We start from the raw sequence: 144,179 nt of genomic DNA, 5'->3' as shown, positions 1-144,179 counted from the left end.
AGGGATCCAGGTTGTCTGGACCTGCAGACTTTTTAGTTTCTATAGCCTTTGGTGCTGCATAGACCTCAGTATAAGAAACAGGCTCAAAGTTCAAATGGTTGACATGAGGGCCTGTATCATAGTTGACTGTAACTGGAGCTTACATTAGAGGCCTGGACCCCACCATTATCAACTAACTGAACCAGCAGATATGAAGTGATTGTTAACAACCCCTACAATATCGGCTTTATCTTTCACTTCATTAGAATCCATCATTAAATGGTCAGGAAGGCCAGAGGATACATTATAACCTGACACTGATTTGATTAGCTTACAGAACTTGGTAGGGTTGTTTAGGTTCTCTGTGACTGCATTTAAATAGTCATCTGATGTGGACTTCCTGATCAATCCTGTGCATTTGTTTCTTAACGCTCTGAAGGAGGCCCAGTCAAATGGAGCATTTGTATGTCTAGCTTGAGCCCAATAGATATTTCTCTTTCTACTTAATTCTGCCAAGTTATCTGAAAACCAGGGATTGTCCCTTCCACTATATTTCTTCACAGGGGCATGCTTATCACAAATCGACACAAATGTCATATAAAAATATGAATCAGACTTACTCTGTCAATATTATGGTACCGATCATGTAAGAACGTTTGCTCTTCAAACTGTCTAAAATGTCTTTTAAAAATATAACAGGGTTTGGATTTGGTCATTTTTTGTATTTCTAACACAAGCAATTGCACAGTGATCACTGACATCATTATAGAATATCCCAGTCAATGTGTATTTGAGGGGTATTCGTTAGAATAATGTCCAGTAGCTTTGATTTGTCAGGTGCTCTGGTATTCGGTCTTGTAGGCGCATTAATTAATTGAGTGAGATGCAGAGTCACACAGTTCTTTAAAAGAGTCTGATACAGATGCAAGCATGTCCCAGTTCAAATATCCTAAAATAATGAATTCAGAGTCATTTAACTTGTGCAGAACATCCGAAAGAGAGATCTCCGATCTCCCGAAGCCGAGGGCGGTCTGTAGCAGCCGACTACAGTGATGTGGGAATCCTTATATATGTTTGTTTTAACCGCAAGCAATTCAAAATGTTTGGCTTTGGTGATCGAGAGAATTTCAGAGGTGATAAACTCGTATTTCACATAAATTGCAACCCCTCCTCCTTTACTCATCCGATCCATTCAAAAAAACGTGTACCCATCAATATAAATCCAGTTATTTGACACAGATTTCTTCAGCCAAGTGTCTGATAATGAAGCCCTCAGTCATGTCAAACCTTTTGGGAAGGCTTTGGTGCGCAATTGATGCTCGTATGCTTCTGGTAAAAAGCACTATGTCTTGGTTGAGAGGTCACAGGATGTGACTAAGATCGTATTACCAGATGTTGTAGGGATACCTGGAGAGGTTGGTCCCTGGCCTGTGCGTGTCATTGTTGCATCACCTGCATCTCCTGCTGAGGGTGAAGATTTCAGTCTAAGCTGCTGTCATTTCCGAGGAATGAAGGGAAGACTGTTGCAGATGTTACAGGTCTGATAAGTCCCTCCCCTTTTGTTGATCTAAACACTGCATTGGTTAGTGCCATTAGTTCATTGGTGGAGAAATGTCACCGTGCGGCTACTGAGATGCAAGGTTCCTGAAAGTTACGCTTGTTCTCTGGTGTGAAGCCTACTCCCAGCGGAGAAGAGGAGTATGATGCTTGGGCTGAGCAGACCACTCATCTGCTGGATGAATGGCAATGTAGTGTTAATGTGAAGAAGAGGAGTATGATGCTTGGGCTGAGCAGACCACTCATCTGCTGGATGAATGGCAATGTAGTGTTAATGTGAAGAAGCAGAGAATACTTGAAAGCCTAAAGGTTCTGCTGCTGACATTGTGAGGTTTTTGAAGATTGGAAATCCCACCGCTACTGCTACTGAAAGTGCATCTTGTCTGATGGCAAGGTTCAGAAACATGTTCCAGGAGAGAGAGAAACTTACTGCATATCTGCTGAGATTGAACAAACTGCTGCACAGTGTGCTATGCAAATGTGTAATTTAACTGTCTGAGATGAATAGCAACTGCATTGAACAGGTTGTGAGACGTGCACTGTCGCATGACATGGTTGCTCTTCGCATACGGATGACCTACAAGCTGGTGATCCATCTACCTTGTCTGAGCTGCTTCACAAGGCAAGGGAGGAGGAAGATATGCTTCAAGACAGGACTGTTCCCACAAGTGTTGTCATCAGCTCTCACTCCAGTTGTTGCTGCACCCACAGAAGTCAGTGACATGGAGCTGCTGAGGAAAGAACTGAATGGTTTGAAAACTGAGATGACTCGTCTTAGGTCTGCTGCTGTCACCACAGGTAAGCCTGACACGCTCACTCAGAAGACAGATTCCGCATTCAAAGTCAGAAGGAAGAACGCTGATCCATCTCAAGGTCCCACTAAGGATAAAGGCCGACCTGGCATCTTCTGCTATAAATGTGGAGAGGATGGACACTTCAAACGAGACTGTGAGGGTGAAGAAAATCTGAGGAAAGTCGACAAGCGTCTCATCAGCCAGAAACGGTCAATAGGAAACTACAGCAGGACCCAGGAAAGGAGCGGCCTGACGTCATCAGTGAAGATAAGTTTCACCATGTGCAACAAGAAACGTGAAGAAGCTAAATATATACTAATGTACCTACCGGGTGAGTTGGCCCTAGCGCTGTTTTTTCTGTACAGATTGAAGGCATCTATGCTAAAGCTTTACTAGATAGCGTGTCTCAGATCACCCTACATATCCTTTTACAACGTACTTGACGCCATTAAATCCCATTGAACACTTGGAGCCTTAGCTCAGTGCAATACCCACCCCTATGATGGCTATTTGTTGTTGAAGTTTTCAGGATCAGTAGTAGGTGTAGTGGAGACCATAGAAGCACTTGTGTTGGTTTACCAAACCCGGCCATGAAGTCTCTATCCTAGTTGATACAAACACTTCTGTGGTGAGAAGGCTGATGGCCTGGGAAGAGAAAGGAGGTGAAGGCTTCCTGAGCACACTACAAGTTCATCCTGCTATCAAAGAGGCTTATGAGATTTCATTTTATGTTTTATTTCTAACCTTTATTTAACTAGGCAAGTCAGTTAAGAACAAATTCTTATTACAATGACAGCTTACCCCGGCCAAACCCTAACCCAGAAGACGCTGGGACAATTGTTCGCCATCCTATGGGACTCCCAATCACGGCCTGTTGTGATACAGCCTGGAATCGAACCAGGGTCTGTAGTGATGCCTCTATCACTGAGATGAAGTGCTTAGACCGCTGCGCCACTCAGGAGCACACTGAAAGAGAAAGAGATCCCAACTGATGTTGAAAACCGGAAAAGAGGAACTTTATGGTTTTCATAGACAACCTGTAACATTGCCCCCTGGTGAACTACCAAGAGTCACCGGGACTCAGAAGTTTCCTAGATCACCTTGTGCTCAGACCATTTCGGTAGATAGGCCTGAAGAATCCCAGTGTCCAGAAGATTCCCGGTTTCCATAAGAACTTCTTGTGAGAGCTGAAATTCAGAGGTGTACGCCTGTGTCATCTAGAAGAATAACAGTTACAGTCAGAAATGTATCGTCATGGGAGATAACCTTAAAAAGTGGCATGCCCATTGCTTACCTGTTTCCTGTAGATGTAGCTCCTGTTCCTGCTGCCCCTGAGGGGAGTAAGCATAACTTACCTGAGAAGCTGACTACTTCTTCATTTAACTTCGGTGACTCACCTTTATGTGATGAATGGAATAGGAGGTTAAGAGGTGTTGAAACACAAATGATAGTCTCACTAAGCTTGTTGTCTCTGCTTGGCCGGTTCCTCTCTCTCCGCTGGGATTATCTGCCTCTAACCCTATGATGGGGGCTGAGCCACTGGCTTTCTGGTGCTCTTCCATGCCGTCCCTTGGAGGGGTGCATCACTTGAGTGGGTTGAGTCACTGATGTGATCTTCCTGTCCGGGTTGGCGCCCCCCGTGGGTTTGTGCCGTGGGGGAGATCTTTGTGGGCTATACTTGGCCTTGTCTCACGGTAGTAAGTTAATGGTTGAAGATATCCCTCTAGTGGTGTGGGGGCTGTGCTTTGGCAAAGAGCCCGTACGGGAGTTGTAGCGATGAGACAAGATAGTAGCTACTAAACAATTGGATACCACGAAATTGGGGAGAAAAAGGGGTAAAATTCAACAACAAAAAAAGAGAAAAAAGGGGGAGAGATACTCTTGTGAAGTGGGAAAACATTTTGTGCACTAAAAATAGTTTTTTCCTGAATTGGTTTTAACTGCGCCCTACTCTCCTTAAATAAAGAAAATGTATAGTTTAACTTCGCAATCGAGTCGTCTCAATTCGCTTGCTGCTTGGGTGGATTGACGAAGGTTCCAGTTGCTTTGGGAGCTAGTTTGGGTTCGACGGATCGTGAGCTGGGGAGGATGGTTTGGTTTTCGGATACATGCAGGCCACTTTCTGACAATTGGATTATAAATAGGCAACGTCCTTGGAACTATTGGTTTCAAGGGGGTTTCTATGAACCCGTGAGTAACTGTGGGGTTAGTCTAATGTTCCAATGGCGCCAATGACCATTTTCAGTTCAGCAACCGGTTTTAGGTTTAGGCTATTAACATTGTATTGTATCGTGTGTGTTGCAGATTGTTTGCTAGTCCAATAACACAGCAAGAGAGGCAATCTGTGTGTGGGAGATCTTCACCTCGTACTTCTTAAAAGAGGGTGCTGTACCCTGGCAACACCATAGACTACACTATGCACAACCACAGGCTCTTTTAAAAAACTTGTTCAGGATCGGTGTCCCGTCCGCGGGACGGTTGAGCTAACGTAGGCTAATGTGATTAGCATGAGGTTGTAAGAAACAGAAAAAAATCCCAGGACATATCTGATTTGGGCAGAAAGCTTAAATTCTTGTTAATCTAACTGCACTGTGCAATTTACAGTAGCTATTACAGTGAAATAATACCATGCTATTGTTTGAGGAGAGTGCACAATTATGAACTTGAAAATGCATGAATTAACCCATTAGACATATCTGAGCAGTCTTGATACAACATTTTGAACAGATATGCAGGATTTCACTGGATCACTCTAAAACTTTACACATACAGTGCTGCTGTCTAGTGGCCAAAGTCTAAATTGCGCCTGGGCTTGAATAATTCGTTATGCCCTTTCTTTTGCATTTCAAAATGATGGTACAAAAAAATACACAAAAACGGTTGATTTTTTCTTTGTATTATCTTTTACCAGATCTAATGTGTTATATTCTACTACATTACTTTCACATTTCTACAGTGTTTACTTTCAGATGGTATCAAGAATATGCATATCCTTGCTTCAGGGCCTGAGCTACAGGCAGTTAGGTTTGTGTATTTCATTTTAGGTGAAAATTGAAAATAAAGGGGTGGATCTTATATATATATATATATTTAAGGGTGTTGTTCCATTTACTTAGCTGTGTCAACTGCAGTTATTAAATTCCCAGTTTCTCTCCCTTTGATTTCTACTTTTCAGATGGGTGTGCTGTTTAGGTCAGTCTGTACAAAAACAAAACAGGCTATTTTAAGTCACCCATATTGAAAAGAATTAGAACAATTAGACACCCTATTACACACGCATGTATCAATCTGATTAATGTGTTGTGCGGTAAGCAGACTCAGGTGTATACAGTGGGGAGAACAAGTATTTAACACACTACCAATTTTGCAGGTTTTCCTACTTACAAAGCATGTAGAGGCCTGTAATTTTTTATCATAGGTACACTTCAACTGTGAGAGACGGAATCTAAAACAAAATCCAGAAAATCACATTCTATGATTTTTAAGTAATTCATTTGCATTTTATTGCATGACATAAGTATTTGATCACCTACCAAGAATTCCGGCTCTCACAGACCTGTTAGTTTTTCTTTAAGAAGCCCTCATGTTCTCTACTCATTACCTGTATTAACTGCACCTGTTTGAACTCGTTACCTGTATAAAAGACAACTGTCCACACACTCAATCAAACAGACTCCAACCTCTCCACAATGGCCAAGACCAGACAGCTGTGTAAGGACATCAGAGATAAAATTGTAGACCTGCACAAGGCTGGGATGGGCTACAGGACAATAGGCAAGCAGCTTGGTGAGAAGGCAACAACTGTTGGCGCAATTATTAGAAAATGGAAGAAGTTCAAGATGACGGTCAATCACACTCGGTCTGGGGCTCCATGTAAGATCTCACCTCATGGGGCATCAATGATCAGCCCAGAACTACACGGGATCAGGGATCAGCCCAGCACTACACGGCAGGACCTGGTCAATGACCTGAAGAGAGCTGGGACACAGTCTCAAAGAAAACCATTAGTAACACATTACGCCGTCATGGATTAAAATCCTGCAGCGCACGCAAGTTCCCCCTGCTCAAGCCAGCGCATGTCCAGGCCTGTCTGAAGTTTGCCAATGACCATCTGGATGATCCAGAGGAGGAATGGGAGAAGGTCATGTGGTCTGATGAGACAAAAAATAGAGCTTTTTGGTCTAAACTCCACTCGCTGTGTTTGGAGGAAGAAGAAGGAGGAGTACAACCCCAAGAACACCATCCCAACCGTGAAGCATGGAGGTGGAAACATCATTTTTTGAGGATGCTTTTCTGCAAAGGGGACAGGACGACTGCACCGTATTGAGGGGAGGATGGATGGGGCCATGTATCGCGAGATCTTGGCCAACAACCTCCTTCCCTCAGTAAGAGCATTGAAGATGGGTCGTGGCTGGGTCTTTCAGCATGACAACGACCCGAAACACACAGCCAGGGCAACTAAGGAGTGGCTCCGTAAGAAGCATCTCAAGGTCCTGGAGGGGCCTAGCCAGTGTCCAGACCTGAACCCAATAGAAAATCTTTGGAGGGAGCTGAAAGTCCGTATTGCCCAGCGACAGCCCCGAAACCTGAAGGATCTGGAGAAGGTCTGTTTGGAGGAGTGGGCCAAAATCCCTGCTGCGGTTTGTGCAAACCTGGTCAAGAACTACAGGAAATGTATGATCTCTGTAATTGCAAACAAAGGTTTCTGTACCAAATATTAAGTTCTGCTTTTCTGATGTATCAAATACTTATGTCATGCAAATAAAATGCAAATGAATTACTTAAAAATCATACAATGTGATTTTCTTGATTTTTGTTTTAGATTCCGTCTCTCACAGTTGAATTGTACCTATGATAAAAATTGCAGACCTCTACATGCGTTGTAAGTAGGAAAACCTGCAAAATCGGCAGTGTATCAAATACTTGTTCTCCCCACTGTAACTGTGGCTCCTTCCACCTTCAAAGAATAGGCAGAGGACCAACCATGGAGAATAGTAAGAAACTTCATTATTTCTATGCCTATGCTATATTGTTTGTCCTTGTGTGTCTGTGCATGTTTTCAGTATAGGGTACTCTTCAGCCACTTAGTGTGGACACCAGGTGAGGCCACACACACAGATTCCTTTTGAACACGGTCTCTTTAACTACCTTATATTCTCAATATTAGTCTCTCTCCTTCACTTCACCCCTCTTCCCCCTAAATCCTCTAGGTTATATCAGCTGTGACGGTAAACCCCTCCTGCATCTGAACTGGCTACATAGAGGACACAGCATGAGCAGAGGTCACTTGGTCGGGTCAACAGGAAATATTATTAAAGAGATGCTTTAGATAGAGATGTAATAGTCCCAGAGTTAATGATCCAAGGTCAGTTTTGCATTTCACCTCCTGATGATTATGATGACTGACAGTGTTAGAATAAAATATTTTTTTAAAACAAGGCTTAAACATGCTCTCTCTCTCCATCTGTCTCTCATCTGCAGGTATGTTTTGATGTGAGAGAAGATGCCAACTCCCAGTCCCGTCATCGCCACCTCACCGGCTCTTAAGATAACCTTTGGGCCGACTGGGAGCCCAAGGCTGGTTAGGAGACGCCACTAGGGACACTTATGTAATTGTGATGAACTGAGAGTATATTAATTCTAGCACTGTGATTCATTAATCATATGCTGTCTTCCCTGCTCCTCTGTTCTTACCGCTTTCCCTTTCTGTCTTTAACACCTCTATCACCACATCCTCTTTCTTCCTTGGTTTTTATAATGTACACCAGATGTGCATTGCAGTACATATTTAACTTGTATTTACAATATATTTACAATGCATGTATTATCTATTTATAACACTTAGATAATGAACGTCGTTCAGAAAGGCGTTTCACATTCTCTACTGGTTGAAATTCAGTCTCTCATTTGATGAAATACTACACATTATCCTGTGTCCTCAGATAAATGCAGATTAAGGAAATTAGATATTGAGATGAATTGGGTTTAGAGTATTTACATGATACACATAGGAAGTGTAGTGGTGTACTGTTTAAATGTTTATTTGATTTCTGTATATATGAATTACAAAACAGCTTCTAACTAGTTAAATCATGATTCTAGTCTATTGCATAGTTACAATTTGTAACCATTGAGGTCCCAGGACCAGGATTGGTAAACACTGTTGAGGTGTATACCACAGGTATGACAAAACATTTATTTTTATTATTCTAATTACGTAACCAGTTTATAATAGCAATAAGGCACCTCAGGGGGATTGTGGTATATGGCCAATATACCACGGTTAGTGGCTGTGTCAAGGCATTCCACATTTGGCTGTATGTATTTTTAGATATAGGCCTATTGTAAATGTGCATTGCTGCGTTGTCTTTATTGAAGAAAGAAAAAGTACACATATAACTTGAAGCTACACATTATTGACAGAGGTAATGAACAGTCCATTGATCAGTACAGCAATTGATAAAACAGGACTATTTTAACACAAGTGGTTCTGAGCTTTTGTCAATATTACACAGGTAAGCTAACAGCTAGCAGACATCTGTCTCCAACACACTAACCTACCACCTGTTATGTTGGGCACCTATTGACCAAAAAAGGATGTTATGATAATTTATTGAAATGACATGTATTGCTATAATAAAGTTTAAGGAAATACAGCCATGCACCAGAATACTACAAGACAAAACAGCTCAATCATGCCTGATGGTCTTGTAAGTGTTGAGCGGAGCGACACGGGGGAACCCAAGAGCAGACTCAGATGAGGACACGGGGGAACCCAAGAGCAGACTCAGATGAGGACAAGGGGGAACCCAAGAGCAGACTCAGATGAGGACACGGGGGAACCCAAGAGCAGACTCAGATGAGGACACGGGGATGAATGAACCAAAATATTTGTTACACAGAGAGATATGGAGTGCAGATCCACGGAAGCTCAGATGAGTTGCAGAAAAACAGATGTGTAGACTGAGGTTGGAGTTGGCTGAGTAGAACAGGGTGAACAGTACTGAGGGGAATCCAAGGTAGTGATGGTGAATAAAATCCAGAGCATGGTAGATGTGGAACAGGAGACAGAGAGAGCGGTAACTGCTATGAGAGGATAAACCGTGTGAGGCAGGGAAAGAGGCACAACAGCGTAACAGGATCTTGCCTAATCATACATGGCTAGAATAATAACTGACTGAGCAGAGATTACGATCTGGCAGAGTGGAAGTGGCAGGATAGAGTATTTGTAGAGGTCTTGATTATGGAACGAGTTGCATCTGCTCTGACTCCAGAACATCTGTCTCCAACCCCACAATCACACAGAGAGGGAGAGAGAGAGTGTACAGGGGGAGTAACTGCAGGTTAAGAAGACACCGGATGAACACCAGAGGGCGTAGCAGGAGAAGATGTGACAGTAAGTTTAAAAGCTAGCTTTCATTTAATTTTAAAAAAAGCTTTAAAAAGGTACAGTGAGGGAAAAAGTATTTGATCCCCTGCTGATTTTGTACCTTTTTCCCCACTTACAAAGAAATTATCAGTCTATAATTTTAATGGTAGGTTTATTTGAACAGTGAGAGACAGAATAACAAGAAAATCCATGTCAAAAATGTTATAAATTGATTTGCATTTTAATGAGGGAAATAAGTATTTGACCCCTCTGCAAAACATGACTTGGATGAGTACTTGGTGGCAAAACCCTTGTTGGCAATCACAGAGGTCAGACGTTTCTTGTAGTTGGCCACCAGGTTTGCACTAATCTCAGGAGGGATTTGGTCCCACTCCTCTTGGCAGATCTTCTCCAAGTCATTAAGGTTTCGAGGCTGACGTTTGGCAACTCAAACCTTCAGCTCCCTCCACAGATTTTCTATGGGATTAGGGTCTGGAGACTGGCTAGGCCACTACAGGACCTTAATGTGCTTATTCTTGAGCCACTCCTTTGTTGCCTTGACAATGACCCATAACACACGGCCATGCTGGAATACCCACCCACGACCCATTTTCACTGCCCTGGCTGAGGGAAGGAGGTTCTCACCCAAGATTTGACGGTACATGGTCCCGTCCATCGTCCCTTTGATGCAGTGAAGTTGTCCCCTTAGCAGAAAAACACCCCCAAAGCATAATGTTTCCACCTCCATGTTTGACGGTGGGGATGGTGTTCTTGGGGTCATAGGCAGCATTCCTCCTCCTCCAAACATGGCGAGTTGAGTTGATGCCAAAGAGCTCCATTTTAGTCTCATCTGACCACAACACTTTCACCCAGTTGTCCTCTGAATCATTCAGATGTTCATTGGCAAACTTCAGACGGGCATGTATATGTGCTTTCTTGAGCAGGGGGACCTTGCAGGCGCTGCAGGATTTCAGTCCTTCACGGTGTAGTGTGTTACCAATTGTTTTCTTGGTGACTATGGTCCCTGGGCTGAAATCATCATAGTTCTGGGCTGATTCATCACCGTTCTCATGATCATTGCAACTCCACAAGGTAAGCTCTTGCATGGAGCCCCAGGCCGAGGGAGATTGACAGTTCTTTTGTGTTTCTTCCATTTGCGAATAATCGCACCAACTGTTGTCACATTCTCACCAAGCTGCTTGGCGATGGTCTTGACATCCTTGGAGAGCTCTTTGGTCTTGGTCTTGGTCATGGTGGAGAGTTTGGAATCTGATTGATTGATTGCTTCTGTGGACAGGTGTCTTTTATGCAGGTAACAAACTGAGATTAGGAGCACTCCCTTTAAAAGTATGCTCCTAATCTCAGCTCGTTACCTGTATAAAAGACACATGGGAGCCAGAAGTCTTTCTGATTGAGAGGGGGTCAAATACTTATTTCCCTCATTAAAATGCAAATCAATTTATAACATTTTTGACATGCGTTTTGACATGCTTTTTCTCTCACTGTTCAAATAAACCTACCATTAAAATTATAGACCGATCATTTCTTTGTCAGTGGGCAAACGTACAAAATCAGTAGGGGATTAAATACTTTTTTCCCTCACTGTAGCTTAATGGGATAATGTCTTACTGTGGTGCGTGAAGAATCCAATACTTTACCTTGCATGCAGTACAAATGGCATTCTTGTGGAAACACCTCCTCTAAGAGTATGAACTAGGCTGTTTGAGAAGGTTTGAATCCTAAGCAACCTGCCTACACACGGTTTGAAGTACAATACCAACATAGCTACTGTAGTAGGTCAAAGCTGTGTGCTGGAAAACCTTGGTAGAGCATGGATGGAATAGACATTGTGGTGCTCGTGAATTTCCTTCATTTTTCGGCTTCAGACCAATGCCTATTCTCACTTAATGTTTTATTATATACAACTAGGTATAACTAGGCAATAAGAGAATTAGTAGATATACAAATATACTGTGGGTATACACAGTTGATATACAGTGGATGTACAAATGTGCAGTATCAATATGAATATATCTAAATGCAGAAGTACAAATGCAGTATAGAGCAGTTATTTCTGTGTAGGCTACCATTCAGAGAATGCTTGATGCAGTGTGCAGCATAGAGTGCATAGTCCATAGGATCTTTTCAGGTGGTGTGGTTCTGGTCATGAGTGACCTGAACTGCCTGCCAGAGGTTAATTTTTTTCTTCTTTCCTGCACTCTTCCTTGCTCTTGAGCTAGGTGCATGACCCTCTGCAGACAGAACAATGCCTTGCAGCTTGCCCTTGCAGCGGGCAGACGCAGACCCAAGCCAGACTGTGATGGAGGAGGTGAGGATGGACTCAACGATTGATGCGTAAAACCAGGTCAGGCTTGACTGGGAGACATTGAGTTTTTTAAGCTGTCACAAGTAGGTAATACATGTATCTGCTGGTGTGTGCCTTCTTGGTGACCGCTGTGATGTTGCCTTCTTGGTGACCGCTGTGATGTTGCCTTCTTGGTGACCGCTGTGATGTTGCCTTCTTGGTGACCGCTGTGATGTTGCCTTCTTGGTGACCGCTGTGATGTTGCCTTCTTGGTGACCGCTGTGATGTTGCCTTCTTGGTGACCGCTGTGATGTTGCCTTCTTGGTTGTCCTCCCACTTGAAGTTGTGGGAGATGATGGTCCCCAGGAATTTTTATGATTCAGCAGTGCCATCAAACTTCAAATCAAATGTTATTTGCCGAATACAACAGGTATAGACTTAACATGAAATGCTTACTTACAAGCCCTTAACCAACAATGTGGTTTTAAGAAAATATTCACTGAATAAACTAAAGTTCAACAAAATAAAATAACAATAATGAAGCGTCATACAGGGGGTACCGGTACCGTGCGGTAGCAGAGAGAACAGTCTACGACTTGGGAGAACATTGAGGGGGGAGAGACGGTGGGGGTGTTTTCTGAAGTCAACCACCATCTCCACAGTTTTGTCTGTTGAGTTCCAAGTTATTGCGACTGTACCATTAGTCTTGAGTCATCCTGATCTCGCACGCTCACATTCCATTTCGCACGCTCACATTCCATTTCGCTACACGGGTCATCCTGATCTCGTACGCTCACAATCCATTTAGCTACATGGGTCATCCTGATACATCTGTGTAGTGAAAGAGAATGCGAGTTCGCGAGATCAGGATGATATCGTATGAAGCTATTGCACCAGGCCACCAGCCAGTTGACCTCTCCACGGTACATGGACTTTCACCGTCAGTCATGAGACCGAACAGTGGTGTCGTCTGCAAACTTGAGTAGTTTGACAGATGCGTTGTTGGAGGTGCAGTCATGGCAGTAGAGGTGAGAGCATTGATCCTTGAGGCTTACCGGTGCTGAAAGATAGTCAGAAAGGTTTTTTCCCATCTTCACGTGTTGTGTCCCGTTTGTCAGGAAGTCAGTGATCCACTGACAGATGGCGCTGGACACATTCAGCTGGGAGTTTTGTTTTGTAGCAGTTCTGGGATGATGGTATTGACGCAGAGCTGAAGTCCAATAACAATATCCTTGCATATGTCTTTGGGTTATCGAGGTGTTTGAGGATGTAGTGTAGGCCCATGTTGACAGCGTCATCCACAGACCTGTTAGGTCTGTAGGCGATCTGCAGTGGGTCAAGGGAGGCGTCAGTGATGGTTTAGAGAGGGGACAGTACCAGGCTCTCAAAGGTTTTCATGATGAACGAGGTGAGCGCGACAGGTTTGAAGTCGTTCAGGTAGGACACTTGTTTTTTCAAGACTGGAACAACAACGGAGGATTGGAAACAACAAAATACAATAAGTCCTTGTAACACTAATAAATACAAACATGTAATAAATTGTCAATGTAGATTTGGTCATAGTGTTTTAATCATCTCTATAATATATGTATTGATAAATTAAAAGGACTAGGAATCAGGGCAGACTACCCATTCCATACAACAGTACAACAACAAAGTCATAAACCCCCCTATTTCTACAATGTACCTTCTTAAAATGTGATTTTAAACCTAACCTTAAAATGAACAACACTGCTAAACGATTTGACCCACAACTCTGACCTTAATTTAAGATCCAAAAGCATATTTTTGTTTTTATGAATTTTTAGAATATAGCAAAGTAGAAATTAGTTTGTAGCGACATCTGGTAAAGTGAAGCATTTTGCTTTCATTTAGAGACAACACAACCCCATTGTCCCATCTGGACTGGTCACCTGATGTTGAATTTAATGCCAACCATTTCAGTTTCCTCACTCACATTAAATTCACATTTATTCTACAGACATTTTTATACCTTTAACTAGGCAAGTCAGTTAAGAACAAATGTTTATTTTCAATGACGGCCTAGGAACAGTTAACTGCCTTGTTCAGGGGCAGAACGACAGAGTTTGTACCTTGTCAGCTCGGAGATTCGATCTTGCAACCTTTCGGTTATTAGTCCAACGTTCTAACCACTAGGCTACGCTGCCAACACAGAAATTGGCATCAGTTTAGCATAAAAAAAACAGCCCAACATGAACAAATGTATTCATTCGAACATTGAAATCAAGGATACACACCTGGACAAAACAAGAGAATCTTTCAGCTGTTTATTGATTTGTTTAAATTACTTATAGGTAATGCTCATAGTATTATAAGTTCAGTCATTCATTCATTCAGGGGTGAGCAGCTGAAGGTAATTGCATTACTGTCTCTAGACACAATCCCATCTTGCCACATGGAAACAGGACATTCTTCTGGCAGTAGTGTACTAAAATATTTTGGTGTTCTTTCCATGAAGTTGACCACAAACAGATTACAAAAGTATAAAGAAGCATTGGGTTGTCATCGTTCCATTTTTAGCACACTGGATATAGAGGTGTCATGCTGTGCAATGTCTCATCCAATAATTTGACATACTCCAAATGTCATATAATTAAAAAAGGGAACTGTAACTCAGTACAAAATGTCCTCCTAGTGTCAGATTTTTAAAAAACATAGTAATTAATAACATACAACTGATCATTCACTCAGTCACAATCACATCTATACCAACCACCTGTAGCCTGTTCAGGATCTTTACTGGCTTTCCACAACTTGATTTTCCATTCCTCGTCCTACCATATTTTTGGCACAAGTAACAGACTTGTCTAAATCTACCAGTCTAGTATGGTATGACCAGGAAACAGAAAAGGCCCCCCTAAAAAATATAAAACTGGGTTATGCCATTATCGGTAAATGTATATATAAAAAAAGTGACTACTGAAAATACTGTGCGTTAGATCTGGCCAAATTGAGCCATTGTCGCAAACGAACAAAAATTGCACTAAAAGTGTGGTTTGGCAAAAACGAAAGGCAGATAAAAGCATTGGGTAGGCCTACACTTATTATTAGATGACTGTCAACGACAGGTTTGGGAGGAAAATCATAAGGCACAGGTTAAAAAGAGAGAGAGAAGAATTTTCTAAATATGTAAACCATTGCTTGAGCAAAATTAATGTGGTATAAAAAATGAATGCGCCGGTGTTCATTCTTCAATGGTCCCCCTTTCAAAACCTCCGGTGAAATGGAATGAAATGCATTTTCTCAACTATGTATATGTACTGATTTCTATTATGTGTCAGACACTCAATTCAGTAACAATCAGGGGTCATCCTTTCTTTTGTGAATATAACAATGGTAGAACACAACAATGACAGAGAAAGTGATAAGTGATCGTAGTTTCTGATTGGAAAAAAACTACAACAAAATAGACAGTAAATACAAAGATTTTCCTTTAAAAAAAACATCCAAAATGTACCATAGACTCATAGAAATGTAGTGACAGACAGTCACAGGACAACACATCATATTCCCACTGGCCCACAAGACCTAAAAATACCAGGAAAGTGCTGCTTTTAGAAAATCAACCAGCTCCACAGACTGCCCCAAGGGTTTGGAATTTTAAGGACACGCTCTCTGGCATTAAAATCAAGGTATTTTGGGGTGAAACAATACTGCGAAGTGACAAGTGCCCTTTCTAATAATGGCTAACAGTTGGGCTGTGAGGTGAGGGGGAGGGGCGCCTCAATGGCTCTGAAGCCACTCCACCCTCAGTTCAGCCACCTCTTTTCCGTACCAGTCGTGAAGTTTGGAGAAGCACCCAGTCCCGGGGGAGACAGGACTCTCAAGAGATGCACCCCTCCTGCGCGGAGGAACGGGCGGAGGCCTGAACCCATCGCCCCCTCCATTCCCATTTCCCTCCCACGGCACACCAGAGTGGGGGCCCTCACCAAACCCATTGACCAGAGCAGAAGGCTTGCTCCAGGCCACCCCGTTCTCTTTAGAGGTGCCTGACGGGAGCTGCACCTCCTCCTGAAGGCTGCGAGCATGAGCCGAACCCTGTGCGAGCGCTGCACCTGTAACCTGGGTAGAGGGCACATGCGAAGCGCTGAATGATGCTCCTGATTTGGAGCGTGCCACCCCCCCAGCCTTCTTGGAGGACTTGGGCCTGCCCTGCAGCCCAGCAGCCCCCTCCTGGATTTCTTCCAGCTGCCTCTCCAACTCCCGCACCACCAGCCGCATGTAGTCGAAGCTGGCTCGCGACAGAGCCTTAACCCACGACTCCATGGCCGCCTGGTTCTCCGCCGCCATCTTGTAGACACGCGCCTTGGCGCAGTCAAACTTGATGGCAAAGGCGAACTCCTCAGCTGACTCGCAGAGCTCTACGGTGCAGCCCTCCAACACGATGACGCCGATGGGTTCCCGGCTCTCACGCTCCTCAAAGTAGAACAGCATGTTGCCCTTCAGGATCAACCAACGCCGGTGGTAGGCTGTGTTTCGCTCCCCCTTCTTGAAGAGGAAGCCTGTCTTGTCTGGCGGCGAGTCGCAGGTGGCATAGTGAGCCACACTACGTTCATTTAGCTTCATCACACCTTCTCCACAGGGGTGTTCTTAAAAAAATTATTACAAAAAAAAAAAAATCACAATACAGCATCTGGGTACTAGTCCAGCTCATCAATAAGATGAATTAACTAATTGTTTAGGTATACACACCTCTCACAACACAGGTCAGAGGAATCTAGGATTAGACTACTGTAAACAAATTAAACAGCTCACAAGTCCTATACCTGCCCATTTGTAGTTTACAAGTACTGTAGCTTGCAAACAAAGACAGGGGTCATGCAAGAGGTCACTGTAACAATCTCTGCTAGCTAGCGCAACTTAGCTTAATGCAGCGTTTCTCAAACACTGTCCTGGGGACCCCAAGGGGTGCATGTTTTGGTTTTTGCCCAGGCCATCAGTCTGGGGAGCTCATCAACTTGATTATTTGAATGTGCTTGGGCCAAAAAATGTATATTAAAAAATCCCGAGGACCGAGTTTGGGAAACGCTGGCACCGATGTTATATGATTGAACAGGTGAAAGTGAGTGATCTGCCATATATATTTAACCTTTCCAGATAAGTCTAATCAGTGATTCATTTTTTATGTATCACAACAGGGTAGTGGTGTTTTACATTTAACAGCATTTTTAGTCAAAAGTGCCGAAGACTGGATGTAGACTAGGGATATACTCACAGATCGCTCTCATATCCAGTTGGTGAACCCTTTACCGCAGGCCTGTTTGATCTCACAACAGCATCGCAGGTCAGAATTCACCATCCCCTTTCTCTCCGCTGGAGCTAGAAAAACACCGCAAATCTTACACTGTCATTTCGAAAACAAAAGGACAGTCTCACACCACAGGAAAAAAAACGGCCTTTAAGTACCAACACATGAATGTTTCAGGAATAACGTTAGCCAGCTATACTTTCAATGGCTTAGATTTGACACGTCACCAGCACAAGGATGCAACGTTACCAATAACTCCCCTTGAAAACAGTACTAGCTAGCCAATCCAACTACTGAAAGAAAGCTAACGTTAACTAGCAAACACACACCTAGCTTGATGCCCCTAGCTAACTGGCTAAATGTTTTTGGTCCAGACAGTGAAAATTATCCAACGTCAGCAAATACAGTTTCCTCGCCTTAAAACAGGATACTTAATACTATGCCTGACATTTAAATATATAACATTATATACATACAATTGTCCCATTTCCACAAGTGTTTTTTCTCATACCTTGCAGTGTTGTTTTAGCTCTTTTTCACCTTTTTCTTTTTAGCCTTTCATTCCTTTTTCCCCTATTCAGTCACGTGTTCTTTCGACACAGCATCACCCTAACCAGCAGAAGGCACACTTGCTGTCCCTCGCTCCGTGCGGGAGGTTCTTCTTTCAGTTTTATTGGCAAATCACAACCAACTGACATGTGCATACACTGCCACCTACTGTACTGGAGGGTAAGGCTGGCCACGACCGAAAGTTGAAGTCGGAGGTTTACAAACACTTTGGTTGGAGACAATAAAACTAGTTTTTCAACCACTCCACACATTTCTTGTTATCAAACTATACTTATAGGACTATAGTCGGTTAGGACATCTACTTTGTGCATGACACAAGTAATTTTTCCAACAATTGTTTACAGACAGATTATCTGTTTACAGACAGATTATTTATCACAATTCCAGTGGGTCAGAAGTTTACATACACTAAATTGACTGTGCCTTTAAACAGCTTGGCCTTTAAAGAAGCTTCGGATGGGCTAATTGACGGAATTTGAATCAATTGGAGGTGTACCCGTGGATGTATTTCAAGGCCTACCTTCAAACTCAGTGCCCCTTTGCTTGACAAGTGGGAAAATCAAAAGAAATCAGCCAAGACCTCAGAAAACAAATTGTAGACCTCCACAAGTCTGGTTCATCCTTGGGAGCAATTTCTAAACGCCTGAAGGTACCACGTTCATCTGTACAAACAATAGTACGCAAGTATAAACACCATGGGACCATGCAGCCGTCATACCGCTCAGGAAGGAGATGCATTCTGTCTCCTAGAGATGAACGTACTTCGGTGCGAAAAGTGCAAATCAATCCCAGAACAACAGCAAAGGTCCTTGTGAAGATGATGTAGGAAACAGGTACAAAAGTATCTATATCCACAGTAAAACAAGTCTTACATTAACATAACCTGAAAGGCCGCTCAGCAAGGAAGAAGCCACTGCTCCAAAACCGGCATAAAAAAAAGCCAGACTACGGTTTGCAACTGCACATGGGGACAAAGATCATATTTTTTGGAGAAATGTCCTCTGGGCTGATGAAACAAAAATAAAACTGTTTGGCCATAATGACCATCGTTATGTTTGGAGGAAAAGGGGGGAATATTGCAAGCCGAAGAACATGTCCCAACCGTGAAGCACGGGGGTGGCAGCATGATAAGAGAATTATGTTCTCCAGATACATCACCCAATTTAATTATATTACTCTCTGTCTGCAAACCATAATTTGTAAGATCCTGGTCGAATGAAACAGACGGAGATCCAGCTAAATAATCAAAAAGGTTTATTCACGGAACGTTCTGAAGTCAAGAATACAAAACAAGCCTCCCGAGCCCGTACGGGAGTTGTAGCGATGAGACAAGATACCACGAAATTGGGGAGAAAAAAACGTTAAAAAATAAAAAATTATAAAAAATAAAAAAAGAATATAAAACAATTCATTTTATACTGACTTCTCACGCCCACACATTCACACAGCCATACGCACACACACACACACAAACAGACGCACATACACACATATCCACACACATGCACACAAACTGACGCGCGCACACGGTCTGTCTCACTACCCAGCCGACAAAGATAGTGACCCTGTCCTGCTACACACACTGTCTGTCTCACTACCCAGCCGACAGAGATAGTGACCTTGTCCTGCTACGCACACACGGTCTGTCTCACTACCCAGCCGACAGAGATAATGACCCTGTCCTGCTACACACACGGTCTGTCTCACTTCCCAGCCGACAGAGATTAGTGACCTTGTCCTTGAGACGTACTCCCCGTTCTCTCCCAAATCTCTAGTCAGGTCGGCACCAAGCTCAGACAGTCTGTGTTTAAATACCATAAAGACATATTGTTTAACCCTAATTCTGACTAGGACTACACATTTATTGATTATGATTTTATACATTCTAATCAATTCCATATAATTATATGTTTCAGGGCGGGAATATTCTAATCATTCAATTAACAGACAATTCTCACCTATCACAGCATCATGTTGTGGGGGTGCTTTGCTGCAGGAGGGACTGGTGCACTTCCCAAAATAGATGGCATCATGAGGCTGGAAAATTATGTGGACATATTAAAGCAACATCTCAAGACATCAGTCAGGAACTTAAAGCTTGTTGGGAAATGGATCTTCCAAATGGACAATGACCCAAGCATTCTTCCAAAGTTGTGGCAAATGGCTTATTAAGGACAACAAAGTCAAGGTATTGGAGTGGCCATCAGAAAGCTCTGACCTCAATCCTATGGAAAATTTGTGGGCAGGACTAAAAAAGCGTGTGCGAGTAAGGAGGCCTACAAACCAGCTTTGTCAGGAGGAATGGGCCAAAATTCACCCAACTTATTGTGGGAATCTTGTGGAAGGCTACCCGAAACGTTTGAGCCAAGTTAAGCAATTTAAAGTCAATGCTACCAAATACTAATTGAGTGTATGTAAACTTCTGACCCACTGGGAATGTGATGAAAGAAATAAAAGCTGAAATAAATCATTCTCTCTACTATTATTCTGACATTTCACGTTCTTAAAATAAAGTGGTGATCCTAACTGACCTAAAACAGGACATTTTAAATGTATTTGGCTAAGGTGTATGTAAACTTCCAACTTCAACTATATTTATACCACTATATTTTCTTAATTAACTGACCCAGAATTTCTAATAAAATAAAATAATTCCCAACAAACCTCACTACTCCCATTACCCCAACCCAAAATACCACCCACTCCCCTTTCCCGTCCAACCTCTCTGACCCTATCAAACAACCTATCCCTTTCTACATCATACATTTCACAATATAAAAAATACATGATCAACCATTTCCTCTACCATACAGCCATTACACATTCCAGGACCATGTTTCCCTATCAATTTCAAAGATGAATTCAATCGCATATTCCTAATATCATCATACACAACATAACCTCCTCCCTTCTGTTCCCATTATATGACACTATCTCCCGTGCAGATTTCATTGTATTTTAACAATTTCTGCCCTCACTATTTTCATCCCATTGTCTCTGCCAGCAATCTAACCCATTTTCACCGAGTCAATGTTTTCTTTTCCCCTCTACCCAACTGCACCATTATATCCACAATATTCTTTCTCACTGCTCTTTTTGTTATTCTATCTACTGTGTCATTTCCATTAACTCCTGTATGAGCCGGAATTCAAAAGAACTGAATTTCAATACCATGTCTTTATTAGCCCAACAGCATCATTATTTCTACCCATAAATCCTCACGTTCTGACGTTCCTGATCTTAAACTACACTAAACTGATGCAGAGTCCCAACATATTACTAGTCTTCTTGATTGTGCCTCTTCTATCCATTGGACTCCAAACAATTATAGCAACCATTTCTGTTGAATATACAGATAAATCATTTGTTAGTCTCTTGCATAGATTAATATAGAAATCAGGAATGAATACACCTGCTCCTGTCTTCCCAATCATGAGATCCTTTGAACCATCTGTATACTACTATATTGACCCACTATTGTTCCTACATTATCTTCTCACATCACTGTTTCTTTTCTTCTGTCAGGCTCAGATCAACATGTGGTCTTGTATAAAACCACAGTGGCACATTTCCTATTGCCACAGATGGCCTTATAACAACATCTCTGAGTCCATATTCATCAACCCTTTTTCCAATCTCTGGGCCAAAACCCCTCTTTTGTTATTGTTCATATTCCCAGCACTCTTCCAGTACTGACAGTATATGATGGTCTACCATACTACCCTTCAATCCAGTAGGCCAGGGCTGGCTTAACTCTTCTAAGGGATAATGGCATTTACCCAGTATCTACTTGTGAAGCCTCAACCAGTGTAGATTTTAAATGAACCATTGCACATCCTGAGTGCCCTCGCTTGCATACTATCAAGGTGCAACAGCGATGCAAAAGCCGCAGAACCATATACAAAGTACTCAATCTAAATATTAAATCTAAATATTCAGTAAATATTGCCTATCTGCCCCCCAATCATGCCCAACTATTGTCCTCACAATATGTAAGACTTTCTTATATTTAGTATCAATATACAGTGGGAGAATTTGATACACTGACGATTTTGCAGGTTTTCCTACTTACAAAGCATGTAGAGGTCTGTAATTTTTATCATAGGTACACTTCAACTGTGAGAGACGGAATCTAAAACAAAAATCCAGGAAATCACATTGTATGATTTTTAAGTAATTAATTTGCATTTTATTGCATGACATAAGTATTTGGTACATCAGAAAAGCAGAACTTAATATTTGGTACAGAAACCTTTGTTTGCAATTACAGAGATCATACATTTCCTGTAGTTCTTGACCAGATTTGCACACATCGCAGCAGGGATTTTGGCCCACTCCTCCATACAGACCTTCTCCAGATTCTTCAGGTTTCGGGGCTGTCGCTGGGCAGTACGGACTTTCAGCTCCCTCCAAAGATTTTCTATTGGGTTCAGGTCTGGAGACTGGCTAGGCCACTCCAGGACCTTGAGATGCTTCTTACGGTGTCACTCCTTCGTTGCCCTGGCTGTGTGTTTCGGGTCGTTGTCATGCTGGAAGACCCAGCCACGACCCATCTTCAATGCTCTTACTGAGGGAAGGAGGTTGTTGGCCAAGATGTCGCGATACATGGCCCCATCCATCCTCCCCTCAATACGGTGCAGTCGTCCTGTCACCTTGGTAGAAAAGCATCCCCAAAGAATGATGTTTCCACCTCCATGCTTCACGGTTGGGATGGTGTTCTTGGGGTTGTACTCATCCTTCTTCTTCCTCCAAACACGGCGAGTGGAGTTTAGACCTAAAAGCTCTATTTTTGTCTCATTGGACTACATGACCTTCTCCCATTCCTCCTCTGGATCATCCAGATGGTCATTGGCAAACTTCAGACGGGCCTGGACATGCACTGGCTTGAGCAGGGGGACCTTGCGTGCGCTGTAGGATTTTAATCCATGACGGCATAGTGTATTACTAATGGTTTTCTTTGAGACTGTGTCCCAGCTCTCTTCAGGTCATTGACCAGGTCCTGCCGTGTAGTTCTGGGCTGATCCCTCACCTTCCTCATGATCATTGATGCCCCACGAGGTGAGATCTTGCATGGAGCCCCAGACCGAGGGTGATTGACCGTCATCTTGAACTTCTTCCATTTTCTAATAATTGCGCCAACAGTTGTTGCCTTCTCACCAAGCTGCTTGCCTATTGTCCTGTAGCCCATCCCAGCCTTGTGCAGGTCTACAATTTTATCTCTGATGTCCTTACACAGCTGTCTGGTCTTGGCCATTGTGGAGAGGTTGGAGTCTGTTTGATTGAGTGTGTGGACAGTTGTCTTTTATACAGGTAACGAGTTCAAACAGGTGCAGTTAATACAGGTAATGAGTAGAGAACATGAGGGCTTCTTAAAGAAAATCTAACAGGTCTGTGAGAGCCGGAATTCTTACTGGTTGGTAGGTGATCAAATACTTATGTCATGCAATAAAATGCAAATGAATTACTAAAAATCATACAATGTGATTTTCTGGATTTTTGTTTTAGATTCCGCCTCTCACAGTTGAAGTGTACCTATGATAATAATTACAGGCCTCTACATGCTTTGTAAGTAGGAAAACCTGCAAAATCGGCAGTGTATCAAATACTTGTTCTCCCCACTGTATGTAATATGTCTCCATGTAAGCCTTTCATAATACCATTGCCCTAAATACTTCAATTCTGTTACCCTTTCCATTCATATTGCATATAATTGAACACTGACATCTTCCTTAAATCTTTTTATTAGTTAACAACATACGGCAACATGGCAACAACCCCATGATAAGGACCATTCCTTTATTGCTACAACAGCACCTTGTATTGTCTCTATTACATAAAGAATATTTCTTCCCATTTTCCAAATGGCACCATCATCTGCATATAATGCCTCCCCTACACCCTGTCTGATACCCCAAAGATATCATCAAACATCAATGTGAAATAAGATAGGACTAACAGCACTACCTTGTGGAGCTCCATTTTCTACCTCATATTCTCTTGATAACGCCAATCCCACCGTGACCTGGAAAGTTAGGTCAAACAAGAACTCCATAATCCAGTTATACATTCTCCCACCCTGCCCATTTCATTCAATTTAATCAGTAAACCGTCCCGCCACATTGTATCATATGCTTTTTCAATATCAAAATATACTATTGACGGCCTCCCGAGTGGCCCAGTGGTCTAAGGCACTGCACCGCACTGTGCCACGAGAGATTCTTGGTTTGAGTCCAGGCTCTGTTGCAGCTGGCCGTGACCGGGAGACCCATGGGGCGGCACACAATTGGCCCAGCGTCTTCCAGGTTAGGGGAGGGTTTGACTGGCAGGGATGTCCTTGTCCCATCGTGCACTAGCGAGTCCTGTGGCGGGCCGGGCGCAGTGCACGCTGACACAGTCACCAGGTGTACGGTGTTTCCTCTGACACGTTGGTGCAGCTGGCTTCCGGGTTAAGTAGGCGTTGTGTCAAGAAGCAGTGCAGCTTGGTTGGGTTGTGTTTCGGAGGACGCACGGCTCTCGACCTTCGCCTCTCCCGAGTCCATACACGAGTTGCAACGGTGAGACAAGACTGTAACTACCAATTGGATACCATGAAATTGGAGAGAAAAAGGGATGAATAATAAAAAAAGATATATATATATATATACTATTGACATCACTTCCTTCATTGCCTAAGCCTTGGTCACCTCCAGTACCAACTTTAACGAATGCATCAAGGCTTGTTCTTCATTTTCTGAATCCACTCTGGTGTGGACTTAATAGACCCCTATGTTCCAGATAATACATCAATCTTCCTACAATCAACTTTTCCATTCATTTACAGAGATTTGATGCAAGTGCAATATCAATCAATCAATCAATCAATCAATCAATCAATACAATTGATTTATAAAGCCCTTCTTACATCAGCTGATGTCACAAAGTGCTGTACAGAAACCCAGCCTAAAACCCCAAATAGCAAGCAATGCAGGTGTAGAAGGACGGTGGCTGGGAAAAACTCCCTATAAAGAACAGAATCTAGGAAGAAACCTAGAGAGGAACCAGGCTATGAGGGGTAGCCAGTCCTCTTCTGGCTGTGCCAGATGGAGATTATAACAGAACATTGCCAAGATGTTCAAATGTTCATAGATGACCAGCAGGGTCAAATAATAATAATCACAGTGGTTGTCGAGGTCTATAACTAGCAGGACTGGATGGATCTTTACCAGGCTTCACAAAAAGAATATGCAGATCCTGATGATAGCACTCCTGTCCTCCATATTTTGTTAAATAAAATCTAAATATTTCCTAAATCTTGTGTAGGCAAATGTTTAAACAAAATGTAGCATAATCAATGTAGCATAGCATCAATCACCTGGAGCAGTGCAACCAAAGACCTCATTATTTCAAACGTGGCGAATTCAGCATCCAGAGATAATCCAGAATCACATTTCTTACGGTATACATCTTCATGCGTTCTTAGCTTTTCTTCCTGACATCTTTTACGTTCATCACTTAGATTGTGAACTTTATTGCACTGCTGCAAAATCTCTTCCCAGAGCGTCTGCTTTTTCTTTGTTTGAAACAGCCATAACATCGTCATCTGTACTGTCTTTCCTTTCCCCATCATCCATCATCCTCTTTAACATTTTCCACACATCCCCCAGTTGTTTCCCTTCCTATAGAAGAACAGAATTCCTGCCATGCACCTTTCTTGGCGCTCTTAAGGATGTCCAACCGCTGGGTTAGGGGAAGGTCCTGATCACTGCAAACAGTACAATTCAGCAAGAGAAAGTTTTGAAATTGAACCTACTAAATGGGGGTCGGGTGGAATGTCACATTCCCAGTACTGCGGATTTGAAGTACAACAGGAAGCCATGGAAGCACAGAGGTACACAATTACAAACAACGTATCCTATGCTGAGACTATTTGGAAAGTGAAAAACAAACCTAGTGTTCAAAATTCCCCAAATACAACATATTAGCAGATAGTCAACGCTCCTAGGACGCCTGTGGAACCTCAGCCCGATTGATATGCGAGCATAAACGTTTGATTACATAGAAAGATCATGGTAGAAGATTGTGTACACTTCTTGGCCTTCATGTGTAGGGCAATCAATATGACTGCTCCAGGTAAGAACAGGACTGCACAAATAAAATAATTAGTGAAGGCAGCCAAAGATATTCTGGGGATTTCTGAAGTTATGTAGAAATGATACATTGGATGCTGAACCAAAATTCAAATGATGATCAGCATAATACATAGTATTAATAATAATAGTAACAGTATTATGGTGTTCCATGTTGTTTAATGGAATGCTAGGAGTTTGATTGCCAATGGACAAGAATTTAAGAAGTGTACATGATTTAGACGTTTTACAGGACGTGATGTGTGAAAAGGAAACATGGTTTAAACCTCAATTGGATTCTATTATACCTGAGTTTATCTCTGTGAGAAGTGATAGAAATTAGAGTTGGTGGGTTTCATTAATTAAAGAAGATGTAGCACTTAGAGAGATTCATGGTTTCAAAGAACATGAATGTGTGGCACTGGAGATTTGTAGAGAAGGGGGTAATATCACATTGTTTAATACTACCATAATCCTTGTAAACCTGTCTCTGAAAACCCGTATCTGGGTTGTAAACCCGTATCTGAATCTAGTTGCGATATCCAGTAAAGGTGATAATGAGATACAGTATGGTGTGGAGATTTCAGTGTGCATAATAGCTTGTGGGGCAGCAATACCACAGATGCTAATGGTTTAGTGGCTGAAGACTTTATGGAGCGAAGGGGACTAGTTGGTATAAATTATGTTTGGGGGACATGGATAAATGTGACTAAAGGTGCATTGTCATGCTTAGATCTTACATTGGGTCCTCCTCCATTGCTGGTACACAGTATGTGAGTGGGGTGTAAAGATAGAATCCACAATAGGTAGTGATCATTTTCCAGTCACATGCAACATAGATCTTGAAGTACAGTATCACTCAAAAGTTCGGACAGACCTTCTCATTCCAGGGTTTTTCTTTATTTTTGCTATTTTCTACATTGTAGAATAATAGTGAAGACCTCAAAACTATGAAATAACACATATGAAATCATGTAGTAACCAAACATGTGTTAAACAAATCCAAATATATTTTATATTTGAGATTCTTCAAGGTAGCCACCCTTTGCTTTGCACACTCTTGGCATTCTCTCAACAATCTTCATGGGGTAGTCACCGGGAATGCGTTTCAATTAAAACATGTGCCTTGTTAAGTTCATTTGTGGAATTTCTTTCCTTCTTTAATGCGTTTGAGCCAATCAGTTGTGTTGTGACAATGTAGGGGGGTATACATAAGATAGCCCTATTTGGTAAGAGACCAAGTCCATAGTGTCACGACTACCGCCAAAGTTGGCTCCTCTCCTTGTTTGGGCGGCGTTCGGTGGTCGACGTCACCGGCTTTCTAGCCATCTCCGCTCCATTTTTCCATTGTTGCATTAGTTTTGTCTTGTTCCCTGCACTCCTGGTTGTCATTCCCTACTCACACTGCATATATTTATTCCTCTGTTCACCTCCATGTCTTTTTGTGAAATTGTTTTTGTTACATGTTCGTGTGTTCGCACCAGGCAGGGTTTTCCCCCGTTATTCCGTGGCTTTTCACGAGGGATGTTGATTGTACAACATTTGCTAAATTTTTGTGACAGTTTCGCCCATAGCACTTTTACCTTTGGCTGGAGGTTTGGACGCAGTGGCGTCTGACTGTTTTATTTGCCTCTGCCTTAATAAAGTGTGCGTCTGTTCACAACTCTCTGCTCTCCTGACTTCTCCACCAGTAGCGCACACCTTGACACATAGTGTGGCAAGAACAGCTCAAATAAGCAAAGGGAAACAACAGCCCATCATTACTTTAAGACATGAAGGTCAGTCAATCCGGAAAATTTCAAGAACTTTCACGTGCAGTCGCAAAAACCATCAAGCGCTATGATGAAATTGGCTCTCAGAAAGACAGCCACAGGAAAGGAAGACCCCGTTACCTCTGCTGCAAAGGATACGTTTATGAGAGTTAACTGAACCTCAGATTGCAGCCCAAATAAATGCTTCACAGAGTTCAAGTAATAGACACATCTCAACATCAACTGTTCAGAGGAGACTGCGTGAATCAGGCCTTCATGGTCGAATTGCTGCAAAGAATCCACTACTCAAGAACACCAATAAGAAGAAGACTTGCTTGGGCCAAGAAACACGAGCAATGGACATTAGACCGGCGGAAATCTGTCCTTTGGTCTGATGAGTCCAAATCTGAGATTTTTGGTTCCAACCGCCGTGTCTTTGTGAGATGCAGAGTAGGTGAACGGATGATCTCCACATGTGTGGTTCCCACCGTGAAGCATGGAGGAGAAGGTGGGATGGTATGAGGGTGCTTTGCTGGTGACATTGTCTGTGATGTATTTAGAATTCAAGGCACACTTAATCAGTATGGCTACCACAGCATTCTGCAGCGATACGCCATCCCATATGGTTTGCGTTTAGTCAAATCAAACTTTATTTGTTACATGCGCCGAATACAAAGTGTAGACTTTACAGTGAAATGTTTACTTACAAGCCCTTAATAACCAACAGTGCAGTTCAAGAAGTTGAAAATATTTACCAAGTAGACTAAAATAAAAAGTAATAATAAAAAGTACACAATAAGAATAACAATAACGAGGCTACAGTATATACTATATCTGGCACCGGTACCGAGTCAGTGTGCGGGGGGTACAGGCTAGATGAGGTAATCTGTACATATAGGTAGCGGCGAAGTGACTATGCATCGGTTACAAACAACCAGAGAGTAGCAGCAGTGTACAAAAGGTGGGGGGGGCTCAATGTAAACTGTCCAGTGGCGATTTTATGAATGGTTGGTGGTAGAAGCTTGGGGGTAGAAGCTGTTGAGGAGCCTTTTGGTCCTAGACTTGGCGCTCCGGTACCTCTTGCTGTGTGGTAGCAGTGAAAAAAAGTCTAGAACTAGGGTGACTGGAGTCTCTGACAAAGGACAATCATTTGTTTATCTCTCACAAAGGACTATCATTTGTTTATCAACAGGACAATGACCCAAAACACACCTCCAGGCTGTGAAAAGGTTATTTGACCAAGGAGAGTGATGGAGTGCCGCATCAGACGACCTGGCCTCCACAATTACCCGACCTCAACCCAATTGAAAAGGTGTGGGATGAGTTGGACCTCAGAGTGAAGGAAAAGCAACCCAATGTAATATTTCATAGTTTTGATGTCTTCACTATTATTCTGCAATGTAGAAAATAGTATGAATAAAGAAAAACCCTTGAATGAGTAGGTGTGTCCAAACCTTTGACTGGTACTGTAAGTATACAGGTGGTAGACGAAAGATAGTTCCTTGGTGCCTGAAATATGTAATAAAGCCATCAATGATCATGATAATGCTTTTAAAACTTTGAAGAATAATTTTACATTTGATAGCATGATAGTCTCTCAGGGAAAGAGAGTGTTGGCTAGGAAAGTCATTAATAACCCCAATCTCTTCCCAAATGATTTTTTTGTCAAATGCAAAGGATGGAAGTACTTACTTGCTGGTTCTGGGAACACTACCATAACTTTACAACTTTCTACTCCAACCTCTTTGTCTAGTTGTCCTGCGCTTTACAGATCTACTCTCAACACTCTCATGGTTTCCCCAGCAGTGTTCGTCCCTCCATCACCCTCATTGCCATTTCTCTTACTCCTGTTCCTCCTATTTACAACAGGTGTAAATAGCTGATCATCACTGGTCATATCATCATTTACAATATCAGTTGCCCTAACGCTACCATCTGAACTATCTGCCATGCCGACCCCAGCCACAGAACAAACAAACAAAGATACAGGATGTTACTGACCGTCCGCAGGCCACGTTCGCAGCTACGCTCGCGCCTGGGAGGTTGCAGAATGGTTCTAAACTAGAGCACATGGCATGCAAAGCCTGCCAGACACGCCCGATCCGATAAATCAATGGCATTATAGGGGTGGAAGAGGCGGTGAGAGTCTGCAGTCTGTCACACAACGTGGGTGTAAGGTGTTGTTTCTGGACTCTTGTTTTGCTTTTAACCCATTGACAGTAAAACAATAAGGTTGTTAATATTCACTACATGACCAAAGGTATGTGGATACCTGATCATCGAACCGCTCATTCCAAAGTCATGGGCATTAATATGGAGTTGGTCCCCCCTTTGCTGCCATAAGAGCATCCACTCTTCTGGGAAGGCTTTCCACTAGAAATTGGAACATTTCTGCAGGGTCTTGCTCCCATTCAACCACAAGCATTAGTGAGGTCGGGCACAGAAGTTGGGCGATTAGGCCTGGCTTGCAGTCGGCGTTCCAATTCATCCCAAAGGTGTTCGATGGGGTTGAGGTCAGGGCTCTGTGGAGGCCCTGTTCTTCCACACTACTCTCGACAAACCATTTCTACATGGACCTGGCTTTGTGTACGGGGGCATTGTCATACTGATGCTACAACGTTGGAAGCACAGAATCGTATAGAATGTCATTGTATGTTGTAGCGTTAAGATTTCCCTTCACTGGAACTAAGGGGCATAGCCCGAACAATAAAAAACAGCCCCAGATAATTATTCCTCCTCCACCAATCTTTACAGTTCGCACTATGCATTGGGGCAGGTAGCATTCTCCTAAACCCAGATTCGTCCGTCGGACTGCCAGATGGTGAAGCGTGATTCAAATCAAATCAAATTGTATTTGTCACATGCACTGAATACAACAGGTACAACCTGAACCTGAATACAACCTTACCGTGAAATGCTTACTTACAAGCCCTTAACCAACAATGCAGTTCAAGAAATAGAAGTAAGAAAATATTTACTAAATAAACTAAAGTTAAAAAAATTACATAACAACAATGAGGCTATATACAATATTTGTTCAGCAGTCGTTAAAAACGATGATTTTTTCTGAATGACACAACTTCCATACAAAGCTATTTTGGGTATATATGGACCGATTTAAACGAAAAAAAGACCCAATAGTGATGTTTATGGGGCATATAGGAGTGCCAAGAAAGAAGCTCGTCTAAGGTAATGAATGTTTTATATTTTATTTCTGCGTTTTGGGTAGCGCCGGCTATCGCAAAATCTGTTGTTTACGTGTCGAGCTGGCATTTTGGGGGGTGCATGCTATCAGATAATAGCTTCTGATGCTTTCGCCGAAAAGCATTTTAAAAATCTGACTTGCTGGCTAGGTTCACAACGAGTGTAGCTTTAATTCAATACCCTGCTTGTGAATTTTGATCAAAGATTGAGTTGTAACGAGTACATTTAGCATTTAGCGTAGCGCATTTGCATTTCCAGGTGCCTAGTTGAGACATATGCGTCTCAAGTAGAATCAAGAAGTTAAGGTGTTAAGGAGCCTTTGGTCCTAGACTTGGTGCTCCGGTAGCGCTTGCCGTGCGGTAGCAGAGAAAACAGTCTATGACTTGGGTGACTGGAGTCTTTGACAATTTTTTTGGCCTTCCTCTGACACAGCCTAGTATATAGGTCCTGGATGTCAGGAAGCTTGGCCCCAGTTATGTACTGGGATGTACGCACTACCCACTGTAGGGTCAGATGCCGAGCAGTTGCCATACCAGGCGGTGATGCAACCGGTCTATAATGCTCTCGATGGTGCAGCTGTAGAACATTTTGAGGATCTGGGGACCCATGCCAAATCTTTTCATTCTCCTGAGGGGGAAAAGCTGTTGTTGTGCCCTCTTCACAACTGTCTTGCTGGGTTTGGACCATGATAGTTCTTTGGTGATGTGGACACCAAGGAACTTGAAACACTCAACCCGCTCCACGTCAGCCCCGTCGATGAGAATGGGGGCCTGTTCGGCCCTCACATTGAGGGAGAGGATGTTGTCCTGGCACAACACTGCCAGGTCTCTGACCTCCACCCTATAGGCTGTCTCATCGTTGTCGGTGATCAGGCCTACCACTGTTATGTCGTCAGCAAACTTAATGATGGTGTTGGAGTCATGCTTGGCCACAGAGTCGTAAGTACAGGAGGGGACTAAGCACACACCCCTGAGGGCCCCCAGTGTTGAGGATCAGCATGGCACATGTGTTGTTGCCTACCCTTACAACCTGGGTGTAGCCAGTCAGTAAGTCAAGGATCCAGTTGCAGAGGGAGGTGTTTAGTCCCAGTGTCCTTAGCTTAGTGATGAGCTTCGGGGGCACTATGGTGTTGAACGCTGAGCTGTAGTCAATGAACAGCATTCTCACAAAGGTGTTCCTTTTGTCCAGGTGGGAAAGGGCAGTGTGGAGTGTGATTGAGATTGCGTCATCTGTGGATCTGTTGGGGAGGTATGCAAATTGGAGTGGGTCTAGGGTTTCCAGCATGATGGTGTTATGTGAGCCATGACCAGCCTATCAAAGCACTTCATGGCTACCGGCGTGAGTGCTACGGGGCGGTAATCATTTAGGCAGGTTACCTTCGCTTCTTGGGCACAGGGACTATGGTGGTCTGTTTGAAACATGTAGGCATTACAGATTCGGTCAGGAAGAGGTTGAAAATGTCAGTGAGGACACTTGCCAGTTGGTCCGCTCATGCTCTGAGTACACGTCCTGGTAATCCGTCTGGCCCCACGGCTTTATGAATGTTGACCTGTTTAAAGGTCTTGCTCACATCGGCTACGGAGAGCGGGATCACACAGTCGTCCGGAACAGCTGGTGCTCTCATGCATGCTTCAGTGTTGCTTGCCTCGAAGCGAGCATAAAAGACATTTAGCTCATCTGGTAGGCTCGCGTCACTGGGCAGCTCGCGGCTGTAGTCCGTAATATTTTTCAAGCCCTGCAACATCCGACGAGCGTCAGAGCCGGAGTAGTAGTATTCCTCACTCCAGAGAACGCGTTTCCACTGCTACAGAGTCCAATGGCGGCGAGCTTTACACCACTCCAGCCAACGCTTGGCGAATGGTGATCTTAGGCTTGTGTGCAGCTGCTTGGCTATAGAACCCCATTTCATGAAGCTCCCGACAAACAGTTATTGTGCTGACGTTGCTTCCAGAGGCAGTTTGGAACTCTGTAGTGAGTGTTGCAACGAAGGACAGACGATTTTTACTCTTTGCGCACCTCAGCACTCAGCGATCCCATTCTGTGAGCTTGTGTGGCCTACCACTTCGCGGCTGAGCCGTTGTTACTCCTAGAGGTTTCCACTTCACAATAACATCCCTTACAGTTGACCGGAGCAGCTCTAGCAGGGCAGACATTTGACAAACTGACTTGTTGGAAAGGTGGCATCCTATGACGGTGCCACGTGAAAGTCACTGAGCTCTTCAGTAAGGCCATTCTACTGCCAATGTCTGTCTATGGAGATTGCATGGCTGTGTGCTCGATTTTATACACCAGTCAGCAACGGGTGTGACTGAAATAGCTGAATCCACTAATTTGAAGGGGTGTCCACATACACGTGTACATATAGTGTAGGCTATATATTTCCTTACACAGTGTAGTATCATGGATGACACCTCTGGAAGTGTGCTCCAGTTGCATAAAAATCTGCTCTAGCAACAGCTGGGGCTCTTGAACAAAGGTAGACCACTATCGGAGGGATCTATTTGACCCAGTTCCTTTGATTCCAAATGGAGAATCTATGGGTATTATAATTATATTCATTCCATGTTTGTTTTTTACATTGAACGTCTTCAGCTAATTGGGACGATGGTCTTACATGGTACAATGATTACATTTTTTATTTAACCAGGCAAGTCAGTTAAGAACAAATTATTATTTACAGTGATGGCCTACCCCAGCCGACGCTGGGCCAATTATGCGCCGCCCTATGGACTCCCAATCACAGTCGGATGTGATGCAGCCTGGATTCGAACGAGGAACTGCAGTGACCCCTCTTCCACTGAGATGCGGTGCCTTAGACTGCTGCCACTCAGGAGCCCAGATATCAATTGTCTTCCTTTTGCCTCTTGTCTTCATTCACTTTGAAATAGGTTTTTGACTCTCACTGAAAATCTAATTTAACGACAGTAGCACTAGCTTGGATGAGCGTTAATACTAACTTTTTCATTTGATTTACAGCGGGGTGATATACTGTAGGTCATTGACCTTTCAAATAGCTTTAGAAGCAGGAATTACCATTTCAAATCAACACAATCAACACATACTTGAAGTTATTTTGTAATTAACATGTTAAAGGAAAAACAAAGTATAAAGACTAACATAAGTGCAAAGTGCAAATGATGTCCAAAGATGTGGACATTGTTTCCCCGACACGTCGTTGACAATGTTTGTTTTTTTTACGAGAGAACACAGTCACAAAGTCCGCATCGACTATGGGTGGGCCGAAGTGAGGTGCACTCCAGTTGTTGGATCCTAACAGCCGCTCCAGGAAATGCATAGCAGACCACAGCGATGACAGGAGGAAGTGGAAAAAGAATCAGTCATGCATTCATTCAGTATCATTCCTCCTCTGATAAGCACAACAATGTATTTGGTTTAATCTAGTTTGCTTTCACATTTTACACAATTTTTTCCGCCCCTATACCATAACAATAATGTGTTTTTATATATATATATATATATATATATATATATATATACTCTCTCACTATATAAATAAATTATCCAGATATGCCCTGCAGAAACGCATGTACTGTCAGAAGAATGACAGCCTTCTTTAAAACACGCCTTTCATCCCACGGAATAAAAAAAATATCCTCTTTTTAAATGTTACAATCTCTGTAGAAAGGTTTTATAAATATATAAATATATACAAATAAAATGTAATGCAAGTTATTCTTGCTTTAAGTGCATGCCATATCTTTGCAAGCAACTTGTATGACATTGATCACACATAGATTTCTATACGCTCAACATAGCATTCCGAACACAAATTAGTGAACATCCTCAATTCCTATATTTTAGCCTTTTAACTTGCCTCATATTGTATGTTGGATTTTCAATATGACACATGTATGTATTTCATGTTCCTGTATATTAAGAGCAGTCACTGCAGATCAACAAATCTTGTCCAGCAGATTTTACTGGCTGTTTATGTCTAATACCCCACAATTCACAAGAACCTGTAACCAACACATACAATTATGAACTGAGTGTGTCTGTTCTTGTTCAAATGATGTCATAAGAAAGTAACATGACCATGGTTATGTTTCTCTCTTTCTCACGTTCAATAGGAATGTCTGCTATAAGCAGACTTCCCACCCTTGAAGAGTTCTCAGAATGCTGGGGACATCAGTAATTCCACTGCCTATAAATTATACATAGAATCTCCATTTCAATTGTAAATGAACCAGTCACATTTGGATGCAATGTTTTCATCTTATGTTTGCATTACATTTTTAACTTTTACCATGCTTCTCCCATGAATAAAACTGTGCTACTATGTCTTCCAATTCTCTATGAGGATTAATTATTTGGCCTTGGCTCAGAGGAATTGGTGTTCTGTCAAAGGTAGGGAGCCTCGTTCTCAGTGACTGTATGATGAACCAAAATTGATCCGTTTCATGTCAGTAAAGGCTGTTTCGACTTTTACCCAGAAGGACCTGCAGGGGAAACAAGGAAAACACATTAATGTGAGCATTCTGATAGGAAGAGGGAAATGCAATTGAACTTGCATAACAGCAGTAGCCATGGGGATGAACAGATTAAAAAAGAACATCACCACAATTCAAATAAAAGGATGGGGATGTTTTTTTTGGTCAGAACATTATTTCACAATTCCTTTCAGTACATTCAAGGTTACATTAAACTTATTTGTTCATAAAATCACAAAAATGGTGAACAAAATAGTACATTGTGAATTCTCTTATGTTTTTGATGTGAATGCAGCTACACCATAATAGCCAACATCAATAATCCAGTATGTGGTAGGAACTTTACACTTTCTAACTCACAGATAGATGTTGGTCAACTTGAATGCCTTGTACTTTGACTAAAAATCTATATCTAATCATCAAATTTAAATGGATTACTTCAATGGTGATTACACATTATAGTAGAATGTTGATACGGTCCCTTTCTTTACAGTTTCTGGGTGACATAAAATCTTCTGCATTTTAAGTGTCAGACAGAGGAAGTGGCAGACAGAGGAACTGTGTGTGTTTCGTACATTCTTCATAGTCTCTTGACCAATTCTTCCACTTGACAAATTCTTGACTGTAGATCTGTACAGCTGTATCACCATTTGAAAAACAAACAAGTCCCAATTGCAATATTGTTTATCTTAAAAAAGGAGATGCAGCTGATGTCTCTCCTTTTAGTCTCTAAAGGAGCATAATTATCTGATGTCTCTCCTTTTAATAGTCTGTAAAGGAGCACAATAATCTGATGTCTCTCCTTTTAGTCTCTAAAGGAGTATAATAATCTGATGTCTCTCCTTTTAATAGTCTCTAAAGGAGCACAATAATCTGATGCCTCTCCTTTTAGTCTCTAAAGGAGCACAATATTCTGATGTCTCTCCTTTTAGTCTCTAAAGGAGCACAATAATCTGATGCCTCTCCTTTTAGTCTCCAAAGGAGCATAATAATCTGATGTCTCTCCTTTAAATAATCTCCAAAGGAGCACAGTAATCTTGGATTAACATTGCTTCACAACTTTCTCAAAAATGCCCTCTCTCTCTCTCTCTCTCTCTCCCTCTCTCTCTCTCTATGTATGCGATGTATTATTAGCACTCTGATGTTTTGATAATAATATATATATATATAATAATAATAATAATGTACTGTAGGTGAACATTTATCTCCATTATGGACGGAACGCCTCTGGAACAAAACTGTATTATTTGTCTTTTCACTTTCCTTTTTGTTTAATTTCTTTTCACTTTATTTCAATTTAGGAAGCTTGTATCCAATTTAGGAAGCTTGTATCCAATTTAGGAAGCTTGTATCCAATTTAGGAAGCTTGTATCCAATTTAGGAAGCTTGTATCCAATTGAAATTAAAGACCTAACCAAGTGATACATGTTGAGTATATCAACAATTGTGTCTGGCACTGTAGTACGATATGGAAGAGTATGATAGCTAATTGTTAATTGAAACAACTGTAATTGTGTCACATTTATGCATATTCCTCTTTGCCAGGTCGGCAAGTGATGATGTCACGCAGAATTTTTAACCATCAGTTTTGCACAATAAGTTTTACACCAGCATTCTAAACGTCTAGAATAGTTTCCCACCCACAGGTACATGCAGAACATGTACTGTAGCTGGGTGGGTGGGATTCATCATTGCGATAGATATCTCTATATATAGTTCTGCTGTGGGCACACTCTTGTGGAAGTCTTTTCTAATCACCCTACAATGCCCATTTCCTTTTAGTACATGTATGCATTTATGTATTTCAAGGGAATTGTTCTTAATTTGTTAGTATTCTATATGACATACATAGAGCTGTACTACTTGATGAAGGTTAAGACATTTATTTTATTTCTCCAGAATAAAATGTTTTTTACTAATCTCATCCACAATGCGACCAGGCGAAGCAAGCCTGCAGGGCATAAGCTGATATCGCTACATCCTTCATGGCATTCCTCATGTTTGTTCCATTTTTTCATGTTTCTGTTTATTTAAAATGCTTGAATAAGCACCAATCCCTATCTAAATGTTGAATGCGGGTTAGTAAGCTTGTCCATGAGAGCAAAGACATTGAATCTCAGCAGCGTTCACATCCCACTTTTTTTTGTCTTTGTTCCCACAGACTCACACACATTTTACACACACATCGCTTTCCCATGTCTACTTTAGAGCATTGTCAACATTTGTGTTGGTACAAAGGCAGTATGAAATAGTGTTATCGGCACAGTAATAGCCTAATCCTGCTAATTAGAAGGCTTGCTAGTAGGAGGTGCTACTATTTCCATTCACCTCCAGGGTATGCCTAATTTCTTCCCTTCCAAAGCACTGAAATGCTTTCATACCCTTTTGATCATTCCTTTCTGAATGACACGATAACATAATAAAGCACCCACACACAGCCACTACTGTTTAATTACAGTTCTATAAATGTATGGTAAATTAAGATTAAAATACCAACATATGTTGAATGGTAATACATCTAACTAAGATTTAACCTCAAAACATCTGAGGTTAAACACTTTCGAATAGTGTCTGTTCAGTCCACCATGGGAGATTTGACATGGTTCGTCTTCGCAAGCTAAACTCAATGTGACTATATTTATTTGACATCTTTCTATAACCTAAGCCACCAGTAGATGTTGCTCTAGATTCAGTAGTGTGACACCCTCCCCATCTCAAGAAGTGAAGTATGGCAGTGAATCAATATCAGGTGACAAAAGATACTATATGCCATCATTGTATTACTGTCTCAGCCCTATACACAGAGGTGTACTGTAGAATCTGGGTCAGCGGTCGGATTTGAGGCAAGCTTGATTTGTTGTTTAACCCAGAGCATAAATGTTCTAACACAGCTTCTTGTTTCTAAAAAATCCCTTAGAAAAACGTGATACAATGTTACTTCCCATCTCTCAAACCAATCCTGCCAAACCCTTACACTAGCAGGACAGTTGTTAGCTGCCACTCACTCACCTCACCGTTCATTCTCTCCTTGTGCATTTCTGAGCTCATGGCCACGTCTTCTAGCGCTCTTTTTTCCTCATCGTTTAGATAATCCACGTTTGACTGGAGTAGAAAGTGCTCATGAAATAGAAAACACTATAAATTATTTAGAAATATTTAAATTAAGGGTGATTAACATCAAACCGTTGTGGTGGTTGATTTTCGAAGGATGGTTTTCTGTGGTTTCAGGGAAGGGTTAGAATGAGGCACACAAGGCAGTTTTGTAGGAGGGAAACTATGGCTGACACTTAGACCGCCATTTTCTAACATGAGCTGGGATGGTGGTGAGGAGGAGGAACACTGATGGACAGGGCTCATGTCATCAGTAAATTCTGTCTGTAAGTGCATATCTGTGTTGTCAACGTCATATTGCAGGTCACAGTCAGGGCAGTACCCGTGATACTGGACCTTTTCACTGAATCGGACCCTCTCCCGGGTTGCCTGGGGGCATTTGGTCTTTTCATGCCGTAGCAAAGGCATAGGCATAAGTCCTCTCTCTTCCTTTGTACTATTAGAGATGCAACACGATAAGTCTCTGTTTGGCTTCCCTGGGAAAACACCATTACGCATAAGAGTCCCGTTAGCCTTGGCTAGTAGGCTCCCTGATAGTGGGTTCTTGTTGTGCTCCTCTGCTTTGATAGGTGTCAGCCTGGGAGGGGGCAGCGGAGGGTGGGGCTTCTTCATCACGGTCAGGATGGCGTGGCTGACAGACGGGGGCCTAAAGATGGCGATCTTGATCTTGTCGATGCTGGAGGCTGTGGTGGTGGTGGTGGTGCTGCTAGAGCTGCTGTTCAGGGTGTCTGTCTTTGAACTGTCTGTCATCTCCTCCTCCAGCTGTAGGTCACACGTGAGGGAGTCGATCTCATGCACAACCTGCACCAAGAGAAAAGGAAAAGGAGGACAGTACATATTTAGTTTGACAGACAAAGAAATTTAACAGACTAATAGAGTAGAAAATTCAGCAGCAGCCAAATTGTTACCGTGTGAAGCACTTGTTGTTGTGCAACCTGGCTAGTAAATAGTTAGGCAGGGGGAGGGGGCGTCTACTAGGCTAAAATATGGAATTGTTTTAAGATGGTCATACCAAGGATCATTTACCCATTTGATTTTGAGTTTTAGGAACCCTTTAGGTATATAACAAAAAAATATATGTATACTGTATATAAAAAATTGAATTTGGCCTTACTGCTATTAGCCCATAGAAACACACTGAATAACAGATTCATACATAGTCCAAAAAATGTGTGCAAAGGAATTTTGTTTTAAAGTGCCTGTCCTATAGCTGAAAGATATAAGAAAGACACGGAAATTATTTGTAATTTTTTTTTACCCATATTTACCCCATTTTTCTTTTGCACTGAACTACTTCCATATACACTACATGACCAAAGGTATGTGGACACCTGCTCGTCTAACATCTCATTCCAAAATCATGGGCATTAATATGGAGTTGGCCCCCCCTATGCTATCCATTCTTCTGGGAAGGTTTTCCACTAGATGTTGGATCATTGCTGCAGGGACTTGCTTCCTTTCAGCCACAAGAGTATCAGTGAGGTTGGGCACTGACGTTGGGCGATTAGGCTTGGCTCACAGTCGGCATTCCAATCCATCCCAAAGGTGTTCGATGGGGTTGAGGTCAGGGCTTTGTGCAGGCCAGTCAAGTTTTTCCACACTGATCTCGACAAACCATTTCTGTATGGACCTCGCTTTGTGCACGGGGGCATTGTCATGCTGAAACAGGAAAGAGACTTCCCCAAACTGATGCCACAAAGATGGAAGCACAGACTTGTCTAGAATGTCGGAATAGAGCTAAGCACAGGTATGCTGTAACGTTACGATTTCCCTTCACTGGAACTAAGGGGCCTAGACAGAACAATAAAAAACAGCCCCAGATAATTATTCCTCATCCACCAAACTTTACAGTTGGCAGTTTACATTGGGGCAGGTAGCGTTCTCCTGGCATCTGCCAAACCCAGATACGTCTGTCGGACTGTCAGATGGTGAAGCGTGATTCGTCACTCCAGAGAGCGCCTTTCCACTGAGTCCAATGGCGGCGAGCTTTACACCACTCCAGCCGACGCAGGCATTGCGCATGCTGATCTTAGATTTATGTGCGGCTGCTCTACCATGGAATCCCACTTAATGAAGCTCCCGACGAACAGATGATGTTGCTTTCAGAGGCAATTTGGAACTCTATAGTGAGTGCTACAACTGAGGACGGACTATTTTTACGCACTACGTGCTTTAACTCTCGGCGATCATGTTCTGTGGGCTCGTGTGGCCTACCACTTCGCGGCTGAGCCTTTATTGCTCCTAGACGTTTCCACTTCACAATAACAGCACTTACAGTTGACCGGGGCTGCTATACCAGGACAGAAATTTGACGAACTGACTTGTTGTAAAGGTGCCATCCTAAGACTGTGCCACAGTAAAAGTAATTGAGCTCTTCAGTATGGTCATTCTACTGCCAATGTTTGTCTATGGAGATTACATGGCTGTTGCCCTCAATTTTATACACCTGTCAGCAAAACAACCAACGTGTATGTGTTCGTGAGAGTCTCACCTTTTCATAGAGGCATATTCATATGTAGCCAAACAGTTTGGACGCTACTGCAGACGTTTTCGTGAGAAGACCAATTTTTGGGATGTCTCAAGGTCTGACAAACACCGCTGTAGCTCGGCCACCTTCCACCAAAGATGCGGAAGGCCGTCATTGGTGGATGCGGTAGAATGAGACATAGACGTGTACATCGACTCTAGGGCGTTATAAAGGCCCACTGCAGTCAAAAACTTGTTTTACAGTGCCTTCAGAAAGTATTCACACATTTTCCACATTTTGTTGTGTTGAATTTATAATAGATTCAATTGAGATTTTGTGTCACTAAGCCTACACACAATACCCTGTAATGTTCAAGTGGAATTTTGTTTTTAGACATTTTTACAAAGTTGATATTTTTTTGAGTCAATAAGTATTCAACCCCTTTGTTATAATAAGTTCAGGAGTAAACATTTGCCCAACAAGTGACATAATAAGCGACATGGATTCACTCTGTGTGCAATTGTAGTGTTTAACATGATTTTTGAATGACTACCTCATCTCTGTACCCCACACATACAATTATAAGGTCCCTCAGATTTGCAGTGAATTTCAAACACAGATCCAACCACAAAGACCAGGGAGGTTTTCCCAATGCCTCGCAAAGAAGGGCACATATTGGTAGATGGGTAAAAATCATAAAGCAGACATTGAATATCCCTTTGAGCATGGTGAAGTTATTAATTACACTTTGGATGGTTCATCAATACCCCCAGTCACTACAAAGAAACAGGCGTCCTTCCTAACTCCGCATGCGGAGAGGAAGTAAACCACTCAGAGATTTCACCATGAGGCCAATGGAGACTTTAAAACAGTTACAGAGTTTAATTGCTGTGATATGAGGCTGAGGATGGATCAACAGCATTGTATTTACTTCAAAATACTAACCAAAATGACAGAGTGAAAAGAAGGAAGCCTCTACAGAAATAAAGAATTATGTTTGCAATAAGGCACTAAAGTAATACTGAAAAAGGTGTGGCAAAGAAATTAACTTTATGTCCTGAATACAAAGTGTTATGTTTTCGGCAAATCCAACATAACACATCACTGAGTACCACTCTTCAGATTTTCAAGCATGGTGGTGGCTGCATCATGTTATGGGTATGCTTGCCATCAGCAAGGACCAGGGATTTTTTTTAGGATAAAAAGAAACGGAATAGAGCTAAGCACAGGTAAAATCCTAGAGGAAAACCTGGTTCAGTCTGCCTTCCAATAGACACTGGGAGACAAATTCAATTTTCAGCAGGACATTAACCAAAAACACAAGGCCAAATATACAATGGAGTTGTTTACCAAGACGACATTGAATGTTCCTGAGTGGCCTACTTACAGTTTTGACTCAAATCGTCTTGAAAATCTATGGCAAGACTTGAAAATGGGTGTTTAGCAATGGTCAACACCCAACTTGAAGTTTGGAAAATAAGTACTAATATTGTGCAATCCAGGTGTGCAAAGCTCTTAAAAAGGTACCCAGAAGGACTCCCAGCTGTAATCGCTGGCAATGGTGATTCTAACATGTATACTTACAGTTAAAAGTTTGGACAAACCTACTCATTCCAGAGTTTTTCTTTATTTGTACTATTTTCTACATTGTAGAATAATAGTGAAGACATCAAACTATAAAATGACACATGGAATCATGTAGTAGCATAAGAAGTGTTAAAGAAATCAAAATATTTTTTTATATTTGAGATTCTTCAAAGTAGCCAACCTTTGCCTTGAGGACAGCTTTGCACACTCTTGGCATTCTCTCAACCAGCTTCATGAGGTAGTCACCTGGAATGCATTTAAATTAACAGGTGTGCCTTGTTAAAAGCTCATTTGTGGAATTTCTTTCCTTCTTAATGAGCATATTAGTTGTGTTGTGACAAGGTAGAGGTGATATACAGAAGATAGCCCTATTTGGTAAAATACCAAGTCCATATTATGACAAGAACAGCTCAAATAAGCAAAGAGAAACGACAGTCCATCATTACCTTAAGACATGAAGGTCAGTCAATCTGGAAAATGTCAAGAACTTTGAAAGTTTATTCACGTGCAGTCGCAAAAACCATCAAGCGCTATGATGAAGCTGGCTCTCATGAGGACCGCCACAGGAAAGGAAGACCCAGAGTTACCTCTGCTGCAGAGGATAAGTTCATTAGAGTTTCCAGCCTCAGATTTCAGCCCAAATAAATGCTTCACAGAGTTCAAGTAACAGATACATCTCAACATCAACTGTTCAGAGGAGACTGCATGAATCAGGCCTTCATGGTCAAATTGCTGCAAAGAAACCACTACTCAAGGACACCAATAATAAGAGACTTGCGTGGGCCAAGAAACACCAGCAATGGACATTAGACCAGTGGAAATCTGTCCTTTGGTCGGATGTGTCCAAATTTGAAATGTTTGGTTCCAACAGGCGTGTCTTTGTGAGACGCAGAGTAGGTGAATGGATTATCTCCGCATGTGTGGTTCCCAAAGTGAATCGTAGAGGAGGAGTTGTTATGGTGTGATGGTGCTTTTGCTGGTGACACTGTCAGGGATTTATTTAGAATTCAAGGCACACTTAACCAGCATGGCTACCACAGCATTCTGCAGCGATACGCCATTCCATCTGGTTTGCGATTAGTGGGACTATCATTTGTTTTTCAACAGGGCAATGACCCAAAATACACCTCCAGGTTGTGTAAGGGCTATTTGACCAAGAAAGAGACCGATGGTGTGCTGCATCAGATTATCTGGCCTTCACACTTACCCGACCTCAACCCAATTGAGATGGTTTGGGATGAGTTGGACCGCAGAGTGAAGGAAAAGCAGCCATTGAGTGCTCAGCATATGTGAGAACTCCTTCAAGACTGTTGGAAAAGCATTCCTCATAAAGCTGGTTGAGAGAATACCAAGAATGTGCAAAGCTGTCGTCATGGTAAAAGGGTGGCTATGTTGAAGAATCTAAAATCTCAAATATATTTTGATATATACTTTTTTGGTTACTACATGATTCCATATGTGTTATTTCATCATTTTGATGTCTTCACTATTATTCTACAATGTAAAAAATAAAGAAAATCCCTTGAAAGAGTAGGTGTGTCCAAACTTTTGAATGGTACTGTATGTAAATTAGATATTTCTGTATTTAATTTTCAATAAATGTGCATTATACGGTATTGGGGGTAGATGGGTGAGAATTTTTTTTTTTTGAAGGCACTGTATATAATGTATATTTCCACACTATGTGGTTGGAATAATATTGTGAAATTGTGAAAATTATAATAATGTCCTTCTAGTGTAAGAGCTGTTTGAAAAGTCTGCCTGAAATTTCATTCTGTTTTGGTGGGATGACATCACCAGGTGGTTAGTTAGTTAATAGACCAATAAGAGAGTTTCAAACCTCTTCCAATAACAGCTTGTCTTCCGTTTCCCCTCCCCACGCAGACCAATCGCAGACAGTCCTAGCAACATTTTTGCTTGAGAAATTGCTCATTGCTGAGAAGCTATTTTTGTTTCTTTTTGACCATTTTACACAGTAAGGTACTTAATTGTTACCAGAAATGATTTGATATGGAAATAAAAACTGCTTAATTTGGCATTTAAACTAATTAATTATTCTAATAACTTTGTAGACATATGGTCCTCTCAAGCCAGATTCGCATGCAACACAACAATATTACACAGTATTCTCTGATTAATTGCAGGTTGTGTTTGATTAATTAATTTGCTAGACGTGTTTTTGTAAGGTAAGGGCAAACTATAAACTACCCATGATAGTCCAATGAAAAGAACACACACCAAACTGTATGAAGACTCTAAATCATAAGTAAGACCCTCCGGCTATAGCAATACTAACTTGATAACATACATGATCAGTTTATATAAGAATGAATTCTGTGAGTATGCTCTTGCACATGTTGGACATAATAAGATGAAATTGAAATTGTTGAAAGCACATACTTGGCCCCTCCATACATTCATGGTTGAGGTGATAATAATATACCTACATGACAGGCAGTGAAAATTGCAAAGACATCTCTTTGTAGCAAATGACTACATCTTCCCTTAGGTATGTTTACTAGTTTTGAGTAGAAATAAACCTTGATTACTCTATGTGTATGTGCATGTATAAAATACACAATGTTCAACACTATTATGGAGAGAGTCTGAAATGACTTGTTATTTTGTAATCTATTACTGACACAATACCTACTAATTAAGACCTATGGTATAAGTTGCCTATCATTTCACATTTCAGTGGTAGCCAATACTTTGCCAAACCATATCTGCGAACAGTATCCACATAGTATACCATTTTAAAAGTCATTATATTTTAAAGTAATTGACACTAGTGAAGTAATATCAGCATATCCACATTTAATGGAATATAAAACTGAGGTTGGGTAAAAAGCTCATGTAGAGTGAAATCTCCATGCAGTCTTAAATGGATCATTTAGTGGGACACAAAAGAGAGTCACAGTATCCATTGCAACATGCTTAGGGGCATGATGGTTCTCTCTGTGCCAAGCATCTGGGTTCAGCTCCTCTTAAACATAGGCTTGAATCCAATAATTCAAGTGTGTGAGTTGCACTAGATAAATACTGCATCTAAATGGGATTTACTGAAACATTGGCTTTGACAATGAACTGACAATCCCCGAGGTGGGTTGTTTTAGTAGTGCACACTCTCCTAAATAGAATATTGATTTGTGTGTTTTATTTCTTATTTAACCTTTATTTAACTAAGCAAGTCAGTTAAGAAAAAAAATCTTATTTACAATGGCGGCCTAGGAACAGTGGGTTAACTGCCTTTTTCTGGGGCAGAAGAATAGATTTTTTACCTTGTAAGTTCAGGGAATCGATCTAGCAACCTTTGGGTTAGATCGACGCTCTAACCACTAGGCTACCTTCCGCCCCAGATTGATGTTTCTATAACATTGTGTTTAATTCAAATACTTGTTAAAAATGTTGAAAGAGCAGCATTATGTCAGAGGAAATGTGTGTCATGTATCCATCCATTACATCCATCAATTAAGAAGAACAGTGTAGGTTTCATCTAAAGTGACAACCTGTCGTGTAAGGGTGGGTATTTCAGGACCAGCAGGCCGGACAGTTCCTTTCGTACAAACATCTAGGTAGGCTACATCCACGCGTCAAAGCAGGTTAGATTGCGTGTCATTATAGGGACAATGGAAGACCACAAGGATCAATGTGTGAAATCAACAGAAAACAAATATAGTATGAGTTAAATGAATGAATGCTCTAAAATTGATATTCCTAACAAGTGTATATCACTTAGACACAATGACAGCGCTGACACAATCCTGATACTGTAACAAGGTGCCTATCGAGAAGAGAGCTGCTGTATAATTTGACAGGAGACAATTATAATAAAAACAGTAGGCTAGACTGCATTTAGATGATGAAATGCAATGCAAAACCATACCGGTGAACTACACGTGATTAATCATGATACATGTTTGCACTTAAATGATCAAAGCCCAGTGTTCGCACTAAGGCGCAGCTGCGTTGTCATCCTTCGCACATACAACGTGTCCTATATGTCTTTCATGTTCACTGATAAGATATGTGGTCACATACGAAAGGGCAATGCACAGGCCATGGACTTAATTATATCTGAGCCTTCAGATGTTTATTATAGAACAATCGTTTTCCCAGTCAGTAAAAAATCTATACCCTAAACATACCTGCATTAAAACAAAACAATGTTCATCTCAAATAAAAAAACACAAAACATAAGCCAGACATAGGAAACCTATTCCACTAACCTCTTTGAGTTCCTTGGCTACATCCCTCAAGTCTCCCAGTATGGTCTCCAAATCCTTCACGATAGTCTTGATCTGCTTTTTGACTTTAACTTTGGAGACTACTCCTTCAGCAGATTCTACATTTGATGTCCCTGACATTCTTCGTTGGCACAACGTATTTTTAAGGATTACAAGTAAATCCTTCCGCTGCCGTCAGACCACTTTGCCTATGCATTTTAATGTTCTGTTTTCTTCACTTTCCTCCCATACAGGCTAAATCACGCAATAATGTAGCGAAGCGTGGTGACAGCGTCCCGGCCAGCACGCATGCGCAATAGAGCATAGCAAAAACAATATTATCATAAAAATGTTTAATAAAATAATGTTGCTGAAGAGGTGTTTCTAGACAGTCGCTCGTGATCATTCCGCCGTTACCTTTTAACATTTCTGTCAAAAATACAAATGCTGATATGTCACATTTCCTTGTGGCAAGATGCCTAGTCAGATATTCGGTCCGTCATTTTAATCAGACTGAAATAATAAGAGAATGAAAAGGAACATGGTACATAGTACACATCAATCCAATCCAAGTCCAATATTCTAATCATAATGGTCCATAGGCTGCGCCAGACATCCCCATTGAACCGATTGTCTCTAAAAAATACATGTATATTCTATAGGTTACATACGACAGGCATAATATATTCATAAACTGCAGTTACTTTGCTGAATAAATGACAAGTGATAATAATCCCTTCTTCACATTGCATCTACATCGAAGCCTCCGTGGTGTCTGATAGCCTGCCCATACACCAGGGGAGAGAATGGTCTCTGCACGGCTGCGCGTGTCATGACACGCGCGCCGCAGAAGCAGGTCACCTTAGGCTGCTCTTCATGTTTTGATTCGAAAAGTGATACATTCGTGTTACTCACCATTATTTCCATAGTGTTATGGTTAAAACAATGTTTCCCGAACCGGTACACGTGACGTGTCATTACACTCAGCCAGCACTTTCACATGGGCTATGTCATCTATTACAACACTAGCACACCTGATTCAAGTAGCCAACTATAGTTGGATCAGGTGTACTAGATGAAATAGCCTTTAGATCACATTTGTCGAACGGCTGCGGTTCCCGATGACAGGTTCCTGGGTTAAAGTATGGCTGCATTGAAGCAGTTTGGGAAAGTTTTGCACATTTCTAGGCTTTTGTTGGGGGGTAAATATTACGGCCTCTTTAGACTTTCTAACATAGGAACAACATATAAATCTTTCCAACTCACTATTACATAACATTCATCAAGTTCCTGGAATATTTCCCAATGGGCTTGTTTCTTCTGTTTGGACAACTCATCTTATATTGCCTGCATGTTTATATGAGAAAAGCTTTTGACTTCTGCTTTTTGGGTGATTATGCCTATAGACAAACTTTAAGATGTAATGAAATAATATTTCCAACCATACTAATCGACAATACTGTAGGCTATTTTAATGGGCAGGGTCATTTACTCTTGAAGATCTCACATCCAAGTTAAGCAATCACATCCATCATCATTGACCTGTGTGTGTCTTGCACACAACACAAGGCATGGATTGCTTGCCTAGGGTAAGCAGTCATTTATTATACTTAGGCCCCACTTGGACATCTAGTTCAATTTTGGAATAAGGGTGCTTCTGGTTTGGTCTGTATCCTCAAACCTTGATCCAAAACATGTCTAGGCTATTTTTGCCATATATGATCAGAGACATGTGTGATCAATGATTTCATTTGATTAACTTCATATAGGCCCTATGACACGGTAGGCTATGTGAACAGACTAGAGATATTGGCTTTGTGAAGCTGTGGTTTTTAATTTGAGAAAAAAAATGAAAGGACATTTAAATGCTCCCACTGCTTTTCATTGATTTTCTCATAATAATGCAAAATGCTGAAGGCATACAATTGCAAGTATGTATCAGTTCAAGTTGAGTCAGTCAAACGCCCACTAAATTGTCATAATTCTTCCTCACTCAAACAAAGTGATTTGGCTGGTAGTGCTGCATCCTTAGTTGTATGTCACGAATTTACCTAAGATCCCATGATTGAGGAGCCCTTTAAAAAGAGCTCCTCAATGTAATTTTCGAACTATAGTCTAGACTATAGCCTATTAACTCACCTGTATGTCTTATTGGCCAGAGTCAGAGCAGGGTCACCATCACTTATGTTGAGCCTAGTATTAAATTAGGCCACAACCTTCTTAAGATATATTTTGTTTGCTTGGAGAACTCAATGACAATGCCGTGCCATCCACAATGGTTTGGAGAGTTGTGACATTTGTTTGACAAGCTTCTTTTTTTTTTGTGCATCCGATGCCTATAATTTTAATTCATTTGTGCATCAAATAAGCACAGGATCATTATAGCAAAAGGTTCAGCTCAAGACGTAAGCACTTTTCATCAGAGGACATTTAAGTAATTAACAGGTTAAATTATCTTGGATTTATGATGGTTTGTACTTGGATCTCTGTGATTGGTTGTTGTTACCTTTGATTACCCAGCGCCCCTCTTGCGGAAGTAAGGCAAAGTTCACCCTGTTAGCTGTTAACATTCTAGTTGTTGCCCTGCTGTCTTCGCATACTACCAGCACAGTTTTGAATCTGGACACAAAGTTAAAATCCAGAACTACTTCATCATGTCTGTGCCTTTGGTTTTCGACGGGAAAGTTGTTATTGTCACTGGGGCCGGTGGAGGTAAATGACTGCTATCTTTTGCTAACATAGCTAGCTTCATTGGGATATGCTCATCTTGTTAATTGCTAACGTTTCGTTGTGCAAGGTGGTGTTGTGTTTTAGTGGTGGTTGACATGGTTGTGAAACCATTGTAAGGATTATTGCCAGTCATATTCTTATTTGTCTGGTAGCAACCGTGGCTAACTAACTAGCTATCCTAACCAGTAGTAGTGCTTGGTGGCTATGCGCTATGTCAGAAAGTAGCCAGTTTGCTAAGTTACTGGAGCAAGTTACCCACTGCTGTCATTGTTGCAACACTTTATACTTGAAACTGATTTCGCTCTGCCACACAGGACAAAGTACATTTCGCTAATTCCAGATACCTTATGTGAGGGCATTCTTGCAATAAAATGACCAGTATCCCATCCACGCATGAATACAACATGTACTGTGTTGGACACTTTGCCGCAACCGTAAGTCTTATTTTACATTTTCATTTGACCAAGTATTAACTGAAACTTATTTCCATAGGACTTGGGAGAGAATATGCATTGGCTTTTGGTGTGAGGGGTGCCTCAGTAGTTGGTAAGTATTGTGAATGTATATTTTTAAGATGTACATTTTAAATAAGCTGGCAACTATACAGAAAATATACTGTTCAATGCTTAGTTATTGGTTTAATTGTTTATCTTTTCTCTGCACACAGTTAATGACCTCGGAGGAGATATTAAAGGGGGAGGGAAGAGCTCCAATGCTGCTGATAAAGTCGTGGAAGAGATAAAAGCCAAGGGAGGCAAAGCAGTGGCTAACTATGGTGGGTAGATGGACCAAGTTATCTAACTCATTTGAACTTTTGCACATGGTTCAAGAGTCTTGAGTGGCCAACCTTCCAAATCCTGTCTAGAGCCCTGTAATCTGAAGTTAGGTTCAAGGCTATGTGGGCAGGTTACAGGGCAAAATCACAGCCTTGATAGTCTCATTCCGTCCTTCCATTGCCCAATTTTACTTCCTTATGTTTTTTTTTGAGCCCTCAATGAAACTACGACTGTAGACATCCAGAACTGTTTAGGAGCATTATATCAGCTGTGAAAAGGAGCCATGCACATTTGTCTACTGTTTGACGTTTCCCTTTTTTTACTTGGCCACCCAGAAGAGCATAGACTGGTTTCTTTCTTCCCAGAGTTTCTTTGCCACCATCACACCTTGGTTAGGCATTTTGGGGGTTTATTCTCATGTTTGCCCCACAGATTCTGTAGAAGATGGTGAGAAATTGATCCAGACTGCCCTGGATGCTTTTGGGCGAATAGGTGCGTATTTAGACAACTGTTTTCCTTGTTTTAAAACCAATAACACAATGCACATTTAACAATTTTAAACATAGCATGGCTGATGGTAAGTCAAGCATGATTATACAGTGCATTTGGAAAATATTCAGACTCTTGGACCTTATTAAAACATTTTTATTATGTTACAGCATTGTCTTCTTGGGTATGATGCTACAAGTTTGGGGAAAAACTCGCCAAATGCAGATGTGCTGTTCTTTGCAGATCCCCTCAAGTTCTGTCAGGTTGGATGTGGAGCGTCGCTGCACAGCTATTTTCAGGTCTCTCCAGAGATGTTCAAGTCCGGCCTCTCGCTGGACCACTCAAGGACATTCAGAGACTTGTCCAGAAGCCACTCCTGTGTTGTCTTGACTGTGTGCTTAGGGTTGTCCTGTTGGAAGGTGAACCTTCGCCCCAGCCTGAGGTTCTGAGCACTCTGGAGCAGATTTTCATCAAGGATCTCTGTACTTTTCTCTGTTCATCTTTCCCTCGAGCCTGATCAGTCTCCCAGTCCCTGCCACTGGAAAAACATCCCCATAGCATGATGCTGCTGCCACCACCATGCTTCACTCTAGGAATGGTGCCTAGTCTCCTCCAGATGTGATGCTTGGCATTCAGGCCAAAGAGTTACATTTTGGTTATTAGCCCAGCGAATCTTGTTTCTCATTTTCTGAGAGTCTTTTGGGTGCCTTTTGGCTAACTTCAAGGGGACTGTCATGTGGCTTCCCTCTGGCCACTCTACCATATAGGCCTGATTGGTGGAGTGCTGCAGTGATGGTTGTCCATCTGGAAGGTTCTCCCATCTGCACAGAGAAACTCGAGAGCTCTGTCAGTGACCATTGGGTTCTTCGTCAGGGAGGTGACCAAGGCTCTTCTCTGATTGCTCAGACTGGCCGGGCTGCTAGCTCTAGGAAGAGTCTTGGTGGTTCCAAACTTCTTCCATTTAACATGGCTGGAGAACTGATTTCTTGGGGACCTTCAATGCTGCAGACATTTTTTGGTACCCTTCCTCAGATCTGTGCCTCCACACAATCCTGTCTCTGAGCTCTATGGACAATTCTTCGACCTCATGGCTTGGTTTTTGCTCTGACATGCACTGTCAACTGTGTGACCTTTATATATAGAGAGATGTGTGCCTTACCAAATCATGTCCAATCAATTTAATTTACCACAGGTGGACTCCAATCAAGTTGTAGAAACATCAAGGATGATGACTGGTAACAGGATGCACCTGAGCTCAATTTCAAGCCTCATAGCAAAGGGTCTGAATACTTATGTAAATAAGGTATTTGTTATGTTATATAAATTTGCAAACATTTAACCTGTTTTTGCTTTATCATTTTTTGGGGGGAGTGGGGGGGGGGGGGGGGGGGGGGGGTCTGAATAAGGCTGTAACAAAAGTCAAGGGGTCTGAATACTTTCCGAATGCATTGTATGTTCAGGCTTGATTGTGCAGATGGTTTGTTTTGGCATCTTACAATACATGATTTGGTGATAAGAATTTTGATTTAAACAGACCTGTTACTTATCTTTTCCAGATATTGTTGTTAATAATGCTGGGTAAGAATGTGATTTTTCTAAATCCTTTTAATCAGATTTGATGACCACTTTTTTTACAAAATAAACTAAACTGTAGTGTTTCAGATGGATATGTGACATAGAAAACTATTCAATTTGACTCAATGTATATAATTGAATAGAGGCCAAAGTGAACAACATCCTGTTTTATTGATTTCAAGGATACTTCGGGATCGTTCCTTTGGCAGAACGAGTGATTTGGATTGGGGTAAGGAGTTTATTTCTGAGTACACATTCATTCTGTCAATCATCACGGAAGGAGAATATTGCATATTAAACAGTCATATGGAACGAATAGTAAATGTCTATCAGCCTGGAGAAGAGCTTTAATTCCAAGGACTTTAGCGTAGAGAAATGAATGACAAATACAGTCTGAGTAGTAATTTGCAAGAACAGGATAACCTCTACTGTAATGCATCATTTGAGCCTGGTTCCTTTCTAGGTTTCTTCCTGGTTCTGGCCTTTTCTAGGGAGTTTTTCCCAGCCACCGTGCTTCTACACCTGCATTGTTTGCTGTTTGTGTTTTTAGGCTGGGTTTCTGTACAGCACTTTGTGACAATGGCTGATGTAAAAAGGCCTTTTATAAATACATTTGCTTGTATTTCAGACCTCATCCATAGAGTCCACCTGAGAGGGTCCTTCATGGTCACTAGAGCTGCCTGGAACCACATGAAGAAGCAGAAGTTTGGGAGGTGATGTCAAGGGTCAGACCCAGCACCATGTTGCCTATGTAAAAGGAAGTAGAGCTGACTGTTCTGCTGAATCCCAAATCGTACCCTAGAGCAGGCTCTGCAGTCCTGTAGATCAGTGTGGATTGGATAGGAATAAGCAACGTGGTAATTGCCTTCTGATAGCCTGGATAGAATTCTCACCACTGATTTGCTGTCATCTTTTCCAGGGGTTTTTAAAGTGGGGTCCGTGGAGGTACTTCAGGGGGTCGCGGCTAGACGCCAATTTCTGTTCTCAACTCTGGCCTACATGGGCTTGGTTGGCTCACAGGGAGTTGGCCCCCAACTCCATACAACAAAATTCCCAATGACAAATTGTGCAGAATTGCAGGAAATTTGCTTGAAAATGGCTAAATTTGCAACCCATGCCAAGAGATGGGCCTTTAAAATGTTCCTGCTCTGGACTTGGTTTGTCCGGACATGTACTGCCAAAGTCCTAGTAAAACTCCCTGCATGCTATTTTTTTTCTTTTATCTCACTCAAGTTGTTCTGATTATGAAGGGGGGTCCCTGATGACTCGGTCCCCGGGCCCAAAAAGTTTGAGAACCCCTTGACCCACTCAATAATTTCAGCTCATAAGCAGTGCCTAGGGATTCAGAATTCCTTTTGTACATTCAATCAATCCAGCTCTCATACTGAACACACTCCAAACAGTTAGGTAATGGCCGGTGCGGAGTACAGAGCTGTTTCAGTTAGGTAATGGCCGGTGCGGAGTACAGAGCTGTTTCAGGTTTGCGCACAGGTGGACCCTGTCTTAAATTAACGTTGAGAAATCGTCCTTATGATACCCCTTGATTTGCAGCATCGGCACCAAGAATACGTGAGAAAACGGTCTTCAAATGTTGTAGAATAGTTTTTAGGAGGTTGTTAGCGTTTGACAGGTAGTGAAGCGGATGGGTTTCTTAGCTATCGTTGTTGCCACGTGCCTGAAACGGCCTTGGCGCTTCAGTCTAATTCAGTGCACAGTGTTGAATCAACGTGCCACGGTGCCCTGTCTGTTCCCAGGATCATCATGACTTCATCGGCTGCTGGCATCTATGGCAATTTTGGGCAGGCGAACTATAGTGCGGCGAAGCTGGGTCTGCTGGGATTGGCCAACACCCTAGCCATCGAGGGCCAAAAGTACAACATCCACTGCAACACCATCGCCCCGACCGCAGGCTCGCGCCTCACAGAGACTGTTATGCCCCCAGGTCAGAGGAGCTGCTGAGGAATGGCTCTGAACAGGCTGAGCAGCACACATTACTGGGTCATTTCATTAAGACTCAATGATTTCAGTTGATCTGTTGTGTAATATTGCGATGAGTTACCAGTGCTTGGCATGTACTGATGGGTGCCTGTACTCATTGTGGGTGCCGGTATTGTTTTAATTTAGATGCAGGAGCTCTACATAATTTTGAGTTAATATTCTATTAAAGCAATAAGGCCTGAGGGGTTGTGGTATATGGCCGATATACCACGGCTAAGGGCTGTTCTTATGTGCGACTGAACATGGTGTGCCTGGATACAGCCCAGAGCCGTGGTGTATATTGGCAATATACCACAAATCCCAGAGGTGCCTTATTGCTATTACAAACTGGGTACCAATGTAATTAGAGCAGTAAAAATACATATTTTTGGCATACCTGTGGTATACGGTCTGATATACCATGGCTTTCAGCCAATCAGCATTCAGGGCTCAAACCACCCAGTTTAATACAGGAACTCAAGCAGGAGAAAACATTTGAGGTGCCGGTACTCTGCTCTAGTGATCTGCCTAAGTCGAGCACTGTTGCATCATGTAATATTGACATGTAAATGTGTTACGAAAGTTTGTCAAACTAGTGCACTCACAAACTGAGTAAACACTGAGATTAATCATGCGTTCTGACAAATGACATTTATTTATGGGTTGGGCATTTTAATGAGGTGTCGTAGATTGCTTTGGTGGGCTTGGCTGACATCTGTGATTTTCTTCTCTGGTGTCTGCCACGTGATGTCCTTTTCATATCCCATATGAAAGTCGTGTGATATGGTCCCCTTTGCTGGTATTAAAAAAAAAAAAAAGTATCTTAAACTGTAGGACATGGGTGTCAAACTCATTCCACGGAGGGCCGAGTGTCTTGCGTTTTCACTCCTCCCTTGTACTTGATTGCTGAATTAAGGTCACTAATTAGTAAGGAACTCCCCTCACCTGGTTGTTTAGGTCTTCATTGAGAGGAAAAAACAGATCTGCGGACACTCGGCCCTCTGTGGAATGAGTTCGACACCTGTCTTATGGTTTATAAAGATTAAAAAACCAGCATATCCCCACAATGTGCAAACCTTTTCATGTTATTAGCAACTTAACATGTAGCTTTTTTTGTCGTAGTTCTGTGTGAGTCCTTGAAAGCAGAATACGTGGCGCCCCTAGTTCTGTGGCTGTCTCATGACCAGTGTCAGGAAAATGGAGGCCTGTTCGAGGTTTGTTTGAGAACTGTATGAAATGTTCACTTATGCCTTTAACTGTGTCGCCTTACTCCCAATCCTTCCTGATTATTCTGTTAATGTTCTCTCCCTGTTAAGGTTGGTGCTGGCTGGATTGGAAAATGTGAGTTGAATTTATTATTCTCATTTGGGAGTATTTTCACCGTTCTACAATATTTTCCATCAATGTGTTTTGTGTAGTGCGCTGGGAGCGTTCACAGGGCCGCATTGTGAGGAAGAAGAACCAGGGCATGTTTCCTGAGACTGTACGAGACCAGTGGGACAACATCTGTGACTTCACCAATGCCACCAAACCTGCCAACATCAATGGTAACCAAGTCAAGCAGCCCTTAGACTGAACACCTATGCTGGCATATTTTGCCTCTGTCAGATACATTACAGATATTAGTCATTGACTTATACACAGATGTATTGAATTTAACCTTTTTTTTTGACAATAGTATAAAATGCAGAAAATGACTGACTAGGTAGGTGTCAGTGAAACACTCAATAGTCCACCTGCAGTAAATGCTGGAACTCTTTTGGTGTTGTAATAACAACCAATTTCATGGGAAAAGGTCTGCAGTGTAAACTGAGTGGCTGACCAGGGATCAAACCTCTAAGAGAAGTGAACAAACTCATTTGCTTGTGCTGTTATGACACAATGTCAACTCCACCACTGGTATTTCCCCCTCGTCTTTGAATGAAGAGCACAGTACAGTATCGAGCGGAGCGCCTTTGGGTCAGACACAGAAGAGAACATGACAAGGGTTCATTATTCCCTCCTCCCTCGGCTTGCCCTTGGATGTGCAGCAGCCTGGGGGTGGCAGCCTCCAGAGGAGTGCCTCATTACCATGACTTTGTAGTGCTCCTCATTTGTACCTTATTAGAGGACTTTTGGCCGTCTTTGTTCCACAACGTCCTTATTGAGTGAATATAATGAATCTCCTCTTATCCCATTTTTTTTATTTTTAGAGTCCGTGGCCACATTGGTGGAGGTGCTGTCAAGAGTGGAGACTGATGAGGGAATTGCCCCCAACCCCACCAGCGCTATGGCTACTGCTGCATCTGGGATCAGTCCTGTGAGTGGAGAGGTCAACAGTACTAGGCTAGAATGAAGTGACGTCATGCATGTTGGTGACAGATGGTCCCATAATGATGCTCTGTGGGCCATGTCTTCAAAGATGTTGTTTGGAGTGTCTTTGACACCAAGGGGCCATGTCTCCAAATCAAACAGTCCCTGGCAGGCTGATGTCAATGTATCCCTAGCTGACCTACGGGGCCTGGTTCTACCTAAAGGCATGCTTAGTAAATGACATGGCTTGTGTCCACTTCGTTCTGTGCTGATTGTCGCTGTGCTTCCCCTTCAGCTGGAGGCGGTGGGACAGAAGCTTCCGGAGTCGACCTTCAGCTACTCCCAAACTCAGTGCATCCTGTACGCCCTAGGAGTGGGCATGTCCACCAAGGATGACGACCACCTCAAGTTCCTGTATGAGGGCCACGAGGACTTTAGCTGTCTGCCCACCTTCGGGGTCATCCCCTCCCAGGCGGCCATGATGGACGGAGGGCTAGGTTCCGTGCCTGGACTCAACTTTGACTTCACCAGGGTAAAAGCTCCAGGAAACAATCCCAATCATCTTTATTTCCCCAAGTACAGTAGAATTTACAGTTTTATATGCATTATATAGAAAATAGATGCAGTAAACTCAGAACTCATCCCATACAGAAGTGGCAAGCAACTGTTGCTGTTCTCACATTTAATTTAGTGGGTAAATAATACATTTTTATTTTGCTTGGAGCAAAAACTGAAACCGCTATTGTCACGTAACCAATTTACTCACCTTTGTTCATTCTGATATTGTCACTCAGTTGTTGCATGGAGAGCAGTATCTGGAGCTTTTCCAACCATTACCCACCTCCGGTATGTGTGCCCATTACAGAAGTATCTCTGAGAACAACATTTTCTGCTTACAAAAGCCTGTTATTGAAAATAATTTGTCTGCATTTGCAGGAACACTGACGTCTCAGGCTAGAATCGCAGATGTGTTGGACAAAGGATCTGGCGCAGTCATTCTCCTGGATGGTTAGTTTTGTTAAGCTTACTTCCTTGTCCCTGAGAATTGGTGTGGTAGAGTAAAGGGTTTATAAGTGACATTCCACAGGGTTGAATGAGATGAGCAAAGAAATAGCAGAGGAACTTTAACAATTTAGTTATGGACCTGATATTAAAGGAAGGAAATTGAACACATGCAGTCTAAAGATTCTTTCAGAGAAACTTGAAAGAATATTTTATTTTCTCCTGTGGAATGTAACATTTTTTTTTTTTTTAAGTTTCATTATTGGTGTAAAAAAAAATAAGCTATTTAGCAGGCACTTTTATGCAAAGCGACTTCATCATCTGCACACATTTTAAGTCCACTGTCCTGGCATTGCAAGCACCACGCTGTACCAACTGAGCTACAGAGGACCATTTGGAAGATAACAACATTGTTTTTCTCCACAGTCCACACGTACAGTGGTAAAGAGCTGTTGTGTTACAACCAGTACTCTCTGTTCATCGTGGGGGCTGGTGGCTTTGGAGGAAAGAGAACATCTGATAAAGCAATGGTAACAAGGAGTCTGTTAACAACACCAATGCTTTCAAACTATTCAGAAGTACTACCATTATTTCTTTCTAGAACAAAATGGTTGACTCTTACTAATTTTCTTTCAACGTAACTTAATCTCACTCTTTCAGAGCACAGTAGCGCATCCAAACAGAAGTCCTGATGCTGTGATGACTGACACCACAACAAGAGACCAGGTTTGTTGTTCCATCTAGTGTATACACTGGTTTTCACTACTAGTGCCCAAACTGTTAGGATTTTTACAAAAGTTGAAGCATCAAATAAGTAGCCATAATGGCTCAACGGGAGCCCGACACTCAAGATATTTCTAAAAGGAGTGACTTGACATTGATTCCACGCTTTCAGGCTGCCTTGTATCGTCTGAGTGGGGACTGGAACCCCCTCCACATAGACCCCAGCTTTGCAGCAATGGGAGGTGAGTCTTCTGACCTGGTACCAGATCTGTTTTGGCAATCGTGTCAACTCCTTGTCATGCCAAAAGAAGAGTGCCAAGGAGTTGACATGATTGCACCAACAGATCTGGCACCAAGCTTTGACTCTTTAAAATGAATAAAACACTGCACAGTGTTATGCAGGATATTGTGTTGAATCATAAAGACCTCTTCTCTCCATTTTTCAGGATTCAAATCCCCTATTCTGCATGGCCTGTGCTCCTTTGGGTTTGCGGCTAGGCATGTGCTGAAGCAGTATGCCAACAACGATGCCTCCAGATTCAAGTCCATCAAGGTGAAGCACGATCTTGGATCTTAACGTCATAGACTGAATAGAACGTCCGTTCCCATTCAAGTCAATGATGGCATAATGGGGGAACTGGCGGAAAATATACAAAAAATATACAATATACAAAAAATATATTCAATTGCATGAGCCACATCAGTTAACTTTCTACATTACCATGGAAACCAGGCAGCCATTGCGAGTGTACCCTTGAGTTTACCGGTCAAATTGCCGGGATTAGAGGTTCCAAAACTGTTAACAGTTCCCGTATATATTTTTGGAGCTTGGCACTTAATCAAGAAAAATAAGAACACCCTACCGTTGCTCTTGACTATCACTGACTTTGCTGATAGCTGCTTTGAGGAAGGTTTGACTTATGACTGTGAGATGTGGTTGTCTCACCTAGCTACCTTTTTAAGATGGGTGCTCTAACTGTAAGTCACTCTGGATAAGAGTGTCTGCTAAATGTCTAGAATTGAAAATGTAATAAGCTATTTTTAAATGACTAGAATTGAAAATGTAATAAGCTCTTTTTAAATGACTTTTTCCTGGTTCCTACTGTAGGTTCGCTTTGTAAAGCCAGTGCTACCAGGCCAGTCTCTACAGACTGAGATGTGGAAAGAAGGAAACCGAATTCACATTCAGTGCAAAGTGAGCAGTTTTATCATGGTTGTGCAAGAGGTTAATAGTGATCCATTAAGATTAAAAGAATTACCCAAATTAAGTCCAGTAACCTTTTTCCATGTGATACAGAATATCCAGGTTAAATTGATTGGGTTATGTCTTATTCCTCAGGTCAAAGAGAGCGGTGCTGTGGTTTTGTCAGGTGCCTATGTGGACTTGCATGCTGCTGCAGATGGCTCCCCACAAATTCTTCCTGAGGTACATCAGTCAGACTCTTAATGTGTGATGCAAAATCCCAAAGGTGGAAATGACCTCTGACTCGTTTTCCTGTTTTGAACCCTTCTAGGCAGGGGGACTCAAGAGTGAGCTGGTGTTTGCTGAGATCGGCCGTCGCATTAAGGACCTAGGGGCTGAGATGGTGAAGAAGGTCAATGCAGTGTTTGGCTGGGAGATCACCAAGGGAGGAAACACTGCAGCCCAGTGGAGTAAGTGAACCCTTGTTGCTTTCCAAGCCCTCCTGTCAATCAATGCCGTCATGTTGAACCTATGCAGCCTGCTTCCCGGGGCCTGATTACGCCAAGTCTTGGACTAAAAATGATTCTCGATGGAGAATTACCATTGTGCACTTTAGTCTACTACTAAACTTAATCTGGATCTGGGAAACTGTCCCATAGTGTAAATGCCTCAACCATAATTTCATTATGCTCTCCCCCCAGCCATTGATTTGAAAACTGGAGCTGGCGCCTTGCACAAGGGCCCATACAGTGGCAAAACCGATGTGACCATCACTGTATCTGATGATGACTTCATGGAAGTAGTGCAGGGAAAACTCAACCCTCAGAAGGTACAGACATTTCCCCAAGCCTACATGCCTGGCAAAATCTGAGACACTGTAGAAAGCTGCAAGGTGACTCAGCAGAGAACTGCCAATGTGTAGCACATTCACACTTCAAAGCTTTTTAAAACTTAGTTTAAAAAAAAAAATAAGTACATCCCAGTAAGAGTGGGTTTTCTTGGCAGGAATGAGCTACATTTCACCTTTCATTGTTTTGTGACTTTAGATCAGGGATGGATAACTGGCGGCCCCTCCTTTCTGTAGGCCCGCGGATCAATTTCAGTAAAATAAAATGAGGGGTGGAGGGAACAATTTTAATGTTGAGAGGTAGAATACACAAGTTGCAGTTTTGAGAAACTGCTGATGCACAACAAATTTCAACAATTTCACTTAAGGCCCCCAAAAGGCTAGGATAGCCTTTCACTGCCTGTGTGCCACTGCAGCTCATCATGAGTAAAGATTTTTTGTGGCTCCCACCCCAATCAAAGTTGCCCTTCCCTAATTTTTATACAGAACAAAAATGTTGGTTTCATGTGCTGAAATAATATCCCAGACATTTTTCATATGCGCAAAAAGCTCCTCTCAAAATTGTGCACAAATTTGTTGACATCCCTGTTAGTGAGCATGTCTCCTTTGCCAAGATAATCCATCCACCTGACAGGTGTGGCATATCAAGCAGCTGAGGAAATGGCATGAAAATAAAAGGCCACTCTAAAATGTATTTTTTTTTCTTCACACAACACAATGCCACATGTCTTGAGGGAGTGTGTAGTTAGCATGCTGACTACAGGAAAGTTCACCAGAGCTGTTGCAAGAGAATTGCTCATTTCTCTACCATAAGCCGTCTCAATATCATTTTTAGAGAATTTGGCAGTATGTCACAACCGCAGACCACGTGTAAACCACGCCAACCCAGGACTTCCACATCTGGCTTCATCACCTGCGGGTTGTACTGAGACGTGCCACCTGGACAGCTGATAAATATGGGTTTGCACAACTGAAGAATTACTGCACAAACTGTCAGAAACCGTCTCTGGGAAGTTCAGCTGCATGCTCGTCGTTCTCACCAGGGTGTTGACCTGACTGCAGTTCAGCATCGCAATTCCTTGAAGCTGAAAATTTCCCAGTCCTTCCATGGCCTGCATACTCACCAGACATGTCACCGTTGAGCCTATTTGGAATGCTCTGGATCGACGTGTACGACAGCGTGTTCCTGTTCCCACCAATAGCCATCAACTTCACACATGCCAATGAAGGAGACAACATTCCTCAGGCCACACAAATCAACAACCTGAGCAAATATGCGAAGGAATCACCAGATACTGACTGGTTTTCTGATCCGACCTTACCAAAACAAATCTGACCAACCTATTCATATCTGTATTCCCAGTCATGTGAAATCCATAGATTAGGGCCTAATTAATTTTCTTCAATTGACTGATTTCCTTATGAACTGTAAATCTTATTGTTGAATTTGATATTTTTGTTCAGTGTAACTCCAGGAAGCCCTTAGCTTATGACCGTTTTAATATGGGGTTGTAAGAGCATATTTTTCTCAGTGACCTGAGACTTGTACTTGTTCTTCCAGGCGTTCTTTGCAGGCAAGCTGAAAGTGCGAGGGAACATCATGCTGAGCCAGAAGCTGGAGGTGATCCTTAAAGACTATGCTAAACTGTGAGGTTGAGCAAAAGGAGAACCACTCAGTTATCTAACGTGTTTGTTTCACCTGAGGTAGCAGCATTAATTGCCAATGTGCATAAAGAAGACAAGTCACGTCATTGTTTTAACACCATCCACAGAGTTCTCCAATGTGCCAATAAATCAGCACAATGTTATTTTCCTTGTTTTTTTCAAATTGCACCTCTTCTGTTGCAGTAATTTGACCTGGATTTCAATGCATCATATCTGGTGAAATAACCTAAATGAGTTAAAATGATAATTTAATGCTATTTCAACAAGTAGCCACATTACACTGAGTGTTAGCTGGGGCTGCGATCATGATTTTTACTTTGACGCTGATGAAATGTATAGGGACGTTTTATTAAACAGCGCCATCAAAGCTGCTGATGTGCAATTCTGAATGTCAAGTCAGATGACGGGTGCATGGGGCCAATAAATTACTGGGCTATGCAGTAGGTGGGACAAACTGTACATGAACAATATACTATAGTGTCAACTGGGGATGCTTGCTGTATTCCAGGGCAATGAAGAAAAGGCAAGCAGAACCTGTCTGCTGTGCTACATTTTTTTCACTAAAATTGCATTTGTGCTCCCAGATTAGGCATAGTTAAGTGTCCTGACTTCCCTAAAATCCAATGTAACCCACATTAAGTGTTGGCTTGGTGCTACACTAATTTCTAATAAATCTTACGCACTTTCATCATGTGGCTTCTGACGGGGATAAACTTTTTAATCAAGGTTCCAAACAGACAAGTGTACATTTAAGTTGCTTTATTATATTACACTTGTAAATCTGACTTATTCATAAAATTAGCTTTCTGAGCATATTCACAGTGTAAAGGAAGAAAAACATGGAACCCCTATTGTATATGATGGTTCTAGTTAAATACTCATCCCTTGTCTGCGATAGCATATTACACTAAGCAATTTGTATATCTCCTACGCATTGTTGATTAAAGATTTTATTCAATTACTTTGCAATGAGTATGCAGTGAAATGTGTTTTACAGGGACAGTTGTACTGCACCCCGGGAGGAAATTAGGGTTAAGTGCCTTGCTCAAGAGCACACCGATTTTTCACCTCAGGGTTTCGAAACAGCGACCTTTCGGTTACTGGCCCAACGCTCTAACCATAAATCAATGTACTTTGATTCTTATATCTGCCCCTGGAGGAAGTGAAACAAACCCAGTTCTGCATCATGATCAGGCACTGTTGTTTAAACACAATCCATAAATATTACTGGTATTTCACAAAATTGTCTTCATAAAGCAGGACTTGCTAAAACATCACAGTAAAGTTGTGAGGTGTAGTTTGTTCTATTTACAGAATGCAATAACGTCATTCCAGCTTATACCCCAAATATAGATGTGTGACAGTATGCCAAGGGGGGTGAAGTTATTGGGAATAATAGATATCACAATATACATGGGCCTAGATTCAATCTATAAGTTACAAGGTCATTTCCTGAAGGCAATGCATTTTGTAAAAATAAAAAGCTATTGTTCAAACCACACAAGTACCCCACTAAGGCAGCCAAATTATTTTTTATACCTAGCAGATGTGATTGGTCAAAAGACCAATTAGTGGATAAAAGATAATTGGGCCGCTTGTCTAAATGCATCCTCACTGACAAGCTAGTTAACCAGTTTGTAAAGTCAATTTCATGTTAGCAAAGGTAAATCCACAATTTAAGTGACTTATCTATGCATTTGTGGTTGATTTGGGGATGGGAGGAGGAAAGTGCGGTGTTGAGTATGAAACTGTTTAATTCCAAGACACTCATTGAAATTAGTGCTCTCTTTCTCTTATTGGCTAATGGGTGCTTACTTGATAGTTACAACATTCTGTCTAAAATAATCAAGGGGAAGAACAGACCAATTATATTGGGTTTCCCTGATAAGTGGGTCCTTAAAGCTACATGTGTACCTCCAATAAAATGATCACTTGATTGGTCAATTGCACACAAGGTTCAACCAGAACTAAATACCACTCAACAATACCTAGGGGAAATGGGTGCAGTACCAGTATGAGTTAGATTTATAAGAACACATCACCACTGTTTGAATCTAGACCACAACAATACTAAACAGAATATTATACTTAAGGCTTGGCTTGCTCTCTGGGATCTAAACTATGCACTGCATATCATTTTACCATATTTATGAGCAAACAAAGCGAATTCCTTATGATTCGATAATGTGCTTTATATCAACTGGCCTTAACTCAAGCAAGCAGGGATGTCAGTATTTTACAGTCTTAAAATGGATGCAGAGCACTGTAGAAACACCTGACATCCCAAATCATACACTGCACAGATCTCATCTCTACATGTAAGATTCCAATATGATTGCCTTAGAAAAGTGATCACTGGTGAGAGGAGGAAGCTTGCGTCCGTTTTTGAGTGTCCTCTCCTTGTGCAGACAGACAGTCAGTCCCTCCACACTCATCTTGCAGTAACTTGTGCAAACAAAGGCAGTCTTGGTCACGTAAACCACAAGCTGAGGCTGTGCTTAGTTAGCTAAATGATGAACTTGACGTCGTTCTTCAGGTTGCCATTGTTGACGCTGAAGCGGTCAGGGAGAATCCTCATCTTCATGGTACCATCGGCGCCACACGAAAATATGTGGTTGGCCGGGCCCACCTCGATCTGCATCACGCCCGTGCCCAGATTCCGGAACAGGGACTGGCGAGCGTGCTCGTTGGGGAACTGATGCAGTAAGCACTGCATGGACAGGCTCCACACCTGCAACATCACACCACAGTCAGGGTTGGAGCAACCTTTTTGTTATTTTTGCATACGATTTATGGATTTAAATCTTTAACATGCTATACAGGGGGGAACCAAATATCTATTGTAATCCTGATTTTGCAATAGGCTGCTCCCACCACCCTACTCCCCTTGAACCTCCCAAAATCCACAACCGTTGTTTTTGACCCATCCTAACCCAGTCACCTGGAAAGAATAAACAAGCAACAGGTGCAGTGAGGGGGACTATGTGGCGAGGGAGGGAGGGAGGGCACCTTGATGTTGCCTTCGGCAGAGCCGCTGATGAAGCTGCCCTCGGTGGGGTCCACAGCCAGGGCCTTGACAGGGGAGTCGTGGGCCTGGAAGCTCTGGCGCTGGTGCCTGTGGGGGAGCTCCAGCACGCTGATCCAGCCCTTCCTGCCACCTGTGATTAGCAGCTGCTGCCTGGGGGCCAGCGACAGCACCGTGGCCCCCGACTCATGACAACTAAAGGCTGCAGAGAGAGGAGAGGGGCAAAATAGGAACAACTTAAATGTAGCTAACTTGGCTACTCTCTGTATTATTGTTGATGGTGTACTGGCTTCAATAGAAACAGCCAGTGTTGGAGGACTCACCATGCACTAGACTGTTCATAGTGTTGTGGAGGACTCACTGTGCACTAGACTGTTCATAGTGTTGTGAAGGTGCACTAGACTGTTAATAGTGTTGTGGAGGACTCACCGTGCACTAGACTGTTCATAGTGTTGTGAAGGTGCACTAGACTGTTCATAGTGTTGTGGAGGACTCACCATGCACTAGACTGTTCATAGTGTTGTGGAGGACTCACCATGGACTAGATTGTTCATAGTGTTGTGGAGGACTCACCATGGACTAGACTGTTAATAGTGTAGTGGAGGACTCACCATGGACTAGAATGTTAATAGTGTTGTGGAGGACTCACCGTGCACTAGACTGTTAATAGTGTTGTGGAAGACTCACCGTGCACTAGACTGTTCATAGTGTTGTGGAAGACTCACCGTGCACTAGACTGTTCATAGTGTTGTGAAGGTGCACTAGACTGTTCATAGTGTTGTGAAGGTGCACTAGACTGTTCAGTGTTGTGAAGGTGCACTAGACTGTTCATAGTGTTGTGAAGGTGCACTAGACTGTTCATAGTGTTGTGAAGGTGCACTAGACTGTTCATAGTGTTGTGAAGGTGCACTAGACTGTTCATAGTGTTGTGAAGGTGCACTAGACTGTTCATAGTGTTGTGAAGGTGCACTAGACTGTTCATAGTGTTGTGGAGGACTCACCATGCACTAGACTGTTCATAGTGTTGTGGAGGACTCACCGTGCACTAGACTGTTCATATTGTTGTGAAGGTGTACTAGACTGTTCATAGTGTTGTGAAGGTGCACTAGACTGTTCATAGTGTTGTGGAGGACTCACCGTGCACTACACTGTTAATAGTGTTGTGGAGGACTCACCGTGCACTACACTGTTAATAGTGTTGTGGAGGACTCACCGTGCACTACACTGTTAATAGTGTAGTGGAGGACTCACCGTGCACTACACTGTTAATAGTGTTGTGGAGGACTCACCATGCACTAGACTGTTAATAGTGTTGTGGAGGACTCACCGTGCACTAGACTGTTAATAGTGTTGTGGAGGACTCACCGTGCACTAGACTGTTAATAGTGTTGTGGAGGACTCACCGTGCACTAGACTGTTAATAGTGTTGTGGAGGACTCACCATGGACTAGACTGTTAATAGTGTTGTGGAGGACTCACCGTGCACTAGACTGTTAATAGTGTTGTGGAAGACTCACCATGGACTAGACTGTTAATAGTGTTGTGGAGGACTCACCATGGACTAGACTGTTAATAGTGTTGTGGAGGACTCACTGTGTACTAGACTGTTAATAGTGTTGTGGAGGACTCACCATGGACTAGACTGTTAATAGTGTTGTGGAGGACTCACTGTGTACTAGACTGTTAATAGTGTTGTGGAGGACTCACCATGGACTAGACTGTTAATAGTGTTGTGGAAGACTCACCATGGACTAGACTGTTAATAGTGTTGTGGAGGACTCACCGTGCACTAGACTGTTAATAGTGTAGTGGAGGACTCACCGTGGACTAGACTGTTAATAGTGTTGTGGAAGACTCACCATGGACTAGACTGTTAATAGTGTTGTGGAAGACTCACCATGGACTAGACTGTTAATAGTGTTGTGGAGGACTCACCATGGACTAGACTGTTAATAGTGTTGTGGAGGACTCACTGTGTACTAGACTGTTAATAGTGTTGTGGAGGACTCACCGTGCACTAGACTGTTAATAGTGTAGTGGAGGACTCACCGTGCACTAGACTGTTAATAGTGTTGTGGAGGACTCACCGTGCACTAGACTGTTAATACTGTTGTGGAGGACTCACCATGGACTAGACTGTTAATAGTGTTGTGGAGGACTCACCATGAACTAGACTGTTAATAGTGTTGTGGAGGACTCACCATGGACTAGACTGTTAATAGTGTTGTGGAAGACTCACCATGCACTAGACTGTTAATAGTGTTGTGGAGGACTCACCATGGACTAGACTGTTAATAGTGTTGTGGAGGACTCACCGTGCACTAGACTGTTCATAGTGTTGTGGAGGACTCACCATGGACTAGACTGTTAATAGTGTTGTGGAGGACTCACCATGGACTAGACTGTTAATAGTGTTGTGGAAGACTCACCATGCACTAGACTGTTAATAGTGTTGTGGAGGACTCACCGTGCACTAGACTGTTAATACTGTTGTGGAGGACTCACCATGGACTAGACTGTTAATAGTGTTGTGGAGGACTCACTGTGTACTAGACTGTTAATAGTGTTGTGGAGGACTCACCATGGACTAGACTGTTAATAGTGTTGTGGAGGACTCACTGTGTACTAGACTGTTAATAGTGTTGTGGAGGACTCACCATGGACTAGACTGTTAATAGTGTTGTGGAAGACTCACCATGGACTAGACTGTTAATAGTGTTGTGGAGGACTCACCGTGCACTAGACTGTTAATAGTGTAGTGGAGGACTCACCATGGACTAGACTGTTAATAGTGTTGTGGAGGACTCACTGTGTACTAGACTGTTAATAGTGTTGTGGAGGACTCACCGTGCACTAGACTGTTAATAGTGTAGTGGAGGACTCACCGTGCACTAGACTGTTAATAGTGTTGTGGAGGACTCACCATGGACTAGACTGTTAATAGTGTTGTGGAGGACTCACCATGGACTAGACTGTTAATAGTGTTGTGGAGGACTCACTGTGTACTAGACTGTTAATAGTGTTGTGGAGGACTCACCGTGCACTAGACTGTTAATAGTGTAGTGGAGGACTCACCGTGCACTAGACTGTTAATAGTGTTGTGGAGGACTCACCATGGACTAGACTGTTAATAGTGTTGTGGAGGACTCACCATGGACTAGACTGTTAATAGTGTTGTGGAGGACTCACTGTGCACTAGACTGTTAATAGTGTTGTGGAGGACTCACCGTGCACTAGACTGTTAATAGTGTTGTGGAAGACTCACCATGGACTAGACTGTTAATAGTGTTGTGGAAGACTCACCATGGACTAGACTGTTAATAGTGTTGTGCAGGACTCACCGTGCACTAGACTGTTAATAGTGTTGTGGAAGACTCACCGTGCACTAGACTGTTAATAGTGTTGTGGAAGACTCACCATGGACTAGACTGTTAATAGTGTTGTGGAAGACTCACCATGGACTAGACTGTTAATAGTGTTGTGGAAGACTCACCATGGACTAGACTGTTAATAGTGTTGTGGAAGACTCACCATGGACTAGACTGTTAATAGTGTTGTGGAAGACTCACCATGGACTAGACTGTTAATAGTGTTGTGGAAGACTCACCATGGACTAGACTGTTAATAGTGTTGTGGAAGACTCACCGTGCACTAGACTGTTCATAGTGTTGTGGAGGACTCACCATGGACTAGACTGTTAATAGTGTTGTGGAGGACTCACCGTGCACTAGACTGTTAATAGTGTTGTGGAGGACTCACCATGGACTAGACTGTTAATAGTGTTGTGGAGGACTCACCATGGACTAGACTGTTAATAGTGTTGTGGAGGACTCACCATGGACTAGACTGTTAATAGTGTTGTGGAGGACTCACCGTGCACTACACTGTTAATAGTGTTGTGGAGGACTCACCGTGCACTAGACTGTTAATAGTGTTGTGGAGGACTCACCGTGCACTAGACTGTTAATAGTGTTGTGGAGGACTCACCGTGCACTAGACTGTTAATAGTGTTGTGGAGGACTCACCATGGACTAGACTGTTAATAGTGTTGTGGAGGACTCACCGTGCACTAGACTGTTAATAGTGTTGTGGAAGACTCACCATGGACTAGACTGTTAATAGTGTTGTGGAGGACTCACCATGGACTAGACTGTTAATAGTGTTGTGGAGGACTCACTGTGTACTAGACTGTTAATAGTGTTGTGGAGGACTCACCATGGACTAGACTGTTAATAGTGTTGTGGAGGACTCACTGTGTACTAGACTGTTAATAGTGTTGTGGAGGACTCACCATGGACTAGACTGTTAATAGTGTTGTGGAAGACTCACCATGGACTAGACTGTTAATAGTGTTGTGGAGGACTCACCGTGCACTAGACTGTTAATAGTGTAGTGGAGGACTCACCGTGGACTAGACTGTTAATAGTGTTGTGGAAGACTCACCATGGACTAGACTGTTAATAGTGTTGTGGAAGACTCACCATGGACTAGACTGTTAATAGTGTTGTGGAGGACTCACCATGGACTAGACTGTTAATAGTGTTGTGGAGGACTCACTGTGTACTAGACTGTTAATAGTGTTGTGGAGGACTCACCGTGCACTAGACTGTTAATAGTGTAGTGGAGGACTCACCGTGCACTAGACTGTTAATAGTGTTGTGGAGGACTCACCGTGCACTAGACTGTTAATACTGTTGTGGAGGACTCACCATGGACTAGACTGTTAATAGTGTTGTGGAGGACTCACCATGAACTAGACTGTTAATAGTGTTGTGGAGGACTCACCATGGACTAGACTGTTAATAGTGTAGTGGAGGACTCACCATGGACTAGACTGTTAATAGTGTTGTGGAGGACTCACCGTGCACTAGACTGTTAATAGTGTAGTGGAGGACTCACCGTGCACTAGACTGTTAATAGTGTTGTGGAGGACTCACCATGGACTAGACTGTTAATAGTGTTGTGGAGGACTCACTGTGTACTAGACTGTTAATAGTGTAGTGGAGGACTCACCGTGCACTAGACTGTTAACACTGTTGTGGAGGACTCACCATGGACTAGACTGTTAATACTGTTGTGGAGGACTCACCATGGACTAGACTGTTAATAGTGTTGTGGAAGACTCACCATGCACTAGACTGTTAATAGTGTTGTGGAGGACTCACCATGGACTAGACTGTTAATAGTGTTGTGGAGGACTCACCGTGCACTAGACTGTTAATACTGTTGTGGAGGACTCACCATGGACTAGACTGTTAATAGTGTTGTGGAGGACTCACCATGGACTAGACTGTTAATAGTGTTGTGGAAGACTCACCATGCACTAGACTGTTAATAGTGTTGTGGAGGACTCACCGTGCACTAGACTGTTAATACTGTTGTGGAGGACTCACCATGGACTAGACTGTTAATAGTGTTGTGGAGGACTCACTGTGTACTAGACTGTTAATAGTGTTGTGGAGGACTCACCATGGACTAGACTGTTAATAGTGTTGTGGAGGACTCACTGTGTACTAGACTGTTAATAGTGTTGTGGAGGACTCACCATGGACTAGACTGTTAATAGTGTTGTGGAAGACTCACCATGGACTAGACTGTTAATAGTGTTGTGGAGGACTCACCGTGCACTAGACTGTTAATAGTGTAGTGGAGGACTCACCATGGACTAGACTGTTAATAGTGTTGTGGAGGACTCACTGTGTACTAGACTGTTAATAGTGTTGTGGAGGACTCACCGTGCACTAGACTGTTAATAGTGTAGTGGAGGACTCACCGTGCACTAGACTGTTAATAGTGTTGTGGAGGACTCACCATGGACTAGACTGTTAATAGTGTTGTGGAGGACTCACCATGGACTAGACTGTTAATAGTGTTGTGGAGGACTCACTGTGTACTAGACTGTTAATAGTGTTGTGGAGGACTCACCGTGCACTAGACTGTTAATAGTGTAGTGGAGGACTCACCGTGCACTAGACTGTTAATAGTGTTGTGGAGGACTCACCATGGACTAGACTGTTAATAGTGTTGTGGAGGACTCACCATGGACTAGACTGTTAATAGTGTTGTGGAGGACTCACTGTGCACTAGACTGTTAATAGTGTTGTGGAGGACTCACCGTGCACTAGACTGTTAATAGTGTTGTGGAAGACTCACCATGGACTAGACTGTTAATAGTGTTGTGGAAGACTCACCATGGACTAGACTGTTAGTGTTGTGCAGGACTCACCGTGCACTAGACTGTTAATAGTGTTGTGGAAGACTCACCGTGCACTAGACTGTTAATAGTGTTGTGGAAGACTCACCATGGACTAGACTGTTAATAGTGTTGTGGAAGACTCACCATGGACTAGACTGTTAATAGTGTTGTGGAAGACTCACCATGGACTAGACTGTTAATAGTGTTGTGGAAGACTCACCATGGACTAGACTGTTAATAGTGTTGTGGAAGACTCACCATGGACTAGACTGTTAATAGTGTTGTGGAAGACTCACCATGGACTAGACTGTTAATAGTGTTGTGGAAGACTCACCGTGCACTAGACTGTTCATAGTGTTGTGGAGGACTCACCATGGACTAGACTGTTAATAGTGTTGTGGAGGACTCACCGTGCACTAGACTGTTAATAGTGTTGTGGAGGACTCACCATGGACTAGACTGTTAATAGTGTTGTGGAGGACTCACCATGGACTAGACTGTTAATAGTGTTGTGGAGGACTCACCATGGACTAGACTGTTAATAGTGTTGTGGAGGACTCACCGTGCACTACACTGTTAATAGTGTTGTGGAGGACTCACCATGGACTAGACTGTTAATAGTGTTGTGGAGGACTCACCGTGCACTACACTGTTAATAGTGTTGTGCAGGACTCACCGTGCACTACACTGTTAATAGTGTTGTGGAGGACTCACCATGGACTAGACTGTTAATAGTGTTGTGGAGGACTCACCGTGCACTAGACTGTTAATAGTGTTGTGCACTAGACTGTTCATAGTGTTGTGGAGGACTCACCGTGCACTAGACTGTTAATAGTGTTGTGGAGGACTCACCGTGCACTAGACTGTTCATAGTGTTGTGGAGGACTCACCATGCACTAGACTGTTAATAGTGTTGTGGAGGACTCACCATGGACTAGACTGTTAATAGTGTTGTGGAGGACTCACCATGGACTAGACTGTTAATAGTGTTGTGGAGGACTCACCATGGACTAGACTGTTAATAGTGTTGTGGAGGACTCACCGTGCACTAGACTGTTAATAGTGTTGTGGAGGACTCACCGTGCACTACACTGTTAATAGTGTTGTGGAGGACTCACCGTGGACTAGACTGTTAATAGTGTTGTGGAGGACTCACCGTGCACTAGACTGTTAATAGTGTAGTGGAGGACTCACCATGGACTAGACTGTTCATAGTGTTGTGGAGGACTCACCATGGACTAGAATGTTAATAGTGTTGTGGAAGACTCACCGTGCACTAGACTGTTAATAGTGTTGTGGAAGACTCACCGTGCACTAGACTGTTCATAGTGTTGTGGAGGACTCACCGTGCACTAGACTGTTAATAGTGTTGTGGAGGACTCACCGTGCACTAGACTGTTCATAGTGTTGTGGAGGACTCACCGTGCACTAGACTGTTAATAGTGTTGTGGAGGACTCACCGTGCACTAGACTGTTAATAGTGTTGTGGAGGACTCACCGTGCACTAGACTGTTCATAGTGTTGTGGAAGACTCACCATGGACTAGACTGTTAATAGTGTTGTGGAAGACTCACCGTGCACTAGACTGTTAATAGTGTTGTGGAGGACTCACCGTGCACTAGACTGTTCATAGTGTTGTGGAAGACTCACCATGGACTAGACTGTTAATAGTGTTGTGGAAGACTCACCGTGCACTAGACTGTTCATAGTGTTGTGGAGGACTCACCGTGCACTAGACTGTTAATAGTGTTGTGGAGGACTCACCGTGCACTAGACTGTTCATAGTGTTGTGGAGGACTCACCATGCACTAGACTGTTAATAGTGTTGTGGAGGACTCACCATGCACTAGACTGTTAATAGTGTTGTGGAGGACTCACCGTGCACTACACTGTTAATAGTGTTGTGGAGGACTCACCGTGGACTAGACTGTTAATAGTGTTGTGGAGGACTCACCGTGCACTAGACTGTTAATAGTGTAGTGGAGGACTCACCATGGACTAGACTGTTCATAGTGTTGTGGAGGACTCACCATGCACTAGACTGTTCATAGTGTTGTGGAGGACTCACCGTGCACTAGACTGTTCATATTGTTGTGGAGGACTCACCGTGTACTAGACTGTTAATAGTGTTGTGGAGGACTCACCATGGACTAGACTGTTAATAGTGTAGTGGAGGACTCACCATGGACTAGACTGTTAATAGTGTTGTGGAGGACTCACCGTGTACTAGACTGTTAATAGTGTAGTGGAGGACTCACCATGGACTAGACTGTTAATAGTGTAGTGGAGGACTCACCATGGACTAGACTGTTAATAGTGTAGTGGAAGACTCACCGTGCACTAGACTGTTCATTGGATTCACCAATGTATCCCAAAGACACACATTCCTATGGAGACAAAAACAAAGCATTACTTACAGCGCATTAGACCAACTGAAACAGGCACTCTATAACATCAGCCCATTTGGTCCGTAGTGAAGTGATTGAGAGGTTTGATCGCAGGGCTCTGTAGCAGGGCTACGAAGCAGGGCTACGTAGTGTACCTGTTGTCTGTTGACAGCCCTGCTGTGGCTATGAGGGAGGATGAGCCCACGAACACAAAGTCGTGAGCCGTCTTATTATGGCACTGCAATGTCTGTGGAGGGAAGAACATCACCAATAAACAACAACGCTACCAGACAGTAGGAGGCACAGCTAACTGCCAAAATAAAGTGTACATCAACATAGTGTACTAATAGGGCATTGGGCCACCACTAGCCGCCAGAACAGCTTCAATGCATCTTGGGATAGATTCTATAAGTGTCTGGAACTCTATTTGAGGGATGAGACACCATTCTTCACACAACAAATTCCATCATTCGGTGTTCTGTTGACGTTGTTGGAAAATGCTGTCTCAGGCACCGCTCCAGAGTCTCCCATAAGAGTTCAATTGGATTGAGATCTGGTGACTGAAACGGCCAGGGCATATGGTTTACATCGTTTTCATGCTCATCAAACCATTCAGTGACCACCCTTGCCATGTGGATGGGGGATTTGTCATTCTGACCATAATTTTTATACATGACCCTAAGCATGATGGGATGTTAATTGCTTAATTAACTCAGGAACCACAACTGTGTTGAAGCACCTGCTTTCAATATATGTTGTATCCTTCATTTATTCAAGTGTTTCCTTTATTTTGGCAGTTACATGTAGACAGAGAGGCACTTTTTGTTCCTACCAGGTAGGGTTTAGGGGTGTTCCCAGTCGTATTGGTCTGCCATAGACGTAGGGCTCCGTCAGCGTCAACGATACCAAACTGGACAACACAGCCAAGAGACCATATTAGGAAGATCATTCAAATAAGGAGTAAAAGTAATGTCCAGCAACAACATCATTCCTCAGCGGTAGCCATGTTGTTGAGGGACTGAGTTGGGCGGGGAAAACGTTACTTGGTGAATAATTAAATGTAAACTAGATATGCGTTCCAGCGCACTACTTTTGACCAGATTCTTATGAGCCCTGGTCAAAAGTAGTGCACTATAAAGGGAAATTGGGAATAGGGTGCAAATGGGGAAGGAAAATGTAGTCACCTTGTTTCCTTGGTGGTTGAATCGTATCCGTGTGACTCTGGAATTGCCTGGACTTCGGAAGCAGATGATCTGCTGAGAGTGGCCCCACTCAAACATCCGGACACTTCCGTCCTGCGCTCCTGTTAAGTCTGAGGGAGGGAGGGACTTGGTAATCACAACCACAACAATAGGATTCTCCAATCCCAATGTAGTATTGACAATAAAAAGACGTGCTAATATTCCAAGAATATACACACAAGGCAAGGATGATAACATCAAGGTCTAAACAAAATAGACATGGTACACACATAACTAGCATGTGTGGCAGTTTCAGTCATTGTATACAAGCAGGAAAGAAGTTACATCTACTTACAGTAAGGCAAGGTTGGGTGGGAGGTCATCCTTCTCACGTTGTTGATGTTCCTTTTGATGAGCTGCACCAAGAAATAAAAGGACAAGATACTCAACAAGACATGCTAGTAGAATGTACTGCATTGTGCTCAATATCAGTGGCAAAGAAAAGGAACCGCAGTAAAAGCTCTGTCGGCCTCACCACGGCAGCGCCTCTCCCCGTCTGCAGGCCCCCGAGCCAGGGCATGTTGATGGGCGTCCCTAGGCTGCTGTGGGTATAGGGGGTGGTGCCGTGGAGGGTGTTGAAGTCGTCCCGGGCCTGGATCACCAGGAAGTCATCACTAGTGTGAGAGTGCGTGTGTGAGAGAGAGAGAAGAGTTTGAGAGGACACTCCCAGACAGAACAGTATTAACACAGACTGACTGCATCCAAGAGCCAAGCTTCAGGCTTTTACTTCTTGCCAATCTAAACATCTCTGATATGGTCAATAGGTATTCAGCAGCCAAATCACAGGTAGGGACACAGAGGGACACGCAAAGTTCCTACACAACTCTAGAAGACACTTTATTTTCTTGTTTGGGTAATTGAGATCCGGGCTCACCCTTTGGCCTCGGCCTCCGTATCGTCATCGATCCACGTCAGAATCTGAGTGGCCAAGATGGAGGACACGTCCAGCTCCTGGATGTCATGAGTGGAGGCCATGACTAAGCAGTTCCGATTAGCCTGGGACACAGAGAGAATAGAGAAAGAGGAGAGAAATCCAAAATCAGTTCTTCCACTTCACACAGCCTATTGAGCCAATGTGACACCTTGCTAGTCTAACATAACGACGCAGATGTCTCCTGTGGAGAACATGCGTAGAACAGACGTCTCCTGTGGAGAACATGCGTAGAACAGACGTCTCCTGTGGAGAACATGCGTAGAACAGATGTCTCCTGTGGAGAACAGGCATCTCCTGTAGAGAACAGGCGTAGAACAGACGTCTCCTGTGGAGAACATGCATAGAACAGACGTCTCCTGTGGAGAACATGCGTAGAACAGAAGTCTCCTGTGGAGAACATGCATAGAACAGACGTCTCCTGTGGAGAACATGCGTAGAACAGACGTCTCCTGTGGAGAACATGCGTAGAACAGATGTCTCCTGTGGAGAACATGCATAGAACAGATGTCTCCTGTGGAGAACATGCATAGAACAGACGTCTCCTGTGGAGAACATGCATAGAACAGACATCTCCTGTGAAGAACATGTGTAGTACCTTGTTGATGGCGAAGGCGGTAATGATGTCCGAGTCCTTGTGGATGATCCGGGCCTTGCCTCCGGGGTAGCCCAGATCTGCCTTGCTCTGTAGAGCAATGCATGAATCATTACAGTCTCTGCATGTCTGAATCATTATACAGTCTCTGCCCGTCTGAATCATTTCAGTGTGACCTAAAGGAAGTGGTGGGAGATGAATGGACGACGCATGCCTGTTTGCAGTAGGAGGGTGTGTATCTCTAACAGAGCCTTGCCTCAGGGCTACAGGGTGGGAGACTAGAGCATCAAGAACCCACAGTTATCAGGATTAGTGCCATTTTCAACCTCTGGAGACAATGCTCAGCACATGAGGCTCAGCAAACCCACTGAGATGGGCGTCTTATTGTATAATATAAACACGAGAAGCCGAACGGAGGCTTTCACAGAACATTAGGTTGAATTACGTTCTACATCACAATTAATTAAATGGTAAATACCACATTTCCTCTCAGAGAGTGTTCGGCTCGACTATGAAGTCTAAATATGGTGACTTGCCATTTTCACATAGTACTTCATCTTAACCCGACGAACATTCAACGTGACACTCTGGGCCTGCTAATCAGAACCTATTGGACTTCATGACAGTCTTATTCTCCTCTGCACATTCTGTGGAATTAGTTTGCGATGAACTATGGCAACCTAATCACTGTATAGACTAGGAAAAGGCTTTATCACAGAGTACAGAACATGCGTTTTATGTCATCATTTTACCGTCCCAAAATTCTGAAAATGTTATGGTGTTCTATTAAGTAAAATCACACCATATACCGTATATATAGTGAATTTTGTCTTAGATCTAGTCTACTGTATAACATTCAGATAAAAGCATGGCAATGTCTTTCATGTAGCTCTATACCATGACAGTATAAACATTGTTTGGTTCTTTATGAAGCCGTTCATTACAAAATTCATACAAATCTCAGATTGCCTAATGAAAGTAATGCACATGCATTTGTTAGCTCATGCTAACAAGATTTCAATAAAACCAATGCAGCTTTTTTTAAATGAGCCAAATTGCTTAACTTATTGGTCCAATTATTTCAAACAACTTGGGAAATTTGCCAAATGAATAATGCGCTGGGAAAGTGTGACATTCACTTCCGTGTTTTATTTGTTCCGTTTTTTAAATGGTCTTCAAGTGCAAAAAGCACAACATGCAATATAAAACCTACACAAAATGCAATATAAAACCTCCACAAAATGCATTAGGTTCAAGTAAATTAATTCACTAATATAATTTGATATACAATGCATCTGGAAAGTATTCAGACCCCTTGACTTTTTCCACATTTTGTTACATTACAGCCTTATTCTAAAATGTATTCAATTGTTTTTTCCTCCTCATCAATCTACACACAATACCCCATAATGACAAAGTAAAAACCAGTTTAGAAATGTTTGCAAATGAATAAAAAATTACATAAGAATGTTTGAAATGCACACAACTGTCTATATAAAGGTCCCACAGTTGACAGTGCATGTCAGAGCAAAAACCAAGCCATGAGGTCGAAGGAATTGTCCGTAGAGCTCTGAGACAGGATTGTGCCGCATTAAAGGTCCCCAAGAACACAGTGGCCTCCATCATTCTTAAACCACCAAGACTGACCGGGCAGCCAGCTCTAGGAAAACAGCGCAATCGAGGGAGAAGGGCCTTGGTAAGGTAGGTGACCAAGTAGCGCAGTGATCTAAGGCACTGCATCTCAGTGCAAGAGGTGTCACTACAGTCCCTGGTTAGAATCCAGGCTGTATCACATCCGGCCATGATTGGGAGTCCCATAGGGTGGTGCCAATTGGCCCAGCGTTGTCCAGGTTTGGTCGGGGTAGGCCGTCATTGTAAATAATAATTTGTCCTTAACTGACTTGCCTAGTTATATGATGGTTAAATGTAATTATTATTTTTGTTTTAACCCGATGATCACTCTGACAGAACTCTAGAGTTTCTCTGTGGAGATGGGAGAACCTTCCAGAAGGCCAACCATCTCTGCAGCACTCCACCAATCAGGCCTTTATGGTAGAGTGGCCAGACAGAAGCTACTCCTCAGTAAAATGCACATGACAGGCCGCTTGGTGTTTGTCAAAAGGCACCTCAAGACTCATGAAACAAGATTCTCTGGTCTGATGAAACCAAGATTAAACTCTTTGGCCTGAATGCCAAGAGGTCTGGAGGAAACCATCCCTATGGTGAAGCATGGTGGTGGCAGCATCATGCTGTGGGGATGTTTTTCAGCGGCAGCGACACTAGTCAGACACTAGTCAGGATTGAGGCAAAGATGAACGGAGCAAAGTACAGAGAGATCCTTGATGAAAATCTGCTCCATAGCACTCAGGACCTCAGACTGGAGCGAAGGTTCACCTTCCAACAGGACAACGACCCTAAGCACACAGCAAAGATAAGGCAGGAGTGGCTACGGGACAAGTCTCTGAATGTCCTTGAGTGGCCCAGCCAGAGGCCAGACTTGAACATCTCTGGAGAGACCTGAAAATAGCTGTGCAGCAACGCTCCCCATCCAACCTGGCAGAGCTTGAGAGGCTCTGCAGAGAGGAATGGGATTCAGTCCCCAAATACAGGTGTGGAAAGCTAGTAGCATCATACCCAAGAAGACTTGAGTCCGTAATCACTGCCAAACAAAGTACTGAGTAAAGGGTCTGAATAGTTATGTAAATGTGATAGTTTTTTTATTTGTAATAAATTAGCAAACAATTCTCAAAACCTGTTTTTGCTTTACCCTTATGGAGTATTGTGTGTAGATTGATAAAAATAAATAAAACATGTAATCAATTTTAGAATACGGCTGTAACTTAAAATGAGGAAAAAGTCAATGGGTCTGAATACTTTCAGAAGGTACTGTGTGTGTGTGTGTGTGTGTGTGTGTGTGTGTGTGAGATACATAAACTCAGCAAAAAAAGAAACTTCCCTTTTTCAGGACTGTCTTTCGAAGATAATTTGTAAAACTTAAAATAACTAAACAGATCTTCATTGTAAAGGGTTTAAACACTGTTTCCCATGCTTGTTCAATGAACCATAAACAATTAATGAACATGCACCCGCGGAATGGTCGTTAAGACACTAACAGCTTACAGACGGTAGGCAATTAAGGTCACAGTTATGAAAACTAAAAAGAGGCCTTTCTACTGACTCTGGAAAACAACAAAAGAAAGATGCCCAGCGTCCCTGCTCATCTGCGTGAATGTGCCTTAGGGATGCTACAAGGAGGCATGAGGACTGCAGATGTGGCCAGGGCAATAAATTGCCATGTCCGTACTGTGAGACGTCTAACACAGCGCTACAGGGAGACAGGATGGACAGCTGATCGTCCTCGCAGTGGCAGACCACGTGTAACAACACCTGCACAGGATCGGTACATCCGAACATCACACCTGCGGGACAGGTACAGGATGGCAACAACTGCCCGAGTTACACCAGGAACGCACAATCCCTCCATCAGTGCTCAGACTGTCCGCAATAGGCTGAGAGAGGCTGGACTGAGGGCTTATAGGCCTGTTGTAAGGCAGGTCCTCACCAGACAAACCCACCGTCGCTGGACTAGACAGGACTGGCAAAAAGTGCTCTTCACTGACGAGTCGCGGTTTTGTCTCACCAGGGGTGATGGTCGGATTCGCGTTTATCGTCGAAGGAATGAGCGTTACACCAAGGCCTGTACTCTGGAGCGGGATCGATTTGGAGGTGGAGGGTCCGTCATGGTCTGGGGCAGTGTGTCACAGCATCATCGGACTGAGCTTGTTGTCATTGTAGGCAATCTCAACGCTGTGCGTTACAGGGAAGACATCCTCCTCCCTCATGTGGTACTCTTCCTGCAGGCTCATCCTGACATGTCCCTCCAGCATGACAAAACCACCAGCCATACTACTCTGTTCTGTGTGTGATTTCCTGCAAGACAGGAATGTCAGTGTTCTGCCACAGCCAGAGAAGAGCCTGGATCTTAACCACATTGAGCATGTCTGGGACTTGTTGGATCAGAGGGTGAGGGCTAGGGCCATTCCTCCCAGAAATGTCTGCGAACTTGCAGGTGCTTTGTGGAAGAATGGGGTAACATCTCACAGCAAGAACTGGCAAATCTGGTGCAGTCCATGAGGAGGAGATGCACTGCAGTACTTAATGCAGCTGGTGGCCACACCAGATACTGACTGTTGCTTTTGATCCCCTGCTTTTTCAGGAACACATTCCATTTCTGTTAGTCACATGTCTGTGGAACTTGTTCAGTTTATGTCTCAGTTATTGAATCTTATGTTAAGTTTGCTGAAAATAAACACATTTGACAGCGAGGACGTTTCTTTTTTTGCTGAGTTTACATACATGCATATAAATAAAGTGCCAGTCAAAAGTTGACACACTTACTCATTCCAAGGTTTTTCTTTATTTGTACTATTTTCTACATTGTAGAATAATAATAATAGTAAATACATCAAAAATATGAAATAACACATATGGAATCATGTAGTAACCAAAAAAATGTCAAATACAAAATATATTTTGATTGTTTTAAGATTCTTTAAAGTAGCCACCATTCGCATTGAGGACAGCTTTGCACACTCTTTGCATCCGCTCAACGAGCTTCATGAGGTCTTCACCTGGAATGCATTTCAATTAACAGGTGGGCCTTGTTAAATGTTAATTTGTGGAATTTCTTTTCTTCTTAATGTGTTTGAGCCAATCAGTTGTGTTGTGACAAGGTAGGGTTGGTATACAGAAGATAGCCCTATTTGGTAAAAGACCAACTCCATATTATGGCGAGAACATATCAAATAAGCAAAGCGAAACGACAGTCCATCATTACTTTAAGACATCAAGATCAATCAATGCCGGAAAATTTGCAGTCACAAAAACCATGAAGCGTTATCATGAAACCGTCTCTCATGAGGTCCACCACAGGAAAGGAAGATCCAGAATTATCTCTGCTGCAGAGGATAAGTTCATTAGAGTTACCAGCCTCAGAAATTACAGCCCAAATAAATGCTTCACAGAGTTCAACACATCTCAACAGCAACTGTTCAGAGGAGTCTGCATGAATCAGGCCTTCATGGTTGAATTGCTGCAAATAAACCACTACTAAAGACACCAATTAGAAGAAGAGACTTGATTGGGCCAAGAAACACGAGCAATGGATATTAGACCAGTGGAAATTTGTCCTTTGGTCTGATGAGTCCAGATTTCAGATTTTTGGTTCCAACCGCCGTGTCTTTGTGAGACGCAGTGTAGGTGAACAGATTATCTCTGCATGTGTGGTTCCCACCGTGAAGCATGGAGGAGGAGGTGCGATGATGCTTTGCTGGTGACACTGTCTGATTTATTTAGAATTCAAGGCACAGTTAACCAGCATGGCTACCACAGCATCCTGCAGCGATACGCCATCCCATCTGCTTTGCGCTTAGTGGGACTATCATTTGTTTTTCAACAGGACAATGACCCAACACACCTCCAGGATGTGTAACGGCAATTTGACCAAGAAGGAGAGTGATGGAGGACTGCATCAGATGACTTGGCCTACACAATCACCCTACCTCAACCCAATTGAGATGGTTTGGGATGAGTTGGATAGCAGAGTGAAGGCAAAGCAGCCAACAAGTGCTTAACATTTGAGGGAACTGCTTCAAACATTCCAGGTGAAGCTGGTTGTGCCTAGAGTGTGCAAAGCTGTCATCAAGGCAAAGGGTGGCTATATAAAATATATTTTGATTTAACACTTTTTTGGTTCCTCCATGAGTCCATATGTGTTATTTCATAGTTCTGATATCGTCACTACTATTCTACAACGTAGAAAATAGTAAAAATAAAGAAAAACCCTTGAATGAGTAGGTGTGCCCAAATGTTTGACTGTTTTTTTCTACATTGTAGAACAATAGTGAAGATATCAAAACTATGACCGTGTTTTTATGAATTTCATGATATAATCTTGAAGTCAAGTTAAAAACAGAAAACGCAGACATGGAAGTGGACGCGGAAATAGATGACATTTTCCCAGCGTAAAACACAGGTGGCAATTAAAAACAGGAAAAAAACTGAAATGATTTTACTGGTCAATGAGCATGATAATTACAACCCATAAACCCCCACCACCAAAATTATCCAAAGCAGTACCTGGTTACAGCTAGGCTCCTCCATCCCTGAACATTTGTCATTTTCATTGAGGTCCTCAACCGACTTAATTATTTGAGAAGCCCCCAAGACATCAGACAAAACAATGTGATGAATCATGCAGAGTCAACAGGAAACACAATCTAGAATTAGACGGTTAATTATCAGGGTTTAAGAACAATAGTATTCACCAGAAATCCACAAAGTAAAAAGGCAATTAGGATATAAATACAGGAACCATGCACAACAAAAGCACAAATGTCAACAGGGATAGAAAAAGTTAATGACGCTCTCTGGGACTAGAAATGATGTTTTAGGTATTATTCAATGGGATATGTTATTTAGTGACAGTATGCAATGTGTCAGTGCTCAGACTGCTCAGCTGTCTGCATGCGGTGGGTGGGTGAAGTGGAGCGGTAGCTACCTCGTTTTGGTTTCGTTTCTTGGTGAAAATATTGCGGATGAACGTTTCCTGCACCTCTTCCTGTTTGACCAGGTACTGCCACAGCCTCTTCACAGGCAGGGCAGAGTGGTGACTGGACCTGTAGCCACACAACACTCCCCTCGGTTATACAGCTCACTTACAAAAAGGCATTTATGACGTTGTGTGGATCATATCAGTGTGTACCGAAAACCTACATTTACAGCAGTGGTCACTAACCTTTTCGGAGTCAAGATCACTTTCGATGTCAAAAAGCAAGCCTAGATCTGACACTCAGATGTATTTAGAAAAGGACTTGTAATGCGCATATGCAACATTAACTTAATAAAAACAGCTCTGTAGGAAAGTTTTGTGCAGTAGGACTGATACATTATCACAGCATATTGACTATGCTTGGCCTGCCAATATTGTTCTTCTCAGACCATATTATATTTTAAAACTATCTTTTATAACAAATTAGATAATTTGTTGTATCAGTTGGGAGGCACAGCTGAGAATAAATTGAAATAATTAGCTTTTTTATTTTACTGGACTGATGTTCAGTCTCAGTGGTGGGAGAGAGAAGCAGAGGGTCCATCCCTCACTGTCCTCTCTTTTTCTCTGGTGAAACTGACCAGAGAGAGGAGACACTGTCTTCCTCCTGACGGCCCAACTAGAGACACGCCACATTATTTCTGTCTCATGCACAAATTCATGTTGTTCCTATGACCAGAGAAAGTGAAATATCCCTTGATATTAAAATATACACGACGAGCTGCTAATGAAACAAATACTGGCCTATCGATACACTTGGCTACTCATGTACTGCAGCGCTGGTTGTAGCGTGAGTGGAAGAAGCGAGAAACACGTTTTATGTTTTGTAAAAGTGCTGAATAAAAACAATGTTAACAGTGTTGAATAAAAACGTAAACACGAAGTCACTTATAAAAACAGCAGCTCTTTGCTGTATTGTCTGACAGTCTCTCTCTGGTCGTGGTTTTAAAAGTTATGAGATCTCACGTAAGCTAGTATCAAACTCTACTGTTGGGTCGTGAAAGCTGTAGGCATGGTATTTTGAGCTATCCGACTGGCCAGAGCAGTAGGCACACTTGATTTAGCTCTCCTGGTCCATCTGGTAGGCGGAGTTTGTCCCTTCAGACAACTGAAATGGTTCAAAATGGGAACACTTCGCCTACCTAGCGCAGAGGGCCTCTGAATCAAGTGCACCTACCATCAACCTCGCAAGACGAATAGAACAAAAAAAATAGCGCGCAAGGCTTTGGGGACCAGCATCGTTGGCTTTTCTACAGAAATGCGCCCTGATGATCGACTAGGAATGCGCCCTGATGATCGACTAGGAATGCGCCCTGATGATCGACTAGGAATGCGCCCTGATGATCAACCAGTCGAATGCAATTGACCGGTTGGTGACCACTGATTTACAGAATGTTATGGCAAACATATGAACATACAGAGAATTCCTGTTTGGCACTCACCTGAAAGGTGTGTTGGAGGGCTCAAACAGGGCTTTGTGTCTGAGGATGGCGGGGCCTGAGGCAGCCGTCTCGTCCAGAGGGTGTGTGGAGATGTACTTGGAGGGCGGCCCCCCGAAGATCTCCAGCCTCTTCAGCAATACCTGCTCCCAACGCTGGAGGGTCTTCAGCACCGCGTGACACAGAGGAGAGCCCACAGGTAGATCTAAGAGAAACACACAAACACTAGGTGACATTAACAACAGAATATTCAGAGGCGTGAGACTTCACAAAAAGGGCAGGCAGTTATCTAAAAGAGAGTCTGGTTCAATATCACAAAATCCCTCTCTTAGTTTGGACTTCACAAGCACTAATGCTTCCAACTAAAATTGTCTCCACAAATAGACATTAGTCCAGTGGTTGTGAAGGCTAGTTGTCGTTAGTGTACGGTACCTAGTAGGTCGTGTCCTGCCATAGGGTAGAATGACTTCAGGCTGCCTAGGACCAGCTGGACCATGGCCAGGCGCATCAGACACCAACTGGACACACACACACACACATCACCATTGTTATGTCTAACCATCACTGACAAGAGTAATGTCCATTTGCTTTGATAGTGCTGCCCACCGACTGTACCTGTAGGAGTTGGGATTGGAATGTTCTCGGCTAGGAGAGTTGGGGTCAAAGTCTCCAAACTCGTCTTCATCATCATCATCATCCTCGTCCTGACTGCCCTGGCTCTCCTCCGAGTCGTACTCCACCCTGCTCTCTGACGGAGGGAGGAAAGGCTGTGGGAGGAGGAGGAGAAAACACTATAAACACAGACATACAGTTGAAGTCGGAGGTTTCCATACACCTTAGCCAAGTACATTTAAACTCAGTTTTTCACAATTCCTGACATTTAATCCTAGTAAAAATTCCTTAGGTCAGTTAGGATCACCACTTTATTTTAAGAATGTGAAATGTAAGAATAATAGTAGAGTGATTTATTTCAGCTTTTATTTCTGTCATCACATTCCCAGCGGGTCAGAAGTTCACATACACTCAATAAGTGTTTGGTAGCATTGCCTTTAAATTGTTTAACTTGGATCAAACATTTTGGGTAGCCTTCCACAAGCTTCCCACAATAAATGGGTGAATTTTGGCCCATTCCTCCTGACAGAGCTGGTGTAACCGAGTCAGGTTTGTAGGCCTCCTTGCTCGCACACACTTTTTCAGTTCTGCCCATAATTTTTTCTATAGGATTGAGGTTTGGGCTTTGTGATGGCCACTCCAATAAACTTGAATTTGTGTCCTTTTGCCCAAACTTTGGAAGGATGCTTGGGATCATTGTCCATTTGGAAGACCCATTTGCGACCAAGCTTTAACTTTAACTTCCTGATGCCTTGAGATGTTGCTTCAATATATCCATAATATTTTCCTCCCACATGATGCCATCTATTTTGTGAAGTGCACCAGTCCCTCCTGCAGCAATGCACCCCTACAACATGATGCTGCCACCCCTGTGCTTCCCGGTTGGGATGGTGTTCGTCGGCTTGTAAGCCTCTCTCTTTTTCCTCCAAACATAACGATGGTCATGATAGCCAAAGAGTTCTACTTTTGTTTCATCAGACCAGAGGACATTTCTCCAAAAAGTACGATCTTTGTCCCCATGTGCAGTTACAAACCGTAGTCTGGCTTTTTTTTATAGCGGTTTTGGAGCAGTGGCTTCATCCTTTCTGCACGGCCTTTCAGGTTATGTCGATATAGGACTTGTTTTACTGTGGATATAGATACTTTTGTACCCGTTTCCTCCAGCATCTTCACAAGGTCCTTTGCTGTTTTTCTGGGATTTATCTTCACTTTTCGCACCAAAGTACAATCATCTCTAGGAGACAGAACGCATCTCCTTCCTGAGCGGATGATGGCTGCGTGGTCCCATGGTGTTTATACTTGTGTACTATTATTTTTACAGATGAACGTGGTACCTTCAGGTGTTCAAAAATTGCTCCCAAGGATGAACCAGACTTGTGGAGGTCTACAATTTCTTTCTGAGGTCTTGGCTGATTTCTTTAGATTTTCCCATGATGTCAAGCAAAGAGGCACTGAGTTTGAAGGTAGGCCTTGAAATACATCCACAAGTACACCTCCAATTGACTCAAATGATGTCATTGAGTCTATCATAAGCTTCTAAAGCCATTACAGAATTTTCCAAGCTGTTTAAAGGCACAGTCAACTTAGTGTATGTAAACCTCTGACCCACTGGAATTGTGATACAGTGAATTATAAGTGAAATAATCTGTCTGTAAACAACCGACTTGCCAAAACTATAGTTTGTTAACAAGAAATTTGTGGAGTGGTTGAAAAACTAGCTTTAAATAACTCCAACCTAAGTGTATGTAAACTTCTGACTTCAACTGTACATACATGTTAGAATGAGCTGAATGACTGGGTATTTCAGAGGGGCATGGTTTAAGTGAACTATGAACCTGGAAGTGTACACTACTACGGTACCTTTGCGATAAAGTAGTCCCAGATGCTGAGCTCCGGGGGGACAAAGTGCTCTTTGAAGATGGAGGTCTCTTGCTCCACCACAGGGCTGGTTGGGCTGGGGGTCTCTGGCCCCTCTCTGGAGGCACTGCGTGGCGACGACGACAGCAGCTTGAAGCGCCTGGGCTTCCTATCGAACTCCTCACTGGCTGCTGAGACAACCACACACATGCTATATTTATTGGACATACTGGACTTGCCATTTTTCAAGGTAGTGCGTAAAACTGATATAATATTACGGATAATATTGAGACGAACAAGAGCTGCAGTGTGTGTAGACTGTTGTTCCAGCCCAGCTGTAATACGCCTGATTCAACCAATCACAATCTTCAACAGATCTTTGAGTCAGGGGTGAAGGCTGCCCACGCGGCTCCGAGTTGCCCACCCTTGCGTTACAGTTACATCAGCCTCTACATCTGACGAGCACACACACACACACACACACACACACCTGGAGGTGACTTGGCCTTACTGGGCTTCTCTGTGATGGGGGTACGTGCCCCCCCTCCGAAAACAGCCACCCACAGCTTGCTGTTGAGCGGGTGGGCCACGATGCGGAACAGCTCGTTGCTGGAGTGGGTGGCCAGGCCGTGCACAAACAGGCTGAGGAAGACGGCCGTCAGGATCTCACACAATAACACGGCCAGGCCTGGCTGGCTCTCCTCACCAGCAGAGTTCAACAGGCGGATCAGGGTACTGATACCTGACACACAGAGACCGTGAGGGAGTGAGAGTGAATGAATTGACTAGAATTAAAGAATCACTTTATTCAAAAAAACATTATTTCAGTATGTTGTTCATTAGTCCACTGTTGATATAGTCCCAACAAATGTTTTTTTAGATGGAGCACTTTTACTGATGTAAAAGGCATCACACTTTTTTGCTTTTTAATGAAAGAACAAAATACTAATTAACAAAATATTAACTAATTGTAATTAACAAAATACTAATGAACAAAATACAAAAATGTGTTTGTGTTTAAAGTGATCCTTTAAAAGTTGTATGTTTAGGACTGTGGTGTTAAAGGGGCAAACTGCAATTGCTACATACATTTGACTTCTACATTAATACTATGTACCCATTGATTCTTGAAGAAAATTACTTAGAAATGCTTCATAAGATTAGTTCAACAATCGTAACCCATCAGAACCCAAAATATATTTAAAAAAAGATTCCAATGTTTGTAAACAAATACTATTGCCTCAAGCCACGGTTAAAACTGCCATTTTGATCTCATGGATGGTCAGTCCTTGCATCCCATAGCTGTCTATGAATTTGAGAGTGGTTACATTTGTCCAGACCCATCCCTCAGCGGGGTCTACACTTTGTTATTGTTTGAACTGCAGATTGCCCCTTTAATGTAGCAATCAAGCAATGGTTCTCCAAACAGGGTACAATTTCTGTGAAATTAAGTGAAAACTGGTGGAAGTAAAGTGGGATTACCTGGCCACTGTGCTGGGTGGGTGTTGGGCAGTACAGTCTCCTCCATGCTCACAGTGCGTACCGGGTGGTGCTGGAAGGAGAGGATACTCTGGTACACTATCCCAGTGAACTGGTTCACATGGCTGGGAGGAGAGAAAGACAAGGAAGTACACCCACTCAGTCATTTAGCAAGAAGGAAGGGGATGTTCCATTAAACAAGGGATTATCAACCAGGGGAAATAGCGACGTGTACATAGGCCTATATGGAGCGGACTGTAAATGTTTTAACTTCTCTGAATCCAGAGAACGGCAGACCCATTTAACACACAAAACACTAATACACTGCTGTGGCTCCTCATCCTCTGGTTACAATAAAGAATTCAGGAGATCTATAGATGAAGCGCAGAAGTGTATTCTGACATCAAAGAGCCTTCTCTAGATATTTAATGAGTTGGGAGGCAGCACAGAGTTCCATCTCTCACAGGGGGGATATATAGCTCTCTCAACATGATGGTTCTATTTCAGTATACTGACGGGTATATTAGAGTGCATTGTATATCTACTAAGTCCTCTATTAAGCTTGCATGAAAGAGCTGATTCCTGTCACATAACACAGAATTGAGTTACAGGAAGTGTACAGGCTAAATCTGCAATATTAGAACATAAAGTGCTTCTTTAGTGGACAGAGCAGGTTGAAAAGGACCGTGAAACTGCAACATAAAAAGCCAGCGTTCGAAGCCTTTCACATGTTCGCCAGATGGAATCACCTACCATGAGTTGAATTCAGAGTCAACGTTTCGACAGACCTCTAGCACGACTGCGGCGTGGGGTTTCATTAGCATAACAAAAGGAGAGTGTTGAATTAGAAAAAGCTAATTTAGTCGGACTGCACCGCTTCATTCTCCACACGAGAGGGGGAACTGTTGGGCACGGCTCAAAACAAAGTCCTTACTCATTTACAGATCTGTGAGCTTTGAAATGCCAAGGTCAGGCGGAGGGCCGGGCGCAGTCACGTGATTCCTATTTTAAGGTCATTCAACTATTAGATGAGACAAAGAAAAAAGCCTATTCTCTACTTTTTAACGTCATACACTTTTCTCCTTGTAGTAGTGCAGCTGTTAGAGAATCAAAAAAACAGGACAAGGTTTTAATGCTCATTATCACATACATTATCATACACTGACAGGCAGATTCTCTAAATCAGATGCATGGTGCAGTTGAAATGTCTGAACTGTTGCCTAATGTGCATTTCCCAGCATGCTGTTGGTTGTGAGCTGTTCTAGCACAGAGATCAGGAGCACAGATCAAAGTTGGCGGCGTTAGGATTCAGACTAACCTGTGGTTGTGGCCGTCGCAGAGACACTGGTATATGCAGGCGGACAGCGAGGCTGCCAGTGTGTGCATCACATAGATCTGGGAGAGCAGGAGGTATGAGACACATTAGGAGCAGCAGAACAGCACCATCAACTCACCTTATATTACCAGTGATATCCATCTATCACAAAACCCCCTCTGTAAACACTTCTGATAAGATATGACCCCTGTCAAATTCACAGCACATTACCGCCCCTGTCAAGTTCACAGCACAATACCGCCCCTGTCAAGTTCACAGCACATTACCGCCCCTGTCAAGTTCACAGCACATTACCGCCCCTGTCAAGTTCACAGCACATTACCGCCCCTGTCAAGTTCACAGCACATTACCGCCCCTGTCAAATTCACAGCACAATACCGCCCCTGTCAAGTTCACAGCACATTACCGCCCCTGTCAAGTTCACAGCACAATACCGCCCCTGTCAAGTTCACAGCACAATACCGCCCCTGTCAAGTTCACAGCACATTACCGCCCATGTCAAGTTCACAGCACAATACCGCCCCTGTCAAGTTCACAGCACATTACCGCCCCTGTCAAGTTCACAGCACAATACCGCCCCTGTCAAGTTCACAGCACAATACCGCCCCTGTCAAGTTCACAGCACATTACCGCCCCTGTCAAATTCACAGCACATTACCGCCCCTGTCAAGTTCACAGCACATTACCGCCCCTGTCAAGTTCACAGCACATTACCGCCCCTGTCAAGTTCACAGCACATTACCGCCCCTGTCAAGTTTGCAGCACATTACCGCCCCTTTCAAGTTTACAGCACATTACCGCCCCTTTCAAGTTTACAGCACATTACCGCCCCTGTCAAGTTCACAGCACATTACCGCCCCTGTCAAGTTCACAGCACATTACCGCCCCTGTCAAGTTCACAGCACATTACCGCCCCTGTCAAGTTCACAGCACATTACCGCCCCTGTCAAGTTCACAGCACATTACCGCCCCTGTCAAGTTCACAGCACATTACCGCTCCTGTCAAGTTCACAGCACAATACCGCCCCTGTCAAGTTCACAGCACAATACCGCCCCTGTCAAGTTCACAGCACATTACCGCCCCTGTCAAGTTCACAGCACATTACCGCCCCTGTCAAGTTCACAGCACATTACCGCCCCTGTCAAGTTCACAGCACATTACCGCCCCTGTCAAGTTCACAGCACATTACCGCCCCTGTCAAGTTCACAGCACATTACCGCCCCTGTCAAGTTCACAGCACATTACCGCCCCTGTCAAGTTCACAGCACATTACCGCCCCTGTCAAGTTCACAGCACATTACCGCCCGTGTCAAGTTCACAGCACATTACCGCCCCTGTCAAGTTCACAGCACATTACCGCCCGTGTCAAGTTCACAGCACATTACCGCCCCTGTCAAGTTCACAGCACATTACCGCCCCCACATCCACCCCGCACAACCAACACAAGTACCACTCTGATCCTCAACATGCTCTTTGTTTGGAGTACACAGCATGACGATAGCCTTGGCTGGTGCACGTGTGTCTGACCTCGTTGTTGACGACGTCTGGGTGTGGCGGGGAGTCCAGTGCGTTGATGGTGTGCAGGATGTCGTGGGTGAGGTTAGTCAGATGGACGATGGGGTTGGCCACAACTGTCTTGGCACTGGCAGTGCAGGCCAGCAGAAGAGGAATGGAGGCGTGGTGCAGGTAGGGGGCGACGGCTGACTGGACACCATCATCCTGTGGACATAGAGTAGCGTGGCGTGAAATGTGGCTCCAAGACTAACAGACAAAATACATAAACAACTGAACTGGATCTGTCTGCACGAACTCTGTGTGTGTGTGTGCTGAGCCATATGGCAGACTGAGCATCTACCACTATAACATTATTTTTGACCCCCCCCACTTTTTATCTGAAATTATCATCACCAACTAAGTAACTTCTCATATAACAGTTTAAAATGTTTTGAGCTAGTAATGTCAATATTTATCTTTAGAAATGAGCTATGACATACATAGACAATTTATGTAATGCAGCTTTGGATTTCACCCTTCTCAAAAACAGGGAATTTCACCCCATTTGGAACTTAACAGAGAGCCGCTCTCTTCTCCCGTTCTGACCAGGGCATCTTGCAAAATCGCTGTCCTTGTTATGAAATTTCATCTTTACCCTGTTCAGTTAAAAATGACCAAATGTACTGATTGTTTGAAGCAGAACTAGCAGAAATATTTTGTATAGTGAACCTGGCAATCGAAAAGCCCCAATCATCAGTTAAATGTGCAATCAGCAGCAAGATGAGAGTTGTGTCCACGATGGTAGACTACACAGCCATGCTGGTAAAACAACATTTTCTACAGCGCATTTGGTAACAATGACATGTCCCTAAAGCCTATGATTTATTATTGCAAAAGCCATTTTCCAAACATCTGAATGCTGAAGGTGCGGGGCAGATATAGCCTACACATATTGAAGCAGGGATGGGGGACGACCTACTTCTCGTTGGAGCGAGAAGCTGATTCTCCTGCACTGTGCGCAGTTATCTGAATTTTAGATCAATGTCAAACGCAGTTACGGGTATAAAAGTAGGCTGAAGGAGAGGACGCATCAACTCAGTCACAACATGAGGTATTTTCGTAATAAGGCAGGGAAAAAAAGGAACAAAACACGTCAACGAACAGCCGAGTCGGTTATATTACCGATTAATGCTTTACTTGGATCCGTTTGGGATCCGCGGACCGATGCATTCGCATCTTAAACATCTCAACCAGTAAATGATGCGTATCGGCAGATTGTTACATCCCTTAAGAAAAAATACTGCTACAGAATTGCATCCTGGCTACTATTCTGCGGTTCACTCATCAGATCAGATGCTTTGATGTCAAACTTAAAGTAAGTCATCTCAGACAGAGGCGTTACTGTCATGTGGTATGACAGGAGCATCTGATGTTCCAAACGCTCCAGAGGAGAGCAGTGTTTGTGTGTTCCTGGTGTTGGAGACTCGATGCTCGTCTCCCTATAAGTAGGACGAGACGTCAGAAGAGAATTGGAATCAGTCTTGTCTGTCAGACAGCCAGCCACTCACTACAGAAGTCACTGATTCTAACCATCAGCAAAACCCCAGCCCGGCAAACGAGAGGCTGAAACAAAATGGCAAGCTCCGCTTTCTTTGCTTCAGTTTTTGTGTTGCCCTTCCTTCGTATCCCTCAGAGAACTCGCTGTCAAGTACTGAAATGCAAGAGCCTTTTTCTTAGTCTTGTTTACAACAAAGATACTTTTTTGTTAGAAGAGTTTTAATACTGCACTGAACAAAAATATATATAAACGCAATGTATAAAGTGTTGGTCCCATGTTTTGTTAGATGAAATAAAGTATCAAAGAAATGGTTAATACGCACAACAAGCTAATTTCTCTCAGATTTTGTCCACAAATTTGTTTACATCCCTGTTAGTGAGCATTTCTCATTTGCCAAGTTAATCCATACACCTGACAGGTGTGGTATATCAATAATCTGATTAAACAGCATGATCATTACACAGGTGCACCTTGTGCTGGGGGACAATAAAAGGCCACTCTAAAATGTACAGTTTTGTCACACAACACAATGCCACAGATGTCTTGAGGGAGCGTGCAATTGGCATTCTGACTGCAAGAATATCCACCAGAGCTGTTGCCGAAGAATTTAATATTAATTTCTCTACCATAAGTCACCTCCAATGTTGTTTTAGATAATTTATCAGGAGGTCCAACCGGCCTCACAACCGCAGACCACGTGTATGGCGTTGTGTGGGTGAGTGGTTTGCTGATGTCAACATTGTGAACAGAGTGCCCCATGGTCGCGATGGGGTTATGGTATGGGCAGGCATAAGCTACGGACATTGAACACAAATGCATTTTATCGAAAGCAATTTTAATGCAAAGAGATACTGTGACAAGATCCTGAGGCCCATAGTCGTGCCATTCATCCACCGCCATCACCTCATGTTTCAGCATGATAATGCACAGCCCCATATTGCAAGGAACTGTACAGAATTCCTGGAAGCAGAAAATGTCCCAGTTCTTCCATGGCCTGCATACTAACCAGACATGTTATCAATTGGGCATGTTTGGGATGCTCTGGATTGATGTGTACGACAGCGTGTTCCAGTTCCCGCCAATATCCAGAAACTTTGCACAGCCATTGAAGAGGAGTGGGACAACATTCCACAGGCCACAATCAACAACCTGAGAAACTATGCGAAGGAGATGTTGTGCTGCATGATGCAAATGGTGGTCACACCTGATACTGACTGGTTTTCGGATCCACTATTTTTAAGGTATCTGTGACCAACAGATGCATATCTGTATTCCCAGTCATGTGAAATCCATGGATTAATTGATTTCAATTGCCTGATTTCCTTATATGAACTGTAACTCAGTAAAATCTTTGAAATTGTTGCATGCTGCGTTTATATTTCTGTTCAGTATAATTATAAAACTGGGTGGTTGGAGCCCTGCATGCTGATTGGCTGAAAGCCGTGGTATATCAGACAGTATACCACAGGTATGGCAACATGTAATTACGTTGGTAACCAGTTTATAATAGCAATAAGTCACCTCGGGGGTTTGTGATATGGCCAATATAGCTATGATCCTTATTGATGTCACTTGTTAAATCCACTTCAATCAGTGTAGATGAAAGGGAGGACAGAGGCTAAAGAAGGATTTTTGAGCCTTGAGACATGGATTGTGTATGTGTGCCATTCAGAGGGTGGGCAAGGAAAAATATGTAGGTTTCTATAGGGTATGGTAGTAGGTTCCCAGGCATACTGGTTTGAGTCAAGAACTGCAACGCTGCTGGGTTTTTCACGCTTAACAGTTTCCCGTGTGTATCAAGAATGGTCCACCACCCAAAGGACATCCAGCCAACTTGACACAACTGTGGGAAGCATTGGAGTCAACATAGGCCAGCATCCCTGTGGAACACCTTGTAGAGTCCATGCCCTGACGAATTGAGGCTGTTCTGAAGGCAAAAGGGGGTGCTAATGTTCCTAATGTTTTTTACACAGTATATATGGCTATTGTATCCATTTGTTACTCATTTTAATAAGATTGACAACATACAGTGTGTGTGTTAGTGTGTGCTGTACCTGTTGGGACTCCTGAAGCAGCAGGATGAGTTCCATGCGCACTGAGGCCAGGCCTCCTCCGTGGGAGCCGTGCAAGCTGCAGTAGCTGAGGAACATGCGCAGGAGAGGCTGGTTGCTCTGGAGCCAGTGTCTGCGGGTGCGCTGAGCCTCACCAGGGTGGGCCTGGGCCTCCTCCTCTCCACCCGGCCCTGCCATTCCCAGGGCCAGCTCTGGCAGGCAGGGCTTGTAGCTGCAGCACCTCTGCAGGGCCACCACCTCCCTCTCCAGCCACTGGCACAGCTGGTAGCGGAGCTTCCCCCCATCCAGCTCGTAACCCGTGGACAGAGTCCGCAGCTCCGTGGTCAGGATCTTTAGGCAGGCGCTGAATTTGAGTTGAGCGGCCAGGATGTCCTCAGAGGGCATGAGGAAGTCACCCTCGTCCAGCAGCGTCTCCGTCAATGGAGAGATGGCGTCTTGAAAGACGCTACTGGTGTTGTCGGCACTCTTCATGACCAAGCCCTGTGGTTCGTCGTCGTCCTCCTCCTCTTCCTCCTCCTTGTCGCTGTCCCATTTCAACTCCAGGGCTTCATCCTGAACCGACAAAGAGGGCTGGCCCCAGTCAAAACTCAGCACAGAGTCCGATTGGCTATTGGACAAGCTGTCTGACACAGACTCGAAGCCGTTCAACGCGGGCTGAGACCAGTCCAAAACTGACGCCTGTTCCTTTTTCGTCTCGCTCAGGTCGGGGTTGGTGGTATCGTCCTGGGGGAGCTTGGATCTTTTGACGACTTTGGGCATTTTGGAGAGGACCTCCAGGGCCAGCATGGGGCAGCCGGCCTGCAGGTGAGCGTAGGCTGCGGTGAAGAACAGCCTCCTCTCCACCAGGCTGATTGAGTTAGCCATGCGACCCTCCGCTGTCAGACCCACCCTGGTCTTCTCAGACGAGCCAAAATGGCGGCGCAGCAGTAAGGGATGTGTGCGGAGGTAGGTGTAGAAGTTGAAGACCTCCGGGCTACAGAGGGACGTGGACGAGGTACCTGCAAATCACAGCTCTGTCATTTCCCCAGGCATTCACATCGTCAATTTATCTTTCAATTATCAAACGTCAAATCTAAGAAGGGAAAAAGCATCGTTCTCTTACTACTACCTGGTTGAGTTGTGTGGCCAGCCTGAGTGGAGGACGCTAGGTTTGGGGCAGCAGGCTGCTCCAACAGAGTATCCAGGGCCCGGCTGTAGTCCTCCAGTACCCAGTAGGCCGTGCTACGCAGGAAAGGGTCCTGGTGGGCGGGGAGCTGGCGGTCTTGGCCCAGCACGTGCCTCTGCAGGATGCGTTTGTAGGTGGAGGACGTCTCAAACTCGGACTCATAGAGCCGGGAGATCACCAGGGCCAGCTGCAGGTCCTGCATCTTCTCCAGGCAAACCTGTACAAGGCAGGCCAAACCTCATCCAACAGTGTTGAAACCATTTGCAGTAGCAACACAGAAAAATACCTCACAGGAATATCAAATAAGGTCACCTCTACCCTTTGCATGGCCAGATGTAATTTGTATAAATGCTCAAAGATACAACTTTGTATTTAATTATATATATTTTTTAAAGAGAGAGCTACCTCTCTCCTGAAAATCATTGTCTGAAAAAGGTGGACCTCATATCTACTGTAGTTGCTGACAGCAAAATTAGGACATTTTTTTAAACCTCCACAGCGTCCTTGAGGGAGCCTGCCAAAAGAAAGAAGGCTGCAGAGTGCTGGAAGCGCTGCTTCCCCAGCAGAGAGAAGGCGTTCTTCAAGGCAGCCCTCCTCCACCTTTCCTCACCGAAGTTGTTGCTGAAGAATGTAGTCATTTTAGCATTCTTCTGAGACCTTGATGGAACAACACACGTTGGCATTAGACTGTAATGTGAAATAATTGTTTCAATCTTTTCAGGGGATATGGGAAATTATATTCAAGAACTTCTCAAAGACGTTACCTGTACAGTCCCCAGACCACCGCTTTCTTTTTCATAGCGAGATAGAAGATGGCGGCGTCCAGAGGATCGTTCTGCCTTTGAAAAGATGCTTTTGCGACCTGATGAATAACGGAGGTAGAAAAACACATTTGTATATAGGTCATTCCACATTCTCTGATTTATATTACTGAATTCTGTGTTGCAGCAAAATCTGACTCTGTTCTCCTTTTGTATTTCAAAGGCAACCAATAACTCTTATCTATCCATCTATCCACACACGTTCAAAAGTTAGGGGTCACTTAGAAATGTCTATTTATTTAAAAGAAAAGCACATTTTTTGTCCATTAAAATAACGGCAGATTTTTAATGGTATCTACATAGGCACATTATCCGCAACCATCACTCCTGTGTTCCAATGGCACGTTGTGTTAGCTAATCCAAGTTTAATTTTAAAAGGCTAATTGATCATTAGAAAACCCTTTTGCTATTATGTTAGCACAGCTGGAAACTGTTGTCCTGATTAAAGAAGCAATTACAACTGGCCTTCTTTAGACTAGTGGGTTCGATTACAGGCTCAAAATGGCCAGAAACAAGGAACGTTCTGAAACTCGTCAGTCTATTCTTCTTCTGAAAAATTAAGGCTATTCCATGCGAGAAATTGCCAAGAAACTGAAGATCTCGTACAACGCTGTGTACTACTCCCTTCACAGAACAGTGCAAACTGGCTCTAACCAGAATAGAATGAGGAGTGGGAGGCCCCGGTGCACAACTGAGCAAGAGGACAATTACATTGTGTCTAGTTTGAGAAACAGACCCCTCAGAAGTCCTCAACTGTCAGCTTCATTAAATAGTGCCAGCAAAACACCAGTCTCAATGTCAACAGTGAAGAGGTGACTCCGGGATGCTAGCTTTCTAGGCAGTCTCTCCAGAGATGTTCAATCAGGTTCAAGTCCGGGCTCTGGCTGGGCCACTCAAGGACATTCAGAGACTTGTCCCGAAGCTACTCCTGCATTGTCTTGGCTGTGTGCCAAGACAATGCCGTTGTCCTGTTTGAAGGTGAACCTTCACCCCAGTCTGAGGTCCTGAGTGCTCTGGAGCAGGTTTTTATCAAGGATCTCTGTACGCTCTGTGCTCCGTTCCCTCGATCCTGACTAGTCTCCCAGTCCCTGCCGCTGAAAAACATCCCCACAGCATGATGCTGTCACCACCATAATTCACCCTAGGGATGGTGCCAGGTTTCCTCCAGACATGACGCTTGGCATTCAGGCCAAATCTTTGTTTCATCAGACCAGAGAATCTTGCTTCTCATGGGCTGAGAGTCCTTTAGATGCCTTTTGACAAACTCCAAGCGGGCTGTCATGTGCCTTAAAGGCCTGATTGGTGGAGTGCTGCAGAGATGGTTGTCCTTCTGGAAGGTTACCCCATCTCCACAGAGTTACTCTGGAGCTGTGTCAGTGTGACCATTGGGTTCTTGGTCACCTCCCTAACCAAGGCCTTTCTCCCCCGATTGCTCAGTTTGGTCGGACGGCCAGTTCTAATAAGAGTCCTGGTGGTTCCAAACTTCTTCCATTTAAAAATGATGGAGGCCACTGTGTTCTCGGGGGACCTTCAATGCTGTAGAAATTTTTGGTACCCTTACCCAGATCTGTGCCTTGACACAATCCTGTCTCGGAGCTCTACGGACAATTCCTTCGACCTCATGGCTTGGTTTTTGCTCTGACATGCACTATCAACTGTGGGACCTTATATAAACAGGTGTGTGCCTTTCCAAATCATGTCCAAATCAATTGAATTTACCACAGGTGGACTCCAAATTTTGAGTCTCATAGCAAAGGGTCTGAGTACTGATGGAAATGTCATATTTCAGTATGACATTTTTTATAAATACGCAAACATTTAAAAAAAAACGTTTTGCTTTATGGGGTATTGTGTGTAGATTGATGTATTATTCTTTTTTTTTAAATACATTTTAGAATAAGGTTGTAACATAACAAAATGTGGAAAAAGTCAAGGGGTCTGAATACTTGCCGAATGCACTGTATGTATGCATGCATGTATATATTTATTTAAAGGGAGGAAAAATGATCGCAATAGGTATATGGGACACATGGGCTCACTTTTTCTATACACCTTCGGAGTTTATTGGTGCTCCTGAGCCACCAGCCCATGCCCATGGCGCGGAGCTCGGGCCAGGTGGGGTCTCCTTTCTGCAAGGCAGGTAACATGTGGAGCAGCTCGTCCTCAGCCTCGGAGTGGAAGGCCCAGGCGTAGTGACAGGTGGACAGACCTGGAGGACCAAACACAGGTTGTCAAGACAATCAAACGTCACACTAGTCTACACAGCACCAGGCTGCAGGAACTAGAGTTGTTTGACTATGTAATAATATGTTAATTTACCCACATTGATTTAATTTATATGTATTTTTTTACAAAAATAAATAGGCTAATCAGCATAGGTCAGCCTTGCAGGAATTAAACCCACAAGTCTAGTGTTGCAACAAGAATCATGTTCTAGCCATCTGAACCTCAGTGGGCTGCTGTGCTCAGTTGTGTTGAGTTCAGCCCTGCCTACCTTGGCGAAGCAGCTGAGCGCGATGGGCAGGAGGCAGGGTGGTCAGCAGGAACGTATGGAGCCTCACAGCCAACAGGAACTTCAGACCGCACTCATCCAAAGTTTCTCCACCTAGTCAATGGAAAGAACATGACCATCTGCAGTACTCCTCACAGGCCTTCTACTAGAATAAAACAAATACACCCCCTTTGTTCATAGTAGTCCATTGAACAACATTTTGTAAGGAGAAGGACTATTAAGGACAGTTTGTGTTGGGTTAAATGAGATACAGTACCTTTACCCCTGCTCTGGCTCTCCCGGATGTCAGTGCTTGTGGTGGCGATGGTGTCAGCCAGGGCCATGAGGGACATCTGCTCCATGCGGGTCAGGCCCGGCAGGCTGGAGTGGAGCAGGTGGCTGGACAGAACCTGGGCGTGCTCTGGCCCAAAGAATGTGGGGCTATATTGAGACAGGTCTATGACCTTAGCACCGCCGTCCTCCTGGTCGCTGTCCATATGCTCCAGGTCGTCCACACCCACCCCGCTGCTCTGGAAGAGCTCATCGTAGGCGTCCGTCTGACTGGACCCGTGGCCACTGTCTCCACTCAAGCTGGCCACCTTGTCCTTGGGCTTGGGGGAGCAGTCCTCGTCGGCCGCCAGCAGCGCGTACAGGGGCAGGGGAGGGATGGAGTCAATCTCTGTGTAGTCCGAGCTCTCGCCCTTGCTGAAGAGCTTGGGGTCTCTGGAAGTGCTGCCGCCGGCGCTGATGGTGCGCGAGCGGAGACGCTTGTCTTGGTTGGTGCCGTTGTCTTTGAGGGCCACAATCTCCCCGGCAATGCATTTGACGAGGTGGGAGAGGATGGCCTTGGCCCGCCGGACCTTCCCCAGGTCCATGAGCTCCAGCAGCTGTACCGGGTGGTACTGGGGCAGTGTGGGGAACAGGTGGTGTGCCGCCTCAAACAGCCCGTAGTCCTCCATCTCCGCAGGCAGGTCGTACACTGTCCTCTTCCCACTCAGCTTCTGGGCCAGGCTGGTCATGGACCTGGTCAAGCTCTTCTTGGGAGGAACGGGGTTCAGGCCCTCCTCATGGCTCTGTTTCATTGCAGCCAGGAGAGATGACACGCTGCCCATGTCTGTGGTGGTGGTGTTCGAGGCAGTGGACTTGGCCAGGGCCGGGGGCTGCCACTGGGAGTACACGTGCATCTCACAGTCCATGCCCACCACCAGGATGCCGTCTCTCACCCAGGACAGGGAGACGGGGATGGGCAGGGAGCCTTCCACGGAGGAGACCAGGTCCACGGAGCGCAGGAGGACCAGGCGGGAAGAGCTCTGCTCCCTGGGGCCCTCAGACAGGCCCAGTTCAGGAGGTTTGCCAGAGAGCAGGCCATACATGTAGAGTTTGGAACCAATCCCCACAGTAAGAATGTGGGAGCCGTCCTCCCTGGAGACCCAGTCCAGGTGGACCAGACTCTTACCAGAGGTCCCCAGGCAGTCGTCATTGGGCAGATAGATGTCCAGGTTATTATTCTCCACATTCAGGTCCTTGACGCCACTCTCCATGTTATTGTTGTTGTTACCAGTGGGAGTGGAGGCATCCAGGACGAGGGTCTGCTCTAGCACCCAGTGGGAGCCACCTGTGGACTCACACTGGAATAACCCTACATGGACCAGTGGTTCCCTGACACCCTGCTGAGGGTTAGGGCTCAGGTGGTTAGGGCTCAGGTGAGGGCTAGGGTTGTGTCGGTAGGCCACTGCAATGCGGCTGGTGTGACAACAGCTGACCGTGACTGGTCTGCCTGACACGGTCACGGCACTGCTGTTGCCCAGCCCCTCCTCCACCAATAGAGGCCATTCCTCCCAGGTGTACGTCAGTTCATTGGTGTCTGGCTCCACTGCAGCCACCCTGCACCTCCAGAACCTCACCCTCCCGTCTGAACAGGAAGTGGCCAGGAGATAGGGAGCGCCACCTGCCGGCTGCAGGGAGGACGCGCTCAGATGACCTGGAACAAGAACAATCATTGGTTAGTTTAGCCATACTTCCTGGGTAGGCTTGTACACTTGTGGCGGCAGGTAGCCTAGTGGTTAGAGCGTGGGCCAGTAACCGAAAGGATGGTGGATCGAATCCCCGAGCTGACAAGGTAAAAATCTGTCTTCTGCCCCTGAACGAGGCACTTTTCCAAGGCCGTCATTGTCAATAAGAATTTATTCTTAACTGACTTGCCTAGTTAAGTTTTTTTTAAGACACAAACTCAATACAATTGACTTAAGCTATATCTATACTGAAATATAACAGTTTGATGCCAGCAAAGTAACAAAGATGCATCCACCCCCCAAAACCGTTCCAAACAAAGGGCTGTTAATGATCTCTTATCCAATTTCAGTTGAACTGGTTCCATTCTATAGAATTAGCCAACTTTGTGAGTTGATTACATTCCTGTGGAAGAACAAACAGGATTGTCCCATTATACAGGAGAGGAGGGCAGTGTGACTGTGGTTCAGTTCCCTCTCACCTGCTGAGGGCGTGACGCTGATCACCTCAACACCATCTGGAAGAGCTAGCTCCTGGCTGTACAACCTGTGAGTGGCCAGGGTGAGGCGACTGGCACTCTGCAGGTTGGACGTGCAAGGCTTGTTCTTCTGGGCCGAGGGGGAGCTGAACGTCTCAAAGCTAAAGGAGCTGTTCATTGGCGACGAGGTCATATTCTCCTTCTCAGGCGGAGCGCCGGTCTCGTCTGTAAAGACACATAAAAACAAATATGTTTTTTTAGAGCCAGGTTAAAGCTGGCTGGCTGGCACACAATGCCTAACAATGCTGTAACATAGAAATGGATCCTTGAGGTCACACACCCATAGTGATTTGGCCAGCTGCCAGTTGCAGGTGCCACATATGCAGGAAAGACCTGCCAGTCTGGGTGAACTCTACCACCACCAGGAAGAAGCGGGCGGAGAAGCCAGGCTGGCTGGAGGCTGCAGGAGCAAAAACAAAACACACACAAGGACACGTACATCACACTGAATGAGATGGCCTGGAGAGTAAAGTGAAGGTTATATTAGTGAGTGTCTCCCCTAATCCTACCAGTCTCTATAGCGTGAGCTTCCTGAGTGGCTTCTCTCCGCTCACTGCCCAGAATCAGATCCTCTTCAAACACATGCAGCAGCTGAGTCTCCTTTCCCTGCTGCAGAACACACATTTCGCAGTTATATTTTTTGTGATTTAGCAAGACGCTATAGCGACTTATAGTAGTGAGTGCATACATTTTTATACTTTTTCAGTTGGTAGAGCACCATGCTCTACCAACTGAGCTAGACAGGACACACAATAGGACAGGATATTCTTTGTCACCGAGGGGAAAAGTGTCTTGAACAATTAAAGAGTGTGCTCATGCTTCCATACATAAATACATAGAATCTAACCATGCATAATCATCATGCATACACACACACAAAAAAGTGAATTATTTCATGCCAAGGTCAGGCTGTGACAAGGTCAGGCTGTGACCGCATGATTTAAGGCCTACTGGCTAGGCTACAGTGTAAAACACCTATGGCATGGCTGACTTTTTCATTAAGATGGCAAGAAGCCTATTAAACAATGTGTTAAATAGAATTCAGTCATGTATTGAATATTGGATTGCGCTTACTATGCCTAGCAAACCCCAATCATGGTGCTGAAAAAGGTCAGTGAAAATCTGTGTGCACTCAATAGAACATATTTCCTTCTTCCATAAACGTATACTTACGAAGTCAGTAATGGCATCTAGCTCGATGATACAACCTGGTTTAGCAGTCGATTGCTGGCTGATGATGTTAAAAACTTTCCCGACATATTTCTGAGACAAAGTAAAAAAAGATATATATATATATATATTTGTAAATGTTTAAGATATCGAGAATAGTGAGGGTAAATAAAAATTATGTTGATCTGAGATATCAAAAAGACTTACTGAAATATCTGGGTTGGAGAGCTCACTGAGTAGTTTCTTGGCTTCAATAACAGCCTGATAAAGCCTCAGCGAGTGACCGTCACTGGCCACGAAGCAGGCACTGGGAGAGTTGCAGTAGACACCTGCAGTAGAGAAGAAAACTATTGCAACAAGCCATCTGCTGACATATATTGTAGCTACCAGAGTTTTCAAAGGTAAATCCCACTGACGGTCTCCTTCCTTACCAAGGCAGTTGCTGGGGATAAGTGTGGGCAGCCAGGCTACATTGGAGAAGGCGGAGGAGTGGAGAGAGTTGATCCTGGCCAGCTCAGACACCCCTCCAGAGAAGGACAGAGGTCCCACTGGATCCACCCTCCACAGAATGAGCTCGCTGTAGATGGCGTTGGGGTCCTGCGACACAGCGCCCAGGGACACCCGGCTGGGCCCGCCCCCAAAGGGTTGAGAAAGGGTGGTCGAGGGGGCGGGGACACTGTCCACGTCGGGGGTGCGCAGAGCATTGTGGTGTGAGGTGGTGAGCAACAGGGGCAGCAGGGAGTGGCAGGCCAGGTCGTTGAGGTGGAAGCGGTGGCCGCAGTAGCGTGACTTGTGGGACACGCTGAGCACAGTGGAGAAGGCCGACTCCTCTGCGAAGCTGACTGCCCACTGGTTGAGGGAGCCATCGGAGTGCGTGGAGATCATGAGCACGTTGGGGGTGAAGATGCTGAGGCGGAGGCTGCTGGAGTAGGAGGTCGCCTTGCTCTGGCCGTAGGGAATCAGCACCGACGAGGAATGTGGCAGGCCGGCAGGCCGCTGGCGGCCATGTTGGATGGCTAGGTCCACGTTCTTGTTACAGGCGTACATGACCACGCTGCGGCTCAGGGAGTTGGCGTCACCCGTGGGGAAGGCCACAGGAATCCGGGACACAAAGGACACCTGTCACAGGACAACGGAGACATGATTGGTCAGTTGGTGCTGCTTCACTTCTTCACCCAAGATAATTAGCATATTATTATGCATTACGCTTTCTGACATTTTTTATCAAATGAAGGCAGCCAGCCCTAATAAACCTGGATGTCATTGAGATTCCATCAGCAGCGTTGACTGCCGGATCAAAAGAGGCCCAACCATTATACTGCAGATAAACGCATTTCCAATTTCAAATCATGTCAGACTTAATTATAATATAATTAACACAGTGTCAGTGAGAATCCATTAAAATGTAAGCTGTACAACGCAACTGTCAAAATGATTCGTTTCTTGGAGACAGCTAATGTTGTTTTCAACTAGTGCACGTTGATTTATGTTAATATTCCACGTATTAAAAGACGCAAAAAAGATACGAAAATGAAATCAGTCAGACCACATAACACAGTGCCTACAGAAAGTATTCATACCCCTTGACTTATTCCACATTTCGTTGTATTACAGCCCGAATTCAAAATGGGTTAAATCAAATCTGTTCTCACCCATCTCCACACAATATGACAAAGTGAAAACACTTTATTTTTTATGTTTGCACATTTGTTGAAAATTAAATACAGAAATATCTCATTTACATAAATATTCACACCCCTTTGACCCCTTTGCTGACACTCCAAATTGAGCTCAGGTGCATCCGATTTCCTTAGATCATCCTTGAGATGTCACTACAACTTGATTTGAGTCCAGTTGTGGCCAATTCAATTGTTTGGACATGATTTAGAAAGAAACACACCTGTCTATATAAAATTTCCAACAGTTGACAGTGCATTACAGAGCAGTGCATTTGTTGTCTGAAGAAATAGCCTTGAATTTTAAATCTTGTCTCATACAATCATTGGTTCCTGTAGATGCTGGGTAGAGATATGAAGGGAAGACCGTCATGACCCCCTTTTCAGACCTTTTGTCAGAACGCCCAGAATATGTTCTATAAGTTAAGATAGGAGACGGTGCCAGTCACATACAGGAACCAACCCTATGAACCATGCCTGTGAAGTTTGTTTGTATAGCCATAAATAAGAGAACTAACGGGACTGCCCCGACAGAGCTCCTGGCAGACTTCAGACTGGTACTTTGGGTACTGAGTGTCCCTGTGTTGGATTTCCACAACAATCTGGAGTCAACGAAACAGGATGATGATTCTGCCTGTGGAGCATTCTAGTGAGGGTCTGCGAGGAAACCGGTGGGGCATTTTATGAAACGTGAGGGAAATTCGTCTGACCAAAAGATGAGGACCCGCCCAGACCCATACTGCGAGCTGCCCAGGAGGAGACACATCTGCAAATAATTGAGGGACAGAGTTTTTCGACCTATAACCTTAGTGAGGGGGTTCCATCCACCACTGCCCATCGTAACCTGGGACTACTAGTAATAGCACGGGGTGTTGTTTTATATCTATAGGAAGGAGAAGTCTAGAGGCATTTCTGTGAATTGTCCATGTGATCTGGGACCACTGTACCATAGTTTCTGGGAGGCTAGAGAACCGTTGAAGATACATATGGTGCACAGGATGCAGATGGGGTGGTGTGGATATAAATACCTAAATTGTTTGATAACGTTATATAGGGATTCTGTGTGATGTGAAGATATAGGATGAGAGAATACTAAACTGAGCAACAACAAAAAAACATCCTCACTGTCAATTGCTTTTATTTTTCAGCAAACTTAACATGTGTAAATATTTGTATGAACATAACAAGATTCAAGAACAGACAAACTGAACAAGTTCCACAGAAATGTGACTAAAATAATTTGAATAATGTGTCCCTGAACAAAGGGGGGTGTCAAAAGTAACAGTCAGTATCTGCTGACACCAGCTGCATTAAGTACTGCAGTACGTCGACTTTGATATATTATCGAATATATATTTTAAAAACAACCTGAGGATTGATTATAAAAAACGTTTGACATGTTTCTGTGGGCATTATAGATATTATTTGGAATATACGTCTGCGTTGTCGTGACCGGTCTTTCCTGTGGATTTCTGAACATAACGCGACAAACAAACGGAGGTATTTTGGGTATAAAATTATCTTTATGGAACAAAAGGAACACTGTATATCCAATTTATTATTTTATTGCAGTGGTCACCAACCGGAATTCCTAGTCGATTACCACACATTTAAAAACATTTTTTTAACCCTTTTCTCCCCAATTTCATGGTAGTTACAGTCTTGTCCATCGCTGCAACTCCTGTACGGACTTGGGGGAGGCAAAGGTCGAGTGCTGTGCGTCCCCCGAAAACAAGACCCTGCCAAGCCGCATTGCTTCTTGACATACTGCTCGCTTAACCAGGAAGCCTGGCGACCGTGTCAGCATGCATGCGCCCGGCCTGCAACAGGAGTCACTAGTCACACTAGAGCGCGATGGGACAAGGACATCCAGGCTGGCCAAACCCTCCCCGGACTACGCTGGGCCAATTGTGCGCCGCCTCATGGGTCTCCCGTTCGGGGCCGGCTGCAACACAGCCCAGGATCGAACCCAGCTGCGCCACTCGGGAGGCCTCACCACACATTTCTGTAGAAAAGCCAACGATAAAGTCTTGAGCTTCTTTTTTTTTTGTATTGCGCCGTTGGCGGAAGGTGCCCTTGATTCAGAAGCCCTGTGCACCGGTTAGGCAAAGTGTTCCCGTTCTGAACCATTTCAATTGCCTGAAAATATTTAAGAATCTGCCTACCCAGCTGACTAGAAGATCTGTGGCTAAATCGAGTACATCTACTGCGCTGGCCAATCGGATAGCTCCAAATCACCATGCCTATAGCTTCCATGACCCCGGCCACAGTAAACTTTGATATTAATCTACATTAGATTTCATAATTTTATAAAAGACCAGAGAGAATGTCAAAGAATTCCCGCAAAGAGCTGCTGTTTTTTGTTTCTCTTTTATTCAACACCATTACAAAACATAAAAACATCTCTACTTCCACTCGCTCTACAATGAACGAGTAGCTAAGTGTATCAATAGCCCGGTGTTCTTTATTATTAGCAGCTCGTTGAGTCTATTTTAATATCAAGGAATTTCACTTTCTCTGGTCATAGTAACAACATGAATTTGTGTATGATTTGGATGCGGTGCGACTCGAATTTAGCCGTCAGGTGGAAGACTGCGTCCCCTCTCTATGGTCCCTCCGCTGAGACTAATATATAGTGTTCAAAACAACTGGGAACTCGGAAATCTCAGACTTCAGTGGGTTCAACACAACTAGGAACTCTGGAGAAAAAAAACAAGATCCGACTTGGAAGAATCTTATTGAATGGTCATCCAACTCGGAATTCAAAGTCGGAAACTCGGGCATCTTTCCAGAGCTCAGACCTGAAGATCACTCACATCATGATTTGATGTTCTTTTTTCACAGTTGTCTTGAAAGCACCATGACCATCAGATGCAGATACCATCAGTCCAGTAAAATAAAAAGCTAATTATTTACATTTTTGCTCAGCTGTGCCTCGCAAGTGCTACACCAAGTGATCTATTTTGTTACCAAAGCTCGAGATTTTAAATATAATACCGTCTGAGAAGAACAATATTGAAAGGCCAGGCATACAGACAATATGCTGTAATAATGTATCATTCCTCCAAAACTGTTTGTATTAGGTTAATCTAAAATAAATGTAGTCATGTTTTAAAATAAATTCTGAGTGGTAGTTCACGGCTTGCTTTTGACTGCATAAGTGATCTTGACTCAGAAAAGGTTGTTCTATTGTGAAGCAAAAACCATAGAAATGTCAGTTACGCAATTTTACTGATACTTTTATGACAGGGTAGGTCAATCCATTAGAGATCACATGCAGTTCGATCACATACGCCTATGCCTACGGAAAGTATTCAGACTCCTTGACTTTTTCCACATGACTTTTTGTTACGTTACACCCTTATTCTAAAATGGATTAAATCGATTTTCCCCTCACCAATCTTAAAAACAAAATACCCCATAATGTTATATCAAAAACAGATCATTTATTACAAATAAAAAACTGAAATATCACATTTACATACACCACTGTTCAAAAGTTTGGGTTCACTTAGAAATGTCCTTGTTTTTGAAAGAAAAGCAAAAATCTTTGTCCATCAAAATAACATCAAATTGATCAGAAATACAGTGTAGACATTGTTAATGTTGTAAATGACTATTGTAGCTGAAAACGGTTGATTTTTTTTAATGGAATATCTACATAGGCGTACAGAGGCCCATTATCAGCAACCATCACTCCTGTGTTCCAATGGCACGTTGTGTTAGATAATCCAAGTTTATCATTTTAAAAGGCTAATTGATCATTAGAAAACCCTTTTGCAATTATGTTAGCACAGCTGAAAACTGTTGTCCTGATTAAAGAAGCAATACAACTGGCCTTCTTTAGACTAGTTTAATATCTGGAGCATCAGCATTTGTGGGTTCGATTACAGACTCAAAATGGCCAGAAACAAGGAACGTTCTTCTGAAACTCGTCAGTCTATTCTTGTTCTGAGAAATTATGGCTATTCCACGTGAGAAATTGCCAAGAAACTGAAGATCTCGTACAACGCTGTGTACTACTCCCTTCACAGAACAGTGCAAACAGGCTCTAACCAGAATAGAAAGAGGAGTGGGAGGCCCCAGTGCACAACTGATCAAGAGGACAAGTACATTAGTGTCTAGTTTGAGAAAGACGCCTCACAAGTCTTCAATGGGCAGCTTCATTAAATAGTACCAGCAAAACACCAGTCTCAACATCAATAGTGAAGAGGCGACTCCGGGATGCTGGCCTTCTAGGCAGAGTTGCACAGAAAAAGACATCTCTCAGACTGGCCAATAAAAATAAAAGATTAAGATGGGCAAAAGAACACAGAAACTGGAAAGAGGAACTCCCAGGGCGTCCCGGAGTCACCTCTTCACTGTTAACGTTGAGATAAATACTTGTGTTCTTGGGGACCTTCTATGCTGCAGACATTTTTTGGTACCTTTCCCCGGATCTGTGCCTTGACACAATCTTGTCTCGGAGCTCTTCGGACAATTCCTTGACCTCATGGCTTGGTTTTTGCACTGTCAACTGTGGGACCTTATATTGACAGGTGTATGTGCCTTTCCAAATCATGTCCAATCAACTCAATTTACCACAGGTGGACTCCAACTTGCAGAAACATCTCAAGGATGATCAATGGAAACAAGATACATCTGAGCTCAATTTCAAGTCTCATAGCAAGGGGTCTGAATATTTATGTAAATAAGGTATCTTGAAAAAAGTGTTTTTACTTTGTCATTATGGGGAATTGAAGGGGGAAAAAACTATTTAATACATTTTAGAATAAGACTAATGTAACATAATGTGGAAAAAGTCAAGGGGTCTGAATACTTGCCGAAGGCACTGTATTGTGATGCAAAACAACAGAAATGTCAGTTAGGTTGCTTTACTGATGAAGATAACATACCTGGACCTGCCGGAACATGCCGGGCTGGTATTCATCCAGCCAGTCCACATGCCACACCAGCAGAGAGCCATCCATGGGGTGGATACTGAACAGCATGTCTGCCCCTCTGTTCCAGTCCTCCAGTAGCACCTCTACCTGGTGCTCCACCGCTGCAGCAGGCAGCTGGGTGGACGCCACATCGGGTCCTCCCTCTGCCGCTCGCCTTGAAGCCTCCTCTACCTCCTCATAGTCAAGCTCTGGGAGACAGACCGACAGGAGAGCTCATATCCAAAGACCTTTCATTTCTAGGTTAAAGCGGCAATCAGCAGGTGAAACAATAAAGCGATCTCCCCAACCATTTCGTTAAACAGCTGAGGGATAGGGCTGGAGAAATGTAACCACTCAAATTCATAGAGCTACGGATGTAAGGGCTGACCATCCATGACAAAATTACAGTTTTAACCATGTTTTGTGACTATATAGTGTTTCTTTACATTTACTCTGTTTACAAACAGTGGAGTAAAACAAGCTTTTATATTTGGGTTCTGATGAGGTACGACAGTTGAACTAAGCTCATGAGGCAGTTAAACAATATGTTATATTGTTCAAGAAACAGTGGGTGTTTCATTAACTCCAAATCGGATGAAGCAACTGCAGATTGCCTCTTTAAAAAAGTGTATTATATTGCTCTATGACTTTTTATTTTATGACATGTTGTGCAATCTGGTAAAGTGTGAGAATGAAATAATTTAGGCCACTTGTCAATTCCCTCCATTCCATGGAGGTCCGGGTGATTACGGGTTTTTGTTCCACCCTTATTTGATGGATGAATTAAGGTCACTAATTAGTAAGGATCTCCAGGACAAGGGTTGCCTACCCCTGGTGTATTCACTGAGGACCAAACCTAAGAAAACAGCCAAAACTCTGAGGTACTAACATGAACTTGTCCAATTAAAAAAAGCTTGTTTTCTTTACAAAGCATTTTCCGTTGCAAAACATTGTGTCCTAATGAATCCACCCCTGCCCTCTACCTAGTACCTACCCTCCTGGGAGTTTTCCGAGTGGTTCTGCTCCACACTGCCTCTGAGCTGCTGCAGGAACACCTCCATGGCCAGGGTGAGAAGCAGCTCCTTGTTGTTGAGCCAGTGCACGGTGAAGGGCCCGCCAGGCTCCTCGTCATCTCCCCCACACAGCGACGTGATAGAGGGCAGCAGGGGGATATCTGCTCCAAACAACACACCCATACTGGATCACTTAACTGGTGTACAGTCATTTGTGCACAGAGTTGGTCCTGGTTGCAGAGCCCTGCATTACCCTGGGACTCCCATATCGCCCGACAGAGAAATGTGCGGCGCGGTCGGAACGTTTCATGCTGCGGGGCGGGCAGCGGACGATCAGAAAGACAAATTCAGGATGAAAATATTAATTTTATTTCTGCAAATGATTTAATAATGGCCGTGTCGCCGTTTAAAAGCACTGCGATCTGTTATAAAACCACTTATCATACGAATCCCTCTCAGTCATTCTGGCTCCTCTCCTCTGAGGCTCGTTAACACAACCGGCTCACGCCTGCTTCAAACAGTAGTGGTGGAAAATATATATATATTTTTATCTGATGTGATTGAGTTTGTGGCCACTTGTGATGAATTATAAAAGCAATTATCAGCTTGCAGTTCTCACTGGAAAGTGTGTTGTTAATCATTTTCTACAGGTAAGGAAATAATGGCTATTATGATCAGGCACTAGTCAGCCTATCAATAGCCTATTTGTTGCCTTTTCATTTGCTTACTGACAGTTTGAATTGAGCTTATTGGAATTGGAAGTTTACAAGGTGAACAGGGACTTTCCAACCAGCAAATGTCTTATGAAATCATGCATTCATTGCACATTATAATGCATAAGATAGAGGTTTTGCAGATGTGTAATTTTAACATTGCGGGACTGGGTACAGGAGCTGGAAGAGATTTGGCGGGAGCAGGTGGGATGTAAGCAAAAAAAACCTGCGGAGGCAGGCGCAGTATGAAATCCTCTACCTGGTTGTTCTTGGGCAGGTCACATTATCCCTAAATATGTGTGATGATCAGTAGAGTTGGGAATTGCCAGGGACCTCACAATACAATATTTTCTAGAGCCCGACCGATGTGGTATTTTTGGTCCGATATCGATTCCGATTTTTTGGGGGGGACAAATCGTACCCCTACCAATATATCTGCCGATATACTGTTTCATAGTGGGGAAATGAAAAAGTGTAATTTTCCCACAATGAATTCTCCTGAATTGGCATCCAAAAGAGCAGTTGTCCATTAACTATGCTTAAAAATGTCGATTTCATACATTGTGACAATGACATCATGAGTACGGCCGCAATTGTTCAGATAAACATGAGATTTCCTTTTTCCATCCCATTTATTGAATATCGTTTACCGGTTGAATTATCGTCCGATACTGCTATATCATCCGATAATGTCAGTGAACCGATGTCACAATACTTAGGTGCCGATACGATTGATTGTATATGTATTGCGATCCAATACTGTGATTTTATTGCGATTCCATGGTCTAAACACTGCTCACAATATGTCGGCTACAGAGGGAAGCGAGAGCCATGAGAAAACGAGTTTTGATCAGTCATGGAAATAAAAGGTGTGGGAAACAAATTAGCTCCCCATTTTAAAAAAGATGGGAGTTATGAAGCTATGAAGGAAAAATACTGGTATTTTGGTGCAGGTACAGCCTAATAATATCACGATGTTGTCAAAACGATACAATATATTGCCAAAAATAATATCCCGATATGTAACTGTATCAACTCCACCCTCCATCACTAACAGTCAGTTAGATGGGCTTATAATATTGACTCTTAGGCATAACCTCTGCATTGTCATTCTTATGAATGAAGTACAGAAGGGGTTTACGACAGGCTCGGTTATCCTAAAATCAACTGTTAAGCAATGTAAACATCCTTGAATTAATGCCACTGAACCACTGTCTGTGTGCGGTACCTGTGGCAGGGTTGATGCTGGCAGCGATGTGAAAGTGGCAGAGAGCGTTGGCATGGGGCACGCTGTTGGTCTTGTGGTTGTGGTGACTGTTCTGCTGGGTCGGGAGGCGGCCGGTTAGGGAGGGCTGGGCCACACCTCTCAAGGGGGCTCTCCACGACTCCTGCAGATTCAACTGAAGCAACAAAATAGCTCCTAAGTAGGGATCTCGCTCTCATATGCTTTGGAAAACCATCCCGGAACTAAAATAGTACCTCTGATATCTCAGTCAGTGATGTTAATGAATAACTCAGCAATGTTAGCAGACTTTCCTCTGGGCATTGAATATACATTTGCATATCTATTTTTCCTGCAATGTAATTTGTCCCTTGCTCCTCAATATTTTCTGGCAAGATGCATAACCATGTAATGACAGTCGTCCGATAAGGAAAAGTTCTTTACACAACTAAAGTGAAGGCAATGCATCTGATCATTTAACTAGTTACTAGAGCACCTCAACAAAAAACTAAATACATTTTTCCGCAAAATAGAAACAATATATTTTTCAGTGATCTTGTCAAGGGCTGCGAAGCCTAGAAAACGAGCTTCCTGACAGATATCCTTTTAGCTCTAAGCCTGTTACGCTCTCTTAACTTCTCACCAGCCTGATAGACTACGAGGTGGAAACATTCTTCCTACCTCCAGGGAATTCCTGTCCTGTGTTTTGATACGAGAGGGAGTCTTCTTGCTGCTTGACGATTTCAGCGAGTCGCTGCTCTGTCCGTTATTATTAACGTGACTGAGCGTGTGTCCGGACAGCAAGCTGTCACTGGGAAGCAGGGTCTCGGCCCACAGGCGACACACACTGTCCTTACAGCACGTCAGTAGAACATTGCACACTGAACCCCTGGAGGGAAAAACACAGAGGACACAACTCCATCAGGTCAGGTATGAGAGAAACATATTCTAAAGACTTAACGATGGGCCTTACCGTGGCATGTACTTGCTGGTCTTCCTCCAGGAGAAGCCTGTTACAGTGCGTGGGTGTGCCAGGTAGACAAAAGAGAAGTCGAGCTCGCCCTGAGCGTTGTGCTCCGGTGGGGTGAACAGCTTGGTCACGCCAGACTGCCATTTGCTCGTGCCGTACCACACTTTGACCAGACAGTCGTCCTGAAAACAACGGCATCACTGGGAGTTAGCACACGAAGGGTTACATGGCTGTTGTTAGAATGCGTTTCTCTGTAAGGTCTTTACTTATAAACAAAAGGAACATCTTTATGCGCATGAATGGACACCAAAGGCCACCCACCTGTCCGGCAGTAGCAAAGAATTCTCCATCTGGAGAGAACTTCATGAGCTGAATTGGGGAGGCGGTTCTATTAAGATGAGGGAGACACAACAATACATCAGATGGATCCATGAGAATGTTTTTTTTTTTTTGGGGGGGGGGGGATATTTTTTTATTTGGTCTTCTTCTTCTAAACAGACTCCATTAGGAATATTTCATAGTGCAGTTCTTACTTGCAGTGCCAGATACACCTCCAGGGACACTGAGGGTCACCAATTGTCATGTCTGTCTGTTCCCCTGCCTCATCAAAACCATCGCTGATATTGGACCACAGCTGCAGGCTAGCGGACCCAGTTAAGAGACGAGTGCCTGTGTGCAAAATATAAAACAAAAAATCAGACAATGGAGAGAGAAGATTATTTTTAAAGAACACAGGACGTTTTAATTTGCAAAGATAGTATCAAGAGCCGTGTGTAATCTTAACGTGGATCCATAAAGCTTATTACAGAGCAGTGATACTATCAAGAGCAGTTTTTTTTTATACTATCAAGAGCAGGATTTACCTGTGGGGTCCCAGGCCAGGTTACGCACTATGGACTGCAAAACAAACTGTCCACTCTTCTGCCACTGGTAGCTCAGTTCCTGTAAGAACACAAGCATTCAAACGATCAAATCCAAATTGTCAATGCCAAGTCATTAGGAACAATAAATTAATAATTTCCTCACATATTATTTGTATCAGAAAGTTACACTGCAGTGCAGTCAGTAAGAATCAATTACTATTAGAGAATCAATACAATTAGCACTTACTGCTGATGTCCTGTCCTTCTGGTTCATGAGCTGAACCGGCTCAAAGACACAGACAATACTTCCATAGGAAGCTGCAACCTGTCGGCAGCAATTGAAGAGAAGAGACATTTTATTCAATGTGAAGGATTGACCTTCTCACTCTCATTATACCGTACCAAGTACCAAGCACAATACTTGTGACTTTTGAAAGGACTGTGAGCTGCAGCCTAAAGGTTAGAGTGAAGATGATTAAAAGATGTGAGTACTGCAATTATGACTTAAGATAGTTGTGGTAATAGCATCCTCACAAACTGTAAATAACCACATGAATTATAAAACATTTCTTGGCAACCTTAGAAACATAAGGTCATTTTACTGTAGCCCTTAAAACTCATACCTGTATATGGGTTGAATATAATAGATTGAAGACACTGATACATTTGTAAATTGGAATGAAGTGGCTGTACAGTAACATGCTTTATATGACGCCAGAACTCTGGCTCTGCGGTTCACGTCGGTGAATGGGTTTTGACTGACAGATGTCCAGAACTCTGGCTCTGCGGTTCACATCGGTGAATGGGTTTTGACTGACAGATGTCCAGAACTCTGGCTCTGCGGTTCACATCGGTGAATGGGTTTTGACTGACAGATGTCCAGAACTCTGGCTCTGCGGTTCACATCGGTGAATGGGTTTTGACTGACAGATGTCCAGAACTCTGGCTCTGCGGTTCACATCGGTGAATGGGTTTTGACTGACAGATGTCCAGAACTCTGGCTCTGCGGTTCACATCGGTGAATGGGTTTTGACTGACAGATGTCCAGAACTCTGGCTCTGCGGTTCACATCGGTGAATGGGTTTTGACTGACAGATGTCCAGAACTCTGGCTCTGCGGTTCACATCGGTGAATGGGTTTTGACTGACAGATGTCCAGAACTCTGGCTCTGCGGTTCACGTCGGTGAATGGGTTTTGACTGACAGATGTCCAGAACTCTGGCTCTGCGGTTCACATCGGTGAATGGGTTTTGACTGACAGATGTCCAGAACTCTGGCTCTGCGGTTCACATCGGTGAATGGGTTTTGACTGACAGATGTCCAGAACTCTGGCTCTGCGGTTCACGTCGGTGAATGGGTTTTGACTGACAGATGTCCAGAACTCTGGCTCTGCGGTTCACGTCGGTGAATGGGTTTTGACTGACAGATGTCCAGAACTTGGGTGACAAGCCAATCCCTCCCACTAATTGGGCAACTTCTGCAAATGTTTGGCTGTCTGAGGGAGGTAAATGCTGTAAATGAACAGGCCTATGCATACTGAACAAAAATATAAAATGCAACATGTGTTGGTCCCATATTTCATGAGCTGAAATAAAAGATCCAAAAAGCTTATTTCGCTCAAACTTTGTGCACAAATTTGTTTACATCCCTGTGAGTGAGCAGTTCTACTTTGCCAAGATAATCCAGTCACCTGACAGGCATGGCATATCAAAAAGCTGATTAAACAGCGTGATCATTACACAGCTGCACTTTGCAATTGGCATGCTGACTGCAGGAATGTCCACCAGACCTGTTGCAAAATAATTTAGCGTTCATTTCTGTAACCAAAGCTGCCTCAGATGTCGTTATAGAGAATTTGGCAGTACGTCCAACCAGCCTCACAACCGCAGACCACGTAAGCCCAGGACCCCCACATCTGGCTTCTTCACCTGTGATGACGGACGTGCTACCTGTCCCAGACCTGCTGTTTTCAACTCTCTAGAGACAGCAGGAGCGGTAGAGATACTCTTAATGATCGGCTATGAAAAGCCAACTGACATTTACTCCTGAGGTGCTGACTTGCTGCACCCTCGACAACTACTGTGATTATTATTATTTGACCATGCTGGTCATTTATGAACATTTGAACATCTTGGCCATGTTCTGTTATAATCTCCACCCGGCACAGCCAGAAGAGGACTGGCCACCCCTCATAGCCTGGTTCCTCTCTAGGTTTCTTCCTAGGTTTTGGCCTTTCTAGAGTTTTTCCTAGCCACCGTGCTTCTACACCTGCATTGCTTGCTGTTTGGGGGTTTTAGGTTTGGTTTCTGTACAGCACTTTGAGATATCAGCTGATGTACGAAGGGCTATATAAATACATTTGATTTGATGAAACTGGGTTTGCACAACCAAAGGATTTCTGCACAAACTGTCTCAGGGAAGCTCATCTGCGTGCTCGTCATCCTCACCAGGGTCTTGACCTGACTGCAGTTTGGCTCCGTAGTCAACTTCAGTGGCCACTGACACACTGGAGAAGTGTGCTCGTCACGGATGAATCTCGGTTTCAACTGTACCGGGCAGATGGCAGACAGCGTGTATGGCGTCATGTGGGTGAGCGGTTTACGGATGTCAATGTTGTGAATAGAGTGCCCCATGGTGGCGGTGGGGTTATGGTATGGACAGACAATGCATTCGTAAAGTATTCAGACCCCTTGATTTTTTCCACATTGCTACATTATAGCCTTACTCTAAAATGGATTCAATTATTTTTTCCCCCTCTGCACACAATACCCCATAATGACAAAGTGAAAACAGGTTTAGAAATGTTTGCTTATTAAAAATAAAAAACCTTAAGTATTCAGACCCTTTGCTATGACTCGAAATTAAGCTCAGATGCATCTAGTTTCCATTGATCATCCTTGAGATGTTTCTACAACTTGATTAGAGTGCACCTGTGGTAAATTCAATTGATTGGACATGATTTGGAAAGGCACACACACCTGCCTATATAAAGGGCCCACAGTTGACAGTGTAAAAACCAAGCCATGAGGTTGAAGGAATTTTCCAGTAGAGCTCCGAGACAGGATTATGTCGAAACACAGACCTAGGGAAGTGTACCCAAAAATGTCTGCAGCATTGAAGGTCCCCAAGAAGATAGTGGCCTCCATCATTCTTAAATGGAAGAAGTTTGGAACCACCAAGACTCTTCCTAGAGCAACCGGGGGAGAAGGACCTTGGTCAGGGAGGTGATCAAGAATCCGATGGTCACCGAGTTCCTCTGTGGAGATGGTTTTCCTTCTGGAAGGTTCTTCCATCTCTGTAGCACTCCACCAAATCATGCCTTTATGGTGGAGTGGCCTAAAGAAAGCCACTCTTCAGTAAAAGACATGACAGCCCTCTTGGAGTTTGCCAAAAGGTACCTAAAGACTCCCAGACCATGAGAAACAAGATTCTCTGGTCTGATGAAACCAAGATTGCACTCTTTGCCCTGAATGCCAAGAGTCACGTCTGGAAGAAACCTGGCACCATCCCTAAAGTGAAAAATGGTTGAGGCAGCATCATGCTATGGGGGATTTTTTTAGCTGCAGGGACTGAGAGACTAGTCAGGATCAACGGAAAGATGAACAGAGCAAAGTACAGAGAGATCCTTGATGAAAACTAAAAAACGTGATATTTCAGTTCTTGCTTCGTCATTATAGGGTATTGTGTGTAGATTGATGAGAAATAAGGCTGTAAAGTAACAAAATGTGGGAGAAGTCAAGGCGGCTGAATACTTTGAATGCACTGTAAGCTACAGATAATGAACACAATTGCATTTTATTGGTGGCAATTTGAATGCACAGAGATACCGCGATGAGATGCTTTCAGCCCATTGTCATGGCATTAATTAGTATCACCTCATGTTTCAGTATAATAATGCATGACCCCATGTCTCAAGGATCAGTACACAATTCCTGGAGCCTGAAAATGTCCCAGTTCTTCCATGGCCTGCATACTCAACAGACATGTCACCCATTGAGCCTGTTTGGAATGATCTGGATCGATGTGTACGACAGCGTGTTCCAGTTCCCGCCAATATCCAGCAACTTTGTCCCACTCCTCTTCAATGGCTGTGCAACATTCCACAGGCCACAATCAACAACCTGAGAAACTATGCGAAGGAGATGTTGTGCTGCATGAGGCAAATAGTGGTGACACCAGATACTGACTGGTTTTCTGATCCACGCACCTACCTTTTTGCATATCTATATTCCCAGTTGTGAAATCCATAGATTAGGGCCTAATGAATTTATTTACATTTTATTTTTTGGCAAGTCAGTTAAGAACAAATTCTTATTTACAATGACGGCCTAGGAACAGTGGGTTAACTGCCTTTTTCAGGGGCAGAACGACAGATTTTTACCATGTCAGCTTCGATCTAGCAACCTTTGGGTTACAGGCCCAACGCTCATGTAATATAGTGTCAGTTTATGATCACGATGTTTGATGTACATTTACAAGGGTTGTTCTGAGCCGAATTAGTCTGTCTATTATTAAGAAAATTCACGATGGCACACGCTAGTGTTATCATGATAACAGAATTGACTTCCATATCAATACCAGGTTTAGTATCACGAAACTAAATATCAAAACGATACCAGAAAAGAAAAGACTACATATTAGCCAGTCACAGAATGGCACTTGATCCAGCCAGATAAACTCAGCTACAGCTCTGTTAAATCGTTAGTTCAATATCATTACATTTGAACATTGTCCAATTTTTCGAGACAACCATGTATGCATAAATTGAGTAAATTATACAATCAATTTGACTTTGTAACTTCAAAACAATATATTGGTAATAATTTATTTGAATGACAAAAATATCTATTGATAAACTGGGTATATCAAGATGGAGCCTAGGTCTATTCACAATACAGGTGAATGCATATTATTCAGTAGGAGTGTGTGCATGCATTGAGTTATTGGACTGCTTTGCGATCACAGACTGGAACATGTTCCCGGGATTCTTCAGACGACATTGAGGAATACACCACATCAGTCACTGGCTTTATCAATAAGTGCATTGAGGACGTCGTCCCTACAGTGACTGTACGTACATACCCCAACCAGAAGCCATGGATTACAGGCAACATTCGCACTGAGCTAAAGGGTAGAGCTGCCACTTTCAAGGTGCAGGACTCTAACCCGGAAGCTTACAAGAAATCCTGCTATGCCCTGCGACGAACCATCAAACAGGCAAAGCGGCAATACAGGGCTAAGAATTAATCATACTACACCGGCTCCGACACTAGTCGGATGTGGCAGGGCTTGCAAACTATTACAGACTACAAAGGGAAGCACAGCCGCGAGCTGCCCAGTGACACGAGCCTACCAGACGAGCTAAATCAGTTCTATGCTCGCTTCGAGGCAAGCAACACTGAGGCATGCATGAGAGCATTAGCTGTTCCGGACGACTTTGAGATGACGCTCCCCGTAGCCGACGTGAGTAAGACCTTTAAACAGGTCAACATACACAAGGCTGCGGAGCCAGACGGATTACCAGGACGTGTGCTCCGGGCATGTGCTGACCAACTGGCAGGTGTCTTCACTGACATTTTCAACATGTCCCTGATTGAGTCTGTAATACCAACATGCTTCAAGTAGACCACCATAGTCCCTGTGCCCAAGAACACAAAGGCAACCTGCCTTTGGTTCAACACTAGTTCCCTCAAAGCTCATCACCAAGCTAAGGATCCTGGGACTAAACACCTCCCACTGCAACTGGATCCTGGACTTCCTGACAGGCCGCCCCCAGGTGGTGAGGGTAGGTAGCAACACATCTGCCACGCTGATCCTTAACACTGGATCTCCCCAGGGATGCGTGCTCAGTCCCGTCCTGTACTCCCTGTTCACCCACGACTGCATGGCCAGGCTCGACTTCAACACCATCATTAAGTTTGCTGACGATCACCGACAACGACGAGACAGCCTATAGAGAGGAGGTCAGAGAACTGGCCGGGTGGTGCCAGAATAACTACCTATCCCTCAACGTAACCAAGACTAAGGAGATGATTGTGGACTACAGGAAAAGGAGCACCGAGCACGTCCCCATTCTCATCGACGGGGCTGTAGTGGAGCAGGTTGAGAGCTTCAAATTCCTTAGTGTCCACATCAACAACAAACTAGAATGGTCCAAACACACCAAGACAGTCGTGAAGAGGACACGACAAAGCCTATTCCCCCTCAAGAAACTAAAATGATTTGGCATGGGTCCTGAGATCCTCAAAAGGTTCTACAGCTGCAACATCGAGAGCATCCTGACTGGTTGCATCACTGCCTGGTACGGCAATTGCTCGGCCTCCGACCGCAATGAACTTCAGAGGCTAGTGCGTACGGCCCAGAACATCACTGGGGCAAAGCTGCCTGCCACCCCGGACCTCAACACCAGGCGGTGTCAGAGGAAGGCCCTAAAAATTGTCAAAGAACCCAGCCACCCCAGTCTTAGACTGTTCTCTCTACTACCGCATGGCAAGCGGTACCGGAGTGCCAAGTCTAGGACAAAAAGGATTCTCAACAGTTTTTACCCCCAAGCCATAAGACTCCTGAACAGGTAACCAAATGGTTACCCGGACTATTTGCATTGTGTGGCCCCCCCTCCCCAACCCTTCTTTTACGCTGCTGCTACTCTCTGTTCATCTTATATTCATAGTCACTTTAACTATACATTCATGTACATACTACCTAAATTGGCCCGACCAACCAGTGCTCCCGCACATTGGCTAAACGGGCTATCTGCATTGTGTCCCACCACCCGCCTTTTTACGCTTCTGCTACTCTCTGCTCATCATATATGCAGTCACTTTAACGATATCTACATCTACATACTACCTCAATAGTCATTGAAAATAAGAATTTGTTCTTAACAGACTTGCCTATTTAAATAAAGGTAAAAAATAAACACCTTTTTAAAATAAATAAATACCCTTTTTTTGGCACCATTGGTTAGAGCCTGTAAGTAAGCATTTCACTGTAAGGTATGTTGTATTTGGCGCACGTGACGAATAAACTTTGATTTGATTGAGCTTGTTTTAGCTGATTCCATTGGGCTACAAATGACAATCCCTTCCATTTAGGACTATTTTATTGGCAACTGATAAGATAACTTACTACTTTATTGTGCTGATTAATAACATTTGCATAGATGGGTTAGCTGCCAACGTCACAGAAACAATGCACACGTTTCTATGGGGCAGAAGTCCGGGTGTTGTTGTGATTCTGGATGGCGAGAACGACAAGAAACTGCCATGTGGGGAATCGTTTCAGCTTGTTCTTCATACCATGTCTTATTTTGACTGACCTCAGGTCTATGCTAATATGGGTCAAATTCACTAACTAACAACAACTGTAAAGAGGTATTTGACAACAAGTGCTCGTTGTGCAAATGTATTTACGTGTTCAATAAACATTGGCGACTAAATATAGTTTACATGTCATCAATCTAAGCCAACCGCGTCTGATTTGCCCCATAATTGCGCACGCGTCAAATGCTAGACAACCAACCCTTCTATAGGATAAGCAATCTCTTATTTTCTAAGTGTGCCTGTATAAGAAATGAATGACAATTTGTTAGGCAGAATGTGGTTGTGGAATCTGATTTGGTAAAGGAAGATGAAGAACTGAATAAGTTTTTGGTGGCAAGGAGACAAAGTGAATTAATAAAATGTTGGAGGGTCAACTTTGAAATCAGCAATTTTTGGCGTTATGGTTTGCATATTATCACAAACAAAGTACTAAATCAAATCAAATTTTATTTGTCACATACACATGGTTAGCAGATGTTAATGCGAGTGTAGCGAAATGCTTGTGCTTCTAGTTCCGACAATGCAGTCGGGTACTAGGGTAGTGAATTCAGCTATAAACTAACAAGGAATGTCAGCTTACAATTAAAGCTGGAAGATACCTGCATCGTCTTGCATTGTAAGTGTTCTAGCCTGTATGGACATTGTTTTTGCAGACAGTAACGAACAGTTTTAACGTTTCAACATAACGTGTTGCATTATTCAAGTTAACTTCTGTGCAGCATGTGGGGACTAGGGAGCTAATGCAGCGCAGACAGCTCTAGCGATGAATGAGTAAGTAGAGCAAGCTATTTGCACTATAAAAGGGACTGCGCTGATACAGACTTGATCCTCTCAAGCACCTTAATGCACTCATGACTACTTTCTATGAATGGCAATGTGAAAGCCTAACACCGTCATGCTAGTCCTGTTGACAACAGAACAAGCTTTCAAAATGATGCCCGCTTGACCCAGATTGCGATTTATAACGGACCGTTCTTGGATTACGTAAACAGTAATTGGGTGATGAATGACAATGCAGGGTTGAGTTCCAAACAAAACAACTACAAGGGTGCTTGCTCTAGTTCAACGGCATGCTTGGAGAGTAAACAACAACAAAAAACACCTTATAGTTGAAGACTTTTCTTTGAGTAAATACATAAAAATAGAGAGAGAGAAGAAAGAAGATAAAGGAGAGAGGAAAGAGAAGGGGAGAGAGAATTTTATGGTTTTATGTGGCATCTATCCCACATTTTCCATAAATATTCTTATCATGTTACTGAAAGTAACCAGAGTACCTTATGATTTATCAACAAACGCGGCGAAAAGTACATTAAATGTAAAATAAAATCAACAGTGTAATGTTCGGATTCAGTCTCGTGTCAGGTGAACAGTTGTGTCCTCAACTTTGGTCGAATAATCTTCCCACAATCTCCAAACTGTTCCCTGTCAATTGCTACCATGGTTATGCATATGCTTTTCATATTTATTCTGTAAGAAACATTTCAACTTATCATATAGGCCAATTCCCACGAGTGTAAAGGGTTAAGCATTTTACCACATGCTAAATGTCTACTTAGCATAATTTGAAATCTGCACCAGACCCAATAATTAACACATAGGAATCAAGTATATTGGCCTCTTTCTAACTCTGAAAGTTACTGGTTGATCTAAAACGAGGTAGTCCATAGTCAGGCACAAAAATAACTATAGGCTAACTTCCTTAGATAATACAGGTTGTGTCTAATAAGGACAATATTCCAACAGTCAGGAGAGCTACATGTCATGGGTCGTGACTCGTGAGTCTGAGTCACAACATACAACATTTTCCCACCGTGTATTGGCTGGCTTATTTTTTTTTCTCTTTCTTCATTTCCTTTTTCTGAAATATTGTGATATCTATTGCATTTGTAATATTGCATCATAATTCACACATTTTGCTGCTTAGAAACAATATAGCAAATAAATGTTCAATATTGCTCAAGGTTTAGCTACAATATAGCCTATAGCAAATTAATCGTCAATATTGATACAAAGCAACGGCCATGTAAACAATATGACATGGATATACAAACAGGGTCATAGTAGCATGCAAACTCAACTGGTTCTTCGCCAAACAGCATTGTCTATAAGTTGCAGTAACTACACCAGACAAGTAATACAAGAAACAATGTCTCTTACCTGGCCTCCCTGTAGTGAGCTGTCCACACAGCCCACCTGGATGTTCCCATGCTTCGCTCCTGGGATGATCTGCAGCCTTTCAAAGTCACTGCCCAAAATCACAACGTCACAGCCAGAGGCATATGCCTATCACATGAGAGGGTGGGATGAGCGAGGAATGTCACTCAGTTAGGACAATAATCACAAAGAACTGTCAAGTGCGATTTAATGAAAGTTGAACTTCTAGTATGACTTTGCATTGCATGACACTGACAAGCAGATGATATCTGTAGTATGCATACTAATTCCATGAATAAATATACGGACAAAATGCAGACTGTCAACACGGCATAAGCAGCACAATGTAACTTTTGCCTGCACTAGAGGACAGAGACAAAAATAGTCTGATATTGATCGGCTCAGTGAAAGACTGTGGGTATAGTATCAGATTCTCTTCTCTGAACAGTGCTGCTGGACTAGCACGGAGCACTCCCAAAGCATGCTTCAAATGTAGGGAGACTGACTGCCTGAAATATCTTACCGTGAATGGTTGGTTGTTTATGCTACCTACAGAAAAACAATTGTCCCCTGGGTTGACGGCCCCAGTAAGGACTTGGTGAAGATTCATGGTCCTTTGTAACGCTGTCTTCCTGCCCTCACAATGTGGCCTTGATCCAGGACAAATTCATGAGAAACCAATGCAATGACGTGGTCATTGTGCTTCAAATCATAAAGTCAGTTCCCCTGTGAGAAAGAGAAACATGTCAGTTGTTAGTTGTGCTACTGACAGTTAAGACACTTGCTAGGTAACTTGTAGCCATCGCACTCGATGTCATATTCACAGCAAGACAATCTTCAGTGGCAAACATCACCAGACATGTCAGTTAGTGAGACAACCAACGCTGGGTTGATAACTTGGTACAGTACAACATTGCTAGATTAGCAAGTAAACAAAAATGACTACATACCTAGCTAGCCAATGACAGCAAACTAGCAGTAGCAGGTAAGCTAGCTGTAGCTAAAGATTACAGCTAGTTAGTTAGCTAATGACAATGTTGAGACATTAGCCCATAAGTGCATTGGATAAGTTACACCCCTCATCCCATGAAATCTTCTCGCTCCTACATGGAAAACCAACCTGAATGTAGAGGTGTTTGGCCCGCAAACTAGAACGGACACCGGCATAACAATCGTTTCTAAACTGGAAAGAGGTGAGCAAGTTCCGTGTGCCAACTCACGTGACACCATCACTCGGAAATAGATGACAGATAGCAACCCATTTAGCTAAATAAAAGCAACATATTGTCTATCATTTAGATTTTTTTTTTAAAGATATAACTATCAATAAGCAAGTGGTCAACTATCAAGTCAATTCACGCAACAACCAACTAGCTAGCTAGCAAAGACACGAGCATGCTACCTAGCTTTGGGACACATCGGGAGTCACTGTAACTAATACATAGATTACATATGTTTCCAATAGCTAAGCTACCCATGTTGTTGCGTCTCTACAGGCTTACTAGCTAGTTATCGTCAACTAAATGAACTAGTTAGCTGCAGCTTCGATACAAAATATTACGTTACAGTATATAACACTATTGGGCGAAATCCGAAATGTAACGTTACAGCTAGCTAGCCTAGTGTCAAAATGCACTTACTTCTCGTCGTTTGGTTTGACTCATGAATGCATTGCGACCTGCTATCATATGACTGCTAGCAAGCAGTCTGTCATTCCGTCACGTTGGTTGCTAGCTATTCTTCTTGTAAGATAACGGACAATTTCAAATAATATGCTAAATACACACGTTAAACCATTTAGCTAGCTGTGGTATAGAGTTAGCTAGTGGCGCTCCTCTCCCGTGTGACGGTCATGAAACCGTGCTATGGATTGTGGTCATTGTAGTAATTGATGGTGCGTGATTTCATCAATGACGATGCTGTTTGCGGAATATGTTTGCCCTTTACGGATGCCCTCTACATACGGAGAGAGAGGTGCTTATGATAAACTCTCGAAGTTTTAGAATGGATTTAAAATGGCAGCCATATTGGTCAGGGAGAAATCCTAACTAGTCTAGGGAAAGGGAGATACCTAGTCAGTTATACAACATAATCCAGATTTTTCTTCCACAGGAAAATAAAAGTAAGGCCTGTGATTTATCAGAAATTGTGTAATATAATTATTGTCAACCTAAACTCGTGTCATATAATTATAAATACAGTTTATATAGGTTTTATACAAATTGTATGTATAAGTAGTCTCTAAAATATATGTAAACAGATCATAAATTTCTCAAATTGTGTTGTCTTGGAAAGCTGTGAGTGCTATTATATGATACAATATCAGTCCTACCATCAACTGATTTCAGCCAGTGTATGGCTGTGTATTGACTGCATTGTTTGAATGGAATGTTGGCATATTGTCAGTTAATACTAACAAACATATGGTGCAAATGCATTCTTAAAATGCATTATTTTACACAATTTCTTATCACAGAACTGGCAAACCATGGTTGACCAACTCCCTGGCCAAAATAGCTGACCTTTAGACCATCAGAAGAAGGTTCATGTCCAGTATTCTAAATTATAATTCCTTACTTGCTACACCATTCAATATCCTCATTCCTTCATAATTTTGGGATTCCCGAGTGGCACAGCATTCTAAGGCACTGCGTCTCAGTGTTCAAGGCATCACTAGACACCCTGGTTTGATTCCCGGCTGTATCACAACCGCCGGTGATTGGGAGACCCATAGGGCAGTGTACAATTGGCCCAGTGTTTTCAGAGTTTGGCCGGTGTAGGCTGTCATTGTAAATAATCATTTGTTCTTAACTGACTTGTCTAGTTAAATAAATAAAAATAACAATGCTGGCCCTCACACAGTCAACTAAAATAGCATTCAGTGTATTGGGTCCAATTCCCAAGTCATTCCCCATTCCCCAATAATGCTAAAAAACAACAAGGGAGTTGTACTCTTTATGTCCAAAAAGGTCATTTCTGGACAATATTTCTGTCCATTTAGGGGACAGACCCCTTTTGGCTCAAGAGCACCCCTAGAGGCAAGAATTCTGTACAGTTCTTTAATTTTCTCTTTTCCTCGGACTCTCCTCCTCACTGCTGACAGCGATGGGTAAATCAATGATGCTGATCTGGGCCAATAATTTGTATGAACATTAAATGTTTTTTAAAAATTATGCAGTCGAGATTCCCACATTTTTAGAATTCACAGAAGTCAGCACGGCCTGAGTGCAATGGTCGAGCCTTGTCCTGGGTGATCAAGGTATCTCACATGCCAGGTAAGTTTATCATGTTTTCTTACCTCTTTCAACCCTTACAACAAGTCCTACAGGATTTTGAGTGCATTTTTATGTGGGACAACCTTCAGAAGTAAATTTTTAAAAATTAAAAAAGAGAATTCTTGCAGGAACAAATATCATGCAGGAAAATTTTACATGAAGGATCTTTTTTTAAAGGAAATATTTCACTCCTTCATTCTTATTTAAGACAAACATCAGCCTTGCAACTTGGTTTGCTGTAAATGTGGAATAGGGATATAAATGGTTTGTTAACAAAAACACTATTCACAAACAAAACATAACTCCATTTTGCGTTATGATTCGGTTAAAACCAATGTAGAAAATAGTAAAAAAAAATATAGAAAAACCCTTGAATGAGAAGGTATGTCCAAAACTTTTGACTGGTACTGTACATGTACTGTATGTTGAAATGACCATTGTAAATATTGCAGATTATACCTTTAAAGCTAGAAGAGTTAATTGAAATAATAACAAAGCATTTACCTCACCTCTGTTAGTCAAAAGCTGAGAGATGGGCCTGGAGAAATGTAACCACTCTCAAATTCATAGACAGAGCTATGCATGCAAGGACTGAATATACACTATATACAAATTATAGTTTTCAAATTAAATACAATTTTGCAAATGTCATCGCAACGGCAGCAAAATGCTTATGTTTCTAGCAGTGCAGTAATACCTAACAATGCAAAACAATACAGATACATCCAAAAAATAATAATAAAGAAATGAATAAATATAAGAATGAGTCCGGAATGTATGCATATAATGTATATAATGCTGTGAAATGTATATATATTATGTATGTATATAATGCTGTGAAATAGACTGTTTGGGCAGCATATGAATAGAAAAGCTGTGTACAACAGTAGTTACATTGGATGAGCCTGGACTAGAATACAGTATATACGTTTGAAGTCAGAAGTTTACATACACTTAGGTTGGAGTCATTAAAACTTGTTTTTCAACCACTCCACACATTTCTTGTTAACAAACTATAGTTTTGGCAAGTCGGTTAGGACATCTACTTTGTGCATGACACAAGTAATTTTTCCCACAATTGTTTACAGACAGATTATTTCAGATACATACACTAAGTTGACTGTGCCTTTAAACAACTTGGAAAATTCCAGAAAATAATGTCATGGCTTTAGAAGCTTCTGTTAGGCTAATTGACATCATTTGAGTCAATTGGAGGTGTACCTGTAGATGTATTTCAAGGCCTACCTTCAAACTCAGTGCCTCTTTGCTTGACATCATGGGAAAATCAAAAGAAATCAACCAAGAACTAAGAAAAATAAATTATAGCTCTCCACAAATCTTTTTCATTCTTGGGAGCAATTTCCAAACGCCTGAAGGTACCACTTTAATCTGTACAAACAATAGTACGTTTTAACACCATGGGACCACGCAGCCGTCATACTGTGTCATGACTTCCACCGAAGGTGGCTCCTCTCCCTGTTCGGGCGACGCTCTGCGCTCGTCGTCGCCGGTCTACTAGCTGCCACCGATCCCTTTTCTTTTTCGTTTGGTTTTGTCTGTCTTGTTGTTCACCTGTGTCTAGTTTAGGTTATTAGTGGGGGTATTTAATCTCGCCCTACCCTCTTGGTTTTGTGCGGGATTGTGCATGTAGCTGTCATTTTGTTTGGGTTGCGTTTTTTTTGTTTGTTCTGTTGAACAGGTGTTTTTCTGGACTGCGTTTCTGTCGTTTTGTAGCTACTGTTGTGGTCCTGTTCCTGTTCTTTGGACATGTAAATAAACACCCTTTCTTGCAATTAGCTCTTTCCTGCACCTGACTCCACACCCACCTCTCCTAGGGAGAACTTGACATACTGCTCAGGAAGGAGTTGCGTTCTGTCTCTTAGAGATGAACGTACTTTGGTACGAAAAGTGCAAATCAATCTCAGAACAACAGCAAAATACCTTGTGAAGATGCTGGAGGAAACAGGTACAAAAGTATCTACATCTACAGTAAAACGAGTCCTATATTGGCATAACCTGAATGACCGCTCAGCAAGGAAGAAGCCATTGCTACAAACCCGGCATAAAAAAGCCAGACTACGGTTTGCAACTGCACATGGGGACAAAGATCATACTTTTTGGAGAAATGTCCTCTGGTTTGATGAAACAAAAATAGAACTGTTTGGCCATAAGGACCATTGTTATGTTTGGAGGAAAAAGGGAGAGCCTTGCAAGCCGAAGAACACCATCCCAACCGTGAAGCACGGGGGTGGCAGCATCATGTTGTGGGGGTGCTTTGCTGCAGGAGGGACTCGTGCACTTCACAAAATAGATGGCATCATGAGGGAGGAAAATTATATGGATATATTGAAGCAACATCTCAAGACATCAGTCAGGAAGTTAAAGCTTGGTCGCAAATGGGTCTTCCAAATGGACAATGACCCCAAGCATACAACAAAGTCAAGGTATTGGAGTGGTCATCACAAAGCCCAAACCTCAATCCTATAGAAAATTTGTGGGCAGAACTGAAAAAGCGTGTGCGAGCAAGGAGGCCTACAAACCTGACTCAGTTACACCAGCTCTGTCAGGAGGAATGGGCCAAAATTCACCCAACTTATTATGGGAAGCTTGTGGAAGTCTAACCGAAACATTTGACCCAAGTTAAATAATTTAAAGGCAATGCTACCAAATACTAATTGAGTGTATGTAAACTTCTGACCCCCTGGGAATGTGATGACTGAAATAAAAGCTGAAATAAATCATTCTCTCTACTATTATTCTGACATTTCACATTCTTAAAATAAAGTGGTGATCCTAACTGACCTAAGACAGGGAATTTTTACTAGGATTAAATATCAGGAATTGTGAAAAACTGAGTTTAAATGTATTTGGCTAAGGTGTATGTAAACTTCTGACTTCAACTGTACATATGAAGTGGGTAAAACAGTATGTAAACAAGTGACCAGTGTTCAATGACTATGTACACAGGGCAGCAGTCTCTAAGGTGCAGGGTAGAGTACCGGGTGGTAGCCGGCTAGAAACAGTGATTAAGGTGCAGGGTAGAGTACTGGGTGCCAGTTGGCGGAGAACGGCTAGTGATGACTATTTAACAGTCTGAAGGCCTGGAGATAGAAGCTGTTTTTCAGTAGCTATTCATGACGATTTAACAGACCGATGGCCTGGAGATAGAAGCTGTTTTTCAGTCTCTCGGTACCAGCTTTGATGCACCTGTATGGTCTCTTCCTTCTATATGGTAGCGGGGTGAACAGGCTGTGGCTGAGGTCGTTGATCATCTTGGCCTTCCTGTGACACCGGGTGTAGATGTCCTGTAGGGCAGGCAGTGTGCCCCCGATGATGCATTGGGCTGGGACCGCACCACCCTCTGGAGAGCCCTGTGTTTGCGGACAGTTCAATTACTGTACCAGGCAGTGATACAGCCCGACAGGATGCTCTCAATGGTGCATCTGTAGAAGTTGGTGAGGGTCTTAGGGACCAAGCCGAATTTCTACAGCATCCTGGCGTTGTGGCACTGTTATGCCTTCTTCACCACACTGTCTGGGTGTATAGACCATTTCAGGTTGTCAGTGACGTGCATGCCGAGGGACTTGAAGCTTTTCACCCTCTCCACTGCGGCCCCGTCAATGCGGATGGTGGCGTTCTCTCTCTGCTGTTTCCTGAAGTCCAGAGAGGTTATTTTCCTGGTACCACTCCGCCAGGGCCCTCACCTCCTCCCTGTAGGCTGTCTCATCATTGTTGGTAATCGGGACTACCACTGTTGTGCCATCAGCAAACTTGATTATTGAGTTGGAGATGTGCGTGGCCAGGCAGTCATAGGTAAACAGGGAGTACAGGAGGGGGCTGAGCACACACCCTTGTGGGGCCCCCGGGTTGTTGCCTACCTTCACCACCTGGGGTCAGCCCATCAGGAAGTCCAGGACCCAGTTGCACAGGGCGGGGTTCAGATCCAGGGCCCCGAGCTTAGTGATGAGCTTGGAGGGTACTATTTGGTATTTAATAGGATCCCCGCTGCACAAGCATCAGCTACACTTTCTGGGGTACATACATTTAAAACATCACACATAGCCTATATATCAGTACATACCCACAATATGTAGGTCTAATACATAGTACAGTGCAAATTACAATACAGTATATATAAAATGACTGTGTCTCTTCACAGACCCCTTTCTGCAGTAAGGTGTTGTTTTATCTGTTTTTTTAAACTGATTGTTTTACCTAGGGTGGCAGAGAATTCCATGTTGTCATGGGCATGGCTCTATTTAGTACTTTGCGTTTCCCAGCCTCTGTTCTGGACCTGGGGACTGTGAAGAGACTGGTTGCATGTCTTGTGTTTTACCGATGAGTGTCTGAACCTTGTGCCAACTACTTGAACAGAAAGGTTGGGTACCTTCAACACAACACCCCGCACAAAGACCAATAGCGATGCAGTCAATCTCTCTTCAAGTTTGAGCCAGCAGAGACTGATATGCATGTTACTGACTGTCACGTTCTGACCATAGTTCTTGTGTGTTTTCCTTGTTTTAGTGTTGGGCAGGACGTGAGCTGGGTGGACATTCTATGTTGTGTGTCTAGTTTGTCTATTTCTATTTTTGGCCTGATATGGTTCTCAATCAGAGGCAGGTGTTAGTCATTGTCTCTGATTGGGAACCATATCCGTAGCCTGTTTTGTGTTGGGATTTGTGGGTGGTTGTTTCCTGTCTTTGTGTTCTCTGCACCAGATAGGACTGTTTTGGTTTTGCCACATTTGTTCTTTTGTGTTTGTTTAGTTTTTTTTATTAAAAAACATGAACTCTAACCACGCTGCATTTTGGTCCTCCTCTTCTTTGACAGAAGAAAGCCGTTACACTGACACTTTCCCTCCATGTACATTGGCAAGAAAAAGTATGTGAACCCTTTGGAAATACCTGGAATTCTGCATAAATTGGTCATAAAATGTTCTGACCTTCATCTAGGTCACAACAGTAGACAACCACAGTCTGCTTAAACTAATAACACACAAACAATTATACATTTTCATGTCTTTATTGAACACACCGTGTAAACATTCACAGTGCAGGGTGGGAAAAGTATGTGAACCTTTGGTTTAAATAACTGATTGACCCTCCTTTGGCAGCAATAACCTCAACCAAACTTTTTCTGTAGTTGCGGATCAGACCTGCACAACGGTCAAGAGGAATTTTGGACCATTCCTCTTTACAAAACTGTTTCAGTTCAGCAATATTCTTGGGATGTCTGGTGTGAACTGCTCTCTTGAGGTCATGCCACAGCATCTCAATCAGGTTGAGGTCAGGACTCTGACTTGGCCACTCCAGAAGGTGTATTTTCTTCTGTTGAAGCCGTTCTGTTGATTTACTTCTGTGTTTCGGGTCCTTGTCCTGTTGCGTCACCCAACTTCCGTTGAGCTTCAATTTGCGGACAGAGCCTAACATTCTTCTGCAAAATGTCTTGATAAACTTGGGAATACATTTTTCAGTCGATGATAGTAAGCTGTCCAGGCCCTGAGGCAGCAAAGCAGCCTCCAACCATGATGCTCCCTCCACCATACTTTACAGTTGGGATGAGGTTTTGATGTTGGTGTGCTGTGCCTTTTTTCCTCCACACATGGTGTTGTGTGTTCCTTTTTTCTGTCCTGGTACACTTTTACAAACTTCAGACTTGCGGCAATGGTTTTCTTTGGACAGCAGACTCATCAACAGAGATGTTAGCGCGTTCCAGAGATTTCTGTAAGTCTTTAGGTGACTCTCTAGGATTCTTCTTAACTTCATTGAGCATTCTGCACTGTGCTCTTGCAGTCATCTTTGCAGGATGGCCACTCCTGGGGAGAGTAGCAACAGTGCTGAACTTTTTCAATTTATAGACAATTTGTCTTACTGTGGACTGATGATCATCAAGGCTTTTAGAGATACTTTTGTAACCCTTTCCAGCTTTATGCAGGTCAACAATTCTTAATCTTAGGTCTTCTGAGATCTCTTTTGTTTGAGGCATGGTTCACATCAGGCAATGCTTCTTGTGAATAGCAAACAAAAATGTGTGTTTTTTTATAGGGCAAGGCAGCTCTAACCAACATCTCCAATCTCGTCTCATTGATTGGACTCCGGGTTAGCTGACTCCAATTAGCTTTTGGAGAAGTCATTAGCCTAGGGGTTTACATACTTTTTCCAAACTACACTGTGAATGTTTAAATGATGTATCAATATAGACAAGAAACATACAATTATTTCTGTGTTATTAGTTTTAAGCACACTATGTTTGTCTATTGTTGTGACTTAGATGAAGATCAGATCAAATTTGATGACCAATTTATGCAGAAATCCAGGTAATTCCAAATGGTTCACATACTTTTTCTTGCCATTGTACATCTAAGTGTGATACGTGCTGCTTGGTTCTGGACCAACTGCAATTTACCTATGTCTTTTCCGCACATGACCACACAGCTGGGTATTAGTCCAGGTGCGACAAAACCAGGGCCTGTAGGACCTGTCTGGTCAACTGAGATGTCAAGAAGGAAAAGCAACGCCCTATCATGGACAGGCCATCTTCCCACTATGGTGTTGAAGGCTGTGCTGTAGTGGAAGAACAGCATTCTTACAAATGTAGATGGGATAGGGAAGTGTGCAATCAATGGCGATTGCGTCATCTGTGGATCTGTTGGGGCGGTATGCAAATTGTAATGGGTCTAGGTTGTCGGGTAAGGTGGAAGTGATATGATCCTTAATTAGCCTCTCAAAGCACTTCATGATGACAGAAGTGAGTGCTTTGGGGAGATAGTAATTTAGTTAAATTACCTTCGCTTTCTTGAGTACAGGAACAATGATTGACATCTTGACACAATGGTTACATCACGCTTGTGACTCATTCAGGACTATCCTTAATTATTGTAGCATCCACATTAATTTAGAAGTGTTTAGATACATATTCTGTTCTTATTTACAATAAATAAAACTCAAAAATGACATAATGCATTATTTACCAATGATTTTCTATTGGGAACAAACTTATCTGAAACACAAACAGCAAATCCATCCAACAGATGGAGAGTCACAAGCTTGATGTAATCATTGTGTGCTATGAATATGGGACAAATACTAAACTTTTGACTACTTCAATACACATATAAGTGAATTTGTCCCAGTACTTTTGGTCCCCTAAAAAGTAGGACAATGTACAAAAAGTACTGTAATTTCTTAACGGTTCACCCGATATGGATGAAAACACCCTCAAATTAAAGATGACAGTCTTCATATTAACATCATATCATTGAATCGTTTAAAATCCAAAGTGCTGGAGTACAGAGCCAAAACAACAACACAACATTGTCACTGTTCCAATACTTTTGGAGCTCACTGAATATCATGGTCAAGAGCATTTAACATAAAGCAAAGCTATTTTGAGTGGTGCAATATGGTCTACAATTGCATGAGCTCTAAAAAAGCGATCTGTACTGCATGTACAGTGGTTAATGTAATCTAGCCAGAGGTAGGCTAGCCTGGAAGCCCTCTAGGTTGTGGGTTTGTGGTATTATCAGGCCGTCTGGTGTTATTACCGCGTGCGTCCCTGCATGGATATTTGGTCAATAATCACTTTATTAATCACTGTGTATTGTCATAATGACAGTATGCCTGCCTTCATTGTCAAGGCTATAACGTCACAGTGGAAGTGCATTGAGGTAATTTCAAGGTCAGCTAAATAGTGCAGAGATAAGTGGGACAGACAGTCTCCTGAATAATGAAAAGTCTGACATGTCATTGACATTAAGATGGTTTAGGGATATATTGTTTTCTACGGCAGTTGGTGAAACTGTTGACTGTGCTGACCAGAAGTAGGTCACAACGTCATTAAAGATGCAGTCCATGCCTCACACTAAATATTACATTGCTTAGAACACACACACACGGCAAGAATTCCTACAAAAAAAAATATGTTTAAATGTATTTATTTTTAAACAACCTGTGTCCTCATATGTAGCTACGGGCCTGCACACACCACAGGTTTAGTCTCCCTCAGTATAAACATGTCACATTATCTGTGTGTACATGATAGTACCCCCCCCCCCCCCCCCCCTATTGAATACGCCTTTGAATAGAAACACACTGACTGGAAAATGCTAGAGAAAAGCTGTGCCCCAAGTGTGTTATGTCAGGTAATCTGCATAAGAACTTGTTTTTCGGAATAAAATGTAATTCTCTTAGGCCTCACTGGTGGCTAACTTTGTTAGTGAGTGCACGGATCAGACTTCTGCAAAAATAGATATTCTATTTTGACATGGCAAAGAATTGCAGTTGCAATAGCTAAGTAAGAAAGAAAACTAAAAAAATATATGATTTTATATCTTAAGAGTCTAAGCCATTGGTGGGTGGTGGGGTGGGGGTTCTAAGCTGACATATGGAATTGTTTTAAGATGGTCATAGCATGGATCATTTAGCAATTTGATTTAGAATTGTAGGACCCCTATTGGTATACACAAAAATATATTTAAAAAATTATTTGATAAAATATTCAATTTGTCCTTTACTACTATAGCCAATAGAAACACATTGAATAACACATTCAGAAATGGCGAAGACATCCAACAAATAAATCATAAGGAATAAGGGTTGGAAGTGTCTGTCCTGTATCTAGGATATATACTGTAAGAAAGCTCACATATTTAACCCCTTATTTTTGTTGCCACTAAACTACCTCTGTACTTCCATTCATTTTATAAACCACTACTGGTTACCTTCAGACGAGTCCCGTGACACTTGTGGGGGTCGTAGAACAAAACGGAAACGACCATCGTGTTCGTGAGAGTCTCATCCTTCCACAGACAAACATCTCTATAGTTTGGCCACCTTCCACTGCAGATGCAGAAGGTAATGGATTGAGACGCAGCCCAGATATCTCTAGCTTAAACTGACAGATTTTGATGGGGATTTTTTAAAATTATGTTACTTAGATTGATGCACCGGTGCGTCAATAGACTAGGGGTTTTTAAAGACATCTATTTCTATATTTCATAGTTGCCGCTGACGTGTCTATCATCTGTCTGGCAACCCATCTGCCAGATATCCTCCATTGAAAAAATCACACATCATCTCCATCCCAAACACATGGTCCAAGTAAACTCAGTGCTGATAAAAACATCGGAGAGATTTGTGATTCAACATCATGTACTTGTCACAGTGGAAATGAAGCTGGACCCATACCAATTTGCTTACAGAAATGAGTTCAGCCAGCACCTGATCCTCAAACAGACAGATCGATCAAAGACTAACGCCAGAGTCTCTTTATTGATTTCTCCTGCGCTTTCAACACCATCCAACCGTACATCCTACATGCCAAAATGCAACAGCTGGACAGTGGACATTTAACCCACCTGTCATCTAACTGGTGCCATTGGTTCCTTGCTGATTGAGCTCAGCTAGTACAACACTCACAAATCCACCTTGGTCTGTGTGTACAAACTGTGTAGCACCAGCATGAGTTATCTCACCTGTACTTTCCATATGGCACACCAAGGACTGAATGGGGTTGACCATCAATCATGACATCATTTTGTTCTTCAAGTTCCTCAGGTCGAACAGGTTTAAAACCTCATACTCAATTGACCTGCTTAACAAGTGTCAAGGAGGACAGTTGGGGTATATAGGGATGTCTAAGAAGACTGGTGATTCATTATTCTGGAGTGGGCAGTGTATTAATTAAGAACGTACATACAAAATAACACAGAAAGTAATAGACTTGTATTTGTAGGGGAAGCAGTAAGTAACAGGATGTGTTAGATGTATTGTGCTGTCTGCTTGTTGACCATGTCTGTTTGTTGACCATGTCTGTCTGTTTGTTGACCATGTCTGCTTGTTGACCATGTCTGCTTGTTGACCATGTCTGCTTGTTGATCATGTCTGCTTGTTGACCATGTCTGTCTGCTTGTTGACCATGTCTGTTTGTTGACCATGTCTGCTTGTTGACCATGTCTGTCTGTTTGTTGACCATGTCTGTTTGTTGGCATGTCTGTTTGTTGACCACGTCTGTTTGTTGACCATGTCTGTTTGTTTGTTGACCATGTCTGTTTGTTGACCACGTCTGTTTGTTGACCATGTCTGTTTGTTTGTTGACCATGTCTGCTTGTTGACCATGTCTGTCTGTTTGTTGACCATGTCTGTTTGTTGACCATGTCTGTTTGTTTGTTGACCATGTCTGCTTGTTGACCATGTCTGCTTGTTGACTATGTCTGTCTGCTTGTTGACCATGTCTGTTTGTTGACCATGTCTGCTTGTTGACCATGTCTGTCTGTTTGTTGACCATGTCTGTTTGTTGACCATGTCTGTTTGTTGACCACGTCTGTTTGTTGACCATGTCTGTTTGTTTGTTGACCATGTCTGTTTGTTGACCATGTCTGTTTGTTGACCATGTCTGTTTGTTTGTTGACCATGTCTGCTTGTTGACCATGTCTGTCTGTTTGTTGACCATGTCTGTTTGTTGACCATGTCTGTCTGTTTGTTGACCATGTCTGCTTGTTGACCATGTCTGTTTGTTGACCATGTCTGTCTGTTTGTTGACCATGTCTGCTTGTTGACCATGTCTGCTTGTTGACCATGTCTGCTTGTTGACCATGTCTGTCTGTTTGTTGACCATGTCTGTCTGTTTGTTGACCATGTCTGTTTGTTGACCATGTCTGTCTGTTTGTTGACCATGTCTGTCTGTTTGTTGACCATGTCTGTTTGTTGACCATGTCTGTTTGTTGACCAGGTCTGTTTGTTGACCATGTCTGCTTGTTGACCATGTCTGTCTGCTTGTTGACCATGTCTGCTTGTTGACCAGGTCTGTTTGTTGACCAGGTCTGTTTGTTGACCACGTCTGTTTGTTGACCATGTCTGTTTGTTGACCATGTCTGTTTGTTGACCAGGTCTGTTTGTTGACCACGTCTGTTTGTTGACCATGTCTGTTTGTTGACCATGTCTGTCTGTTGACATGTCTGTTTGTTGACCAGGTCTGTTTGTTGACCATGTCTGTTTGTTGACCATGTCTGTTTGTTGACCACGTCTGTTTGTTGACCAGGTCTGTCTGTTGACCACGTCTGTTTGTTGACCAGGTCTGTTTGTTGGCCAGGTTTCTTGTTGATCTGGCTCGGTTTAGTTTGTCACAATACACCTTCGTACACAAAGCACATTTGTGAGCAAAGATCTAATTTTGTTATATAAATGAATGTTCCAACAGTATAATTATCATGTCTGACAAAAAAAAATGAAGAGCACATTGAAAGCATTTTTATTGTGTACATTTGCATGTTAAACATCATGCACAAGAGGGCAGTGTGGAAACATGAAAGTACTTCAGTGAGGAGAACTTCTTAGCTTTACAAAACAGTCAAGGCTTCCTAACCAAATGCAATGCTTAATGGAATATTCATTTTGTAACAACCATAACTCTCTCATGGAAAAATGTTTTTTATGGAAGTTGTTCATAATGGGGTTTCCCCAAAGACCATTGGCCCAATTAACAGTTGTATGATTGTATGAGAAGTACAGCAAGCTAGAATATATTATTAAAGGTATTGTTAATCTTCTTTATGGTTGACATACAATGCTCCCATTAGCTTTGGAGAGGTCGAACAATTCCTAATACATAATCCATGGCTTTTATTTTCCCTCCTCTTTAAAGTGTTTTGTAGTGTTATTATATCCAGACTTGATGGGTAATAATGTTGTCTTTTCCGAGCTGTAATTACTGCGTAAGAGACAGGAGGGAGGGCAATGTCAAAATGTGCTTGTTTCAGTGTGCCCATTCTTTGATGTTCAAGGAACAAAAAATGCAAGCCTTCAAACAAGAGAATGCCCATAGAAATATCTGAGAAGGCCATACGCACCAAACCTTAATGACACATAATGACAAATAAAACAACAAATTATTTGAAGAGGAAACCATCATCATTTGGCCCCAGTAATCATAAAATGGGAAATGATGTCATTTTGGTGAATTAGTGTACTTTAAACACCTTTTCAACACTAAGCTTTGTTCTTGGCATAAATGTGTGAAACTGTACTTAGAGAAAACTTTGTGCTCTTAGCAGCTACTGCATGTTCAGGGGATTCCTAGTCCAACTGTACCATGATGATCACATTGCTTTTGTTATCGCCATTTTTGTTAGATTGTGTGAGATTTGAATTCCTCTTTTCTGCAGTGTCAACGCTGTCTGTCTGAGTGAAAGCGTCCTCGGCTGTGTCTGTTGAGTCACCTGGAGGTGTCTGTGTGCGCTTCAAGTGCAGCATCCTGCAAAGGTGACTCGGACTGTGGGAACAATTAATTACTGTATGAGGAAGAAGGGCTGGCAGCAGCAGGAAATCCCATCACATTAACTGCACCCACTTCCTGAATCGTGTCCCAGCAGCAGCATCCAGGAAGAGGTTGCCAGGGGTCAAGTAGCCTCCTCCCACAGTTATTATCCTTCCATCACCTGCATGCCTGCCGTTGTTATGCTGACAACAACAGAACTACAGTACTTTCTCTCTCACAGAGGAGAGCTCAGGGAGTGTCTGCTGTGTTCTCTTTTTGTTATTCTGGGTAGCTTGTGGCTTTCTCTCTTACAGAGGAGAGCTCAGGGAGTGTCTGCTGTGTTCTCTTTTTGTTATTTTGGGTAGCTTGTGGCTGTGTTTCGGAAATACTGAGACTTAAATAAATAACTCATCATATGATTTGATGAATTTGTTTTGCTGCTGAAAATGGCTATTTACATTTGAATTCAATTGAATGTTGGTAATGAACAACAATATGTAGTATAAGGAAGTATTATAATGTATGCATGTTGTGTAAGGTCAACTGTCAAGAGGACAATTTGTTAACTAGTCATTTTCAATTATGCAAATTGATGTCAAATGTATTTCGGTCTCCACCTTAGATTTTGTTTTGGCACAAACTTGGTTCCTAAAAGGTAAAAAAATATATTTAAACTGTTTTTGAATTATAAATGTTACACAGCTTAATTTCACGGCACTTTTCATGATGACAGTCTATGCCTTTTGAGTATAGCCTTTGCATCACTCATTGTTTGGCAGCCCCTCTCTTGTCTCTGAAAATGCTAAATGAACTAGGCTTAATGAGGAAAGGAGTATATATTTTTTTACAAGGATAGGACATAAGCAGATGCTCTGAGCACTTCTCACTCAGATAGCGTACTCTCACCAAGGCATCTGAAACCTAGTTGAGAATGAAAGACAGGTGTGCAGAGATCATTTTTTGCATGTCCTTTTCCACATACAGTAGATACTCTTTGATGAACGTGTTTATAACTACTACATATAAGAGGAAAATAAATGTGATTTGGTAAATGTACTTATTGAAAAGAAAAGCAGCATGACATGGGCTTGCTCCTACCTATCTTTCCGATTTGGTCCTGCTGTACATACCTACATGTACGCTATGGTCACAAGACGCAGGCCTCCTAATTGTCCCTAGAATTTCTAAGCAAACAGCTGGAGGCAGGGCTTTCTCCTACAGAGACATTTTTATGGAACGATCTGCCTACCCATGTGAGAGACGCAGACTCGGTCTCAACCTTTAAGTCTTTATTAAAGACTGATCTCTTCAGTGGGTCATATGATTGAGTGTAGTCTGGCCCAGGAGTGTGAAGGTGAACGGAAAAGCACTGGAGCAACGAACCGCCCTTGCTGTCTCTGCCTGGCCGGTTCCCCTCTCTCCACTGGGATTCTCTGCCTCTAACCCTATTACAGGGGCTGAGTCACTGGCTTACTGGTGCTCTTCCATGCCGTCCCTAGGAGGGGTGCGTCATTTGAGTGGGTTGAGTCACTGTCGTGATCTTCCTGTCTGGGTTGGCACACCCCCTTGGGTTGTGCCGTGGCGGAGATCTTTGTGGGCTATACTCAGCCTTGCCTCAGGATGGTAAGTTGGTGGTTGAAGATATCCCTCTAGTGGTGTGGGGGCTGTGCTTTGGCAAAGTGGGTGGGGTTATATCCTGCCTGTTTGGCCCTGTCTGGGGGCATCATCGGACGGGGTCACAGTGTCTCCTGACCCCTCCTGTCTCAGCCTCCAGTATTTATGTAGTAGTTTTTGTGTCGGGGGGCTAGGGTCAGTCTGTTATATCTGGAGTATTTCTCCTGTCTTTTCCGGTGTCCTGTGTGAATTGAAGTATGCTCTCTCTAATTCTCTCTTTCTCTCTCTCTCTCTCTTTGAACATCTTGGCCATGTTCTGTTATAATCTCCACCCGGCACAGCCACAAGAGGACTGGCTAAACCTCATAGCCTGGTTCCTCTCTAGGTTTCTTTCTAGGTTTTGGCCTTTCTAGGGAGTTTTTCCTTGCCACCTTGCTTCTACACCTGCATTGCTTGCTGTTTGGAGTTTTAGGCTGGGTTTCTGTACAGCACTTTGAGATATCAGCTGATGTAAGAAGGGCTATATAAATACATTTGATTTTATTTGATTAATAGCAACATTAACTGGCATTACTTTCTTATATAGCAAACCGTTGTCAGGGAATAAAAATATCTAAAATATAGTTAATGTGAATTGATTTCCTTTGGTGTCATACTGTTTGTTGTCTGTTTATTGAATATTGATCCATCACCGTATATCTTGACATCAATAGCCCACTATAAAATTACATGAACGTTTAATGTCCTAAATACTGTAGATCACAAATGTACCTGTGCCAGACATAAGTGACTATGTAAATACCGGTTGTTTGAGTTATGGACCTTGAATGCACCTGAAATGGTCTGATGGGCCATTATCTTTCATGGTAGTTGGTTATCATCCCAGGTGATTTATGCCGTGCATGTGGATCCTCACCCACAATGACCTACATTGCTTTCATCTGACACATCAATCATGTATCAGTTCAAATTCAGGTCTGCCTACACTGGAAAGTCAAAAGCCTGATTGTGATGTTTAATCATGGGTGGATATCAGTTCACTGCAGACCTCTACTCTTGATTCCTTTCAGTTAATCAAAACATTGTTATTGTTCATATACAATACATGTAGATACAACATGGTGGGGGTACACTGATTTCAGAGCAGAAACCCTTGCTTTCCACACAGTCTTCACCATGGGAAACACGTGCAAATCTGCAGGTAACGGAATAAAACAAGTTCCGAAATCCACTGAGGAAAAACATATGACTCAATAGAGAGTTCAGATGATGCTAAAATATGCAGGAAAATACGCCCGCCTCACATGTACATACGCATCCACGTTGAGAGAGTGACAGAGATGGATCGGCTAAAAAATGTATGAGCACTATCATGTGTTAGCACTGGCAGGATTATTTATTCAGCAGGACCTGAGCACAGTTGTCATTAAAACATCTGGTTTACCCACAGCTGGCTAGAGATGGGGCTAATGGAGATGCCCCCCCCCCCCCCCCCCCCCCCCCTAAACCAGGGACTCAAAGACGCACATGTGACTCACAGAGCCGAGGCAGGACGGGTTCCTGGTCCAGTTACCCCGTGCCTGAAGCAGATGCCTCTCTGCTGCACCAGGTCCATTTGGAAAGGCACATGACGGCGGATGCCTACTGAAGCCCAAAACACTGGGCTCTTTAACTGTCACTCGTCACTATAGGGACTCAGGGCAGAAACACTGATTTATTCATGCTTTTAAGCAAGCCTTGGTGCATGCTCTGGCTCAGACTCAAGTTGCAGGTTTCTGAGTGAATCTCTACCCCAGCTTTACAACATTTTGCCATTATAGGTCACCAGGCTTACCTTAATTGAATATGCTGAGGTAGATGTCTGAAGCTTTCAGTCAGAGCTCAGAGCTCATCTCTGAAAGAGCTGATGTGCAAACTGCAACACTATTCTAAAACAGTGATGATGGGACAAAATATAATGGTTGGCATAACTACAAACAGTAAAACCATGGCCAGTAAGAAGAATTGTAAAAACCTATTCTGGATAATCATCTACCAGAGTCATTTTAGTAGCCTACTGTTTATCACTTACAACACATCGCTTTAACACAGTGGGTAGCTGTTATGATTCAGAGAAGAAGAGGATCCTGCTGGAATTAAGTAGAATATATAATAAAGGGAACGCTTATTACCTGAATATACATTTATTTATATATTGATAACATGTTACTGTCATGCCCTGACCTTAGTATTCTTTGTTTTCTTTATTATTTTGGTTAGGTCAGGGTGTGACATGGGTGATGTATGTGTTTTTGTACTGTCTAGGGGTTTTGTAGGTTTATGGGGTTGTTTACCATCTAGGTGTTTATGTATGTCTATGGTTGCCTAGATTGGTTCTCAATTAGAAGCAGCTGTTTATCGTTGTCTCTGATTGGGAACCATATTTAGGCAGCCATCTTTGGGTATTTTGTGGGTTATTGTCTATGTCTATGTGTTAGTTGCCTGTGTCTGCACTATATATTTAGCGTCACGTTCGTTTTGTAGTTTATGTGTTTCTTCGTCGTCATTAAAGGAACATGTATTCATATCACGCTGCGCCTTGGTCTCCTCCATTCAACGAACGTGACAGTTACGGAGAGTATGGTGGCCTATGTGTTGATGAGAAAACCGTTTCACTGCAATTTTCTCTGAGACCAATTAAGTAGTGTGAAGCTGTTCCCTGACAGAGAGAGGGTGTTAAAGACTGCATGCCCTCTCCAATGCCACAGAATTAAAAAATGTTCCTGCCGGAATGAGGTGACAGCTCTGGTCATCATCATGTGCCATTCTTACGCATCTGTCTGTCTGTCTGTCTGACTTTTCAAAGGATCCTCCACTTGAAATGCATAACAAGCCCATTTCAATTTCAACGTCATGCACGCTCCAATGTTTTTTTTATGGTACATGTCAACTGGAAGCTGACACATCCCCTTATGAAATAAAACAAGAGTATTATAAACTGTTCAACAGTAGTGGATACTAAAATATATAAAAGTTGTAATTGATGATCAAACAGTATTGTGCTGTCTTTAACTTAGACAATAGTATGAAATAATAACTGTCTGTTGGGATGCGTGACTGTTTCTCTTCTCTCTCTAGACTGCATATGGCAGGGCCCCATTCCTTTCCTATAG

The 144,179-nt window shown here is 43.1% G+C and overlaps 4 protein-coding genes and 1 pseudogene across 15 annotated transcripts; 1 reads left to right on the top strand and 4 right to left on the bottom strand.

Moving 5' to 3' along the window:
• Positions 1–14,275: 14,275 nt before the first annotated feature.
• Positions 14,276–17,942, bottom strand: pheta1 (PH domain containing endocytic trafficking adaptor 1). Of its 3 annotated transcripts, none has more exons than XM_021605250.2 (3): positions 17,785–17,942; positions 17,241–17,344; positions 14,276–16,614 (listed from the first exon to the last, which is right to left on the bottom strand). In XM_021605250.2, exon 3 carries the CDS (start codon positions 16,589–16,591, stop codon positions 15,749–15,751), a length of 843 nt encoding a protein of 280 aa, XP_021460925.1. In that variant the 5' UTR covers positions 16,592–16,614; positions 17,241–17,344; positions 17,785–17,942; the 3' UTR covers positions 14,276–15,748. The 3 variants fall into 3 exon arrangements, with proteins under 3 accessions (XP_021460925.1, XP_021460926.1, XP_036835305.1); XM_021605251.2 differs by having other exon boundaries at positions 17,241–17,369; positions 17,785–17,938; XM_036979410.1 differs by lacking the exon at positions 17,785–17,942 and adding an exon at positions 17,750–17,771.
• Positions 17,943–33,965: 16,023 nt separating this feature from the next.
• LOC110525265 (protein Largen) lies at positions 33,966–47,479 on the bottom strand. Of its 2 annotated transcripts, none has more exons than XM_021605247.2 (3): positions 46,749–47,479; positions 38,364–39,266; positions 33,966–35,363 (listed from the first exon to the last, which is right to left on the bottom strand). In XM_021605247.2, exons 1-2 carry the CDS (start codon positions 46,884–46,886, stop codon positions 38,532–38,534), a joined length of 873 nt encoding a protein of 290 aa, XP_021460922.1. In that variant the 5' UTR covers positions 46,887–47,479; the 3' UTR covers positions 33,966–35,363; positions 38,364–38,531. The 2 variants fall into 2 exon arrangements, with proteins under 2 accessions (XP_021460922.1, XP_021460923.1); XM_021605248.2 differs by having other exon boundaries at positions 38,369–39,266.
• Positions 47,480–49,227: 1,748 nt separating this feature from the next.
• On the top strand, positions 49,228–62,965 carry hsd17b4 (hydroxysteroid (17-beta) dehydrogenase 4). The gene is made up of 24 exons (XM_021605246.2): positions 49,228–49,457; positions 49,968–50,021; positions 50,143–50,250; positions 50,684–50,743; positions 52,297–52,318; positions 52,498–52,544; positions 52,944–53,028; positions 54,070–54,257; positions 55,415–55,506; positions 55,609–55,633; positions 55,711–55,839; positions 56,485–56,591; positions 56,880–57,116; positions 57,379–57,430; positions 57,521–57,592; positions 58,013–58,116; positions 58,247–58,312; positions 58,482–58,551; positions 58,756–58,862; positions 59,418–59,504; positions 59,649–59,735; positions 59,824–59,962; positions 60,194–60,321; positions 61,901–62,965. Exons 1-24 carry the CDS (start codon positions 49,400–49,402, stop codon positions 61,988–61,990), a joined length of 2,214 nt encoding a protein of 737 aa, XP_021460921.1. The 5' UTR covers positions 49,228–49,399; the 3' UTR covers positions 61,991–62,965.
• On the bottom strand, positions 62,749–125,825 carry LOC110525262 (dmX-like protein 1). Of its 9 annotated transcripts, none has more exons than XM_036979401.1 (45): positions 125,527–125,819; positions 124,410–124,612; positions 123,890–124,015; positions 114,659–114,736; positions 114,412–114,490; positions 114,082–114,217; positions 113,870–113,936; positions 113,552–113,730; positions 113,260–113,467; positions 112,585–112,756; positions 110,625–110,804; positions 109,604–109,839; positions 103,464–104,151; positions 103,240–103,361; positions 103,036–103,125; positions 102,372–102,471; positions 102,143–102,262; positions 101,806–102,027; positions 99,592–101,295; positions 99,318–99,428; positions 98,863–99,032; positions 96,767–96,864; positions 96,494–96,659; positions 95,943–96,219; positions 94,820–95,835; positions 91,241–91,432; positions 89,695–89,771; positions 88,380–88,501; positions 87,388–87,639; positions 86,901–87,088; positions 85,044–85,195; positions 84,861–84,946; positions 84,432–84,633; positions 82,939–83,056; positions 82,518–82,580; positions 76,383–76,469; positions 75,728–75,849; positions 75,329–75,467; positions 75,149–75,209; positions 74,797–74,924; positions 74,445–74,522; positions 73,768–73,859; positions 73,560–73,612; positions 65,014–65,231; positions 62,749–64,735 (listed from the first exon to the last, which is right to left on the bottom strand). In XM_036979401.1, the coding sequence occupies exons 2-45, from the start codon at positions 124,494–124,496 to the stop codon at positions 64,511–64,513; spliced, it is 9,087 nt and encodes a 3,028-aa protein (XP_036835296.1). In that variant the 5' UTR covers positions 124,497–124,612; positions 125,527–125,819; the 3' UTR covers positions 62,749–64,510. The 9 variants fall into 9 exon arrangements, with proteins under 9 accessions (XP_036835296.1, XP_036835298.1, XP_036835301.1 ...); XM_036979403.1 differs by having other exon boundaries at positions 86,901–87,085; XM_036979406.1 differs by having other exon boundaries at positions 87,409–87,639.
• Positions 125,826–127,034: 1,209 nt separating this feature from the next.
• Positions 127,035–127,169, bottom strand: LOC118965115 (annotated as a pseudogene).
• Positions 127,170–144,179: the final 17,010 nt, after the last annotated feature.

The sequence above is a fragment of the Oncorhynchus mykiss genome, chromosome 6, assembly GCF_013265735.2.
Source record: "Oncorhynchus mykiss isolate Arlee chromosome 6, USDA_OmykA_1.1, whole genome shotgun sequence".
Taxonomy (NCBI): Eukaryota; Metazoa; Chordata; class Actinopteri; order Salmoniformes; family Salmonidae; genus Oncorhynchus; species Oncorhynchus mykiss.
This window is presented reverse-complemented; position numbering and strand designations above follow the sequence as displayed.

What these genes read in the sequence shown, in the direction of transcription:
- pheta1 (XM_021605250.2), bottom strand. Translation starts at nt 16,591, where the DNA reads ATGAAGCTAAATGAACGTAGTGTGGCTCACTATGCCACCTGCGACTCG.
- LOC110525262 (XM_036979401.1), bottom strand. Translation starts at nt 124,496, where the DNA reads ATGAATCTTCACCAAGTCCTTACTGGGGCCGTCAACCCAGGGGACAAT. An exon ending in AGGTGTATCTGGCACTGCAA is followed by an intron (nt 113,937 to 114,081) that starts GTAAGAACTGCA and finishes TCATCTTAATAG; the next exon opens with AACCGCCTCCCCAATTCAGC. An exon ending in CCACACAACTCAACCAGGTA is followed by an intron (nt 95,836 to 95,942) that starts GTAGTAAGAGAA and finishes TGTGATTTGCAG; the next exon opens with GTACCTCGTCCACGTCCCTC.
- hsd17b4 (XM_021605246.2), top strand. Translation starts at nt 49,400, where the DNA reads ATGTCTGTGCCTTTGGTTTTCGACGGGAAAGTTGTTATTGTCACTGGG. An exon ending in ATTGTTGTTAATAATGCTGG is followed by an intron (nt 52,319 to 52,497) that starts GTAAGAATGTGA and finishes ATTGATTTCAAG; the next exon opens with GATACTTCGGGATCGTTCCT. An exon ending in GAACATCTGATAAAGCAATG is followed by an intron (nt 58,117 to 58,246) that starts GTAACAAGGAGT and finishes TCACTCTTTCAG; the next exon opens with AGCACAGTAGCGCATCCAAA.
- LOC110525265 (XM_021605247.2), bottom strand. Translation starts at nt 46,886, where the DNA reads ATGTCAGGGACATCAAATGTAGAATCTGCTGAAGGAGTAGTCTCCAAA. An exon ending in TAGCCAAGGAACTCAAAGAG is followed by an intron (nt 39,267 to 46,748) that starts GTTAGTGGAATA and finishes CTCTTGGTGCAG; the next exon opens with GTTGTGCATGAGATCGACTC.